The 144,179-nt window shown below is 37.7% G+C and overlaps 3 protein-coding genes across 3 annotated transcripts in view; 2 read left to right on the top strand and 1 right to left on the bottom strand.

Annotated features, from left to right (window-relative positions):
* The window catches only part of LOC121381637 (partitioning defective 3 homolog), a 70,351-nt gene extending 53,025 nt beyond the window's left edge, over positions 1-17,326 (bottom strand). Inside the window, exon 1 of the mRNA XM_041510972.1 lies at positions 16,587-17,326. Coding sequence (XP_041366906.1) covers positions 16,587-16,712 — 126 coding nt within the window. The 5' untranslated portion in view covers positions 16,713-17,326. The remainder of the gene's footprint in view (positions 1-16,586) is intronic.
* A 13,954-nt stretch (positions 17,327-31,280) lies between these two features.
* LOC121381264 lies at positions 31,281-45,440 on the top strand. The gene is made up of 2 exons (XM_041510506.1): positions 31,281-31,359; positions 43,211-45,440. Exon 2 carries the CDS (start codon positions 43,461-43,463, stop codon positions 44,817-44,819), a length of 1,359 nt encoding a protein of 452 aa, XP_041366440.1. The 5' UTR covers positions 31,281-31,359; positions 43,211-43,460; the 3' UTR covers positions 44,820-45,440.
* Positions 45,441-67,589: 22,149 nt separating this feature from the next.
* On the top strand, positions 67,590-143,847 carry LOC121380955 (rho GTPase-activating protein 21-like). Its single transcript, XM_041510003.1, has 22 exons — positions 67,590-67,725; positions 81,815-81,907; positions 106,176-106,313; positions 108,266-108,296; positions 110,210-110,390; positions 112,775-112,829; positions 114,131-115,922; positions 116,802-116,942; positions 118,890-118,985; positions 119,806-119,938; positions 120,443-120,497; positions 121,663-121,773; positions 123,950-124,039; positions 124,533-124,733; positions 126,279-126,459; positions 127,182-127,351; positions 128,232-128,357; positions 128,806-128,914; positions 130,335-130,498; positions 131,210-131,335; positions 131,699-131,807; positions 132,859-143,847. Exons 2-22 carry the CDS (start codon positions 81,896-81,898, stop codon positions 135,093-135,095), a joined length of 6,258 nt encoding a protein of 2,085 aa, XP_041365937.1. The 5' UTR covers positions 67,590-67,725; positions 81,815-81,895; the 3' UTR covers positions 135,096-143,847.
* The last annotated feature ends 332 nt before the right edge of the window (positions 143,848-144,179 follow it).

The raw sequence follows: 144,179 nt of genomic DNA, 5'->3' as shown, positions 1-144,179 counted from the left end.
ATACTAGTCACAAGAAGTTACGGGCCACATGGACACTGCGCCTAAGAAGGGTAGCCCATTCGCTGTGCCAATGATATGGAAACGCTCTTGTAGTTGATGGATGATGGAATGGCTCACTTGCAGGCATCTCACTAGGGATATGCTATCATTCAGACATGGCAGGACTCGACCACAGTCCAGAATGCTCAGTTTACGTTTTGGTGGCTTGGTTATCTGAAGCCAGACTGCAAAGAAATTTATACTCTCCCAACCCTAATCAAATATAAAAAGTGTAACATAAAAAAAGGAGTTTCATGTGCCCAGCTTAGTCAGAAAAAGGTTTTAAAACATTAAACAATCTTGTATTTTTTATATATTTGCCTTACACTTTCTACCAGCAACCAAACAAGCTGTGAGTATCAGGCTCATGTACATGCAATCTGAAATGCTTTATATTCGAGTTTGTGACCAACTTTTCATTACCTATAACCGCCCCTCATTTTCTTTTTAATTTTTGAAAAAAGTAAAATTTTATACTGGCCCTTAACTTGTTGTGACTAGTATAATAACAGGGCACAATACTGCATGTGAACCATTGTTTTGTTGGCGTGTCAGTTATGCAAATTTAAATTCACACATAGTGCTATTCGCTCATGTCGTGAACCCTTACGATTTAAAATTATTATTTTCTAGATTGATTTTAGAAACTTATAAAATAGTATATATATCATTTGCAAAATCAATTGATTTAAATAATATGCTTGTAATGTTAATGTACCACAGAACAGTACCTGTTATGATTAGGTTACTCACAGGTTATATAAATATAATTCAATAGAAAAGAAAGCAATGCTCATTTAAATCACCCATACCTAATTTCAATGACCACCTGTAAAAATGTATCACATGCCTGACATAATGACAGAGTCTACGGGGTGAGAAATAAAACCAGCTGCTACCTGTCACTAACTACTCACACCAATTAACACCAGGGGTGAATGCTGGGGGGGGGGGGGTTTCCCAGGTCGCAGACACACACCTCTTGCTCATTTCATTGCAATTTATTTTCATGCTTATATCCGATTAAGGTTCAAGCATGCTGTCCTGGACACACACCTCAGCTAACTGGGCTGTCTGTCTGTGGGTTAGTTATTAGTGGTTAGTGAGAGAGAAGAGGGTGTAGTGGTCTTACATCTACGGTACCCATTGAGCCCTTAAGAACTCACTCTGGGTGGGAGCCGGTACTGGGCTACAAACCGCGTACCTACCAGCCTTATATCCAATGGCTAAACAACGACACCACTGAGGCCGGTTCTCTTGTTGAAGTAAATGTTCTTTTTTACCAATATAATATTTTCTACCAATATAATATTTTCTAGACCCCCTATAAACTTCACTCGCCTCAATTTACACCACCACCTGTTAATTTTCCTGCACACGTATCTAAGATTGTAGTGTGGGTAATGTTTACCATACTTCCATCAGAGAACTGTTCAAACATGCCTGTCGTGGACACAACCTCGGACTTCGCCCAAGAGTTTCTGCCTAAGACAGGCACCAATTAGCAGTAAGGATCATTTATACATGCACTCAGGCTTCATGGGTCTTAGGATAAGGTAAGTCATTACAGCTCTGTTAAAGATTAAAATAGTTTATTGTTTTATTATTATCTAGTTGCACATGAAGCCAACCTTGCTTGACATTTTTGCAGATTTTAATTGGCCCTTGAGCATAGTAAACTTTCCAATGTAAAATCTGCATGTATCTTCCTAATTGTGCAGGCTCTATAGCTCAGTCGGTAGAGCACTCAATTGAGATGCTTATATTAGGTTGTAGGATCAAACCTAGGAAAGAGTTCAACCCGTAACACTCTATATCAAAGGCTATAAAGACTAACCCTAACCCTAATCCTAATCCTAATCCTAACCCTAACCCTAACCCTAACCCTAACCCTAACCCTAACCCTAACCCTAACCCTAACCCTAACCCCAACCCCAAAACTACCCTAACCATTGAAAGGGGGGTATGGGTCAAACTCATGCCCAAACCCAATGGGCAAACCAATTGGGAATCTTGACATCCCAATCAGTGCCCCACTGCTAGTATACCAAATGCTGTGATATGTGCTTCCCTGTTTGTGGGAAAGTGAGTATTAAAAAAACCCTCGTCTTTTTCTGCCAACTGAAAAAAAATTGCAGGATTTTCGTTTGAAATTATCAAATATTTGACATCCACTAGCTGGTGAATGGCGATTATTTGACATCCACTAGTTGGTAAATGGCGATTATTTGACATCCACTAGCTGGTGAATGGCGATTATTTGACATCCACTAGCTGGTGAATGGCGATTATTTGACATCCACTAGCTGGTGAATGGCGATTATTTGACATCCACTAGCTGGTGAATGGCGATTATTTGACATCCACTAGCTGGTGAATGGCGATTATTTGACATCCACTAGCTGGTGAATGGCGATTATTTGACATCCACTAGCTGGTGAATGGCGATTATTTGACATCCACTAGCTGGTGAATGGCGATTATTTGACATCCACTAGCTGGTGAATGGCGATTATTTGACATCCACTAGCTGGTGAATGGCGATTATTTGACATCCACTAGCTGGTGAATGGCGATTATTTGACATCCACTAGCTGGTGAATGGCGATTATTTGACATCCACTAGCTGGTGAATGGCGATTATTTGACATCCACTAGCTGGTGAATGGCGATTATTTGACATCCACTATAGCTAGCTGGTGAATGGCGATTATTTGACATCCACTAGCTGGTGAATGGTGATTATTTGACATCCACTATAGCTAGCTGGTGAATGGCGATTATTTGACATCCACTATAGCTAGCTGGTGAATGGTGATTATTTGACATCCACTATAGCTAGCTGGTGAATGGCGATTATTTGACATCCACTATAGCTAGCTGGTGAATGGTGATTATTTGACATCCACTATAGCTAGCTGGTGAATGGTGATTATTTATTCAATGTACTTTAGTGGTGTCCTTAAATAAAACCAGGAGCGGGATGTAGCCTAGTGGTAAAGTGCTTGTCTGATGAACGCTTGTTTTAGGATCAATGGGCCCATTGAGCTATTTCTCATTCCAGCCAGTGCACCACGACTGGTATATCAAAGGCCATGGTATGCGTTATCCTGTTTGTGGGATGGTGCATGTAAAAGATTCCTTGCTAGTAACAAAAAAAATTGTAGCGGGTTTCTTCTCTAAGGCTATATGTAAAATTACCAAATGTTTGTTATCCAATAGCCAATGATTAAAAATCAATTTATCATCCATTAAAGGCTTTTGTAGGAGATATTGCTGGCACTATAATTTGCGATATCTCCGATATCTCCGAGATATTGCTTCTTATAATCTTGATTGGTCAAATTTTAAGCACAAGACAATGGTTTGTTATGTCACTGTGTTTGTTTCAGCGCTAAACCTACCATTAGTGACATCACGCCACTGCCGTTCTGTTAGTTAACGAGACTACCGCTGACATTCAACCCACATTACTGACATTGTTTACAACTGTTGCAAATGAAGAAAATGATAATGGATGATAAAAAGAATACCCCCTCGTGTCTTGTGATATCATAATTTATTAGCACTCATTGATAAAAGTATAAACTCGTGCTGATAAATTATGATATCACAAGACACTCGTGGAGTATCCTCTATATACTCTAGTGTTAAACAAAACAAACTTTAACTTTCATTGAACAAAACTAACTTGACCTATCTTTCAAATTAATACATTAGTATACTGATGTAAACAGGAATTATTAGCAGCCTCCTGGTGTTACATTTCAAAAGCTTCCACTCAATAACCTGAGGTTTGTTTTTTGTTTTATTACTGTTTAGACAATATATGATGAGATGAGATCTAAACATAGACTGTTTACCACGGGTTTGTTTACCTACATACACAATGCAATGTCATTTCTATTACCTGCATGAAAAGCATCAAACGAGATACACCCTTCTTTGTTGTAAACTCCTATTACTGGGCAGTGCTGCGAATTTACACCTCCGTACAAAGTTCACAAGAGTTCACAAAAATTAGTGCCAGTTGTGTTCTGAAAGCCTCCTCATCAAAAAGAAACTCCAGGTGTGAGCGAGAAATATTCAAAAGAAACTCCGGGTGCGAGACGGGGAAACTGAGATGCTACGTCAGGTGATTTGACCACCCAAAGCGACCTCTAATGACCTAATATGTCGCAGCCTCACCAATAATCAAAAGAAATACGTCACCAAGCAAGATACTCAGATAGTACTAGTAGGACGTGGTGGTAACAGTTTGTTTGAAAGTAGATTAATTATTCCACAAATACATGCATGGTATGACCAACGTTGTTTTTACAGTAATACACAATGAATTCATTATAATGGGGTCGGACCTAGTCCAGTGGTAAAGCACTCCCCTATTGAGCAGCTGATCTTAGATCAATCCCTGTCATTGGGCTATTTCTCATTCCAGTCAGGGCATCAAAACTGGTATATCAAAGGCCATGGTATGTGCTATCCTGTTTGCTATCCCTTATTAGCAATGGGAAATGTAGCAGGTCCATGAGTCAAATTATACCAAATGTTTGACATCCAATTAGCCAATGATGAATAAATCAATGTGCTCTAGTGGTGTTATTAAACAAAACAAACTTTACCTATGCATACTGGGTTTAAATCATTTCAAATAATAACGAGAGGAAACCTGCTGCTGCAATGCCATGGACTATTCTTTTCAGTTAGCAGCAAGGGATCCTTTATATATATAGCATTGCACAAATAAGATAGCACATACCAAGGTCTCTGTTACACCAGCTGTGGAACACAAGCTGGAATGCGAAATAGCCCAATATTGACATTGAAATAGCCCACTGACGGAGGTTGATCCTAGACCGACCATGTAACAAGTGAGTGCTTAAAAATGTACCACCAGGCTAAGTCCCGCCCCTACTATCAATCAAAGTTGCAGTTGCTTTACCTACACAAATACATAACGGTGCACCTTGAACTTTGACATTACAGTCCTTGATCTGGCACAATGTCCACAGCAACAAGTAACTGATTAAATTGCCGTATCAAAGTGACCTATTAACTGTACATGTTACATCATCGAGTCACACCATGCTTGGTTCTGTATAGATATTTATAGATAGCGTGATTTAATATTACATAAAGATCAGCATGGCGATGATTATGTAACTATGCTTGTGATTACATCCAACTGCAGTTCAAGCATATAGAACCAATTTTGCAAGGGCAAATTATTCTGTTGGGGTGGGGTTAATGGGAAAAGGCATCCCGATGGAAAAATTTTTAAAGACTGGGATAAAAAGGGGTACTTGAATATTTTGAAGGTGGGTACGGGTCACCTGGTCCCCCTCTTGGGTCCTCCACTGCTTTTTTAAGATCTCTTATAAAACAGTGACAAGACAGCAAAGAGGACACCAGCAGCCCGACCTGGGGCATTTTGGGTGTTATTTAATTTTGAATATCCCGTAGGATTAAGATAAAAGGGTAAAATTGTTCACAAATTCCTTGAAGTAATTTTGGCACATTTTGGAATGGTTCATTGAAAGAGAAAGGGGAGGTACTGCTTAATTTTGAATTAGATTGCCGAAAAGTAGCTCATACTACCACAGAGCAGCAAGGCATCTTATGTACACCCACACAGACAGAAATACTTGATGGATGGGTGGATGGATAGATAGATGGATGGAAGAAATGGATAGACAGAAAGATAGATAAATGAAAGGATGGATGGATGGATGGATGGATGGATAAATATCCGCCCGGTCCCCCCCCCCCCCCCCCCCTTCCTCTAACCCTAATTCTAACTCTAACCATAACCCCTAATCCTGGACCGGGCAGATATATATATATATATATATATATATATATATATATATATATATATATATATATATATATATATATATATATATATATATATATATATATATACCACTGCAGCTCTGGCAATGTCATGTTTCCAGGTGGTCAGTCAAACAAATACTAACGAAACCCAATGCTACTTAACTCTTAGAGTCTTAGAAATAATAATCGAGAACCAGTATTCCAGCTAGCAAATAAATTGATTAAACAGTGTTATCAATGAACGCTATTAACAGACTACATATTACACCATCTCCTAATGGGGCCATGTGTGCACACCTACAGCACACCCATTGTGTGTTTGTATGTATGTCAAGAGGTAGTTAATACTAACACAAAGGTCACTGTAATAGTATTCACAGAGTGTTTGTTTTTGTGAGGGTTTTTTAGTTTTTTTCTTTTCAATTGGCCAAATGAGCTCAACAAAAGTAGTTATAATAATAATTTATATTGTGGAGTGTGAAAAACATCAGGCCAAGATATTCTAGAACCACTGAATTCATATGATTATAACATATCACTTACACTGTTACAGATATGTTTTTGGGGCGGGATCTAGCTCAGTTCATAGAGCGCTCGCTTACGGTATTGTGGTCACAGGATCAAACCTCTTTGGTGGGCCCATTTCTTATCAGGCTTTTTCTTTGTCTCAACCAGTGCCCCATGACTGGTATATCAAAGGCCATGGTATGTGCTGTCTAGTCTGTGGGAAATTGCATATAAAGGATCCCTTGCTGCTAACTGAAAAATGTAGCAGGTTTCCTCTGAAGACTACGAATCAAACTTACCACATGTCCAGCTGGCATCCAATAGCTGATGATTAATAAATCAATGTACTCTAGTGGTGTTGTTAAACAAACTTTCTCTTTTACATGTACATGTTCAGACATAGATCCATTCAAAGTGGGAGGTAGTGGAGATGCACATCTTCTCCATGAACTGAACAGATGAAGATATAACAATGATTTTTTTGTTTGTTTATGGTGAGATGTAATATCTTGGTCAGTGGTTTATCAAAGGCTATGGTATGTGCCATCATGTTGGGAAGTACATATAAAAGATGCCTTGCTGCTAATCGAAAAAATGTACCGGTAGTAGGTTTTTTCTGAAGAAGTCTTCTTACAAGTCAAAATTACCAAATGTTTGACATCCAATAGCCCTTCTGAATAGACATGCCTCAGCTATCTGGGCTGTCTGTCCAGGAGAGTGAGTTTAAAGGGTCATACCCTAGTTTTTAAATACTAAGACATATTTGTTACTACTATAGCTGTTTTTGATAACTGAAATCAAACTTTACTTAGAATTTATTGTTTAGATTATCAGTTTCCATACATTCGAAGTGTTTTTGGTCATCCTGGTGTTTTTAATATCACAAAATGCATTTCTCATATTTTTAAAAATGCATGTGCCTCTGACAAGTAACGGTTATGGAGTCGAGTTTTAGTCTATTTTTAGAGGGTATTTCACCATTTCTATGTTTCACTCAACTGTAATTTTATCTAAATGTGTTACAGGTTTGTAGATTAACTAAACTTAGTGTTAATTTTCACGGGTTGAAACTAGGATCTGTCTCTTTAAAGGTTAATTTGTATGGCATTGGTGGTTAGTAAAGCTGATCCCACGTGATATGTACCTCATAGGAGAATAACCGATTGAATTGTAACGAAACTGTACTGGTGTCTTGTTACAATCAAAAGAAAGAAATATTTTATTTAACAACGTACTCAACACATTTTATTTACGGTTATATGGCATCAGACATATGGTTAAGGACCACACAGATATTGAGAGAGAAAATGCACTGTCGCCACTTCATGGTCTACTCTTTTCGATTAGCAGCAAGGGATCTTTTATATGCACCATCTTACAGACAGGGTAGTACATACCACAGCCTTTGATATACCAGTCGTGGTGCACTGGCTGGAACATGTTACAATCACATCTTATTCTCGTACAAGACATTCATATTGTGTGGCGTTGCCTTTAGAGAGATGTTGGTGTAGTGGCCTTACACCTCTGAATTAAATGAGCCGATACTGGAATGGCAACCCAATATCTACCAGTCTTTAAAAGTCTAATTGCTTAACTCAGGCTGATAAGATAAGGTAACTTATGTCTGTGCTTGTACATGTATGTAATGTGAAAACTGTAAACCAGGAAAAATACCTTGTAATGTATGTTATTGTTCTGGAACAGATACACTCTAACACATATATATATTTATTAGTTTTAGAACCTGTAAATGCAAATTTTAATACAACGAAGGAAGGAAATGTTTTATTTAACGACGCAATCTACACATTTTATTTACGGTTATATGGTGTCAGGCATATGGTTATGGACCACACAGATATTGAGAGAGGAAACCCACTGTCACCACTTCAAGGGATATTCTTTTCAATTACCAGCAAGGGATCTTTTATATGCACCATCCCACAAACAGGATAGCACATATCATGGCCTTTGATATGCCAGTCGTGGTGCACTGGCTGACAACTTTTAATAGATCACATTGCAAAACAAAATTCTTCTAAGGGTTGTTTTCAGTAAATATTCTAATTTTTATCTCACATTGTTAAAGCATGTGCTTTGCCAGTGACACTAGCGGAAGCTAGCCTTGCTCTAGTTAGCTGGTTGTGAATGCCTTCACCTGTTACAGTACTACAGACAAGCAGAACAGGTGTAGAACTAACAGAGTAACAGAGAATCTCCACTCAGTGGGACCAACAACAATGCATTAACTGTTCGTTCTACTGATCCACAATATAATTCTTTTTAAAGCTTTTTTCTATCTTGTACATTACATGCATATATGCACACATCTGTCTTCTTTTGTTTTATTTCCATGAATTATTGCAATAAGGTGTCTGCTGTGCCTGTGTGTAATGTATGTACTTGTACATGAATTTTGAATTGCATTTCACAGATACCTGGATCGCCGATGTGCGAAATCCTGGAAGAAATGATGCCATACTGAAGAAAGGAAGGAAGGAAATGTTTTATTTAACGACACGCTCAAAACATTTTATTTACAGTTAAATGGCATCAGACATACAGTTGAGGACCACACAGATATAGAGAGAGAGGAAACCCGCTGTCACCACTTCATGGGCTATTCTTTTCAATTAGCAGCAAGGGATCTTTTATATGCACCATCCCACAGACAGGATATAGTACATACCGGTACACAGCCTTTGTTACACCAATTGTAGTGCATTGGTTGGAACGAGAAATAGTCCAATGGGGCCACCAACAGGGATCGATCTTAAACCCACCGTGCATCAAGCGAGCACTTTACCCCTGGGCTACATCCTGCCCCTACTGAAGTCATCATCAATATATAGACAAGAAGTCTAAACTGTTCTTACTGCGCCTTCATGGATTGGTACAGTTCTCGGTGGCGTCGTGGTTAGGCCATCAGTCAACAGGCTGGTAGGTACTGGGTTCAGATCACAGTCGAGGCATGGGATTTTTAATCCAGATACCAACTCCAAACCCTGAGTGAGTGCTCCACAAGGATCAATGGGTAGGTGTAAACCACTTGCACTGACCAGTGATCCATAACTGGTTCAACAAAGGCCATGGTTTGTGCTATCCTGCCTGTGGGAAGTGCAAATAAAAGATCCCTTGCTGCTAATCGGGAAAGAGTAGCCCATGAAGTGGCAACAGTGGGTTTCCTCTCAAAATCTGTGTGGTGCTTAACCATATGTCTGACGCCATATAACTGTAAATAAAATGTGTTGAGTGTGTCATTAAATAAAACTTTTTTTTTTGTTCATGGATTGGTATAAGGGCACAGGTATTGCAGGTTTATGGAAATGATCAACAGAACAGAACAGAACTTTATTTCACTCAAAGCCACCATCCGGTGGCATCAGAGGAGTAAAATATATACTTTATATATATATATATACATATATACACGCATACGTTAAGTGACAAGTGTTTATAACAAACAAATAATCAACACAGACATGGAAAATGTGCATATGAAGACGTAGCTTTACTGACCAAAAAAATGTGTCTCAGTGTAATTAGTGAAGCAATAAATCAGTCTCATTTTTGACATTAATAAGTTTCTCACGCTGATGTTGTACTTCACAGTACTGTATTGAACTACAGGTATACCAAGCATTCATGTGAATGTCATTTATAAATTTTGCTTTTCATGCTTATATCCAATTAAGGTTCAAGCAACTTGACCTGGACTGTTTGTGGGTTAGTGGTTAGTTAGTGAGAGAGAAGTCGGTGTCGTGGTCTTACACCAGGGGTATGGAGGCATTAAACTCCCTTTTTGGGTAGGAGCTGGTACCTGGAGGTGAACCCAGTACCTGATGGTCAAAGTGTTTAACATGCACATTCAGAGCAAGCTCTTGTAGCGCATGCCTGTCCTGGGCACAGGTTCCAGCCTTGGCCGGCTCCTCCATCCCAGACAGGAAAGGGGTGGGGTTTGAATACCACTGAAGTCAGATAAAGTCCTGTTTACACCAGACCGGCCTCCGTGGCGTCGTGGCAGGCCATCGGTCTACAGGCTGGTAGGTACTGGGTTCGGATCCCAGTCGAGGCATGGGATTTTTAATCCAGATACCGACTCCAAACCCTGAGTGAGTGCTCCGCAAGGCTCAGTGGGTAGGTGTAAACCACTTGCACCGACCAGTGATCCATAACTGGTTCAACAAAGGCCATGGTTTGTGCTATCCTGCCTGTAGGAAGCGCAAATAAAAGATCCCTTGCTGCCTGTCGTAAAAAGAATAGCCTATGTGGCGACAGCGGGTTTCCTCTAAAAACAGTGTCAGAATGACCATATGTTTGACGTCCAATAGCCGATGATAAGATAAAAAATCAATGTGCTCTAGCAGCGTCGTTAAATAAAACAAACTTTGTTTACACCAGCACCTCCTGGTTGTGACTGGCTGCCCGTGTTATATAACTAGTATATAACCATGTGAACACAGTAATATGTTAATGAGGCAGATTACCTCATCACCGGGGAGATAGCAGATCCTGATGTCAATTTAGATACTCTATACTCCTGTAACATTTCACATGATCTCTCCAAACCCTGGGGTGATTTCAACACTTGAAAAGTGTTTTGTTGAATTTTTGGGGGTCCTTTCACATACAGATAATAAATAGTTTGTCTCTGGTTACACAAAACGGAAATAACATAGGATGGGATTAAGGTATTTTTTTAAAAGCATGACAGTAAAATATCAAGTCTCTTCCAAAAGCAAGACAAATAAGTAACTTTTAAGAGACCGACATGATTTTTCCAAGTAGGAGGGGGCACCCAATTCATATTTTGTCAAGTGGGAGGGGGCACCCAATTCATATTTTGTCAAGTGGGAGGGGGCACCCAATTCATATTTTGTCAATTTTGGGTACCCAAGTGGGTCAAGTGGGAGGGGGCACCCAATTCATATTTTGTCAAGTGGGAGGGGGTACCCAATTCATATTTTGTCAAGTGGGAGGGGGTACCCAATTCATATTTTGTCAAGTGGGAGGGGGTACCCAATTCATATTTTGTCAAGTGGGAGGGGGTACCCAATTCAAATTTTTGCAAGAGGGAGGGGGTACCCAATTCATATTTTGTCAAGTGGGAGGGGGCACCCAATTCATATTTTTGCAAGTGGGAGGGGGTACCCAATTCATATTTTGTCAAGTGGGAGGGGGCACCCAATTCAAATTTTGCAAGTGGGAGGGGGTACCCAATTAATATTTTGTCAAGTGGGAGGGGGCATTTTGTCAAGTGGGAGGGGGCACCCAATTCATATTTTTGCAAGTGGGAGGGGGTACCCAATTCATATTTTGTCAAGTGGGAGGGGGCACCCAATTCATATTTTTGCAAGTGGGAGGGGGCACCCAATTCATATTTTTGCAAGTGGGAGGGGGCACCCAATTCATATTTTGTCAAGTGGGAGGGGGCACCCAATTAACATTTTTCCTTTCCTTGCACCTCTTTATGTAGGCCCTGCAGCAGAACAACACCTAGAGGCATATTAGCAGGGATTTTTATTTAGTATCATGTCACGATTCGCTACTCAAATTTCAACTGATTACCAACTGTAGCTATAACGAACATTTTAAAAACAAACTGTACCCTGCTATAAATGTACACAGCTGCATTCCACTCATCTTCATTCGGTACAGAGATAAATAACACTGAAGTGATGTGAAGTGTGTCTGGGCATTTCACACACAGACCAAATACATCACACTGATGTCATGTCTGCCCTGACTGTTAACTGAACACAGGTAGCCGTATCTGTTCATGTATAGCTTACTCAATCTCTACAGCACTAAATAGTTTAAATTGTTTTAATCACATTTTTATATATAAAAGTTCGGGTTTTTTTTATTCTGGCTATTGAAATCATGTTGTTTATTTTATGAATTTTACTTGATTTTCATCCAAGCTTGTCTTGCACGCACTTACATGTACACCTCAGCTACAAGTTAAAAGTCTGTTTTGTTTGAGCATGTTAATTAATTAATCATCGGCTATTGGATGCCAAACAATGATAATTCTGACATGAAGTCTTCAGAGGAAACCTGCTGTATTTTTTTCATTAGTAACAAAGTTTTTTATACGCATTTTCCCACAAACAGGACAGTATATACCACAACATTTGATATACTACAATAGTTGTGGGGTATTGGTTGGGATAGAAACAAATCCCAATGGGTCCGATGAAGAGGTTCGATCCTATAATCCAGCTAGATGCTGACCCCTTAGCCACAAGGTATCTAGACTGTCTCCACTGTGTAGCAGTAAGGAAATGTTTTATTTAACGACACACTCAACACATTTTATTTACAGTTATATAGCGGACATATGGTTAAGGACCACACAGATATTGAGAGAAAACCCGCTGTTGCCACATCATGAGCTACTCTTTTTGATTAGCAGCAAGAGTTCTTTTATATGCATCATCCCACAGACAGGATAACAAATACCACAGCCTTTGATGTACCATTCGTGGTGCACTGGCCGGAGTGAGAAATAGCCCAATGAGTCCACTGACGGGGATCGATCCCAGACCGATCATGCATCAACTTGATCAAGCGAAGGCTTTACCACTGAGCTACGTCGAGCCCCGTGTAGTAGAAGTCAGTGAGACAAGTGAGTGTAGTGGCTTTATGTACACCTGCTGCAGACCTCAACATGAAAACAAACACTGAGGGGAGTGATTAACTGGTGATTAACCAAACCAGCCGTGTGTGCAGGAATTTTAGCAGAGATATCTAAACTATAGTGAGTGAAGTTTATAGCCCTAGGGGTTGAGTCGTGCTCCTCCAGAAAATATATTAATAAAAAAGACAATTTGCTTGAGCAGAGGGGTTCTGACCCCTGGAACTCCCCTCCCACCCCAACCCCTGCTAACGTGTCTGCAAACTTAACAGAGAGCCATATATTACAAAATTAAGCATTGAAAATTTAATCCTTTTGTAATACCTTTTTTTAAAATTAACAACCATCAGCAGCCCGACCAGAGTCAGTAACAGGTGGGGGTGGGGGGGGGGGGGGGATTGGAATTTGGCATGTCCCGTAGAATTAATGCCAAAGAGAAAAAGGTGCGCAATTTGTATGAAGGAAATTTGGCACATTTTTGACCGGTCCATGGAATTGGAAAAGAGAAGCTATATACTAGTGTATGTTTTTGAACTTAATTAGTATGCTGAGAGTAGCTTGTTACTGGGACCTAGTTATCATAGTTATCATTCCCCATAAATAGGGAGGACTGTGCTGAGCCACTACCACTATCTCTGGGTGTAAGCTGATACTGGGATGTGAACCTAGAACCTACCAGCCATAACTCAGATGCTTTAACCACTACACCACAATGAGCCAATGAGGTCTCACATGTTTTTTAAACCATGAAGCTAAATAATTCAACAGCTTGTCAAAACCTGCTGGCAGCCTGTGCATTTCCTTGTCTGTCACTGCTGAAACGTGGCTAATTAACATCCGGATGTCTCACACTGGTACCCAATTGGTTTCTGTGCCTTAGGGTGCAAATATCAATCATTACGTATACTGTATGTATATTAATATGCATGCCATGGGCAGATGCAGGTACATGTTGGTGAAATTGCAAATTAAAATTTAAAGCACACATATATATGTATGGCAATCTTCCATAAAAAAAACTCCCTGCCAACCAAGATATTAATTACTCCTCCATTAAAAAGAAATTTAAATTTATTATATACATTGATTTATGGATGCCAAACTGTGAGGGTTCTGCAAAAGATCTAAGCCTGACAGCCCTTTTTGAGACTCTCACGGGACAAAGGATATAATACAACCAATCGAACACTGAAGAAGAACTGAGACTACAACTGGCATATGATCAAAGGTTGTGTTATTTGCTGTCCCATAGATTTCGAGGGAAGTGCATTAATTAAAACATCCTTTGCTATATCATGATTAATGCTAGCAGTGTATGTAGTGCTCAGGAACAGCAGGTTTCCTCTCTCAATATCTAGACTAGTGAACTTCCACAATAACCATATGGTGTGCACCAAACAGCTCCATGTATACTACTAGTGCCAAGTAGTTTAAAACATGCTGAGGTGGTACTGAACAGGCAACCCTTCCTTTTGTACACAAAACGATGTTCATTAGAGACTGATTTGGGGGGGGGGGGGGGGGGGGGTAGTAACTTACTGTATTTTACTGGGAACTAAATACACATGCATGCCATTTTAGTCTCATATTGAGTTGACCTTCTCTGTAATTATACAAATTATCCAACTGCTACATGTACGTTACAAATGTATATATACATTGTATATATAATATATGGACTTTCATTTTCCCCTAGAAAATGTAGATTATATATATATTAATATCTCTCTCTCTCTCTCTCTCTCTCTCTCTCTCTCTATATATATATATATATATATATATATATATATATATATATATATATATATATATATATATATATACACCGTTACACCTTTTGTTACTACTTAAAAGTTTCACGCTATGAGCGATCATCAGGTAACATGTTACACTTACCTGATGATCGCTCATAGCGTGAAACTTTAAGTAGTAACAAAAGGTGTAACAATATATATATTTATACTGGCTCCCCAAGAGGTAGAGCACTATACCAGCCATACCAGGAAGAATACTGTATTGTGTGTGTGTGTGTGTATATATATATATATATATATATATATATATCACACACAGACACACACAATCTCATTCACTCTTTCTCACACACTCTCTCCCCCTTTCTTTCTCACACTCTCTCTCTCTCATTCTCGGTCTCTCTATCTTGTTTGTCTCATGCACCATTTTCAGTATTAATATAGGTACCTAGATGTACATGTAACATAAAGTATAGTGTGTATCATTAGCTGCTTGTATCATAAGCTTCTTATTACAAATCAAGCTGCAGTAAGTTGGATGATTCAGGAAACATCAAGCAGGGCTCAAACTGGGCAATATTGTTAAAATTACACGTTGGTTATTGAAGATATTTGAAGTATTTTTTTTGTGAAATGTTATTAAGAAGTGGCTAATTGTTTCCACACTAATTTGGCTAGTGACATAGTGAACAAATATAGAGGTGGCTGTTTGATATAGGCAGCTACATTGTGTTCGATAAAACACCGAGTCGACACTACTGAATCTGGCATATATTTCAACTTTTTTCACAATTAAAAAAAATGTATGAAGAAGCTTCATCTATCAAATTTATTCTGGACAAAATACATCCCAATGTTTTACCCAAAAATATTTATACATCCTCTGCATACTCTCGGTTCACAGAAAATTTTGCCACGTTAAAAAATTACAAAAACCCAATTATTTTCTAACAAAATAGCAATTATTTCAAGAAATTATTTCACCAAATTAAATTAAAATTTCAAGTTGTTTTTGAAATTCGCAGTTGGTAAATATATTAAATGCCAGAGCTATATGTGTATCTGGTTTTCAGAGGTGTTCATATTCATGAGCAAGTTTTTAAGCTTAAAGTGATGCCTGCGGTCATCCTAAGAATACATTCCGATGGCTGATGCAACATTTCATGCTGAAGTGAAGTCTGCAGTTGTCAATGATGATGTTCTTATTCCGGGAGTTACTGGGTGTGTCACATGAAGAATGTTCGACTTGCTTGACAATATGCCAAGAGTAAACAACTGGCGTAGGTCTGTTCCCGTGTGTGTAACGAGCAAACAATGCACTGATAAAGACTACAATTAACATGGCATCCAGGCATAAATGCCATCAGCTTCAAAGGACTATTTTACATAAAGGATATACTCATTTTAAAATAAAAGCTGAATTATGCTGTTTAAACAAAAACTGGGAAACTTTATGGATAATTATGACTATTTTTTGTTTTATTATTTTTCAGCATTTTGGATTATGTTATGCAAATCTGATTTTTTAATAAAAAAATTAAAATTAAATATTTATTACAGTTCTGAATTTATAACCAGAATTACTGGAAGAGGTCAGTTGGAACTGGTGAGTGGGGGTGCTGGAGGCTAAGCCTACCCCACTTGATCAAAAAAATGTACTTGGGATTTTTGTGGGGGTTGGTGTCACCTATATTTAAACATATGTAGATAAAAATTTGGCTTGTCTGCGCCCCCCCCCCCCCCCCATCTCCTCTCCCACTTCCAATATCGTTCCTAGGGGCGTGGTTAGGAGGGGGTATACCCACCTTTCCCGTTGCCTTCTTGTATCTGGTGATGGCCTTCTGGATGAGGTCTCGAACCGGCAGCTCCCCCTCTCCACAGGGCACGATCACACGAACGCGGTCGAAACATACCGTCACTTTCATCGGCATGGTTCGACGAACAAAGCACTCGTGAAATCCCTCTTATATTTTATCCACATTTAGAAGGCCTTGCTGGGTTCTTCTCTAACCGAAACACATACACGGTTAACGTGTAACAACGCATATGTTCCAGGCGAAATTATAAACACAACTATACACACACACACACAGAGCGAAAGAGAATCATTCCATATCGAAGCTGGCGTAGTTGTTTATGAAGCGAAGCGTCCCGTTCCCATTTGCATATCGTAGCATCCCTCTTTGGTGTAAGATGATAGCTCTTGTTGTGTTCGGTTCCTGTTATCTTATCTCGGTGGAACCAATGGTAATCCCGAGTCGGGGTTTCCTCGCCGAACAGTTCCCTCTAGTCGGCAATTTTCGGCCCGTTTCGACCGACGTCTCGTGTTTGCGTGTGTACCGTGACAAGATTAAACGGCCTTGTCCGAGAACTTTCTAACCACTTCCCCAGATAATTACCAACGTAGAACGATCGCTGGTGGACAAACTGAAGTCGTTACGATAATCCAGAGCGTCCCAAATCGACGAAACGTTCCAAATGTTTCATTTTGTAGATATTGCGAACAATCGCGTTTTTACCCAAACAAACTCATCACCGACCTTGGTCACCTTTACCTGTGAGCCTCGTTTTCGATATGCGACCAGGTGCGAAATCGGGGTTATTCTTTTAGTAATCATTTTGTTGTGGGATTCCCGTATTAATTATTCATGTTTTATGATTCATCACTGTGTCATTCATTAACCAGCAGGTGTATATTGCCTGGTATTACACTCGTATAATACGCAGGATATGATATGACGTCAGTATTGCGCTCATTTATTACCTTATATGTTAAAAAGGGAAACAGTCGTGTCATATCGATTTGTTTACATAGTTTTGTTTAAAATATTTTAGTATTGGATTTTGCTTTGTAATCGTTAAATTGTTTATAGTGTTCATCACGAGAATACGTGTCACAAAAGATGACAATAACAATAATGGTAATGATAAATAATAAAATTAAATAAAATACTCTTAGTCATTGCATATAAAGATTTGCGTTTAGTAGTGAAGAGGTAGCTAGGTGTGCAGAGAATGAGTCTTCCACCAAAATATCCATAGAATGTTGGTGGTTTTTGTTTTGTTTTATCTCTTTATTTCTTTAGTTTTGTTTCTGGTTTTTTTTGTTTTTTTGTTTTTTTTTGGGGGGGGGGTTGGGGGGATAATTGTTAATTCATTCATCCACCCATCCATTGATTCATTTGTTTTATAAACGGATCATTCATTCTTAAAGTTTTATTCAGATTCGTCCTCAGGATATCTTTGGATAATTTAGTTGATCAAATGTGTGTGGAAAGGGATATTTCGAATGTTTAAAATTGTATGTTTTCTCATTTATCTCTTAGTACACGATTTATATATAAATATATATATTTTCTAAATCACGTTATAACCGCTAACCCTAGTTATTAGGACAATGTAAAATATGTCTGATTATTACAGCTTTTTTACCGTTAACATACACCTTTCTTATAACCTTCTGCTTAAATTATAAATTTTGGAAAATCCAATGTGTTTTTGGTCTGAAAGTTATATTTTATTCGCAACGGAAGAGCTTATCGAGTGGTATTAATACAAATAACATACATAAACTGAGTCACCCCACGTCTCTCCTTAATACAAAAAGCCTATAAAGCATGAATACATAATTTTTGTTTATCGTGTAAGAACTTTTATATTAAATAGCTTTTTGTCTGTTCATTATACCTTAGCTATACCTTAGCTGTTCGTCTATTAAACCTATACACGGTTCAGCTTTAATATAGGGACCAATGCAGTGAGTTTAATACATTTGAGAAAATATTTACATTTCAAATGACCTAATGATTTATAAAATTACAGTTATGTATTTAATAAAGAAATGTGTGGATTTCAACAGGATAAAGTAAATTTTCGTTTTAATGTGTTAACCCTCTTATACTTATACAACCGTCTCTGCAGCTACAACTTTAGCTGGCTCTTGGTAAAGGGTGAACACCTGGACTATAAGATGTATGTTATGATGCACAGTGGAGTATGTACTGGTGGATTAAACGAAATAACATCGAAATATTCCATTTACCTTACGATGTGTTACTGTGTGGCACTTTAGATATATAAAATTAGTGGATGGAAACAAATATTATTTGTAAGTAACAGCAAAATAAAAAATATATAAAGTGCAAGTTCTCTCCTTAGAACAAAAAACCTACAACGTCCGAGTTACTAGTGGCGTTTAAAATTGTATATAACCAAATAAGTTTCAGAGTGTATTAGATTGATGATGTAAACTACACCAAAAATTTAATTTATTGTTCCATATTTACAAAAAACGTCACTGTATACAAGACAGTCACATGACATGCTGTCAAAGTTGAAGGTTGTCAAACATGGGTTTTACACATTAGAACATTCGTTTAATAGTGTGTGAATCCACCCCTGGCGCGAATACACTCGACACATCGTTGCCTCATGCTGTTGATCAGACGTCTGAAGAACTCTTGGGGAATGGCCTGCCACTCTGCCATAAGAAGTTGACCCAGATCATGAAGGTTGGCCGGAGGGGCATGGTTATCCCGAACTGCCAAGTCAGGCGAATATGCTGGCCAATCCATCCTGGCGATACCTTGTTGTCTGAGAAAGTCCGTTACCACCCTGGCGCGGTGGGGTCTGGCATTGTCATCCTGCAGAACTGCCCCGCCGCCTATCTGCTGAAGGCCTGGGAGAACCAACGGCCGGATAATCTCGTTCAGATAGCGGATTCCATTCAGATTGCCATCCACCACATAGAGGGGGGTCCTGTGGTGGATAGAGATGCCGCCCCACACCATGACGCTGCCACCACCGAACCGGTGACGTTGTCTAACGTTAACGTCAGCGAAGCGCTCCCCAGGACGTCTGTAGACACGAACCCGACCGTCGTTGAACTGGAGACTAAACCTGGACTCATCAGTGAACATCACTCGACCCCACTGAACACGTTGCCACCGCAGATGAAGTGTGCACCAGTGACGTCTGGCCGTTCTGTGACGTGGTAGGAGTGGTGGTCGAACAGCCTGGCGACGGCAGCGTAGATTATTGGCTCTCAGACGATTGTGTGTGGTTTGATCAGACACTCGAGTTCCAGTCGCAGTCCGCAGATTGTCACGTAATCGGCGTGCAGTGGTTGTGCGTTGACGTAGAGCCATATTGGTGATGTAGCGGTCCTCTCTATTTGTAGTGCTTCGGGGTCTTCCCGAACGTTGACGATTTCGAACAGAATTCGTTGCTTGGTACCGTTGCCACAGTCGGCCAACGACACTCTGACTGACACCAAGTCTCAGAGCAACATTTCTTTGGTATTGCCATCCTGAAGCCAAGCAATAGCCCTTCCTCGATCTTCGATAGTCAGTTAACGTCGTACCATTGTCGAATTTGGAGTGTGCACCGTACACTAACGCAAGCTCCAATTATACGGAAATTCAGCATTGGGAACATGGAATACACATGCAAAGCGTGCAAATGAAGCGCTTTGTGAAAAAGCAAGTTATGGGCACTTAGCAGACTTTCGCTTTCGCCCTAATTTACGTGCAAATGTAAGCATGTTTTCGCCATTAGAACTAGTCGACAGTGTCAATGACAGTGGATTTTAATTCATTTATGGGTTGCTTAGACCCACTTTCGTCAAAATGGAACAATACCATGCGTGACATTATGGTCTAGCTAATATAATTGACATTCAGAAAATAATGTCGAAAATATCGTCTGACCCTTAAATTCTTTTGAGTAGTATATATTGAATTGGTTACTTAATTCGTCAAGTACCGGCCTCGTTGGCGTCGTGGTTAGGCCATCTGTCTACAGGCTGGTAGGTACTGGGTTCGGATCCCAGTGGAGGCATGGGATTTTTAATCCAGATACCGACTCCAAACCCGGAGTGAGTGCTCCGCAAGGCTATATGATTAGGTGTAAACCACTTGCACCGACCAGTGATCCATAACTGGTTCAACAAAGGCCATGGTTTGTGCTATCCTACCTGTGGGAAGCGCAAATAAAAGATCCCTTGCTGCCTGTCGTAAAAGAGTAGCCTATGTGGCGACAGCGGGTTTCCTCTAAAAAACAGTGTCAGAATGACCATATGTTTGACGTCCAATAGCCGATAATCAGATAAAAAATCAATGTGCTCTAGTGGCGTCGTTAAATAAAACAAACTTTACTTTAATTCGTCAAGTTGGCATAAAATGACAGTATTCTAATGCAATGGATTTTGCTTGATAGTATTTCTGCACAGCACTACATCTTCCACATCTGCCGACTGTAGGTTTTTTGTTTGTTTTTTGAAGGGATGCAACCCATCAAGTCTCTACTTGATAAAATAATTAATGACTGAATTAATGTTGAACGACACCCCAGCACAAACATAAAAATGGGCTATTTGTTATCAAACAAAGGTAAATACATCAATATGATTATATCCTATAAAAATAGAAAGTGTATAATTATGTAAAACACAGTGTGAAGCTGTGGGAAACGTACAACAGAATACAATACAAATATATCAAGCGAAGTATATTTAAAGATTTTGTGCAATACAAAACTCAAGAGAAGTATATTTTAAAACTTTGTATATAAGTCTTAAAAACTTCAAAATTTATTCTGGGTGGAATTTCAAAGATTCCAAAATATTTCTGTTGCGAAATATATTGTTTCTCATCGGAAGGAAGGAAAGAAATGTTTTATTTAACGACGCACTCAACACATTTTATTTACGGTTATGTGGCGTCAGACATATGGTTAAGGACCACACAGATATTGAAGGAGGCAACCCGCTGTCGCCACTTCATGGGCTACTCTTTTCGATTGGCAGCAAGGGATCTTTTATATGTACCATCCCATAGACAGGGTAGCACATACCACGGCCTTTGATCGTCGGTGTACATTGACAATGTTCCCACTGAGGAGGAGGGTCCTTCTTTAAAATAAATGAATGTGTTACGAGCACGAAAACAAGACCACTTCATCCTTCCTGTACCGCCTGTAGGATGACTGCCACTCTCCCAAGACTGGCTTGACAGAATGAAGCTTGTTCGCAGCCGCACCGTTCCAGTGATATTGCCAGTCGAAAAGACATATTGGTTAATATAATATTTGAAACTCACTGTAAGGGACACCAACACTGGCATGTGGCAAATTTCAAAGCAGACTTTTCATTACCTTTAATGCCAACATGGCTGGGTACCCAACAAAATATTAAATTTTTATTGGCAATGGATAAAAAATCACTTTCATATCACCCTCCTAACCAAGGGATGCTCTAGCTTCATGTACTGTAATGTCTGGAGACACGAAAGTGAGTCTGTAAAAATAATATATTTGGATGCACATGAATCTTCAATTGTTTCCAGGGCTTTAATGGTTGTCCAAATTTCTGCAGTAAATATGGATGCCGAATTGGGCAGTCTCATGGAAGTTATTGTGTCTGATATCCACATTATTAAATTATCTAATCTCACTGCTTTCTCTCATTTATTTTTGGATTGTCCTTCTAAACTGCTCCAAATTATATACCTTCTTGATTCTTGGCCGAACAGTCTTTATTGTTTTTTTATTGTTTTTTTTATTGTTTTTTAATCCAAGGCTTTTAAAAAAAAAAAACCAACAACTAAGTGTTATTCCAAAATGCGTATGCATGTAAAACTTTACAACAAGAATAATATCACAGGTGACATTTTGAGACTTTTAAATACTTTCATTATGGTTATATTTGTGCTTATATGGAATTCAAGTACACCATCTGGGCTATCTGTCCAGGACAGTGTAGTGGCCTTACATCTACCCAACGAGTAGTTACACTCGTTCTAGGTGGGAACCGGTACTGTGATGCGAATCCAGTACCTATCATCCGTAAAGGTTTAACCACTATAATACCGATGCCGGTTTTAAATACTAGACTAATAATGTGTTTTTTTATCATCAACGACACACACACATAGAGAGAGAGAGAGAGAGAGAGAGAGAGAGAGAGAGAGAGAGAGAGAGAGAGAGAGAGAGAGGAGAGAGAGAGAGAGAGAGAGAGACGCAGGGAGAAAGAGAGAGGTAGAGGTAGAAAGAATGAATGAATGAATGTTTAACGACACCCCAGCACGAGACACACACACAGGGGGGGGGGGGGGGGAGAATGAGAGAGGGAGAGAGAAACACACACACACACACACACACATACACACACACACACCAGCCCTCCCATCCTGATTCAGACCAATTTGTGAAAAGGTAGCACTAAACCAAATAATTTCCGGCTGGGTAAAAGTCCGAGATGCACCGAACTTTTCACAGAGAAGTTAACACCACAAGTCTTGTAATTGGTTATAAATGTGAGTGTGTTGGTTGTAAAAAAATATTAGTTTCATCTGGGCTAAAAATGTATGCAGTTTTATTTCATCTAGTACCACTGTGTCAAGTAACCTTGTGCTTGGAACATGTATGGGGTACCTGTAAAAAAAAAAACAATTGTGAGAAACTAGGGGTGTTGTAAAATGAGCCATGAAATGTATCATTTTCTGCAGTTAATACTTTAAGGTAGGGGTTGTAGTACTGATATTTATGGGTCATAGTTATTGCATATAGTGTTTTTAAACACAAACGTTAACATGGTCGCCTATGGGATTTTATTTGGTATAGTCTTACCAAAAGATCGACCCCTCCTCGAGTAGACGCTATCACTCAGCTTATTATATACCACACATATACTATTGTAGGAGTAGCTATAGCTCAGTATGACACCCGTGTTATGTAGTTTTTTCTGCACACATTTATTTTGTACAACAGACAGTCCAGGTTTTAACCAGCCGTCCTCCAGTAGCTTCCTCATTATGAGGTTCACTGGCAGTTTGTTGACACAACGTGTTTTTCACTCACTCCCGCCTACATTGAAGTTTATGTATCTTTACATTCACCGACAGTTATGGCAGTTCGCACAATCAACACACTTACCAACGGTATATTCAAATGGACATTTTCATTCTGTAATGCGCTAACATATTGCGTGCATAGATCACGTTATTTAAGAAGGTAAAAGTATTCTCAGTGCTATATATATATATATATATATATACGCGTGTATATATATTTTTTACAAAGTAAGTATGACTCACCGAAACTTTTTAGTATTATCTTTAAATACAGAGGGTCACCGGTCACGAAAGGATAAAATACATTAGGTGGTTGGGTACAACATGGCACATTGGTCTACTTTATATAAACGCGACATCAAAAGACCAACAAACTAGATCTTTAGAATATAAATTGAAAGATACATCAATAAAAAGTAGTAAGTGCGTGCCGCACATGAAAAAAAATAAAAAAATGTTTTAACGACGCACTCAATACATTTTATTTACGGTTATATGGCGTCATACATATGGTTAAGGACCACACAGATTTTGAGAGGAAACCCGCTGTCGCCACATATGCTACTCTTTTACGACAGGCAGCAAGGGATCTTTTATTTGCGCTTCCCACAGGCAGGATAGCACAAACCATGGCCTTTGTTGAACCAGTTATGGATCATTGGTCGGTGCAAGTGGTTTACACCTACCCACTGAGCCTTGCGGAGCACTCACTCAGGGTTTTGAGTCGGTATCTGGATTAATCACTCGCTACCGTCCCGCCGTTAATCCCCAGGTTGGATGATGATGATAACTAGTTTAACGTGCCCATATACCACTAGGGTTTCAAACACGCCCATCCCGAGTCCGACCTCCGATAAGATCGGTGGCCCGACTCGGGATGGAGGGAGTGGGGGGGGGGGGGGGGGGGGGGGTGAAAATGGGCAGAATTTTGAAAATAGCAATTAGTAAAAAAGTTAATATAATAAATAAAAAAAATTGAAAGGTTACAAGCCAAAAGTAAAAAAGAATTGACTGCTCGGCAGAATATTTATATAATTTGGAGCATTTTAGAAGGACAGTCCAAAATTAAATAAGAGAAAGAAGAGAGGATCGGACTATTTAATAATATTTTTAAAAAAAGAAGTAATTTCGACATAAAATTTTGAACATAGATCTAAAAGTTTAAAGTCCGATCGATATGTCCACGCGAGTGGCCTCGTTAAGGCCGTGTGGGTGCACAGCTTAAAGGGGCGAGATGGGTTGCATCCCGTCAAGAAAACCCCTAGATTGACAGTCGATAGACGTTGAAGGTGTAGTGCTGTGCTGAAATACAAATCTTGAGAAGCCGGATCCGTCTGAACGAGAGAGAGTATCAGACTAGGGTATAGTCCAGTCGTCATGGTTTGGTATAATGGTGCGGACGGGCCCGACTCCGGAGGATACGAGATGGTATCACTATAAAGCAAGGTAAAGTCTACAAAAAGAGTAGTAGGGGCCGACCCCGCTTCCTATTTCTTCTTAGAGTCAATCTTCCAGTGCTGCTAGGACAGGCTTGGACATGTAGAGACTAAACGCGAACAACCAGGTTGGAGTGTCTGGTCGAGTGCTTACGGTCGCTCTTCCATCCAAGGGATGTATAGGCGGGTGGTTTTGAGTAATTGTTAATTTATATTGCTAAATTTATGCCAGCTAATTTGGTTGAGTATATGCTTTTACTTTTGTCGTTTCACCGTTCTCCCCCCGAGTTGGAATACGTGGTCTGTTCGAGTGCGTAGGGTGGATGTTCCATCAAGGGGGTCACAATGTCACGATTCAAGCATTGTCATATCTAGCGGTTATTAAATCATTCGCTACTATCCCGCCGTTGATCCCCGGGTTGGAGTGCTTGTTTGGTCGAGTGCTTAAGGTCGCTCTTCCCTCCGAGAGATGTACAGGCGGGTGGTTTTGAGTAATTGTTAATTTATTGCTGAATTTGTGCCAGCTAATTTGGCCAGGTATATGCTTTTACTTTGCTTGTAGGGAGAAGGAACGAGATAGAGGAGGGGTGTGCGAAGGAATACACATCTTCAGATTACGGTTGTTCCAGAATAATTATTACTCTTATTAGAAGTCCCCTACTATACCGATCCAAACGGAAGAGATTCTAGATGTTGTCTCCCTCTGTCTGTCTGTCTGTCCCTCCGTCTGTTCGAATGTCTTATAGTTTTCCGGACAGTGATACTAGTTCAAATTAAATTACAGCAATTTACTGGTCAGATGAAATATCATTATGAATGGCAGGACTAGTAGCGTTAGCTGTGGAATGAAAAGTTGGGTGCACTTTGAACGTTGACCCGTTGAGATACCATTTAGTGTATGCGACCCTTAGCAGTACTTTCAGAATGCTTGTTTTGTTAGATGTGTATGTCATATATTTCCCCCTATTGATATGAGGTTTAAACAATGTTTTTGTTGTTGTTGTTGTTATTGTGTTTTCACTTCTTCTTCTTTCTTTCTTTTTTTATTATTATTATTTTTTTTTCTTTCTGTTTGTGTATTTGTTTGATGGTGGTTTGTTGTTGTTGTTGTTGTTGGGTTGTTGTTTTTTAGAGGTGTTTTAATATTTATTTTGGGTAGGGTGAGCATATATAGAAATTGCCTCCCGCTCCCGTTATATGATCAACCCTAAAACCATGAATACGTCACGAGCGATCTATTCTGACATTTGATCACTCCTGTAACTAACTGTAAGTACATCTTCAAACGCTGAATTATTTATAATGTAATTTATATGTATCTGATTATTATCATCAAATATCTACGCATGACCTACATTGTTATTGGGTTAATTCATTTCACTTCGTGCCTGTAGATATTTATAATTATTACTGTATTGCATTGCATTGTGTTGTGTGATAACGTGGGGTTTGTTTCTTTATTAAACAGGAACGGGATGTAGCTCAGTGGATAGAGTGATCGCCGGTGGAGTTTTGACCGTAGGACTGACACCTCCCCCTTATTGGACCCATCTCTAGCCCTGATTCCACTAGCCCCAGATTGTCAGTCATATTGGCTGTTACTGCCACTGGTTGTCATCCCCATTATAAACAAACTAAATCAAATAAGTAATTACAAAATGAATATAATTAAATAAATGTTTTATTCGATAGTGTTTATGGTAATAGCACTGTAATAGCACTTTAATAATACATTTAAAACATGACATTTCAAAACCATACAAACAATGCAACATACGTCATAGCACTGACACATTTAGCAACTGATTGTTCAACACTTCCTATCCATCAGATGACCAATGGCACTGAGGTAGGAGTCCGTTCTGTTATAATGTAGGCAAGCCCGAGTTTGTCAATACGAGTGTCAATATACTTTCGTCTTCTTTTGCGAATTGTATGAAGAGGATTAACGCACAGCGAGCATATTAAAACAACACATGTTTATAGATAAAGGAATTGTACGAAGAGGATTAAGTAAGTACTCCACGTTTTCAATTACAGGGGAGTAGTCTAAAGAAATGGAACATCCATGGCAGCCATTAATTGGTCATTTTTCAGGGCTAGTGGTACCAGGGTTAGTGAAATCAGGGATAGTGGGATGATTCCGATTGTTTTTGTTCCAGTTCCAACCTGTAACCACACTTGGTATACTGTGGTATGTTGTGTTCTGAGCGTATAAAAGATCCCTTGCTACTAATGGAAAAATGTAGTAGGTTTCTTCTAAGACTATATGTCACAATTACCAAATGTTTGACATGTAATAGCCGATGATTCGATGTGCTCTAGCGGTGTAGTTAAAAAAGACTCGAATGTCCAATAAATAAACAAGGCTGTTAGGTATTGGTTTTGCACCCAAGTACTGGACAAAAAAACAGAGAGAACTGTACTAATGGAAAGTTTCAATGAGAGAGACATCCGTGTGATTATACTCATTAGACTCAGATATACTGGATTGTATGCCCAGGAAAACATGCTTCAACTTTAGTTCTGGCCCGTAGGAATGATAGTAGAGGAGGGCACAGTCATATTTATATCTTTGTTTATACAGAGTAGGAAAAAAACCACGTATATTTTCGTACTCGAGTAGGAGGCATATAGCACGAGTGTTATTAATACATGTAATAGAATAACGCTTTAATGACATTCGAGCTAGGAGGCATAGGACTGGTCCACCGCCCTCCCTCCGGTTTCTATGGACATAAATCACGAAAATAAGTGAGAAGTGAGACTAAATGTATGATTCGAAATATTTCTGCAATGACGGATGAGTAAAGTGAATTAATTTCCAGGTTTACGGAGGACACGCCCTTTAACCCAGTCCGTTATAGTGTAAACAGTGACGCGCTCACGCCTTGTTTTACATGTGGATCAAATCAAGCAAGTCGCCGACACTTTATTTGCTCTCTACTTGACTTGACCCAGTTTATCTTTTTCCAATTTTGTATTTTAAAAAAAAACCGTTGGAACAGTTTTACAAATATCTTTCTCAAATTAGCGTCTATCATTCCATGGATGATACGCTACAGTAATATATAATAGTGTAGGTTACTGAACCGTGGCAGTCGGCAGTCAGTCGTCCAGGAGTGCATTAATCTTATTTTTTCCGGCCACATCTTAACATAGTTTGTTACATTTGTAACACCTGCTTCAGTGGTGCACTGGTTATAAAGTCATCGGACTTGAGGCTGGTAGGTACTGGGTTCGCTTCCTGGAACCTACTCTCGCCCAGTAGATAGGTGCAAGGCCACATCTCACTAACTACTAGTCTACTAGTATTAGTAACTAACTAACCCACTGTCCTGGAACCAATTTCACAAAACATCGTAAACCTATTTTGCAAGTAAACGTAAATCTACGACTAAACCACAGTTCGTATTATTACTAAAAGTTAAGCTAATATAGGTTGAAGTACACATATTTTTTTGTTCATCCTTACAATGCTCCATCTTCCATAATGCTGCAATTATGTGTGAAGTACATGTCAAACACATGTAAACACACGACATGTATAACAGTATTAACTACAAATCGAAAATGTAAAGTTACGACATTTTGTTAAATTGGTTCTAGGGTAGACAGCTCAAAGACCTAACTTGGACATATACTAGTAAAAAGGTTTGTTTTATTTAACGACACCACTAGAGCACATTGATTTATTAATCATCGGCTATTGAATGTCAAACATTTGGTAATTTTAATATGTAGTTTTAGAGAGGGATATTTAATATGCACCATCCCAAAGACAGGATAGCACATACCACGGCCTTTGATATACCAGTCGTTGTGCACTGCTGAGTTGGCATATCGGTAAAGCCACTACAGGTTCACACCCAATATGAGATTTATGACATAGTGGATAACAGCTAACCATTAACACTCTGTCCTGGACATATAGCTGATGAGTGTGTCCAGGACAGGGTGTTTGAACCTTAACTGAATACAAGCATGACATGAAATTGAAATAAAAACGCTGAATGGAGATAAGCAAGACTACTACATCGACTTCTCTCTTACTAACAAGTAACCACTAATTCACGGTACTGGACAGACAGCCCAGATAGCTGGTATGTGTATGTATGTGCGTGTGTGTGTGTCTGTCTGTCTGTGTGTGTGTGTGTGTGTGTCTGTGTGTGTGTGTGTGTGTGTGTGTGTGTGTCTGTCTGTCTGTCTGCGTGTGTGTGTGTCTGCCTGTGTGTATGTCTGTCTGTGTGTGTGTGTCTGTCTGTGTTGTGTGTGTGTCTAACTGTGTGTGTGTATGTGTGTGTCTGTCTGTCTGTGTGTGTCTGTCTGTGTTATGTGTGTGTGTCTGTTTAACTGTGTATGTATGTGTGTGTATCTGTCTTGTGTGTGTGTGTGTGTGTGTGTGTGTGTGTGTGTGTGTGTGTGTTTGTGTGCGCGCGCGATGTACAAGTAAGACCATTACATCGACTTCATTCACTAACCACTAACAACTAACCATTAGCCTACTGTCCGGACTGAGCGTGATGTGTGCCCAGGACAGCATTAGGACAGTGATTCATGAGTGCCTGTCATCACAGCTGTACGTATACCGATGAGATATGTTCGCTGTTAGTTTTGATTTAGTAAACTAGTCTGGGAGTGGCAGTCCTCTTTGTGGCAGTGCATGGGAACCAAATCTCCAGTAAAGGGTCTCCTCGAAAGTGGCTGTCCTCCTAAAGATGAGGCACTAGAGATTCATGGAATCAACCACTATTTTGCCAAATACCCATTCGACTCTGCATTGTGCAGAGATACAACCCTGATCACGTATTACGGTTGTGTCGTTCAGATTTAAGCAGCCGACTCTAGTTGTGTGTAGTATGTATGTCACCTGCCAAAAGCTGTAATAGCGGGGAAATAGTTTACACTGCTTAATAATTATAATTAGGCTCAGCGACTTTTATAACCGTAATTGGATATTCATAAAAATTCGTTTTCGTTTACGACTGGTATTTCAAAAGTCTATCCTGCTTGTAAGAAAGTCTATCCTGCTTATAAGAAAGTGCATAATAATGTGTAACGACACCCAAGCACGAACAATGACATTTTAAATCTCCATATCTACCTAAATAACATGGAATATAGGAAGGAAAAAATGTTTTATTTAACGGCAAGACAATATATTTTTTATTTAATTTATATGGCATCGAACATATGGTTAAGAATTATACAGATAATGAAAGAAGAAACAAGCGTTAGAAGCAAGCGATATTTTATATACACCGTTCCATAGACAGGACATTACATTCCACGGTCTTTAGTATAAGATGTAGATGGCTTTAATCAGATATTTTAGGCAAAGAAGGTTTGACATGCCTACTTTATGTAAACGAGGGTGCCGAGTCTAAAAATAGCAGTCTTATTGATCTCACTTAAAAAACAGAAAGGCTATTTTTGTGACTTTGTGCCCAAATATAGTCATAATTAGATTTGCTATAAAGACGGTTTATTATTATAATTTTATATTTAATAAGCTAATAGTTTGTAAAATATAACAACATTTACTGAACTGATTCTTAATTAACATAGACTATACACTCAAAATTATTTATAATAGTTCTGAATGGATAATATCACTATTGTAGGGGCACTAAAATACATTGTACCTTCTGCACTTTAAAAAAAAAATAACAACAGGGTAGTGAAACAAACAAAACGCATCAAAATAACCACCAACAAATTATTTAGCTATGTTGTTCTTGCATGCGCGACGTCGTGTCACAAGCACAGAGTTAATCGAACCCAATATTGGCAATTTTTAGGAATAAACAAAAAAAAAGACTTAGGAGTTTGTATTTAGTTTTTTTTTTATTAAGATGATTACATGCTTAAACGTTATTGTTGATAAAAAATGTTTCTCAATTGTGATACATTTTTTAAAATAAATAAATGACAATGAATCTAATGCTGATTGTAAAACACATCACGGAGTTTTAAGCATAACGGAACTAGGAGCATTGACTATAGGCTACAGGTAGCCGCTCCGGCGACTGATTTTAAGATCACAATTTATTGCGACTGACATCTTGTTCCCATTTAAAAGTTACTCTACAATGTGAATGATTCAGTGTTATTTACGACATGCTATAAAGACACACCAAATTAGGTTATCCGTCTATTAAAATGCTTCACCCACATTGGGCCACATGTTCTTGTGTAAATAGCCGGTCGCGTTGACTGGTGTGTCAAGTATTGATATAGCGAATGGTGGGACGGACGGCGATATTGTCCTCAAACCGCACTCTCTGAGACAGGTATGTTATTAATATCGTTCATAATTAAATAGCGCTGTATCACAGATTGATTAACATGTTTGATGATATGTGTGTATTAACAAGCTCACCTCTCATAATTTGGTTGCTTTTATCGAGTTTTTGTAATAATTTACTTACTCTCAATGCTTAAGGAATATAATAGTGAACACACACACACACACAGAGAGAGAGAGAGAGAGAGAGAGAGAGAGAGAGAGAGAGAGAGAGAGAGAGAGAGAGAGAGAGAGAGAGAGAGAGAGACACACACACACACACACACACAGACAGACAGACAGACATGAAAAGACATACATACACATATTGTACCAGTATTTTTTCAAAACTTGGTTGGGAGAGAGAGAGAGAGAGAGAGAGAGAGAGAGAGAGAGAGAGAGAGAGAGAGAGAGAGAGAGAGAGAGAATTTAGTTTTTTTTATAGTAATACTTTGTACCAGGTTATAAATCACTATACATGTAGTTGTTTATTCATGATAACACACTGTGTTTATTGACTCGGCATGTTAATATTATTTATATAAAAATGTTTGCAACATAGGCGGCAGGAAGGCCTTCAAAGTCTTTACTTGAAAAGACGTCCGACAAGTCCTGATAATTTACATTTGTACTCTTTTAACACAGTTATTTCCAGAAAGGTCTATCATTGTAGAACTTGCAAGTGTCACATTTTGATACATTTGCATATAATATCTGCGTCATTTGGACTGTCCAGAATTAATCACATGGTACCATTATGTTTAGTATAAACATATCCGGCGACCCTTTTGCAGAATATTAAATTTGCAATGTTCTGCCACTTGGCGTAAACGGTGTTTTCTCTAAGAATTCAGTCTAAAAGTAGAAAATACATTTTAGATAAATCTGCGCAATCTATGGTGATCTTCAACTTTCATTTTTTAAACATTATTTTTATAGATACTTTGATCTTCATTTTGCTGGCGTCAAAATTATGGGTGCGGTATGCGTAAGTCTTACGTCAAAGGTTTAACCCGTCTGCCATTTTTTAATATGTTTTTCAATAATAAAACTGGTTCTGCCAGTAAATAAAATAATTGTGGTTGTAATTTTTAAAGGCGTGTGGTTCAAGATATATAGTTTTTACGTTTTAAAACAAAATAAACCAATAGTTTGGGCTGGAAACCGTCATTATGCATCTTTGACAAATCTGGCTAAATCTTTTGACAGTGCGGAGCTGTGAGTTAGCCCCACTAGCCCTGGTTCCACTAGCCCCAGATTGTCAGTCATATTGGTTGTTACTGCCACCGGTTGTCATCCCCATTATAAACAAACTAAATCAAATAAGTAATTACAAAAATGAATATAGTTAAATCAATGTTTATGGTAATAGCACTGTAATAGCACTTTAATAATACATTTAAAACATGACATTTCAAAACCATACAAACAATGCAACATACGTCATAGCACTGACACATTTAGCAACTGATTATTCAACACTTCCTATCCATCAGATGACCAATGGCACTGAGGTAGGAGTCTAGGGTTCGTTCTGTTGTAATGTAGGCAAGCCCGAGTTTATCTGTATGGTCACATTTGCAACATTCATATATAGAGGTCCCTACTAATTATGTATTGACAGTAATACTCCACATTTTCATTTGAGGCATTAAAAGGGTATCTCATCTATTGTGTCTACCTAATCAGTAAAACAAGACATGTTTATTTATTAATAGTTTATATGTACAGGGGAGTAGTCTAAAGAAATGGAACATCCATGGCAGCCATTAATTGGTAATTTTTCAGGGCTAGTGGTACCAGGGCTAGTGAAATCAGGGATAGTGGGATGATTCCGGGGCTGTATTTAGCTGTAGATGATCCTGTTATTATTTTGTCCTGATTGTAGTTTTATTACACACACACACCCCTCCATCCCCCCACTCCCCCTCCACTCCCCCTCCATCCCCACTCACACACACCCCCCCCCCCCCCCCAATACACACACAGGGCTCGAATTTGTGCATTTATGTTTTGACTAAAGCAATTTTGAAATGTTTTTGCCATAGGAAAAATAGTCATCGATGTCAATATTGAGCCTACCTACAGCAGTTTTAAACCAGTAAACTTTGCAACAGATATAAAACCCAAAATCTATCAGTTGGGGCTTCGACGTAGCCCAGTGGTCAAGCACTCGCGTGATGCGCGATCGATCCCCGTCGTGGGCCCATGTTGCTATATTTCGTTGCAACGAGTGCTCCACAACTGGTGTAACAAAAGTCGTATGTACTTTCCTGTCTGTGGGATAGTGCATAGATAAACTATCCCATACTGCCAATTGAAAAGAGTAGTCCGTGACATGACGGAAGTGGGTTTCCTCTCGCATTATCTTTGTGGCCCTTAACCTTAAGCTCGACGCCATATAACGGTAAATAAAAATGTGTTCAGTGCGTCGTTAAATAAAACATTTCTTCCGGGTTTTCTCTCTAAAATAGAATTACCAAATGTTTGACATCCAGTAGTTCTAGTGGTGTCGTTAAACAAAACAAACTTTAACTTTCCAGACTAGTTGTCAGTAATCGGAAAAGATGAGTGTCAGACGAGTAACCTATAAGGTGTGCGGCAGAGACAAAACTGACAGAATCTTTTGAAATAATTACACGTTGGGTCACCTTGGTTCAGCTACTCGCACCACGTTCGTCCCTTGGTGATTCATACAATAAGGTTTACCAGGGCCGGATGGGGAGGGGACTAAGGGAAAAGGGCATACTGCAACCCTTGGGTCCGCCTCTGTTTACATGTGAATAGTTTCATACCTGGCTGTTTAGGGTTTTATACCTGCCTGTTTGAGCTTTTATACCTGCCTGTTTAATGTTTCATATCTACCAGGAAAGTTTCATACCTGGCTGTTTAGGGTTTTATACCTGCCTGTTTGAGCTTTTATACCTGCCTGTTTGAGCTTTTATACCTGCCTGGTTAAGGTTTTATACCTGCCTGTTTAAGGTTTTATACCTGCCTGTTTAAGGTTTTATACCTGTCTGGTTAAGGTTTTATACCTGCCTGTTTAAGGTTTTATACCTGCCTGGTTAAGGTTTTATACCTGTCTGTTTAAGGTTCCATACTTGCACGTAGTTTCATACCTCCATGTTTAAAAGTAGCATAATGACCAAAATGTTTACCAATATTTATTTTTCTTGTGCAGTGTAAAAGAATATAACTTAAATTAACTGTCCATAAACAAATTACTACTAAAAAAAATTGTTTATTAATAATTTAAATCCAATAAGGGTGACAGACTAGTACGTGACATCACAGTTTGAAATTGATTTGCATCTCCATATTGATAAATCACTGATTGCTATTTTATATGTTTTGTACGTACTTTACATATTTCGCCAATGATTGTCGAGCACTCTTTTGTTTACGTCGAGTGGCATATCACATTCTCCAGTTAATTATACAAAGACTACGCGTGGGATCGATTAATTTATAGCTATTTATTACAAAGCTAGGCCTATTTAAAAACTGTGAAATATGATACTTGCGACTGCCATAATGCGCTTTAAACTTTGATGCCTGTCTGTATAGAGCAGTGTATTATTATATGCCGCCACTAGCATGTTAACATGGCCTCACAGTTTGGTGTAACAACGCTGATATTCACGGTTAGGTGCCTCCGATGTATATCATTATTATTGCAAGCACTATCGGATCCTACCATGAATGTTTTTGGGGTGGGGGTCTATTGAATGTTTTTTTATTTAAAGGTATAGCCAGATTAAATGTACGGGTGTTTTGGGTTTAAAAAAAAAAAAAATGAATTTGTTTATGAGTGAATACTACTAGAAACAACAAAATCTGTTTAAATATACATGTACGAGAAGTATTAATAATTATAATACAGTGCTATCTAGCCTATCTGTGACTTTTGTTTTAGTCATTCATTCATTCATTCATTTATTCATTCGTTCATTCGTTCATTCGTTCGTCTATTCGTTCGTTTTGTTCGTTCGTTAGTTGTGACTGTTTCGTATTCCACATTATACGACATAAAATAAGTAAACGTTTTATGGTAGTATATTTATATTCTTGGAAAACCGGTGCATCGCATACCATAAGTAGGTCACTTTTCAGGCATTTTATATGCACTTTCTAGCAGTACAGTGCATACCAAGATCTTTGGTATACTAGTTATGCGATACTGGTTGGAATGGGAAAAACATGTAGGTTCTCTGAGGTGGTTCAATTTATCAACTACCTTAAGCTAGATCATGCACCCTTTTTTGCACTTCAATATCATAATATGATGTTATTTTGTCAATTATGCGCGGTACTTGTGCATGAGTGTATACATGCTCATAAATGCATACGTAGGTATATGCTTGTACACGTGTTTGTGCATGTGCGTGATTTGTGCGCTTGTTACATTTAAATGAAAGTGCACTGTCTTAATTAACATATTGCATCAACTGAAATATGCAAATATATACGTTTATATTTTGTTATCGTCTGCTTGGTCAGGCATGGCGGGTTTATTTTCATGATAACGGAGTGACACGTTGGTCAAAGATGATGTATGTCGGCGTTTATTTCCAGATCCGTCGTATCTGTTTGTAATACAGTTGTCGGCGGGCGTCAAGGCAACAGGTGTGTCTGGAGTTGAATGTCGTCCTTGTGCGCTGATACACCTGTCTATAGTCCGTTTCAAACTAATCTTTCACCAACCTGAAACGTATTTAAGGAGGGGCTATACGTTTTTTTCCTCTCTCTAATGTAAACATCATACTTTTCTGTCATTATAGTAGATCTTTAAAATGATTATCTTAATGTGTTCCTGTTGTTTGTTGAGATGTTATCTTGCCAAAGTAGGAAGTATCTGCTTAAGTATAATGTACTTACAAGCCTTAACGACAATGCATAAACTTTAAATTACCATATTATTCAATTTTCTTTTATTTACCGTCTAGACTGATAATATGATTGTTTACCTTCCAGCCTGGTAATCTTTTAGTTTACCTTCCAGCCTGATAATCTCTTAGTTTACCTTCCAGCCTGGTAATCTCTTAGTTTACCTTCCAGCCTGGTAATTGTTAGTTTACCTTCCAGCCTGGTAATCTCTTAGTTTACCTTCCAGCCTCGTAATTGTTAGTTTACCTTCCAGCCTGGTAATTGTTAGTTTATCTTCCAGCCTGGTAATTGTTAGTTTACCTTCCAGCCTGGTAATTGTTAGTTTACCTTCCAGCCTGGTAATCTCTTAGTTTACCTTCCAGCCTCGTAATTGTTAGTTTACCTTCCAGCCTGGTAATTGTTAGTTTATCTTCCAGCCTGGTAATTGTTAGTTTACCTTTCAGCCTGGAAATCTCTTAGTTTACTTCCAGCCTGGTTATCTCTTAGTTTACCTTCCAGCCTGGTAATTGTTAATTTCCCTTCCAGCCTGGTAATCTCTTAGGTTAACTTCCAGCCAGGTAATTGTTAGTTTACCTTCCATCCTGGTAATCTCTTAGCTTACCTTCCAGCCTGGTAATTGTGAGTTTACCTTCCAGCCTGGTAATTGTTAGTTTACCTTCCAACCTGGTAATTGTGAGTTTACCTTCCAGCCTGGTAATTGTTAGTTTACCTTCCAACCTGGTAATCTCTTAGTTTACCTACCAGCCTGGTAATCTCTTAGTTTACCTTCCAGCTTGGTAATTGTTACTTTACCTTCCAGCCTGGTAATCTCTTAGTTTACCTTCCAGCCTGGTAATCTCTTTGTTTACCTTCCAGCCTGGTAATTGTTAGTTTACCTTCCAGCCTGGTAATTGTTAGTTTACCTTCCAGCCTGGTAATTGTTAGTTTACCTTCCAGCCTGGTAATCTCTTAGTTTACCTTCCAGCCTGGTAATTGTTAGTTTACCTTCCAGCCTGGTAATTGTTAGTTTACCTTCCAGCCTGGTAATCTCTATGTTTACCTTCCATCCTGGTAATTGTTAGTTTACCTTCCAGCCTGGTAATTGTTAGTTTACCTTCCAGCCTGGTAATCTCTTAGTTTACCTTCCAGCCTGGTACTTGTTAGTTTACCTTCCAGCCTGGTAATCTCTTAGTTTACTTTCCAGCCTGGTAATCTCTTAGTTAACCTTCCAGCCTGTTAATTGTTAGTTTACCTTCCAGCCTGGTAATTGTTAGTTTACCTTCCAGCCTGGTAGTTGTTAGTTTACTTTCCCGCCTGGTAATCTCTTAGTTTATCTTCCAACCTGGTAATTGTTAGTTTACCTTCCATCCTGGTAATCTCTTAGTTTACCTTCCAGCCTGGTAATCTCTTAGTTTACCTTCCAGCCTGGTAATCTCTTAGTATACCTTCCAGCCTGGTCATTCTTAGTTTACGGTCCAGCCTGGTAATCTCTTAGTTTACCTTCCAGCCTGGTAATTGTTAGTTTACTTTCCAGCCTGGTTACCTCTTAGTTTACCTTTCAGCCTGGTAATTGTTAGTTTACCTTCCAGCCTGGTAGTTGTTAGTTTACCTTCCAGCCTGGTAATCTCTTAGTTTACCTTCCAGCCTGGTAATTGTTAGTTTACCTTCCAGCCTGGTAATTGTTAGTTTACCTTCCAGCCTGGTAATCTCTTTGTTTACCTTCCAGCCTGGTAATTGTTAGTTTACCTTCCAGTCTGGTAATTGTTAGTTTACCTTCCAGCCTGGTAATCTCTTAGTTTACCTACCAGCCTGGTAATCTCTTAGTTTACCTTCCAGCTTGGTAATTGTTAGTTTACCGTCCAGCCTGGTAATTGTTAGTTTATCTTCCAGCCTGGTAATCGCTTACTTTACCTTCCAGCCTGGTAATCTCTTAGTTTACCTTCCAGCCTGGTAATCTCTTTGTTTACCTTCCAGCCTGGTAATTGTTAGTTTACCTTCCAGCCTGGTAATTGTTAGTTTACCTTCCAGTCTGGTAATTGTTAGTTTACCTTCCAGCCTGGGAATCTCTTAGTTTACCTTCCAGCCTGGTAATCTCTTAGTTTACCTTCCAGCTTGGTAATTGTTAGTTTACCGTCCAGCCTGGTAATTGTTAGTTTATCTTCCAGCCTGGTAATCGCTTACTTTACCTTCCAGCCTGGTAATCTCTTAGTTTACCTTCCAGCCTGGTAATCTCTTTGTTTACCTTCCAGCCTGGTAATTGTTAGTTTACCTTCCAGCCTGGTAATTGTTAGTTTACCTTCCAGTCTGGTAATTGTTAGTTTACCTTCCAGCCTGGGAATCTCTTAGTTTACCTTCCAGCCTAGTAATCTCTTAGTTTACCTTCCAGCCTGGTAATTGTTAGTTTACCTTCCAGCCTGGTAATCTCTTAGTTTACCTTCCAGCCTGGTAATTGTTAGTTTACCTTCCAGCCTGGTAATTGTTAGTTTACCTTCCAGCCTGGTAATCTCTATGTTTACCTTCCATCCTGGTAATTGTTAGTTTACCTTCCAGCCTGGTAATTGTTAGTTTACCTTCCAGCCTGGTAATCTCTTAGTTTACCTTCCAGCCTGGTAATTGTTAGTTTACCTTCCAGCCTGGTAATCTCTTAGTTTACCTTCCAGCCTCGTAATTGTTAGTTTACCTTCCAGCCTGGTAATTGTTAGTTTATCTTCCAGCCTGGTAATTGTTAGTTTACCTTTCAGCCTGGAAATCTCTTAGTTTACTTCCAGCCTGGTTATCTCTTAGTTTACCTTCCAGCCTTGTAATTGTTAATTTCCCTTCCAGCCTGGTAATCTCTTAGGTTAACTTCCAGCCAGGTAATTGTTAGTTTACCTTCCATCCTGGTAATCTCTTAGCTTACCTTCCAGCCTGGTAATTGTGAGTTTACCTTCCAGCCTGGTAATTGTTAGTTTACCTTCCAACCTGGTAATTGTGAGTTTACCTTCCAGCCTGGTAATTGTTAGTTTACCTTCCAACCTGGTAATCTCTTAGTTTACCTACCAGCCTGGTAATCTCTTAGTTTACCTTCCAGCTTGGTAATTGTTAGTTTACCGTCCAGCCTGGTAATTGTTAGTTTATCTTCCAGCCTGGTAATCGCTTACTTTACCTTCCAGCCTGGTAATCTCTTAGTTTACCTTCCAGCCTGGTAATCTCTTTGTTTACCTTCGAGCCTGGTAATTGTTAGTTTACCTTCCAGCCTGGTAATTGTTAGTTTACCTTCCAGTCTGGTAATTGTTAGTTTACCTTCCAGCCTGGGAATCTCTTAGTTTACCTTCCAGCCTGGTAATCTCTTAGTTTACCTTCCAGCCTGGTAATTGTTAGTTTACCTTCCAGCCTGGTAATCTCTTAGTTTACCTTCCAGCCTGGTAATTGTTAGTTTACCTTCCAGCCTGGTAATTGTTAGTTTACCTTCCAGCCTGGTAATCTCTATGTTTACCTTCCATCCTGGTAATTGTTAGTTTACCTTCCAGCCTGGTAATTGTTAGTTTACCTTCCAGCCTGGTAATCTCTTAGTTTACCTTCCAGCCTGGTACTTGTTAGTTTACCTTCCAGCCTGGTAATCTCTTAGTTTACCTTCCAGCCTGGTAATCTCTTAGTTAACCTTCCAGCCTGTTAATTGTTAGTTTACCTTCCAGCCTGGTAATTGTTAGTTTACCTTCCAGCCTGGTAGTTGTTAGTTTACTTTCCCGCCTGGTAATCTCTTAGTTTATCTTCCAACCTGGTAATTGTTAGTTTACCTTCCATCCTGGTAATCTCTTAGTTTACCTTCCAGCCTGGTAATCTCTTAGTTTACCTTCCAGCCTGGTAATCTCTTAGTATACCTTCCAGACTGGTCATTCTTAGTTTACGGTCCAGCCTGGTAATCTCTTAGTTTACCTTCCAGCCTGGTAATTGTTAGTTTACTTTCCAGCCTGGTTACCTCTTAGTTTACCTTTCAGCCTGGTAATTGTTAGTTTACCTTCCAGCCTGGTAGTTGTTAGTTTACCTTCCAGCCTGGTAATCTCTTAGTTTACCTTCCAGCCTGGTAATTGTTAGTTTACCTTCCAGCCTGGTAATTGTTAGTTTACCTTCCAGCCTGGTAATCTCTTTGTTTACCTTCCAGCCTGGTAATTGTTAGTTTACCTTCCAGTCTGGTAATTGTTAGTTTACCTTCCAGCCTGGTAATCTCTTAGTTTACCTACCAGCCTGGTAATCTCTTAGTTTACCTTCCAGCTTGGTAATTGTTAGTTTACCGTCCAGCCTGGTAATTGTTAGTTTATCTTCCAGCCTGGTAATCGCTTACTTTACCTTCCAGCCTGGTAATCTCTTAGTTTACCTTCCAGCCTGGTAATCTCTTTGTTTACCTTCCAGCCTGGTAATTGTTAGTTTACCTTCCAGCCTGGTAATTGTTAGTTTACCTTCCAGTCTGGTAATTGTTAGTTTACCTTCCAGCCTGGGAATCTCTTAGTTTACCTTCCAGCCTGGTAATCTCTTAGTTTACCTTCCAGCTTGGTAATTGTTAGTTTACCGTCCAGCCTGGTAATTGTTAGTTTATCTTCCAGCCTGGTAATCGCTTACTTTACCTTCCAGCCTGGTAATCTCTTAGTTTACCTTCCAGCCTGGTAATCTCTTTGTTTACCTTCCAGCCTGGTAATTGTTAGTTTACCTTCCAGCCTGGTAATTGTTAGTTTACCTTCCAGTCTGGTAATTGTTAGTTTACCTTCCAGCCTGGGAATCTCTTAGTTTACCTTCCAGCCTAGTAATCTCTTAGTTTACCTTCCAGCCTGGTAATTGTTAGTTTACCTTCCAGCCTGGTAATCTCTTAGTTTACCTTCCAGCCTGGTAATTGTTAGTTTACCTTCCAGCCTGGTAATTGTTAGTTTACCTTCCAGCCTGGTAATCTCTATGTTTACCTTCCATCCTGGTAATTGTTAGTTTACCTTCCAGCCTGGTAATTGTTAGTTTACCTTCCAGCCTGGTAATCTCTTAGTTTACCTTCCAGCCTGGTACTTGTTAGTTTACCTTCCAGCCTGGTAATCTCTTAGTTTACCTTCCAGCCTGGTAATCTCTTAGTTAACCTTCCAGCCTGTTAATTGTTAGTTTACCTTCCAGCCTGGTAATTGTTAGTTTACCTTCCAGCCTGGTAGTTGTTAGTTTACTTTCCCGCCTGGTAATCTCTTAGTTTATCTTCCAACCTGGTAATTGTTAGTTTACCTTCCATCCTGGTAATCTCTTAGTTTACCTTCCAGCCTGGTAATCTCTTAGTTTACCTTCCAGCCTGGTAATCTCTTAGTATACCTTCCAGCCTGGTCATTCTTAGTTTACGGTCCAGCCTGGTAATCTCTTAGTTTACCTTCCAGCCTGGTAATTGTTAGTTTACTTTCCAGCCTGGTTACCTCTTAGTTTACCTTTCAGCCTGGTAATTGTTAATTTACCTTCCAGCCTGGTAGTTGTTAGTTTACCTTCCAGCCTGGTAATCTCTTAGTTTACCTTCCAGCCTGGTAATTGTTAGTTTACCTTCCAGCCTGGTAATTGTTAGTTTACCTTCCAGCCTGGTAATCTCTTTGTTTACCTTCCAGCCTGGTAATTGTTAGTTTACCTTCCAGTCTGGTAATTGTTAGTTTACCTTCCAGCCTGGTAATCTCTTAGTTTACCTTCCAGCCTAGTAATTGTTAGTTTACCTTCCAGCCTGGTAATCTCTTAGTTTACCTTCCATCCTGGTAATTGTTAGTTTACCTTCCAGCATGGTAGTTAGTTTACCTTCCAGCCTGGTAATCTCTTAGTTTATCTTCCAGCCTGGTCATTCTTACTTTACCGTCCATGCCGGTAATCTCTTAGTTTACTTCCAGCCTCGTAATTGTTAGTTTACCTTCCAGCCTGGTAATCTCTTAGTTTACCTTCCAGCCTGGTAATTGTTAGTTTACTTTCCAGCCTGGTAATCTCTTAGTTTACCTTCCAGCCTGGTAATTGTTTGTTTACCGTCCAGCCTGGTAATCTCTTAGTTTACCTTCCAGCCTGGTAATCTCTTAGTTTACCTTCCAGCCTGGTAATCTCTTAGTTTACCTTCCAGCCTGGTAATCTCTTAGTTTACCTTCCAGCCTGGTAATTGTTAGTTTACCTTCCAGCCTGGTAATCTCTTAGTTTACCTTCCAGCCTGGTAATCTCTTAGTTTACCTTCCAGCCTGGTAATTGTTAGTTTACCTTCCAGCCTGGTAATTGTTAGTTTACCTTCCAGCCTGGTAGTTGTTAGTTTACCTTCCAGACTGGTAATCTCCTAGTTTATCTTCCAGCCTGGTAATTGTTAGTTTACCTTCCAGCCTGGTAATCTCTTAGTTTACCTTCCAGCCTGGTAATCTCTTAGTTTACCTTCCAGCCTGGTAATCTCTTAGTTTACCTTCCAGGCTGGTAATTGTTAGTTTACCTTCCAGCCTGGTAATTGTTAGTTTACCTTCCAGCCTGGTAATCTCTTAGTTTACCTTCCAGCCTGGTAATTGTTAGTTTACCTTCCAGCCTGGTAATTGTTAGTTTACCTTCCAGACTGGTAGTTGTTAGTTTACCTTCCAGCCTGGTAATCTCTTAGTTTATCTTCCAGCCTGGTAATTGTTAGTTTACCTTCCAGACTGGTAGTTGTTAGTTTACCTTCCAGCCTGGTAATCTCTTAGTTTACCTTCCAGCCTGGTAATTGTTAGTTTACCTTCCAGCCTAGTAATTGTTAGTTTACCTTCCAGCCTGGTAATCTCTTAGTTTACATTCCAGCCTGGTAATTGTTAGTTTACCTCCCAGCCTGGTAATATGTTAACATTTTGAGGAGATAATTTTCTAATGTGTCTTCCTGTCACGCATTGAACGTTGGATGTTTTCTCGCATCTTTGGTGTAGCAATGTATTATAGAAGAGAGAGAGAGAGATTATTAATATGTTGTTATAGTACATGTGTAGTTAAAGTATACGTGTTTTTATTTTATTTTATTTTAGATAAGGTCTAACCTAAAAGAAAGGAGGGCATACGTGTAGAATCGAGCTGTTCGGGTTTACAGAATTCCATATTGATGTTTTGGAGTTACTTCAAGTTGTGAAAGTATTCAGATCGGATTATCACTGATCCTTCGTTCTTTGAAGTGTGTGGTTTCCTCGACGTTTCTTGCAGCCCCTTTGGAGGTGGCAGTACCAGCTTGTGAATTGTGGTTTTCATATAGTCTAGTATTGTAAACAATAAGAAAGAGCCATGGATCAACCAGGAGAAAACAACCATCTTGAGAACATCAGCAAGACGATGTACATGTTCAGGGACTACATGTTGCACGTGATGGGCTTTTTATTCTTCCGCTTCACGCGTTCACTTGTGGTCACTTTTCAGAAGTTCACGTGGGCCATCACGGGCGTGCTGCGGATTAGACGAGACGCGAAACGGGGCCTAAACTTCAAGCAGAGTGCGCATGTCACGGAGATCTACTGGAGGCGGAAGTTCTTACCCATGTTAGTAGCGGACCCTAGCAACTTTATCACTCTTCACAAGGGTTTCAAGCACCCCAGTTATGTACTGAAACCACACATCTCATTGTACTGCATGACTCGAGAAGAGGCGGTGTTCGTGGAAACCCCGGAAGAAATCAGTATCATTACGAAAAGCCATAAGAACCTTCCACTGTATCAGATCCAGTTCGAAAAAGCCGTGAGAGTCATCACAATGCCATTGGCATCTTTCCACAAAATAGCCTCTGACGTCGGCAATCCCCGGATTCCAGTCATTTGGCTGTCCAGCACCGGCCACTGTGGCTCAACCCTGCTGAGCAACATGTTCCGCAGGGTTCCGGGCATGGCGCTGTTCGCGGAGCCAGACGTGATAACGACCCTGGGGTTCCTGTGGAAGAACAAGTCCCTGCAGCAAGGGGAGTATGAACAACTGTTGGCCAGCGCAGTCCGTCTGCTGTGCAAACCAGACGACCAGGCTGGCATTGTTTGCGTGAAGACCAGACCGTGCGCCACTCGATTGATGGAAGACATAATGAGGATGTTTCCCAAGATTAGAACCATCTTCATGTACCGAAACAGCATGAAGACCGTGTCGTCGTACCTGGCCCTGCATCAGATGGACCCGGCGCCCCACGCCATGCGCTTTATAATGGACAACAACGTCATGTCGACGATATTGCCGTTCTTCCGAACGATCGTCTACGACAACTACGCCAAGGTGAACGAGAAGGAGATCGCATCACTGAAGCCATCTAAGATCTCTTCCGTCGGCATCTACACGGCCGCGTGGGCTGCGGCCGTGGCGCGTTGTAACGACTGTCGCGAGAAAGGATATCCCGTGTTACCAATAATATTCGAGGACCTCATGAAGGATCCCCGCCAGAGCTGCGCGGTGCTGTTTGGGCTGCTAGACATCCGGAAAGAGTACCTGACAATGGCTCTGGAGGCCTTCAAGGTGGACGTCCAGAGAGGAACCAAACTGTTGGTGATTACGGAAACGAAGCGGACCATATCACAGGAGCACAGGGCGGAGGCCAACGCCATTTTGAAGAAATACGGACTGCCGAAACTCGGTGAACGTTATGAAGTGACGGGCCTCGTAAAATTTTAATGTCTCTCCTGTGTTTGTGGAACAAGACTGTAAAACCACACAAAAATGTACTTGACTTCAATAATTGTAAAACTATATCAGTTTTAGAGATAGTGACTCTACAAACTGGTTGCTCTGTAGGCAAGCATCGCGTTTATGGCTAGGTCTTAAATTAAGGCAATGTGGGTGGTTGGGTGTACGGCTTGGGAAAGGAAGGATACAAGGCTGTTATACAGGGGAGATTATTGTTGGTAATATTGAATACATCTTAATGGCCCGAATATACCTCTAGGGTCACACTTTCAACGCACGGTGACTTTGCTTAAATCGACGAGCAGAAATGTTACGCCCTTATAAAGAAGTAAGCCGGAGTGTGACAATTCTTGAAAAGAAATGACTATGCGTTGTTCAGCACAGACATATATACATCAGACGCAATTTTATACCAACCCATCAGGCACGGGATCCGGGGAGGGGGAACAGGCAAGGGGAGGGGGGAAATTACTTACACATGTGAACAAATAGAATTTGTTTTTGAGTTTACGCATGAGCACTTTAAAGGGACATTCCCGAGTTTGCTGCATTGTAAGATGTTTCCGACCAGTAAAATATTTCTACGATAAAATGTACATAGTAAATACATTTTATGGTTTAGAATATCAGTGTCTGTAAATTCAATGTGTTTCTGGTCGTCTTAATATTTGTAAGAAGCCTAAACTTGATTTTGTCTTCAAATAATTTCGTACGTACGAAAAAATTCTATTTTTGGAAATGAAATGAAATTTAACCTAGTACAAATATTTGAACGATCACAAACACCTTTAATATACATACAGACACTAATATTTTATGCAGAAAAATATATTTGATATGTAAATACAATCATTGAAAAGACTTTGTTAGTCGATAACATCTTAAAAAGTGCAGCAAACTCAGGAATGTCACTTTAAAATGAATTTTTAAAATTCGGAAGGTGAGAGGGTCGAGACCCCCAACCCCCTGATCCGTGTCTGTTCATTGTTTGTCTAGCAGTGTGAAAGACTGACTTTACTGAAAGCTAGAAAGGTTAGAATTAACTAGAGGCTTTATGACCAGTGCAAAAATATATTGGAACGTTCGTGTAATTATTTAGACTAATTGTCATCGGGCTTGCGTTATTATTAGTTTCCATCGAGGTTGTGATTCCGTAGGGCATAGGAGTGATAACATGTAACTATTTTCAAATGTTCATGGTTTTATTGGCAAAATGTTGATTTTCTCAAAATTAATTATGTAATCTGTAATAATTTCAGCACGGAATACCACAGGGTATTTGGGAATTGGATAATTGTACAGATTATTATTTTCGACATGTTTGCTTAAACATGTTTGGTAATAATAAATGAAAAGTACAAAGATATTATCATATCCATAATCGTATCTGTGATACAAGGTTTAAGGGAGACATGCAAAGTTATGACAAAAGACAACTTACTTTACCAGGGAAACAAAACAAAGTACTGCACAGGGCTCAACCTGTAAATTGTCAAATTAACCAATTGCAAATTTTTATACAAAGTGGCTACAACATTTAGTCTTTGGCTAATAAAATATCCCTTAAATTAACCATATTTGAATAATTTTCAAGGAAATTCTCTACAAATCTGAAAAGTGACTAAAGCCAAATGTGTTCCACTTTGAGACCTGCTCGAGACGTCTTTATGTAGATCTTACCTACTGACCTAATCGTCCTTTAGAGATCCAACATGGACCAACACCATTTCATATCCACGTGACCTCTTGTCACCAACAGTTACTCCCTGTTTTAAATCTTGTTTGATGATTCTTTTATTGGCTGAATGAAAGGTCATCTGAACACGCAATGACACTAGTTATGGTTATACCAACTAATCGGAAAGACAAAACCGTTATGCATGGTCAAAACCGTATCACCGTTCAATGCAGAGTCGAATAGGTATTTGGCAAATAGTGGTTGATTCCATGAATTTCTATCTAGTGCCTCGTCTAGGGGAGAACAGCCACTTCCGATAAGATGTTTTACTAGGCAATACATTCTTCATGCTTAAAGAGGACTGCCACTCCCAGACTAGTTTAACACAGGCATACAAGTCTATAGATGAATGTTGACTTTTTGCTAGTGGGACTACCATTGCATAGTGTTCCTACATACGTTTAGGGTTAGAAGCTAATTGCTGGAAATTAAGAAATGAACTTTAATTTTTATTAAATTAATTACAATTTCTATTATTCAAAAGAACCGGTCCTTGACATCGGAAATATGTATTCAGTAGCGTAGGAATTTGCCAAAACGTGGGAGGCACACTTTTATATTTACACACGTTTACACTATTATAAAGCAAATATAAAGCAAAATATCTGAAAAGTGCCCCCTTCCCCCGCTTCCTACGCGAGTGGTTTTATATCCATCATTCATGTAAACTAGTCAGAAGCTCCGAACAATGCAGAAATTTGTTTATAGCGATGTATTCGTGAAATGTATTCGTGAATGAAATAATGATAGTATAAGTTATGTTTCATTTTACTTGTGTGTATCTACTTGTAGGTGCTTATTATTGAAATTATTTTATTTTTTACTCTTCTATTTTTTAAAATAATTTTGGGGGGATTGGAGTTGTTGGTTTTATTTGTTTTGTTCTTTCTATGTTTTGTTTTGTTGGGGTTTTTTTTTTTCTTATTGGATTTTCTTTTTTTCGTTTTTCTTTTTATGATCTAATGGCAGATGCGAAACAAAGCTACAATCGGAGTTAAACACCGAGAAATAAAGTATAGGCCTATGGGTATGTCTAGTCAACATCATATTTCACATACCGTGTTAAAAACACTTTGCATTCACATTAATATTCCGTTTTGCGATATCAGACGCGTGTGCAAGAATATATACAGGGGGAGAAGTCTAGATTGTGGAGAGTGAAGATTATATGGGGTCGAGTCATGTTCCCCCAGATAATAAATTAGAAAACAAATTCGCTAAGAGCAGCGGGTGGGGGGGGGGGGACACCCCGCACACGAGTCAAGATACTTGATAATCGATGGACATTTTCAGTTTATATTTATTTCAAGTAACATTCCAGAGTGAAAATGTGTTACGTTGTGTAGGACGGTTCCATATAAACCGGTGGGGGAATGGGCATAGACCCCTCTCCCCAATTTGACAACCACAAAACTTAATTTTATTTTACTATATAAAAACATTATTAATAAAACAGCTATGAGAAACTATCGTCTACGTCATTGTTCGTTTGTTCTCGATATGCTAGGAAATCGCGTTTGAAGTCATCCAATAGTAACAACTTAGTAGGGAAACATCAATCGAGTTTGTGGATCATCTAGTGGGCACATTTAAGGCTTGTTCGTTGTTTCTTTTAGGTTCATCGGGGTATGCCCAAACTCTGAATTTGGCAAAACTGTAACGAATAATAACTATGCAATTATTGAAAAAAGATATCTATTGTCCTGATAATTTAGCCCACATGGTTATAAACATAAATAATGAATTGCAAACTGGTAATTCCTGGAAGTGTATTAGTGTGGTTACCCACAATGACATCTTTGTGAATACTGATCAAAGACTGAAAGTAAAGGACTGATGGACAAAAGCTATATGAAAACAAACATGTTGCGCCTTTACTTGCCTGTTTTGTTATTACGTCACTTCATTAATATTCATGTATGTCATATTTGAAACTTCTAATTATATACTATTTGTTACATGTAAGCTTCTTTGTAATTTACTTTGGGAATTATATTTTTTAATTTTTTTGTTTTGTTTAATTGAGCTTTAATAATAAACATCTTTTTTTTAATTTAAGACTGTGTTTTCACAATTTTATACCGTCAAATGTTAAACTTTGCAGATAGTGAATCATTGAGTTCGTTATGTAACTAACAGTTTGAACTGAACATGTAGCCTATTTAGTGTGTGTGTGTATGTGTATATATATATATATATATATATATATATATATATATATATATATATATATATATATATATATATATATATATATATATATACTCTGTCAAAAAAAGAAACGCATAGACGAAATATTCACGGAATTATCTCTTTAATACAAAGTGGCATAATTTCGTTATTTATGATCGTATCACAGTAAACTTTGACATGAGTATGTGACAATGTTCAGCTGTCAGGTTGCCTTGTACGAACACATCATGACACTCCCTCCATTGAATCCGTCAACTTGGGTGACGCAGCTGTTGGCAAAACGTTCGTTGCGACAACTGTAAAAACGTTGTCGTCCATCACGTCGCTGTAGAAGGAAACGTGACTCATAGCTGAACCCAATCTAATTAAAATTAGCTCCACTATTACATGTGGATCTAACAGCAGCCCGTTGGAGCTCATGTTCTGTTGACCTTTTATTCGACTATTCAAAACCTTACTTGCAAAATCATGCCAGTGATTTGAAAAGAATTTGAAAACATTCGGGATTATGCCGAGGGTATACGAAATGATTCGGGTGAATTACGAAGTATGCCGGAAACTAATTGCAATATAAAATCTTATATAAAATTAACAAGATGAAAAAAAAATTAAAAAATGTGATGGTATAGCCATAAAATCTGTTTATACTAGTATACAATCCAGAGTTTATTACTGCACTTTTTTCAATGTTGATATTGACCAACAAGTTCGTCTATTGCATTGATAGTCTCGCCCGATATTTTTAGAATTTGTATGCTCCCGAATAACGCTATAAAAGGCAAAGTGTAACTGGTCGATATTTAAATTGTTATTTACAGATGAAAGGTCACCTGGACATGGGTCCACACAATGCTGTTAGATCTACTGGTAGATCCAGAAGAGCTAATTTTAATCAGATTGCGCTGAACCATACTCGCCGCCAGTTTCCCAAGTTTCACCCCTGTACATTCGTGCACCAGGGAACACGTAAATGTCGATGTTGACGTCGCAGGACGGGGCCAACATATGGTCTCCTAGCCCGTAAGTCAGCTTCTCGAAGTCGGTTCCGAATGGTTTTGTGCAGACACCCTTCTCCAACCAGGTATGCGTCCAGCAGTGTTTGTTGCTGTGGCAGTTCGGTGACGCAAGTGCAGAACCCTGATGTAGCGATATTGTGCTGCAGTTGTTATGCGAGGTCTTCCACTTCTGGGCCGATCTTTAGCTAATTGAAACTGCTGGTACCCGTCCCAGAGACATGAAATGGTGCTCTGATGGACGTTCATGTGGCGTGCGACTGCTGACTGCGATTCACCTAACTGGAGGCGGCCTATTGCAATGTTTCGATTTGGCGGGCTTAGTCTTGGCATCTTGTAACTCGTCTACGTCGAAATGGAAATGACAGGAAAGGTGTGGGGGGGAGGAGGGACCGCCTACACTGGCAGGTGCAAGGGAGCACCAGCAGCCCGATTGAATCGGTAGCAGGCGGGAGGGGTGGTGGTGGTGCTATGGAATTTGAATGGAGCTGTTAATGCCAAAGAGAAAAGGTGCGCATTTTTGTTGAGGAAATTTGGCGCAATTTTGAACGGTCGGTCGAAAGGTAAATGTGCGAGCTAGTATAGGTTTTGAATCGAGAATAGCTCGTTAGTGGGTCGAGAGTAGCTCGTTAATTATAGACCTTCGTGATGCTGGTTGTCTCCCTAGGTTGTCCGTAGGGTCCTTATAAGGACCTGACCTCTTCTGGTCGTGGCATGACAACCCAGAGGAGACTCGTGCAATTGTGTAGACACTGGTAGGCAAGGCGTTTTGTTCCGGGGTGGTCGACGTGCTGATGTTGGCATGGTCCTCCGCTTCCTCCTTGGTGACACCAAGTACAAGTTTCCAGCAGCAAGTATTTGGGGATTGGGTGGGGGAGGCTGATATTCGTTTGTTCGGCCTCCCCCGGGTGCATTGCAATTGTGTACCCGGAACCGGTATTCTTTTGTCCGGTTCCTTATTATAGCACGTGCTGGGCCATTAAATGGGGGGCGGACGCATTGTTATCATTAGTCAATGCATCCTGTGTACTGTTGCGGTGAGCGTGTAGTCTGTATGTAGTCCTAGTTTGGTGTTAAGGTTGTACTTATTGTCTTACGTCCCTACTCTAATGATTCCAATGGACCCCTCCCCCTCCGTCTTTGTGTAGCATTTAACGCAATGGCGGGGGGGGGGGGGGATTAGACTAATCTAGGTATCTAATTTAAAGGGCAAGCCCTTATAGTGTATGTATTGGTTAAAAAGCCTAGCGCCTGCATGGTTAACTTTATTATTAATGAGCTATCCTATGAGCGACACACATAACCCTAATGTAGGAGGTAATTTTTTATTCCCGCCGCCGCCCCCCCCCCCCCCCAAACATTTTATGGAAATAAGTGTACATACATGCTAAGTCAATGCACATGCATGCACTATAATTGTTAACACACACTATACCCCCCAGATTATATCAGCAATTGTATACATGTCATCAAAATATAATGGTTAATTTCTTACTTGGTTAATCTTTGGTTCTCTGGTATTTAGCTGTTCTTCTGTGCTCTAGTGACTTACCGCGGTCTGCTAGATTTGTTCATTAATAATAAAGTGCATGGTGCGAGTGCATACATAGTGCAATATATACAAGTGGTAATCCTGGGTCGAGGTTCACTGGACTGTACAAATGAGCGAGCTGCAAAAAAAAAGATGGTGATTAGTGGGCCTATCCTGGTTGGCTGCATGACTCTATTTGCGTGTACTTGCTACCGACCCACCGTCTGTCCCTTTTCACGAGAGAGTATCGGGTCCGAGTTCAATATTGGTTGCAGCTCTTTGTGAAGGGGCGTACAAGTGGATGGTTTTTGAGTAGTCCCTATGATAGCTGATTAGTGTTAAGTGGCACCCCTCTTTGCCTGTTCACCTTTGGCCTCTAGGTCGGAAAGCATCGAGTAGAGTTCGAATTGGTAGCAGTTCCTTCGGCATCATTGCGAGCATTGCAGCTTTATATACCCATCACTACCCTAATCACGTGCATTCGCCAAAATCTCACCATTTCACGCCGATTTCCTGCAATTGTCGCACAACGTGTCGCAACGTGCGATAACTTTGTTTTAGGGTGCATTTGGGCATGCTGTCCCATTCCAGGAACATTAACAAACATGGTCATTCAGCAACATTGTACAAAAAAACACAATATTTTGTAAAATCAAACACTCTTCTTCTTTCCTTATCACCTATGCGTTTCTTTTTTTTGACAGGGTATATATAGTCTATCATTGGTGAATTATTAAATAGGTCTAACACATCAGAACTACTATGGAGTGTATTTTGTAACTCTGCCTAATAGACATTATCTCCACCCTTTGTGGCCATTATTATTATCTTTTTACATCGCTTTTGCTTTCTATTTGTGGAACAGGACTTCCAAAATAATTTTAAAGGAATAATTGTTTTTACTGATATCCAGGGCTCGAAATATAATGTAAAATATGGCCTGTTGTTGTTGTTATTATTATTATTATTTTAATGGCAGGTTAAAAAATATATATCTTGCTAAAACAAAATATGGCCTGCTGGAAAGAAAACAGCGCGGGGTGAGGGGAGGGTTTGGGATAGTGTGTGAAAAATTAGGACTTCTGAGATGCAAATTAGAACATTATGGAATTAAGCGGCGGGATTTAGCTCAGTCGGTTGAGCGTTCGCTTGAGGTGCTTACGTCGCAGGATCGAACCACCTCAGTGGATCCGTTCAACTGATTGGGTTTTCTCTTTCTACCCACTGCACCACAACTGGTCAAAGGCCGTGTATGTGATTTCCTGTCTGTGGTAAAGTGCATATAAAAGATCCCTTGGTGCATAAAGAAAATGTAGCGGGTTTCCTCTATTGACAACGAGTCAGAATTACCAAATGTTTGACATCCAATAGCCGATGATTAATATATCAATGTGCTCTAGTGGTGTTGTTAAACAAAACAAATAAAATTATGGAATTAAAATATAATGGAATCATGAGCTAAGTAGCCGATGAGAGAAGCATACATATATCTGTCGTGGGGGGGTTTTGTGCGTTTTTGTTGTTGTTTTGTTTTGGGTTTTTTGGGGGGAAGAGGAGGGTGGGTTATAGTTTTAGCAGAGGAATTTATATTTCCTGAGTTGGAAGTTCTATCACTGAGCTGCATCCTTTTCTTCCTTAATGACAAAATAAAAAGTTAAATATGACCCTTTAGGTTGGAAGCGTTGCAGTTGCGATCAGTAGTAAAAAAACAAACTAGATAAGTTTCCTGTGATTTACTTAGATAAATAATTAAGTTAATCCTCCAGTTTGTTTAACATAACGTGTGAGGGTGGGTACACACTCTTCGTGTATTATCACTTTTGCCTTTTAGTTCCCTCAAACCTTTTCTTCTTTATTTATGTAGCTGCTATAGTTGGTGTTTCAAACAAACTTTGCTCCGTCTATATTTAACTATCACAGAGGCCTACGCACACTGTGTGTTTTTTAAGTACATATGTGTTAACGTACAATAAACTTGTATTTAACGACGCACCAAACACTTTTTGACGGTTATATAGCGTCGGTCATACAGTTAAGGACCACACAGAAAATGAATTGGGAAAACCCCTGTCGCCACTCCATGGCTAGGTTAGCTCTTGTCTATTAGCAGTAAGCTAGGTGTATTTTGTATGCATTATCCCTCAGACAGGATAGCACATACAACGACCCTTGTTACGCCAGTTGTAGAGTACTGACAGGACTAACACACAGCGGCAATTAAAGTTAAAGTATTTGATGATGTGTCAATATAGAAAATATACAGTATAGTATAAAGTATGTTTTATTTACCGACACCACTAAGCACATTGAAAAAAAAGAAGAAATGTTTTATTTAACGACGCATTCAACACATTTTATTTACGGTTATATGGCGTCAGACATATGGTTAAGGACCACACAGATTTGGAGAGGAAACCCGCTGTCGCCACTACATGGGCTACTCTTTCCGATTAGCAGCAAGGGATCTTTTATTTGCGCTTCCCAAAGGCAGGATAGCACAAACCATGGCCTTTGTTGAACCAGTTATGGATCACTGGTCGGTGCAAGTGGTTTACACTTACCCATTGAGCCTTGCGGAGCACTCACTCAGGGTTTGGAGTCGGTATCTGGATTAAAAATCCCATGCCTCGACTGGGATCCGAACCCAGTACCTACCAGCCTGTAGACAGATGGCCTAACCACGACACCACCGAGGCCGGTCTAAGCATATTGATTTATTAATCATCGGCTATTGGATGTTAACCATTTGGTAATTTTGACACATGCGCTAAGGAAACCCGTGACATTTTTTCCATTAGTAGCCAGGGATATTTTATATATTATGCCCTATCACACAGACAGCATAGCACATACCACGGCATTCCCCAGTCGTGTTGCACTGGCTGGAACGAGAAATAGCCGACGGGGACCGATCATAGACCGACCCTCGCATAAGGCGAGCGCTTTCCATTGGACTACGTCCCTCCTCTAAATATGGGCAATGGACGAAGATGTTAATATCTGTAACTACAGGTATAAAAAAAAGTCTACACAAAATTCATGTCACGTCTGCATTACAAAGTTCTATGTACACCTAGCTGAGAGGTCATTAGCACCTTGATGTTTGAAATCGCAACATCTTACAACATAGAAGAAATGGCGTACACCGCAGGTTAAAACGACGAGTTTACAGATGTCACTTGACAAGTGCAGTTACTCGTGTGTTGTTTACATTTAGCGTAATGATTCAGGGGCGAACGGAGGAATTTGTAAAGGTATGGGCGTACATAGGATTTTGAAAAGGGGGGTTCCAAAAAAAATTGCAGAGATATTGGGCATATATTTCTATGTTGAGTTTTGAAAAGGGGGGTTCCAAAATAGATTGCAGATATATTGGGCATATATTTCTGTGTTGAGTAAATATAATAATGTCAGATATCAATGTCAGATATATTAAATTATAAAAAAAGCGATTTCAGGGGGGGGTTCGGTCGAACCCATCGACCCCCCCCCCCCCCCCCTATGTACGCCCATGAAAGGTGTGTGCCGTTGGGTGTGTGTGGGCGGGATGGGTGTTACAAAATGTTCAGTACGCCATAATATTATGCTACATTAACAACTTCTCAAGATGACTTCGTATTTTGGTAAAATGCATAAAAAGGAGCGTATATACAGTGTTTGTCTAAATAAAAGGAATATCCCTGCACCCCTTATCCGCCCATGTCATTTCTAGTTCTATTTGATAGCAGCGGTTTAATTTATGATTCCTTAAAATATAATAATTAAGATAATACAATTTGATGGAAATAAGAGGCAAAACTATATCATTTTCAGTTTTTAAGAAAAAAAATCGTGATGAACTGGAAACAAAATTATGTGATGAAATTAAATTATTAGAAGATGAAAAGATGATTGATTTACAACAGATTGAATCTAAAAAGTTTGAATTACAATAGCTAAGAAAACAAAAACTTAAAGGACATTATATAAGGTGAAGAACAAAATGGATCGAAGAGGGCGAAAAACCAACAAAATAATTTTGTAATTTAGAATCCAGAAACTACTTTAGTAAACTAATTTCAAAAATAAAACTAGAAAATGGAACAATAGTTAAAGGTCAGGAAGAAATCCTAAACGAAACTAAAGCTTTTTACCAAAACCTCTGCTCATCTCCACCTGAACAAAATGATAATGATATTATGGAAACACTTGCAAATTATAATTTTAATATCCTGACAACCGAAGATGCAGAAACATTACAGGGGGAAATAATACACTCGGAAGTATTAACGTGTCTTTAAAATATAAAAAATGATAAGTCCTGGTTCGGATGGGTTTACTGCCGAATTTTTCAAAATTTTCTGGATAGATCTTGGTCATTTTATTGTTCAATCTATCAATTACAGTTATGCTAAGAAAGAAATGTCTAATGTTAAAAAATTAGGAATCACAACATGTATCCCGAAACCAAACAAACCTAAAGAATTTGTAAAAAAAACTGGCGACCAATAACTCTCCTAAACTGTACATATAAACTGGCTTCAAGTTGTATTGCAAATCGAATAAAAAAGGTTCTTGATAAAATAATAGACTCAGACCAAACAGGCTTTATTAAAGGAAGGTACATTGGTGAAAACATTAGATTAATTTACGATATTATGCATTATACCGAAGAACAAGATATCCCTGGTTTACTATTATTAATCGATTTCGAAAAAGCTTTTGATTCAATATCTTGGTCATTTATCAATAAAGCCTTAAACATTTTTAACTTCAAAACATCAATGAAAGCCTGGATTAAAACACTATATAGTAACTCGGTATCGAGAGTAATTCAGAGTGGATTTCTTTCAGAGCCATTTAAACTAGAAAGGGGCTGTAGACAAGGCGATCCTTTGTCTCCTTATATATTTATTTTATGTGCTGAAATCCTCGCTATCATAGTAAAAAAAAATCCAATAATATAAAAGGTATCACTATAGATGGTGAAAAATATTTAATATCGCAGTATGCAGACGGCACAAGTTTTATTTTAGACGGCTCTCCTGAGTCCCTGCAGGGTGTTCTATCTATCCTAGATTATTATGCACAAATATCTGGCCTAAAGGTTAACTACACCAAATCAAAAGCTATTTGGATAGGTAGTAAGAAATTTTCAAAGAAGTTTACCATCACACTCGATGGAAACTAGAATGGGGCAGTACACAGTTTAACCTTCTCGGTATTAACTTTTCCATTAATCTAGAAGAAATTATTGATTTAAATTATAATCCCAAGATTATCGTAATACAAAAATTAATGAAGCTATGGTCTATCAGAAAACTTACTGTTTTAGGAAGAATTACAGTCCTGAAAACGTTAATAGTTCCTAAACTAACATACCTACTGAAAACATTACCAAATCCAAGTGAACGTTTGCTAAAACATATAAATACATTATTTTTCCAATTTATTTGGAATAGCGGCCGTGAACAACTTAAAAGAAACTTAATAACGCAAGACTATAAAAATGGTGGCATCAAAATGATAAACATAAATAATTTTATTAGGCCTACCGCTTTGAAAAGTTCGTGGATCCGACGGATATTTTTAAATAACCCAAAATGGACCATTTTGTTCGAAGCTTCTACAAATATATCAACACGTGATTTAATTATATATGGCGACCATTTTCTATACTGTAAAAAAAGTTCAATAAAAAATACATTTTGGAGAGACACATTGGTTAGTTGGTTAAGGATATAAAAAAAACAAATTCCAATTAACGTAGATGATATTCTCCAGATCAATATCTGGTTTAACAGTAAAATATGTATAGATAAAAAGCCATTTATACTAAAACGATATATTTCAAAAGGTATTATCTTTATTAACGATTTGTTGAATGAACAAGGAGACTTTCTAACATATGAACAGTTCATAGATAAATATGACATAATTACCAATTTTCTGGAATATGCTTCATTGGTCAGTGCTATGAAATCATTCATTTACAACCTAGATAATTTAAATGATGACGTTTTTATAGCATTACAAAATCCTGTTCTTCCATATAACTTAAAGGTTTTGTTCAAAGATCAGAAAGGTTGCAAACATATATATGATTTACTGAACGCTCAAACCACTATTCCAAAATCACAAATAAAATATTCCAAGGAAGGATATATCTATGATATATATGATTGGGAAAAATATTACATTCTACCCTTTAGATCTGTTAAAAGCACAACGTTATCTTGGTTTCAGTATAAAATCATACACAGAATTTTTACAACTAACAAATTTCAAAATATGATTAATTATATTGATTCCAATGCCTGTAGTTTTTGCAACAAATCACCTGAAACCATACAACACCTTTTATTTGAATGTAGTTTAGTACATTCTCTGTGGGAAGCAATAGAAGAATAGATAAGAAATGAAACTGGAATTAATATTACTCTAAGCAGAGACATAGTTATGTTAGGCATGATTAACAACGAAAAAGGTAATTTTGTAAATTGGCTGACTATCAACATAAAATATTATATTTACAGTATGAAAATACAAAAAAGAATGCCGCGAAAAATATTCTACAAAATAATTTTGAAATAGAAAAATATATTTATTACAAAAATTGAAACTATGAAGCATTTCATAAGCAATGGACACCCTAAAAAACACTCTTTGAAAGAATGTCTTAATTAAAAATAATGCTTTGAAAGTTCACTTGGAAATAGAGTACTAATTAAAATGTCGTTCTCTAATACTCTCTCAATATCCCCACAACTTCTTTATACTTATCTACTGCTGTTGCATCCTCCCTCCCCCCCTCTCTATCTCTCTCTATCTCTCTCTCTCTCTCTCTCTCTCTCTCTCTCTCTCTCTCTCTCTCTCTCTCTCTCTCTCTCTCTCTCTCTCTTTCCGTCTTATAAATATCATAGAAAGCATTAACATATTTAAATAGCATATTTTGTTTAGATACTATTGTTTAAATATGTACTTTGTAAGGCAGTGACCACGGCTCCCCAACTTGTTCACTGCCTATGTTCTGGGGGCAATAACTTTTTTTTAAAAGAAGATAATATAAGTTGTAGAAGCATCAGAAATGTATGTAGTAAAAAAATAAAAATATTAAAAATAAAAAACAAAAAACAACTGTTGCTAATCGCGCATTAATACAATAACACCACGACCGTAATTAGGTGGCCGAGTTCAACATTGCAGCTTTTAAAAGTATTGAAATAGTGTATTTTATAGTAAAAATAAAACTAATTATGTATACTTGATTGATTATCAATGTTATTTATAATCTAATTATTGCCTTAGCATTAACTGGGGCGGCTGGAAACTGTTTGAAATAAGAGAATTTGGCTCCGCCCACAGGGGGATAAGGGATTTGTCCAACGGCAAACAACCAATGAGATTAAAGAATTTTTCATGAAGGCGAGATAATACAATTTAAACAGCAACAATAAAAAATTTAATGTTCGTGTTAAATAGGAAAGGAAGCTAGGAATTTTAGTATACTCATTTCATCTCCTAACTCGATTTTCGAGCTTATATCCAGTTAAGATTAAGGTACGCTATCCTGGACACATCAGCTACCTGAGCTGTCTGTTCGAAGCAGACGTTACAGGTGCAGTGTCAACGATGCGTAAAGGCTGCTCCTCGACAAAATTATTTATCAACTTTTACTTTGAAACAATTACAAGCAAATCATTTAATTTAACATAGTTTTAGTTGATGTTGTTATTGGTGTTAGGCCTATTGTTTACCGGAATTTTCATTTGAATCGAATACTCCATACCGATATGCCGACACGTTTGTTAATTTGTAAGATAACAACAACAAAAAATAAATAAACAAAATAAATAAATAAATAAATAATACTGTGTATAATTATACTCTATAACTCATTGACTTGATGCCTGGTTGCATCAAACAATACACGGTACTATAGTAATTAAGTGGCATAGAATTGGAATATACTTGCAAGAGTTGTCTTTCGTAGCAATCTAGACCATAAATTTACAAAAACACTGCAAATGACGATTGTGACTATAATGATGACGACGATGATGATGATGACGATAATGATGACAACGATGACGACGATGGTGATGTTGAAGGTGATGACGATATTGATGACGACGATGATGATGAAGATGATAATGATGATGATGATGATGACGATGAACGAACATTTATTATAATTAACACCGAAGCACCGTTTTGAAAAATATACGTGAATAAGAGTTAGACACTGTTTTGAAAACACCTTCCCACCCAATCTCTGCCATATTGCATTCTGTAACTCAACTAATGGCATCTCTAACCCCAACCCTACCATGCCAAAAACCCAGCTACAGTTATGGTTTTATGGTCGAATAGCCCACAATAAGACCGATATAAAATGAATTAAATAACATTCGTTTTGCACTTATTTTTGTTTCTACCATTTAAAGAATGAAGGAAGGAATGTTTTAATTACGGTTATGTGGCGTTGGTCAAAGGATAACACAAATAACGAGAGATAAAACCCGTTGCCTCTACGCTGGGCTACTCTTTCGCAACAAGCAGTCTATAGGCTTACGTAATATTTTCCAGATTTGTCTTTTTTTTTCTGGTAGATTCTTGGCACTCATATCTAAACACATCTAGAAACTTCACTGATTTAGAAAAAAGGTGCTAGTTTTCCATAAACATCTAGTGAATCCATTTTGAATTTCAAAATGGCCATCACCAAAAATCTTCTCTTTTTTAAATAATTGCCAATTAACCATAACTATTCATTCAAATGGCATCCAATATTTGTTACATTTTATCTAAACTCATATAAAGGAGTCAACCATTCATTGGAAACAAAATAAGAGCACTATAAATACTTTAAATTAACAAAAATCCAAGATAGTCACCTGATTGCAAGCTTTTTTTAACGTAAAATGCCATACTTTTGAACCAATGGACATAGGAAGATGTTTTTGGTGTCTAACCATATGTTTTGGCATATGAGGATGCCAATAATAAAAAACGTATTTATGATTGGAAAACATTTACTAAAAATAATGTAGATGTAATTCAATATAAAATTTGGATAAGTGTTTTTTAAAAGGTATGACAATGCTACATGTTTGAATCAGGAGTGTCAACGTTACTGATTAAACGCTACTAATTGTCATTGCTTCAGTCATCTTCTAGATCTTCGCCAATCATTGGTGGTGTAATTGTCGTACATCTGTCGCCTTCCCCACCACATCTGCAAAGTTCGGTACAGACCACATTGATTCCTCTGCATGAGCATCTTCTCGAACACTTTGATTTCTCACAGTTACACCTGACGAGCTGCAGCACTGAAATCGGAGCTGGTGCAACCTGAGAAAGAACCGTCAGTAGCTTTTTGTCTAGGTGTCGCCACCCCAAGGTCAGAGGATCAAGACCAGTTTGGTTCAATATCCCCTGGCGCCAGATATTAGCCTGGACATGGGTACGGCATATATGTTCAATCCATGCTCCCTGAGTCGGTGGCAGTTTGTCAACTCCTTGTTCATCATTGAGCTGCTTGAACAAACCATGGGGGAGAAATCATCTGAGTATCTTTGCTTCCCAATGTGGACTCCACCTGGACGGAAAAGAGAGAAAAGAAACTCTTCACATCCACGTATAACTTCTTCGGACGGTTCATCTCCTTCGCCAAGACCAGCTAGTGTTATCAGAATGGCGGGGCTTGCCTTCAGGAAAGTTGCAAAGAATCCTTTTTTCTCCTTTTCTTGCATATGTCCTGTGAGAGCATGCCAGTTTATCAAAGCTGCTGATTTCTCCGGGCTAAGCTTGTCATATATAGGCTGTAGGATGATTATGCGTCGTCTTTCGCTTGTTCCCATGATTAGCGCAGAATGGTTGCCAAGTAGTGGTGTTCTTTGTAGAGCCAAAAGCAATACATCAGTGTCTTGTGAATATATGTGGACATTCATCCCGTTGCTCGCAACTTCTACAGCATGATAAATCATAAGAGTGTCCGCCTCTTCCTGTGTGCTGTCATTGTTTCACATTCATAATTCGTCATGACCTCCTGCCGCGTTGCAGTCATAACCTTGACGGTACTGTAGCGGATGAGCTGATGGGAAAGGTAGAGAGTTAGCGAATCCTTTGTGCTGCTGCTGGCGAGAAACATCTGTTTGTTTTTGATGCCCGTTGAGTCTTGAACGATGTAGGATTTAGTTATCTTCATTTTGCCTTTCCGCCACTCTCTAGTCTGTTCTTTCATTTATGCTTTCTTGGTGTAGTTATCAAATATAACTCGCACTTGACAATATCATTGAGCCTTTGAGTCGATGAGTGTGACGAAGGACGTTGCAAGCTCTTTGCAAGTCTTCAAATTCTTGACTGCCATCAACACCTGTACTACTCCCATTCCATCTACCACAAGACACATCTCCGATCCCTCTTCAAAGTCGGTAGGCTGTACAGAAGTTTGAGCTGAGTCATTGGCCACCAAATCTTCCAGAAGCTTTATCATTGTGCTCTTGTCCGTAGTGAGATGAATAGATCCATCCGGTGCCATGAGAACTTTGTTGGTGTAGGCAACCTCATGCATCCAAATCACTTCTTCCAGATCGACACTCTCTGGAGATGACCGGGTAAATAACAAGCTGTCCGGCAAAGAGTGATGTGGTTGCCTTCAAGGTCAACACCTCAGACCCTGTGTTCAATGTAATGTATTTTGCTGCAGACATCCATGTCTTCTGCTTGACTTAGGCTATCTTGTCCCACAAATTGCAACTCCCGATGATGCGTTCCTCTACAAACGTTTTGTAAGCTTCCGTGCCAGTCTCCTCTGTTGCTAGGTTACTATGTTGAGAGAGTTCATGATGCTGTGGTGGGGCAGTTGTGCTAGTAGTAGCTACAAGTCGTTCCGACTTATCAGCAAGTCGTGCCAGCTCCGGAGCAGTGAGACAAAACTTCAAGAGCATTGCTGGATATGATGTTATTCCAGAGATTCCTTCTTGGCCTTTCGTTGATTTGTTTAGGTGTTCCATCGCCTGATCAATACCAATTCGTGTGAATGGAATACAGTTGCTGGTATTCACTGCAAACTCACCATTGCCATAGTTCTAGATCAGACGTTTTATGGCATGAGTGCGTGCGATGAACTCTGGAATGTTTAGCATAATCTAGACTGACATATGCAAAGAAATATTTCCAAAGATGCTCAAGCGATGTCAAGTAGAGGTGCCAGTTACCTTCCTGTATAGCCCTCTGGAACTGTAACAGTGTCATCACCAGTGCCATTGACACATTGGGTCTGTCTTACGACTACGTCAAACTCTCGTAGCTGTTTCTTAAGATTCAAGGATTCTATATCCATTAAGAACGCCTGGTGTGCTTCTGCAACACCTGTCTTATCCCTGCATGCTTCAGTCACCAAGGCATCACGTACAGTGGGGTGGTCCTCAAGAAATTTCTCCAACTAGAGATCGAATAGTGCTTGAAGAGTTAACTGGTGCGCTTCGGTCGCTCTTTTATAATGATTGCCATTTAAAATCTGTGATACAGTCACGCTACTGTACAGATCTGCTTCTTGCCATGTGTCGTCAAGTGCACCTAAGTGTACAGATCACTGTGTGGAATCCTCCTGGGCTGAACACCCACTTGTTCTTGAACTCAGGATGTAGATACTCGAGTTTCACAACTCTCTTGTATAAGTCCATATCTAAAGTCACAACGAGAGTACTTTTTGCTCCAGCCACAACTGCATTCAGTCTAGTCAGCTGATCCAAGGCAGTAACTAATGTGGGCCATTCAGTAGCAGCAGCATTGATGATAGGCAGACTGAACGTCTTGTCGATTGCTTGTAAAGCTCCTGATCATCGGGGGGGGGGGGGGGGGGGGGGTACGAGCGAATTATAAGCTGACCACAAATGCACTTGTTGCTTTTCAGTGCTCTGATTGGCTCCCAATCCTTCGGGTTCTTCAGTGGTTTCTGCTGATTCACCAGGCTGTGATGTACTTGAATCGGACAAATCTGGAGCTTCAGAGTCAACGCCAGACAAGTTGATGTTTGTCGAGTTGTCTCTGTTACAGTAACGAACAGTAATCCAAGCGAGGTCATCGACTTGTGAAGCATCGTACAGCTTGTCATATACGGTCATCTTGTAGGTAGCATACTGTGGACTTGTCTGTGGTTTCGGACTGCCTTCGATAGCGCAAGGCAGTAACCGGATAACTGATTGTGGGACATTCCTTAGAGTTTCTGATACAGGCTGATGGCTACTGAGCTGAAGTTGATTAACTATTGTTTCACCATCGCCTGGTGACTGATACACTCCAATGGCCATGCCATGGAAACTGAGTTTCCTATCTGGAGTGTCAACTTTCTTGTCAATGTTATCCATTGATGCTCATATGGTCTTGTTTTTCAGAAGACCTGGTGGAACATAAACACCATACTCTCTCATGTTTTCGCATACGGAATTGGAAATGTTGTTACATTGTTCAGCAGCGTTATTGCTTTTTGACTGCGGAAACTGATACATGTACAATGAGACTCCTACTGAGAAAGGGCTCTCAAATATGCACCGAAATTCAGCTGTAGTTGATTTTGGTATTGGAGACATTTGTTTCTATGTCTTGCATGCTTGCACTATGGAATGTGAAAGAATGCGACATGTGTTGTTAAGCTATTTGGCACGTGTGTTTGTTGTTGCAGCTTGAGCTCCTTGTACTATCCACCTCATCATAGTGACCAGTTCTGCAGGTACACGCTGTTCTTAGCAATCTGTTATTGAGCTGTTAAATGTCAGTCATACGAATATTGATATCCATGCAAACGAGTTCAAATGAACAGCTGTCTCAGCTATAATGCATTTGGTACCCACATTTCGATTATATGTTTAAAATAATATTGAATACCCAAAAATCATACAGATCGGTTAAAAAAAAAAGCGACCATTTTGAAATTCAAAATGGAGGCCCTAAATGTTAATGCAAAAACTGGCACCCATTGTTTTCTTAATCAGTGATGTTTCTAGGTATGTTTAAACATTGGTGCCACTAATGTACTCAAAATTGTGTTGTTTTTACATAAACCCACAGACTAAAGGGATCTTTTATACGCAGCATCCCATAGACGGGATAGTACATACCACGGCCTTTGTTACACCAACTGTGAAGCATTACCTGGAAAGAACCATAGTCCAATTAAATGTTTTCTACTAGTCAAAAAGGCTTTTACATGGCAGCAAACTCTAGACAAATTTAAATTATTTAGGCTTAATGTAAAAGCCAACGTTATCCGCTGGATTTCAATAGTTCTCACCTGTCGTCAACGATATTAAAAACACAACATCACTATATTAAAATAGTTCTACTTACAGAAACGCAGACAGACAGACAGTGCGACAGACTGACAAAGAAGGGACAAAAACATAAAGACAAACAGGCAGGCAGAGAGGGAGTGGGGGGGGGAGAGAGAGAGAGAGAGAGAGAGAGAGAGAGAGAGAGAGAGAGAGAGAGAGAGAGAGAGAGAGAGAGAGAGATGGTATGAGAGAGATGGTATGAGAGAGAGACGGAGAAAGAGGGAGAGACACAAAGAAAGAGATGGAAAGAGAGGGCGGGAAAGGAAGAGGGAGGGAGGGAGGGAGAGAGAGAGAGAGAGAGAGAGAGAGAGAGAGAGAGAGAGAGAGAGAGAGAGAGAGAGAGAGAGAGAGAGAGAGAGAGAGAGAGAGAGAGAGATGGTATGAGAGAGAGACGGGGAAAGAGGGAGAGACACAAAGAAAGATGGAAAGAGAGGGCGGGAAGGAAGAGAGAGAGAGAGAGAGAGAGAGAGAGAGAGAGAGAGAGAGAGAGAGAGAGAGAGAGAGAGAGAGATGGTATGAGAGAGACGGAGAAAGAGGGAGAGACACAAAGAAAGAGATGGAAAGAGAGGGCGGGGAAGGAAGAGGGAGGGAGGGAGGGAGAGAGAGAGAGGAGAGAGAGAGAGGGGAGAGAGAGAGAGAGAGAGAGAGAGAGAGAGAGAGAGAGATGGTATGAGAAAGATGGTATGAGAGAGAGACGGGGAAAGAGGGAGAGACACAAAGAAAGATGGAAAGAGAGGGCGGGGAAGGCAGAGAGAGAGAGAGAGAGAGAGAGAGAGAGAGAGAGAGAGAGAGAGAGAGAGAGAGAGAGAGAGAGAGAGAGAGAGAGAGAGAGAGATGGTTTGAGAGAGAGACGGAGAAAGAGGGAGAGACACAAAGAAAGAGATGGAAAGAGAGGGCGGGGAAGGAAGAGGGAGGGAGGGAGAGAGAGAGAGTTTGGGAGAGAGAGAGAGAGAGAGAGAGAGAGAGAGAGAGAGAGAGAGAGAGAGAGAGAGAGAGAGATGGTATGAGAGAGATGGTATGAGAGAAGAGACGGGGAAAGAGGGAGAGACACAAAGAAAGATGGAAAGAGAGGGGGGAGGGGAAGGCGAGAGAGAGAGAGAGAGAGAGAGAGAGAGGAGAGAGAGAGAGAGAGAGAGAGAGAGAGAGAGAGAGAGAGAGAAAGAGAGGAGATGGTTTGAGAGAGAGAACGGAGAAAGATGGGGGAGAGACACAAGAAAGAGATGGAAAGAGAGAGGGCGGGGAAGGAAGAGGGGAGGGAGGGAGTGAGAGAGAGAGTTGAGAGAAAGAGGAGAGAGAGAGAGAGAGAGAGAGAGAGAGAGAGAGAGAGAGAGAGAGAGAGAGAGAGAGAGAGAGAGATGGTATGAGAGAGAGAGACGGAGAAAGAGGGAGAGACACAAAGAAAGATGGAAAGAGAGGGCGGGGAAGGGAGAGAGAGAGAGAGAGAGAGAGAGAGAGAGAGAGAGAGAGAGAGAGAGAGAGAGAGAGAGAGAGAGAGAGAGAGAGAGAGAGAGAGAGAGAGATAGGGAGACAGACAGTAAATATATTACTAGGGGCAATATTTATGATTTAATGTGATCCCGTAAATGCTACTCTACTGAATAAAAAATAATAATAAGAGAGAGAGGGACGTAAAAAATTACCCTGAGTAGGCCTACTTCAACTCTCTTTTTTTATTGCAATATTTGCGGTACAGTTATTTTGCTCATTAGCATTAGTGTCAACAACGTAAGTAATGTTTTCAAGGAATTCGATTGCTCACACTGGTCTATTTTAATTGCGCGAAGCTAGAAAGTTTTTAAAATGAAGACCTCTTAGCTACCATTGGATTCGCAAAATACAAAAACAACAAACAATCCGGTCTGTCCTCTCTTTACCCTCTTGCTGTTGCATTGGACGCCCTATTTTATAATTTAGTTTATATTCTGATGCTGCACAAAAAAGATGGCGTTGGAACCTACAGGGTGGACTGCTGTGGGAAGGATAGTACTCAAAACGGCCCTAGTACGAAAAACATAATACATATGACTGAGGTTATGATCATGTTGCGTAACTTTTGAATAGATCATAATTCGCATATGTCTAAACTTCCTTCCTGAATCTTCGAAAAAACTATGTTCACTGGTTGTTTAAGCCTAGAGCCGTTTTGATCGCATGCCCTGTGGGAATATCAACGTTCCTACTTTCCCCACCCATTTAAATGACAGAAAATCTGTTTGTCAAATATTTATAATTTCCTAGAATAAGGCCTACATTTTAATAGTGCCGCTATAATCGGCCTATAGGCCTATTCAAATTAGGCCTATATATTACTATTAGTAGGCTAAGCAGTAATATGGATCCTTTTGTTCTGAATGCTCTATGACACCTGCAACATGCATGGATATATTTGTTAACTTAAACAAAACAAAATTAAATAAATAAATATAGCCTACTATTACCGACTAGGCCTACTATAGTTATTGATGTGTAAATGTAGGCTACATGCCTATAAATTACAATGGTAATATTTAAGCATATCATTTTCTATTTACATACATTATTTTAATGCAAACATATTTTTCAAAAATGAGTTTTATTTCAGACAAAGGGGAAAAACTATCAGAGGAGACACGCAATCTTTCTTATGTAAGCATTCAATTTAAACGCATTAGGTTTTCAACAAAGATAGTTCTAAATATATTTACAACAAAATTGTTGTCTCCCTTGATCATTGACATTGCTAATAAAACGAATGTTTCGATTGGGTAAAACAGTTGCTTGGTATTTCCACAAATGTGAAATATTTTAGAAAACAGTAAAGCACTGTCACTTAATGTAGGTGTTTTTGGTAGCACTGTTTATTCAATATATCCTCTTGGTTTGACAATATAAGGACATCAGTAAAATATGACAAAACATATTGACATTTTCTACGTTCCTTTATAAAAATCAACCAATAGCAATTGTGTTTACTTGAGCCCCCCGAACAAGAGATGTCGCTAAACACAGGAAGTTCCGTCACCGATTAAATGGCGGTGGATAACTTCTTTTGCTGAGAGTAAACATAGCTTATTTAGTCGGCAGATACTGATTATAGCTTTTCTGTTCGTTTCACAATGTAAATGTAAGTATCATCTTTTTTTTTTACAGCACTGTTATAGCACTGATACATTTAAGCGTTTTAAGTGATTTCACCGTTAGTGAAATAAACGACTGTTTAACATTTTTATGTGTGATTGTGAATGTTGCTGATGAAAATAAAACTGCAAGATCATTTTCCCGACGCTCGTTTTTGCCATTTAATTATAGACGGTTTGGGCTGTTTGTTGCATTACAGGCTAAACATGAAAATAATTCATAAATGGGAGAACATGGAAGACATTTCAAATGATTTCTGGTTACTAATTTTTCGTAACATTTTTAATTTACTGCACCTTCATTTTGGCTTCATACATAATAAATATAACATATCTTACTGTCATTTCACGTAATATATTTTTTATAAAGAGGGGTGGGGTGTACTAGCTCAGTGTTAAAGCTCTCGCCTGATGCATGATCGGTCTGGGATCGATCCCTGTTGGTGGGCCCATTTGACTATTTCTTATTCCAGTCAGTACACCACAGCAGCAGGGCTCGAAGATAAGATTTTGTTACTTATAGCAGTTTTGAAATATTTTTGCCAACAGCAGTTTTAAATCGGTAACTTTTGCAACAGATATAAAAATCAAAAATAGTCCCATCATCTGATGGCAATAATTTTTATCCATCAGCAAAAACTGCCACTGGTGAATCCCCTGACCGACAGCAATTCATATTGAAACTATGGCAATAGCCCTCGGTGCTGTTGTTAAAGGTCTACATTTATCAAAAATGTAATTCACTATTGTTTCAACTTTGGTATCTACGTGTACATATACCTTTTACAATATATATGAATGAATGAATGTTTAAAGACACCCCAGCACGAAAAATACATCGGCTATTGGGTGTCAAACTATGGTAAATGCAACAACAATGTGATGATCAACATCAATATAAAAATTCAACAGTTAAATTAAAACAGTGTAAAGAACTGTGCAAAAATACAAATATCACAGATAGATACTGACTTTTACTCAAAATTTCAATTTGTGCTATACCTCACCAATCGAGGTAGCATTAGAATAGATAGACAAATGCGACTAGTCCGAAATGTCCAAATTAACGTCCGCTAAGAATGAGCTATTTTCCGAAGAATTATTACATGCTGTCGTCATGCTAACCTACTAATGAATGAGTGGAATTCACCGGAAGCAGGTCAAATCGACTGGATCAGTGTTTTTTTCCGCCGTGCATTTTACAAAAAGTCGCTTTAATATTAATAATTGGGGTGGTGTTTTTGTTTTTTTATGTTTAATAATGTAATCGTTATGTATTTTTTATATATATATACTGTGTATTAATAATGTGCCTTGATTGTGGACCGTTACATTTGAGCCCTGCAACTGGTATATAATATCAAAGACAGTACTGGTAAGGTTTCTGCCATAGGGTAAAACAGGTATGGTACCATACCCAGGGCATAAAATTTGGTACGCACGATTTTGTTGTTCGTCTATTGGTTATGCAAAACCAATATCAATATAAATGATGGATCGTTCGTGCAAAAGCTGTAATCGTTCGTCAGAAAATGTTAAAAAAAATATCACTGTTTTTGGAAGAAAATAAGCCTGCATTGCCAGTGTGAGAAAGATACAATGTACACGTATCCATTTAAAATCAGCATCACAGTCGATACAAAGTTGGCACCGCGGTAATACAAAATCAGCGCTGTTTTTAAAAGTCTTGAAAAAGTTTAGTAACATAGTTGCACGTTCCCTTTGATCATTTCGCTATGTGCACAAAATCATATGGTATTATGCTGTTCGCAAATTAAAGGGACTGTCCTGAGTTTCAGCCATAGCAAGATCCGCCCCCGCCCCCAACAAAATAAACATAGATCCTACTTTTTCTTTATTTTTTAAACAATATCTTATCTTAATCATGTTTAAAATGTAAAACACTACACGCATAAAAACATTCGGGATTTCCTATGACTTAATTATTTCAAATTTCGTTTAGCTGGTGCAAGAAAAATAAATTGCAGTGCATAAAATTTGGCACGATTGATTTTGTCAACAGTCAAAGTGTGAACTATTGAAGTAGTACCCGGGTCAAAATGTCAACTTTCAGATTTAACATAATTTGTAAAAAAAAAAAAAAAAAAAAACCCAACAAACTTACCATTGTATAACAATTCATTTGACCAATCAAAACACTGCATGCATACACAGAGTATGACAGATATTTTTAAAAGTCACTAGCCACAGGGCTAGTGGGTTTGTGAAAACCACTAGCCCACCAAGATAAAGCACTAGCCCAAATTCCTGATCAATTATAGTTGGATTTTTATATAATTTTTGTAACATAACACATTTTCGAGTATAACAGTAAAATAAAACAAACACTTAAATCATGTTGTAACTTTCAGTTTTTTGTCGTGTTGTACGTTTGGTTTTTTGTCATTGTTCCGTTTTCGGTTTTGCCCTCCCTCTGGGGAAAAATAATTGAGCAAACTCATGGTTGATATCTAAAACCACTATCAAAATAATTAAATTTAAATGAGGTACGACAGTGTGACATACGGTAATAGATGGTTCAGTGTATTCAGTAATGGGTTTAGGACCCTACTATTTATGTCGCCAGGAACGGTGATGCCAATTGCTCAAATACTGTGTCAGACTGATATCAAAAGAATATAACGGCGACATCTAATCTGTTGTTAATTGATGTACAAAAAAGGTATCATCTTGTATCGGCAGCTGTGATGCATTATCCAGACCGCTATACGTAATAGGCCAAGCAGAGTCATTGCATGTGCAGTTAACATTAAAGTAAATTGTTTTTCTGATTGCCACATACCACATGTCAGTGAAGTGTTAAATTAGAAAACAATAGGTAAAGAAAACAAACTGAAATTCAAAGCATGACTGGGGTTTACTCGATTGAGATTAACCTGTCGTCGCGATTGGTGATTTCCAAGTTCTTGGCCTAAAACATATGTGCGAGATTAACTACCACATGACGTGTCCAACCAATCAAAACACGCATGTCATTAGACTTATTTCCTGTGCCAGAAACTTGAAAGGGAAAAATAAACAATGCATGCTGTAACTGTGGTGATGTAGAGATAGCATGTTACTGCAGTTTGCAGACCTAGTTCAAGTGGATTATTATTATATACTGATTGCGTTGTTGATATTATTCGATGACAAACATCACAATCAAATTTATTAAATTAAATTTCAGCCGAGAGAAAAACAACAACAAAAAACCCAAACACGATCGAGCGATAAGGAGGGAGATGGAAACCACTAGCCCTGGGGGATAGTGGTTTTGCGTTTCTCACTAGCCCGAACGTAAAAATCACTAGCCACGGGCGTCGGGCTAGTGGATTTGTCGAACTCTGATACAATTTACAGCACTAAATGTGTATATGATTTTCTCCGAGATACCACATTAATGATAGACATTCTGTCTGCACACCATTCCAAGCTAATCGGAATAAGTCAGCTGATTATGGATTCTCCGCAGAGTTCGACACTTGTATAGCTTCTTTTGGACTGAATCGGGTCTATTAATAGCAAACACGATGGCATTTTAGTGACTGCTAGTATCGGACAAAATGACTGCTAATATTAACTTGTGACTATCAAAGCATGCCAATACATGTGCAGCTACCATTAGATTGATTTAGTTTAAAACTCATTTTGGCTGTCACAAGAGCATGCACCACGGTACGCGAGATCTCGTGGAAAAATCGTGTTCTCTTTCTCCAATGAATCCAAACTGACGTTAATAAATTTTGGTGAAATTATATCGAGGTTTTAAAATGTTTGACAAATATCATCAACAGATCAATATTATACTTGTTTATGCCTACATTGAAATTAGTTAAATATTAACAAAAGGTCAAAACATTTTTTGACACAGGTTGATTTTCATGGGTCGGTCGGGTTAGGATAAACAAACCTAATTTTTATTTTCACCTGGTAGCTTTTTAGTTAGTCCTAGCAAACAAAAAGTATATTTTCGTATTTATGATAGAAGAAATGCTTCGAAAATCGCTCATCTTAGATTCTCGTTTGAATATCGTTGCCCATTAACCTTTTCATTTGTATCTCAATATCTGAACTACTAAAGAAAATCATTCGTATAAATACTAAAACTACACTAACATTGCTACATTGGTTGTTTCAAAAATTAAAATTTTATGCCCTGCATACCCATGTCTGTTTGTTAGAGGGATCTGGTTTAGTTAGGTTAACTTCTGTCCTGGTTTTTAAAAAGGGACTGTAAAATATCCGGTGGAATTCCGGTTTTGTTTTTATTACGTACCCTCAAATTAATTTTAGGCAGAAAGCCTGCTTATTTGTTACAAAATCTAAAATAATTGCTTGACAATAATTGGAATTTGTATTAAAAACATGTTAATATAATTCCAACCAATTGTGTCATCAAAAGTTGATCAGTTGATGCAAACTGATTGTATCCCAGTGATCTATGACGAAATATTGACAGATTCCTTACACTAAATGATACCATAGTTCACTTGCCCACAGGCGTGTTATATCTTGAAGATCTATCAGATGCCCAATTGTCAAATTCCTCTTGCTCCCGATGTCATACATTGGTATTTTTTAACCCCTGCTAGTAAATTCTTCTTTACATACATGTATTTACAATTTACTACAAATTCAATGCTTTCCATTTTCATTATTATTAGTCTCCTACCTATCCAACCAGACGGGAATATAGGTTTCCTCTCAGTTCTGTCTGTCTGTCTGTCTGTCTGTCCCACATATAATTTTCCAGACATTTTTGTCCAACAATGCCAAAAGATGTTGATATGAAATTGTCTGTATAGCTTTATCAAATGCTGTTACAGATCAAGTTTAAAAGAGTTATGTCCTTCAAACTTAAGAGATATGAAAATTTGTTTTCAAACATTTCTTTCAGAATGCCTAGAGATATTAAGCTGACAATTTGTGTATAGCTTTATCAGGTACTGTTACAGATAAAGTTTGAATATCATGGCGATAGTCCCATTTTTGGCAGAGTTATGACCCATAAACTTAGGAAATAAGAAAATGTGTTGGGCTTGATATAGGGGACATATGTATTGCTTTAGCAGTACTCTGAATGCTTGTTTCCATTTATTGCAATACTTTCCATTAACATTATTTTTACATAGCTCTATACTAAACACTGATTACAAATTAATAATACATGGAATAATCAGTGCTAATCACCATGCTGCTAATCATGTATACTAATAAATTTAGAACTGGAGTCTAAAATATACTGGCATCTAAAGAGAAACCGGTGGGATGCATGTGTAGCTCAGTTGTGAGATGTCACAGGACTGATTTTACTTTGTGGACGTATCAGATTTTGTTTTCTCATTCTATCGTGTGACTCACAAAGTTCTGCAGTGCTTTTGCTGCAGCTACTGTCACCTATTTTCATTGCTTTCTGTTATAAACCTCTGCATTCAATAACTAAATACAACCACCTACCAGGGTTTCTACCAGAGGGTAAAATGGGTATAGCGCCATATCCAAATTCTTTCGCAGATTTAATTTTTGTTAAGTTAACCTTTTGACAAAATTAATGACTCTTATCATTACTGTATAATTTTTCTTAACCCTAACACTAAACATAACCCATTTTCTTTCTGGGGGAGGCCCCCATACCTCCTGTCGACTGTTGTTGCATTCAGCACACACAGTGTAAATATTCAATTCCATAGTGCCATACCCAAGAATGTCTTCCTGGCGGAAACACTGCCTACATGTAGCATTTGTACTTATCTGAAAGAGCCTATCATTTCCAAAGATAATGAACATCCTGAACTGGCAGGGTTCCTGTCAGAGAGTAAAATGGATATGGCGCCATACCCAAAATGTTTTGCAGATTTTTTTTATTAAGTTAACCTTTTGACAAAATTAATTTCTCTTATCATTACTGTATGATTTTCGTAACCGTAACCCTGAACTTAACCCATTTTCTTTCTAGCAGAGCCCTCCTACATAACCCCTGTTGACTGTGGTTGCATTCAATTCCATAGCGCCATACCCAAAAATTTCTTTCTGGCAGAAACACTAACTGGTGATAATTAAATCAAAGGCTATGGTATATATACATGTAGGAAAAAAGTAACATGTGCTGCCTTGTTTTGAAAAGTGGATGTGAGAGATTTGGTAGGAGTAGCCTATGTGGCAGCATCATGTTTTTCACCCACTCTCTATATCTGTATTAAGGGTGTATACACGTAGTACTAGGCAGGGCTTCTAGAATTTTTATACATTTCACTAGCCATGGGATCAGTGATTAAAAAAATTACTAGCCACGATTTAAAGTTCACTTAGCCCTACTTTGCTTTAACTTAATACACTTTTACTAAATAATAATAATAATCAGATATGTCACTTAAAGAGGGTGATAGAGCTTAAAAACACTAACATTGGGGGTTGGGGTGGGGTCAGGATATTCATATTTACAAAGTAGACTAATTGCAACATTTGAGCTCTTCTTTTTTTCACTAGGCGTCAGGCATGGCAATAGTAATTATTTACTAGCCCAGCACTGACTATCACTAGCCATGGGATTGGGGCTACCATAATCTAGAAGTCCGGACTAAGTGGTTACAGGAACCATGTGTCAGTGTCAGAAGTAACCAGTAGGTACTGTCTGAAGTGGTCATACCAGGCAACATTTTGTTTTAAAAATCTTATATTTCTTGTCAGCTGAAAATGTTTTAAAATTGCGACGTGATACGGAACAAAATGTTTCCTGCACACTAAGCCCATAACAAAAGCTTTTTGGAAATTAGTCCTCTGAAAACCATGAACATGATATTTTTGTTCAAACATCACCTGCATGTACATAAAATATCAATTTTGTGTAGCCCATTTTTTTTTTTGCACATTAAATTTAAGACATAGTCATGACAGGTTATGCAAGCAAGGAATGGCAAGGATGGCCACAATTGACAAGCACCTGTTACAGTTTAAGAGATAAGAACTGCAAGTCTTTGGATTTCATGGTAATGATCGTCTCTGGTACCGTGTCAGCAAAATCACGGAACCAAAATTTTGTTTCCCATGATTATTATATCGAGTACGACTACTGGAAAATGTGTCTGACACAATCACGAGGACGTAATTTGGATTGTTGTGTTAACCGAACTTCTCAGTGTTCTGGTTCAGGTAAACCTGAATCAGCTCCAAAATGGTCTCAAATCAAACGTGTTACACATTTGAACCAAAATCACTGGCACTAATTATTTGTAATATATCTCTTAAATATAGGGGTCAAGGAATAGTATTTTTGTAGAAAATATTTAACCTTAGGACTACTGTCACTGTCTGAAGTCATACATTAGCACTGCAGGTGGCAATCGAATAGGCCCCACTATTTCCTGTAAAAAATCGACTTTATTTTGAGTTTGAAAACATGTTTCCTTGCACAGATTTTTGCGATAATTTAAATCAATGATATTAAAAATGGGTTCCCATGGCTTGCTTTCAAAACGGAACCTAAAAACAGTTTCTGATGGGTTCCCATGATCACAAGGCATGGAACCGAAAAAGTGTTAACCATGAAATTTGAAATCCTATGGCCTGGAACTAGATTGTGCAGCTGGATAGCAAGAGAAGTTGAAAGAAAGGAGGAGCTGTCAGATCGGAAGAAATGAGAGGGAAATTAAGGAAAGGAGGTAGTGGGATTATAAAAACAAAAATCTCTTTTTTTTCTCTTTTTTTTTTGCTTAGCAACATTCTCAAATAATGCTAATCTTAGAAATTAAAGGAAAGAAAATAAGGGGAGAGGGAACGGGATGGAACCCTAAAGAACCCCCAACCCCCAAGTGTTTCCTATGAGACCCAATTTTCTATTTTCTATTTTCACATCAACAAATGTTCTCAAATAATGGCAAACTTAAGAAATAGATGTACATTGCTAAAACCCAACTTCCTCGTCTTCATATATGTACTGACAAAGAAGTTACCTCTTTCCTTTCATGCATACATAATATGTACTAGTTAACCATATTTTTAACAAAGACGTTACTACACATACATACATGTAATTAAATGCTACGCTGATAAACCCACGACTCGACCACAATAGTGGAACAGGTTATATGTCCAAGCTGTAAGGATGGCCAGATTACTTAGTGATGTTTCCTTTGTGGAGAGATGGATAGGAAATTCCATGTTAACTGGATATTTCCTGATATTGTCACAATCATTGGATTAATGTGGTTAATGTATTTTTCCACCGTCACTGCTCACTGTCAGTGTACTAATTGCCCCCTGTGCGTCATCGTCACTTGGTCTTATTACATGCATGTGATGTGCTTGTGGGCCAGGTTTATATGAGATGTTCTTACGTTAAGATGCTCATATTGAAGTTGATACATGTCAATATTAATTACTAGAGAGAATGTAGTGTTCACAACCAGTGTTTTTGTTTGGTTCGGATGTTTCGGAAAATGGTTATCATAAACTGTTTTTTCGTGTTGGAGCATTACTTTAGTGAGTATGTATTACTAAATTGTTATTAACATTAAAAAACTTAATTTCTTATAAAATGACATCCAACCCAGACAAGGCTCACCTTGTTCATTGCCAAATTAGCCAAATTATAATGCTAATATTTTTACAAAGTAGCTGTTAAATGAAGTCATTGGCTAACAAAATGTATCTTGAAACAATGACATTTTAATATTTTTCAAGGAAATACTCTATATCGGTATATCAAAATTGGCTAAACCAGTGTGAGTCCTGCCCAAGCACACCTCAAACCAAATTTTATTTTTTGAAAGCTATAAGCTCATGAAAATAATTCTTGTTTCTTTCAATCCATCAATGTAATTTTGCTTCTTTTTCTTTTTTATATAATCTATAATATAATAGGCAAGGCTTTTTTAACAGTTTCCAATCATCAGGGCTTCTAGATTGTGGTAGCCCCACTCCCATGGATAGTAATATTCAATGTTGAGCTTGTAAATAACTACTATTGACATGCCCGATGGCTAGTGGGAAAAAAGTTGTCAGATGATATATATATATGTTTTATTTTGTAAATATGAATAATCTGCCCCCTCACTCCCCCCCCCCCCCCCCCCCCCAATCTAGTGTTTTTAAGTTCTATATCCCTGTTTAGGTGACATTTGACTATTACTATTAGTAAAATTGTATTAACTTAAAGTAGGGCTAGTGAATTTTGAATCATGGCTAGTAAAAAAAATTAATCACTTATCCCATGGCTAGTGGATTTTCTAAAAATTCTGGAAGCCTTCAATCTTTCTGACCACTTCTCCTCTTTTGATTGGTACTGCCGACAGCCTTCTTTCCAGTTACCCATTGCTGCATTTCACTTTTTTTTTTTTTTTTTTTTTTTTTTTTTTTTCCCCCAGTCGAGGCATGTTTTTTTTAATCCAGATACCGACTCCAAACCCTGAGTGAGTGCTCCGCAAGACTCAATGGGTAGGTGTAAACCACTTGCACCGACCAGTGATCCATAACTGGTTCAACAAAGGCCATGGTTTATGCTATCCTGCCTGTGGGAAGTGCAAATAAAAGATCCCTTGCTGCTAATCGGAAAGAGTAGCCCATGAAGTGGCGACAGCGGGTTTCCTCTCAAACTCTGTGTGGTCCTTAACCATATGTCTGATGCCATATAACCATAAATAAAATGTGTTGAATGCGTCGTTAAATAAAACATTTCTTTCTTTCTTTCACACTTTGTGCTCAGGTCTAGTTAACTACTGTACACACATGCTAAATATTCTGTAGAAAGCTGAATTCCATAAATACAACTAATGGAGGCCGTGTATATAGTCTCGGCTAATGTGGGCTGACTATCTGCACAGCGGTCGTAGTTTTAGGGAAATGTATGACATTTTTCTTAATTAATCAACAATAATGGCTAGCTTGTTATGTAAGCTGTGCAAACTACGTGTGTAGCTAGTATTAGAGAAATCAATATATGCAAGTGTACTCGCTGACACATTGACATATAATATGACCAACCTTAAAGGGACGGTCTTCAGTTTGTATAATAACTTGTCTTTGGCCAATATTGACTTTTAAAAGTATTTGACTAAAATTACAATAATATATTTCGTTTTTGTTTTATTTAGAATATTCATTGATGTCAGATGTATGTGGTTAATTTCGCCAAATTGTCCATTAAACTTCCAAATTTTATAAATACCCAGTTATTTTTTAACAAAATATCAATAATGCATGAAATTCTTTCCCCAAATTAAAATAACATTTGCCAATTGTTTTTAAAATTTGCAGTTGGCGAGTGCATGAGCTAGCCCTGACAACTGCCCATTCCCCTTTTTATTGGTGGAATTGGGGTTCGAAACAATAAGCACATTTTTACAAATAAGTGCAGAAGAAGAATGTTACATACACAAATATGTAGGAAGACCATTTGTCCAGAGAAATGTATGATTTTATGGATAATGTTTGATTAAAAATAAAGGAATGATTTAAAGAAAGTTACATCATTGTACATCAGAGTTTGACATATAACAAATTTCTAAAACACAGGCAGATATTTATTATCTATTTCTTTTCCCAGCTACTTCTTGAATTACAAGTAATATGGAAATTTTTAATTTATTTGATTTATTTAGTGGGTTTTCTCATGATCATATGAAGTGATCACTGTTATTAACTGTCAGTCTATTTTAATAGCATCAGTGTTTTCGCGGGGTGAAAATTTAAGGAGGACAGGCGCGTGGCACCACACCCTTCAACAAAAAAATAGTGTTGGGGGGGGGGGGGGGCATGGTTACCATATTGTTATGTGTTGGTAGACTTTGTGGAAAGACATACTCCTTATTTTGCCTACAAGAAAGTTTATACGAAATACATGCAGACAGATTCGTCTTTTAATTGAACCGAAGATGTTATCAGTCTGACATTCACAGGCAATTCCGGTTTTGCTGCACCGATCAAAGTTTTAATATTATTTTAATAAAGATTTCAAGATATACGAAAAACAATAACGATGTTTGTAAAGTGATCCCCTAATGTTGGATACATTTTTTGTTATTTCCATCTTCATCGAATGAATCGATCTCTGTGATAAAATATTATAGTTTCGTTTTTGTAAAGGCGGTGTATATATTATTTGGCATCCAAGATAAATTATTTTAATGATAAACACTACCACTTCCATTGTTTTTTTAAGCAGCGATATCCCTCCAAAATGAAAAGTTTACAATATTTGATAAAGAACTGCTCAATAAACAGAATGACAGAAATGACAAAGTAATAAAAATCACCAGTTAATACCAATTATATCTGCAATTAAGGACAAAATATCAGACAATAGTTAGTGGAAACAAAAGACAGAATGACCATTCTGATCATGTGACAAATTTGGCATCAAATAAGTGGAGGGGTTTCAATCGGAGATTGCTGAATCCGTAAAAAATAAAAATGTTTTCATTGCTCAAATAAAACAGAACTTTTATTGTGTGCATTAAACATACAAATGGATACAGGTATGGGACAAAATAAAGACTGTTAAAAATACTGTTAAATTATATTACGGTAACTGACGTAAATGTTTCATCAGTTGCTTTTTCGTACACAACACAGCTTATTTCCTTTGATGTCCAGTGTGCAGACTGATCATTGTGTTTTTTAGGTGTGGATTTGGAAATAGCAGAGATAGGTGCTGTAAAATATAGTAGGGTGCTGTAAAATAAAAGAGGGGTGCAGAAAAATAAAGGAGGGCAGAGAACGTGAAAGGAAGGCGGCAAAATGCAATATATGGGCGGCCCGCCCCGCTTAAATGGAGCAGCGAGACCACTGAGCATTTTGTTAACACAATTTTCCAAATTGAAGGAAATGTTTTATTTAACGATGCACTCGACACATTTTATTTTTTATATGCACCATCCCATAGACAGGATAGCACATACCACGGCCTTTGATGTACCAGTCATGGTGCACTGGCTGGAGCAAGAAATAGCCCAATGGGCCCACTGACAGGGATTAATCCCAAACCGACCACGCATCAAGTGAGCGCTTTACCACTGGGCTACGTTTTGCCCCATTCCAAATTGAAGCAGATATGAACATCTGATTGTAAGTTAATATGATGTTTCCCACCCTTTCTTCTTTTCAGTAGTGCTCCGAAATTACCGGTCTCGGTGGCGGCGTGGCAGGCCATCGGTCTACAGGCTGGTAGGTACTGGGTTCGGATCCCAGTCGAGGAATGGGATTTTTAATCCAGATACCAACTCCAGAGTGAGTGCTCCGCAAGGCTCAATGGGTAGGTGTAAACCACTTGCACCGACCAGTGATCCATAACTGGTTCAACAAAGGCCATGGTTTGTACTATCCTGCCTGTGGGAAGCGCAAATAAAAGATCCATTGCTGCCTGTCGTAAAAAGAGTAGCCTACGTGGCGACAGCGGGTTTCCTCTAAAAACAGTGTCAAAATGACCATATGTTTGACGTCCAATAGCCAATGATAAGATAAAAAATCAATGTGCTCTAGTGGCGTCGTTAAATAAAACAAACTTTACTTTTTTGGCTCCGAAATTCTTCAAACCCCACTAATCAAGCACAGCAAGACCAACTCATGGAAAGAGGCCTGACTGGAAACATTCACTCTGGCCAGAAATCAGTCTTATTGTAATTACGATCTTCTCATTACTAAGCTTAATTAATATTTTACAAAAGGTATGACATACCGTTAAGGAGATTATTCTTTATTAGGTTTGCTTTTTATCTACCTTAAAGGTAGGGTCAACTCAAACAAGAGCCTTATGTGTTGGAAAGATGCATACCCGGACCACCAACACATACTGACACTTTAACAAATGAAAAACGCGTAATTTTAGAGTTAATAAAAAAAATATGATTACCGTATTCCTGCTAACTAGGGGCAGCCATTTTGTTTTGTTTTTGTGAAGTCCGGTGGTATAGCTTGGGGCGAAGTGACGTCAGCTCCATCCATCAGTGTAAACAAATGCTCTAATTTATGACAAGGCGCTTCGCTTTCATCAACCTGACTTGTAAAACAACATAAATGACTTGATAGTATAATAAACTATTTAACTAAATATATTTAGAACGAAATGGAGTTATAGTATTTTTCTTTTTTAAAAAACCAAAGAAAAAATGCATACTATTAGGCCTATTGGTAGAATACGTTCGAGCAAAAACTACCACTCACGATACCCAAGTGATACTTTTCTTTTCTTTGGAACGACATAATTGGTCAGTTTTGTGATTTTAGATGGGAAAGTCTACTTAATCAAGGGTTTTACAGAATTACTTACAGTAATAAGGCAGGGTGGTTGGTAATGTCCATTGCGATTTGCTGTTATCACACAATACCCTGTGATCTTCATAAAAGAGGCACGTCTTTTTAGTGTGTCTAGACACGGTGTCTGGGGACCGTCTGAATATACACCTGCCAATCAGGAACCACAGAAAGGCCACGGAAAAAAAAGACCAATTAACCAAGAAAACACACCGATTATTGTTTCAGTATGTGGGTTAAGTTATGTACGAAACATAATACAGTTATTTCAACACTTTGACAATGGTGGTTTATTTTGTATTAAAAAGTAATATATAATTGGTGCTGGCTTACTAGGATGGATATAATTAGTATTTACAGAACATTGCGATTCATCTGCAAAAATCAGGTATGTTTTGTTTCTTCAGTTCGAAGACTAATTCCTGACATGACACGTTAGGTATTACGTAACCACCAGCTCGCCAGAGCGGTATTCACTGAGATGGTACAAAATGGCTACGCCCGTTATATATAATAGCTGTCACATTTAACCGTTTTATTAATTAACTATACGATTATACTTGTTGATATTAAGCAATAATGTGCATTATATATCGTTGAATATGCATACCAGGCCAAATGCCTTAATGGTCCCCTCCTTTAATTATCTCGGTCCATGTCCAAGCTTGGATATCTGTGTCCTGATTGCTGGTTAATTAATACATGCATACAAGTGGTTTTTCAAGTACCGTTGTCAAAAGGAATAAGTGCAAATATTGGGGATGTAATTCTAACACTGTACAAGTTTATGTTTACGTATTTATATGTTTTTTTATGTTTTATTACCAGAGATGACGTTGCTGTTTGAACGTGGTCAGCCAGACAGCCCAATGGAGGATGTGCTACCGGTTCTTGTGAACACGTCCCAACATGGCTGGAAAGGTGAGCTTTTATCTGTCTTGTAAACATTTGCAATTTATTCTTGCTGACAAATTAAAGGTCCTATATCAAAGTTGAAACTTGAATATTTCAATATTTTCACATTTATTTGTAATAAATAACTACAAATTAATCAATCCCACACATAATCTTCCCACATTTATTTGTAATAAATAACTACAAATTAATCAATCCCACACATAATCTTCCCATAATTAACTCTAGAATAATAATTTTTAAAAGTCTTGTACTGGACGACAAGAGGGATTCCCCCAATAATTTGTGGCCAACTGTAGAATGGCCACCATCATTGTTTCTTTTGTGAGTTGATTGCAAAGAATTCTGGGTAAACTTAGTGTGTAGAATGTGTACGCATAAAACAGTGACATTACTAGTTAATATGTGTGACTCTCTCAAAATTCACCCCTAAAATATGGATTTTTTTTCTACTAGTAGTAAATGGAATTATTTGGTTGTAATTTTTTGTAGGCATGTAGCTGAAAGTTTAAACTTTGTTTCAAAACAAAAATAAATATTTTTGGCAACTTTGACATAGCACCTTTAAGTAGGCAGCCAACACATTTCCTTTACTGTTTTGATATCTGTGTTGGATACGTAATATTATACATGTATAATGTTCTCACTTTATGGGTTAATTACTGTTGTTTGATGGTAATTAACATACATGTTTGTAGCTGTCTACATTGAAACATTAGTATTGAGAGTTCAAACAGGAAAACGATACCAACTGTCGTATTTGTCACAGCAAAACATCAATCTAAACTTGTACACATTTGTAATCTTTAATAACATTAATAATAATACTCCACAAACCTGTACCAAAGGCTTAACTATTCTATTAACAAATTGCACGTGGTTATTATAGAGTTTAAAAATCTAAACTGAAGAAATTGCACGTGGTTATTATAGAGTTTAAAAATCTAAACTGAAGAAATTGCATGTGGTTATTATAGAGTTTAAAAATCTAAACTGAAGAAATTGCACGTGGTTATTATAGAGTTTAAAAACATAGACTGAAGAAATTGCATGTGGTTATTATATAGAGTTTAAACATTTAAACTGAAGAAATTGCACATGGTTATTATATAGAGTTTAAAAATCTAGACTGAAGAAATTGCACGTGGTTATTATAGAGTTTAAAAATCTAGACTGAAGAAATTGCATGTGGTTATTATAGAGTTTAAAAATCTAGACTGAAGAAATTGCACGTGGTTATTATAGAGTTTAAAAATCTAGACTGAAGGTCAAGGCATGAATGACCGGTAAACAGTGCCGTGATTGTCATACACGCATCACAGATGTTATAGTCAGTGTGACATCACATCTCAAAGGGATATTCTATCTAGATGTTTTATGCTGGCCGGATACCATTATTTCATTGTTTTTATACATGTATATAATCATTAATGTATGGTCTAATAGTCATTTACAGTATTACACTGTGAGTGTTGTACCATTTTTGTCTTGCCTTTACCGAGTAAGAAGGCGAAATATTGGTATTACTTTTCTGATATCGGTTACGACATAAACTTTGTCAGTAAATTTTTATGTTTTTTGATAATCTTCTCACTGTCAGTGAAACTTGGTTTATAGTTGCACCTATGGATGTTCCTCACAGTGCACCGAAAAACTTTATTGTACTGGTAGGCAAGACATTTAGTTCTGCGGAATTTTTATTACCAAACATGTTTGAGAATTGTATTCCAAACTGCCCCTTTTACTAGAGAAGCAACAAGTCTTATGTAGCCTGTATTCAGAGAGTTATGTTCATGGTTTTTGTTTCTTTTTCTTTTTAAAAAATTTTCTTGTTTGTTTTTAGATGGTAAACATTTCAAATGATGTTGGGATTTATTAAACCTTAAAAGACTGAGTCATCGATAGGCTGTGCATGGACAATTTAATACAATAATGTTAACTATTGAGTGTCGTGCCTAATCATATAGCTTATATGTATCTAACTACAGAAAAACCCATACAAAGTGTTGATTATTATGGAAAGCAATGTTTTACCATAATCTTTTTTAATCATTAGCTAAGGTTTTACTGCAAACAGAATTCAAGGAGAGTGATAATTGAAGAAGGGTCATGGGGTGACTCATTGATAGTGCAATGCATAATATTATAAGCAGTTCTCAGCTCTCCAAAAGTAGAAATTTTTTACCCCCAAAAAGAACAAGCAATGCTGTGTTTTAAACAAGGACATTTGGCATACAGGGTGGTTTACAAAATTGTGGGAGGATATACATGTATATCTCCTGGGACATTTTAAGATCTCATTGATGGAAACCCAGTTATCCTATTAGCTTTCCCTCTCCTGACTAATGCTATATTCCAGGGGTTTTCTCCATTCCAGCTAGTGCTACCATGTGTTAGTTATGTTCTTTAGGAAGGTGTATATAAACTACCCCTTGCTGCTACATGGTGGGAGTAGCCACTGTGGCGGAATCAGGTTTTCTCTTTCAGTGTCGTACAAATTGTTCCCAGTGTTTTCCTCATCAAGCTTATACATAGGGGAGGTGCATGTATTCAGGGCTTCTAATTTTTTTTATAAAATCCACTAGCCATAGGATCGGTGATTAAAAAAATTTACAAGCTACAATTAAAAATTCACTAGCCCTACTTTACTTCAAGTTAATACAAATTACTAAATAATAGTAAAAATTGGATATGTCACTTAAAGAGAGAGATAAAGCTTAAAAACACTAACATTGTGGGTAGGGGCAGGATACTCATATTTACAAAATAGACTTAACTGTAACATTTGACCAAAAGAATTCACTAGCCATTGCGTATGGCAATAGCAATTATTTACTGGCCCGACATTGAATATCACTAGCCATGGGAGTGGGTCTACCATAATCTAAAAAGAAAGAAAGAAAGAAAGAAATATTTTATTTAACGACGCGCTCAACATATTTTATTTACGGTTATATGGCGTCAGACATATGGTTACGGACCACACAGATTTTGAGAGGAAACCCGCTGTCGCCACTACATTAGCTACTCTTTCCGATTAGCAGTAAGGGATCTTTTATTTGCACTTCCCACAGGCAGGATAGCACAAACCATGGCCTTTGTTGAACCAGTAATGGATCACTGGTCAGTGCAAGTGGTTTACACCTACCCATTGAGCCTTGCGGAGCACTCACTCAAGGTTTAGAGTCGGTACCCAGTACCTACCAGCCTGTAGACCGATGGCCTAACCATGACGCCACTGAGGCTGGTCCATAATCTAGAAGCCCAGATGTATAAACTACACACATGAAACCTTCTTTCTTTCTTTTCTTTTGGGGGGGGGGGGGGGGGGCACCATATTCCTGATGAAATTCCACTTTAAAAATATATACATAATTGATACTTTCCGTACCCCCCCCCCCCCAAAAAAAAAATATCCCCTCCCCTTCTTGAACCCCTCTATATATGCCTGCCCATTGACAATAAACAATTGTACATGTAATGTGATATACTTGTTTGTTACCAACTCTCCAACAGTATGAACATATTTCATAGTGCACCCACTTGGCAACACTGAAAATATAGGTTGAGTCATTCTGATAGCGTTAGTGTTTACAGTAAGGACAACCCTTTAAAAATATTGTTTTGCTGTAACTTGACCAAGTCACTTTAAATTGTTCCATCTTTCCTCTCCCCTGATATAGGTCCATCCCCACTTCAACATACATATTTGCATGCATACACACATGATGTGCACGTAAATGGAGAGAGTTAAAGTTTGATTTGTTTAACAAAACTAGACTGCATTAATTAATCATCAGCTAGTGGATATCAAACATAGATCTGATAATTCTAATTCTAACAGTCTTAAGAAAAAGTCAGCTACATCTTTCTATTAGGAGCAAATAATCTTTTATATGCATTTCCTAAAGACAGGACAACACATACCATAATCTTCAATGATAACCAATCTTGGGTCACTGGGAAAAGCACACTGGGTCTGATGGGGGTGGGGGTTCAGTCCCTGAGTTCGCTTCAGCTCGATAGACAGCACACAGACACACTCATACAGATACTTCATTCTTGTTGTTTTGTTTAACGGCACCACTAGAGCACATCAATTTATTCATCATCGGCTATTGGATGTTAAACATTTGGTAATTCTGACATATAGTCTTGGAGGAAACCCACCACATTTATATTTCCGTTAGTTTGTATGCATTTTCCCACAGACAGGACAGCACATACCACAACCTTTGAACACTGGTTGGGACAGGGCAAAAAACAATCAGAGAATGAGTCCACTGAGGTGATTTGATCCTATAACACAAACACGTCATGCGAGCTCTCTACTGATTGAGCTAGGTCCCATTCACACATAACAGACATGCACAGACATCATAGCGTACATGTGTACATATCACAAGACAAACACTGGTTGGAATGGGAATTTATTAACCCACTGGGAAAAGCAGTAGCTTGTACCACCAAGCTAAATACATGTACCTAACATTAAGCTCCCCCACTTCTAAAATGATAGGCTGGACACAAAACCTTTTCTGCTTGTGGCCTGTGGGTGACTATCCTTCAAGGAAAGATAACAAGATAGCTGGCTCTATATCTCCCGCTGCCAAGCCAAGTGTTGATTTTCATGGGAGCTGCCTGCATCTCGCTGGATCTGGACATCAAACGCAAAGGGTTTCACACAAAAAGTCTAGTCATACCTCAGAGAAGAAAGCTGTGATTCTTGTTATTGTGTGTACCGTGTGTTTTATCCCCAGGACAGTTAGGTTCTGTGCAGTTTCCACCTCATTGTTTTGAAAACAAAGAGCTGCCACAAAGCAAATTGGTTTTTGCCCATGTGGTAAATGTTGTTAAGTTGTAAAAGGTTTTGGTGGTGGTAAATATATCATGGTGGCTGGTGGCTTTTGAAAATAAACATTTTGTCCCAGGTGTCATTTTGCCATTGTTCTTTTTTAAACCTGTGAGATAATTTATGGGAAGATGGGAATGGAACACAGGGTGCTCCAAAATATGTTCATTCATAAGCCTTTATGCATATTGGAATTTATCCATCTACTCATCCTGTCGAGGACCAAATCTTGTGCATTGTTTTAAGTAAAATTGGTAACACAGTGTTCGTCATGATCAGGGGTGGGACGTAGCCTGATGCGCGGTCGGTGTGGGATCGATCCCCAGTGGTGGGCCTGTTGGGCTATTTCTCGTTCCATCCAGTGCACCACAACTGGTATATCAAAGGCTGGTATGTGCTATCATGTCTGTGGGATGGTGCATATAAAAGATCCCTTGCTACTAATGGAAAAATGTAGCGGGTTTCCTTTTTAAGATTATATGTCAACATTACCAAATGTTTGACATCCAATAGCTGATGATTAATAAATCAGTGTGCTCTAGTGGAGTCATTGAACAAAACAAACTAACTTTTGTCATGAGAAAAATTAAGACAGGCAGAATATTGCTCACCTTAAATAATTATAATGCCAACCGAGCAATGATATGAAGTTTCAGATGAAATTCATCAAACTAATTTTATTGCAAAGTGATCAATTTGCTGCTCTCCTAAGACCTGTGAGGTGAGTGTGGAGAGTGGGAGTAATCACTCTCCTTCCTGATGAAGACTGCCTGTGGCTAATTATGCTAAGTGTCTGTAAGATGATAACACATCTAGCATGCATGTAGACAGGTCACTGCATGCCATCACTTTGCAAACCAAACTTAAATTTAAGAATTAACAAGATACTTGCATTGTTTAATTACAGTAAATATTATTCATGTCTGCTAATAAAATATAGTGAAATCCTTCTAAACCGGACACCCACTGGGTCAAATTAAAAGTCAAGTTTTAAGAAAGACCCAGTTTAGAGAGGGTCTGTTCTGAACTAATATTTGACACGGGATCATGAAAAACATCTGGTTTTGAGGGAATTCCACTTTACAGAGTGTCCAGTTTAGAGGGGTTTAACTGTACATGTAGTACATTGCTTGGAGTTGTAATCTGGTTGGGACAATAAATAAAACTATTATTTCAAGAAAAAATCATAATTTAAAAAAACAATGTAATAGTAACTAATACATTTTTTTTTTTTTTCAATTAGTCACAAAAATGTACAAGTACTTAAAATATGGTGAATAAAATATTTCACAGATGAAAATGGTGAACCTTCCTTTGGGATTGATTTTACACATCACTGCTATTTGTGAAGTACATGTACATTTTGTTTGTATTTCATGATTGATGTTTCAGATCATGTGATCTGTTTCACATACATGTACACCATATTTCACCACAGAAATTCTGGATAAAACTTGTCCATGTCCAAACTACAAGTATCATGTATGTAATTTATAAATTGTTTATTTCCCTTTAAAAAAAACTAACTTTAGTTTATGTTATTCAATAAGATACCAGTGTTATTTGTTAAGCATCATTTCCTGTACAGAAATAGGCCCTTCAGTTTGATGAGTAGTCATATTGAGTGCTGCATGTACATGATTTACATGCTCAACATAGGTATACATGTTACATGTTGTATAGGTGGCACTCGTCTTTCGTTTCCCCTCTAGTGAGGCTGTAGTTGGCATTGGGGAGGTTTCTGTTTCACTCTGTCAATACCAAGAGTTGTCTTCATTCATACCTACATGTGTGTGGAGTTTGGAGTGAGCATTGAAGGAGTTTCAGTCTATTTTGTGAGTAATAATACTAATAAGTTGATTTAATGTTTTTAATTCAGATGTGAATGTACTGAAAGGCAGTAATTCAGAATTAAGGATGTTTTGTTATTGTTTTTAAATTTAATATATTATTATAAAAAATATTATCATTTTATTAGTATTGATGAGTTAGCCTTTAACAGTCGTGTCAGACTTGTATTTTTGTGTGCAGGTTTTTGGAAAATTCTGGAAAATTCCAATTTAGGGTTCAGCAACTGTTAAATTTTTCTAAAAACAAATTTTTCATTTTGATCCCTCAATAGTATCAGGATGTACAAATGTAGCTCAGTGGTAGAGCACTCGCTGACAAATCCTAGTGTTGAGTGTCCTTGATGGGTTCATGTTTTATCTCGTTTCATTCAGTGGTCCACAACTGGTATGTGTATCGCAAAGGCTATAGTACCTATGTATTGCTTTTCGTGAAACTTCTTCTTTTTTTAAAATTTTGATCAGTGAAATTTTAAAATTAATTTCAAAATTGATTAGCAAATACTATTTAAGGATCTTTGAAAATTGCATACGAAATCACAATGTGATACTGAAGAAAATGGTTTTGTCTTCTTCAAGTGAAAGTCCTACGCCATATAACCGAAAATAAAATGTGTTGTGTCCTTTCTTCCTTCTTCAAGTAAAAAGTCTGTCTGTCTGTCTGTGTGTCTCTCTCTCTCTCTCTCTCTCTCTCTCTCTCTCTCTCTCTCTCTCTCTCTCTCTCTCTCTCTCTCTCTCTCTCTCTCTCTCTCTCTCTCTCTCTCTCTCAACCAAGTTTTAAAAAACCATGTTAAGCACCAAATACAGGCACAATGTAGCCAGTGTAATATGTGTTAAGGTGTCATTAAACAGATATTCCTTTCAAGTTTGTTTCAAATTAGTAATAGCTTCTTATGCTTGCTTTTCATGTTGATCCTGAGTTTAGATTGAGTGGTATTGTCTTCATTTTTTTCATAGGGTTGTACCAAATGTGATTGAGGGCCTGTGTCATTTTGTTTTTATTACAGTCAGTCAGTCAGTCAGTCGGAAGTCAATACTTACATAGTCATTCAGGATCCGTATAAAAAAAAAAAAAATGTTAATTTTCTGCTTACATCCAGTTTAGGTACAAGCACACTGTCCTGGGCATACACCTCGGCTACAGGGTACATGTTCATATATCCAGGTTAATTCATGATCAACATGATATATTCTTAAATTGCAATTGCGAAGATAGTATATGTCTGTTCTTGTTCAATTTGTGGGGGGAGGGACATAGCCCAGTGGTCAAGTGCTCGCTTGATGTGCAGTCAGTCTGGGATCAATCCCCGCCAGTGGATCCATTGGGCAATTTCGCATTCTAATAGTGCACCTTGATTGTATATCAAAGGCTGTGGTATGTGCTAGCCTGGCTGTGGGATGGTGCATATAAAAGATCACTTGCTACTAACGGAAAAATATAGTGGGTTTCCTTTTTAGGACTATGTAAAAATTACCAAATGTTTGACATCCAATAGCCGATGATTAATAAATCAATGTGCTCTAGTGGTGTCATTGAACCAAACACATTTTTGTTTAATTTATGGTACTATTTTTTGGGGTGTTTTGGTACAGACATACATGTGTATTGTATATTGTTCATATTGTTAAGAAAAAGATAAAAGATTTGCACAACATCGCTAGAGCACATTGATTTATTAATCATTGGCTGTTGGATGTCAGACATGTGGTATTTTTGACGTATAGTCTTAGAGAGGAAACCCACTACATTTTTTCCATTAGTAGCAAAGGATCCTTTATATGCACCATCCCAGAAGCAGGATAGCACATACCACACACAACCATTGATACATCAGTCGTGGTGCACTGGCTGGAACGAGAGCCCTTTGGGCCCACTGATGAGGATCTATACTAGACTGACCGTGCATCAGACGAGCACTTTACCACTTAGCACCCCATATTGTTAAAATAAATTGACTTACATTTGGAAAGGTGACTTATGAAGAAAACCAACTCTTAAATTGCTTAAATTTTTGTGGGGAGCCTGTTAAATAAATAGGTCATATAATTAAATTAAAACTAACGAATTGTTTACATATTTTCACAGACTAGACAAGCGTGGGGTTTTTTGGCACACAGAGTATGTTTTTTCTATTATTATCTATCTCTCAGAATAGCTGTGGAACATTTCCTAGTAAACATGTGGAAACACTTGAGTGTTCTTGTTGCAGTTTTCACCCATTATGTTTGCAATACAATGAAAGGTACCTGTGCTGCTTACCTTAGGAAGATTCTCAAATTGCAGGTCACAGTGACCTATTTGCACATGTTATATGTTCATTTATGTTGTTTCCCACAAATTTTTCAATATTAGTGAGACATTGGATTCTATATTTATTTTTTACATAAATTGTAAGTGAAGGAAGAAAGGAATGTTTTATTTAACAACACACTCAACACATTTTAATTGACATATGTTTAAAGACCACACAGATAATGAGAGAGGAAACCCGCAACTGCCACATAATGGACTACTCTTTCCGATTAGCAGCTAAGGGTCTTTTATATGAAGTATCCCTGAGACAGGATAGTACATACCCAAGCCTCGAAAGTGGCAAATTAGAGGGAAAAACCACTTGACCAAGACCAATGGAGATTTTTTTTAGGCAATATAGCCAGAAAGCAGGCCAATAAGGCAAACTTCAACAATGTTTTAATATATCACAACAGCACACATTCAAAATAAACTAGTGTGAATGGTTTCATGTTTTCATATAAAACAGCTTTCAGGAATTGCATTTCAGTATGATAACCAATTAGTACCATGCAAAATAAGGCACGGCCAGTTTGGCTGTGAGACTGTTTAATTTTGAGGGCATTGAGACTTACGTTTGTGTGACTAGGCCGTTACGGTTTCGGCAGTTCTGGAACACAGTTTTTGCCATCAGCAAAATAAAGGCAAGCTGAAGATCACTTTCCTAAAATGGTGCTAGGTGAGCAATCACATGAAGTGTCAAATAAAATGTATTAAAGTGCTGTGCCAGACCATACACTAAAATTTTAAATTCCACAATTAAATGCTTTCTTAATTCATTGCAATAATATTTTACACCGATATGTAAATCAATAATTACAAAAATGCCCCTTAAAAGTATTAAAACATAACTCCCGTAGAACACTGCCGGAAACGACCGAGTAAAATTCTCTGTAAAAACATTTGCATGTAAATAGCCGTGGCGTCACGAAGGGAATGCGCTTCACAGAAACCTACCACGAGATGACTTCCAGCGCAAGCGAAAGTAGGACCGACAGCGACTGCCAAGCTTATTGATCATGTGATTCTTCTTTCGATGATGAATAGTGTAGTAATGACGACTGGACTAATATTTGTGCAACACAACAAATAATAAATATGCCTTATCAGTTTGAACCTGGAACATCTTCCGACGAACCACCGGCCTGACAGATGACGATATTTGTGATGTAGTAGAAAAGACGATAAATAACTCTTGAATTCTACAAGTCAAGTGGACCCGATATCGGTAATTTTAAGAAATAAACAAAAATGACTTTTAAACCGTCCCATCCCTCTATGAAGATTTTTTTGTGTGTGAATAATTTCAGTTTAGTTTGACGTAAAAAAAAAGTAAGTGTTTTGGAAATAACAAATCAATACTATTTTTTGTGTGCAGTTGTGAAAACAGTCTGCTCAGAAATAAGTAACTTATTTTAATTTTAAGAAATAAACAAAAACGACTTTTAATCCGTCCCATCCATCTATGAAGATGTGTTTTTTTGTGTGAATAATTTGAGTTTAGTTTGATGTAAAAAAAAAAGAAAAAAAAAGAGTAAATGTTTTGGAAATAACAAAACAATACTATTTTTTTGTGTGCAGTTGTGAAAAGAGTCTGCTCAGAAATAAATAACTTATAGCACATTCCATAGTATGAAAAAAGGTTTTCTCTGTGGGAAGGTATAGTAAAATTAATTTAATGTATTTATAGTCTGTTTTACAGGGAACGCCTTTTTTCATACTATGGAATTTACAAATCATTTATTTCTGAGCCGATTGTTTTCTAAGATGCATACAAAATTAGCTTCTTTTTTTTCTTCTTTTTTTCTTTTTTACAAAAAAAACCTACATTTTTGTAGGATGGGACGGACTAAGCTATAGATACTTACTTGTTTGTACTTTATTGTTTTAATGTTCTCGAACTGTAAAGAAAAATCTCACAAATGAACGAGATGCAAACGACAACAAATCGGATCTCGATGCTTGCACGAACTGTGCATAAGAAAACAAACTGACCGGAGTTGAAAGCATAACGCAATTTGGGACATTGACGATATGCACCCCAAGGTCGTTTCTGTGTGGATGGCATCGGCTTGTTGTCATTTGTTTTGTGTCGCAGAAAAATTGTTGGTACGGCATCTTTTTTTAAAAGCCATAACACATGGTATCCCCATATCTCGCTTAAGCCGACAAGCCAGTTCGGACGAATCGAAACTAAAGTGTCTACTGTTGCAACGGTCTCCGGCATTTTCTTCCCGTCCAATATTTCCACTTTGTTTTAATCAAATTCACAGACAGCTTTCTCACAGCAATATTACTAGGAAATGCGTCAAGACTAAATTTATCGGCTTTTGTATTGCTACAGCCGCCAACAACACGCCGTTTTACCATAATAAACACAAAAGAAGCAATGAACAATGGCGCTGATTATCGAAAGGAGTTCCCTTCGTGACGTTACGGATCAAATCTTACGGAAATTCCCGAAACGAATTCAGCTGGTTCTGTTTTTCGGGGGAATATTTTTTAATGGAAAATATACCGGTATATAATTTTTTTTTTTTTTTTTTACTTTTTTTTTTCTAATCATATTAAATAATATTTTGATTGATATAGCTCAATACATCATACATCTGGAACAGCACTTTAAATATTTTATTGAAAAACGATCAAATTGCCACTCTCCTTAAACTTTGCAGGCGAGTGTGGCGGTGAGTGGGACAGATCACTTGCCTTTCCAAGCAAAGACTGGGAACAGTCCTAACATATTCTCTGCACCAAAACAGCTATCACCATTTACATTTTTAGATAGTGACTAAAGTTTTATTTCGGCAACTTTAAAAAAAAAAACTACATTCCTACTACTGACATTCAGTATGATAAGGATTTCACTCAGTTTGCTGGTGGCAAAGTTAGACAGAGCATAAATAAGCTCGATTAAATGCATACTTCCTACGCTGAATACTCGTGTATGACGGGTTAAAGCTGTTGTACATCTCACAGCCCTTGGTGTTTAATTTGAGTGTGTAATGTGATAGAAGCCGTGTAATGGTGTAATTACAATGTACATCAAACACCAGGATGACTAACTGTCCCTATCATGATATGCTAAATAGATATTTGTTTTATCGAAAAATGTTAAAACTTATACAGCTTCAAAGAAATCTTTATTTAGTTTTTAAGAATCTTAAAACTTTCATGAAAGCTATTGTGCATGGTACATTGGTAGTTCAGTTTTAAGGGTTTTTTAAAAATACATGTTACATGTATATTCCCATGTATTTCAATTGGATATTTAGTACATGTCTGTTAACAATAAATGTGAAACTGCTACATGTATAGAGAAAAGAAGGAAAATTAAACAGGCAGCCTTTATGAATTAATTATTGTAGAACAAGTAGCAATGGATCTTTTTTTAAAAGATGATTCATTTAGAACATTTTTGTTTAAATTATTTAAGGTGGGAATCAGGAAATAACACTTTTTAAAACTTACCAAATCAAATTTAATCTATGTTCATTTTCAGATATATTTATGGGATCAAATTTACACATGATATATAATCTTGTTATACATGTATGTATTTGAAAACTTGTTTCTGATTAGTTAAAATTAGTGGGTTGTATATTAAATAATTAAGATAAACCAGTGAAATTGTGTCTTTCTCAGGATTCATTATCAACCTGATTTTGTTTTTAACAGCTTCCTTTAAAAAAAAATTCCACCTGTTTCTATTCTTAATAATCTCACTGTTACATGTACAAGTTAACTCTTTTCTTTCTTTTTTTTCTGATCAAGATTAATATTTTTTCTTTGAAACGGAAATAGTTTGTTCCAAATATGGAATACAGTTTTCAGTGTCAGTTTATGCTGATCTGGTCCGTTCCACCAACCACCATTAAAAAATCTGCACCTGTGTGGATGTATGATTAATATACAAGAAGTCTTGTTTTTATCAGAATATTCATGTTGGGCACGCTTGGCACCAGTAGACCACTGTGGTATATGTTCATAGTGATGAAGATAGCAGGATATGTTTTTTTTTTTTTTAAAACCTCAGTGTTACTGAAAATTTGCTCACATGGTGATAGCTAGAGGAAAGCTGATAAGAGAAGGGATTTAGTTTCCTTTAGAAAAAGAGTTCTTAGACTTGCTTTGTTGTAACCTGTTTTATTAATATAGCTAGTGTGCACCAGTTATTTCTGGCATAGGTTTTTGTATGGCATTTTGATGGAGAAAGTTTTACTAGTACCTATATATCTGACTTTTTGTCTGATTTTAGCTCCCATTCTTTTCTTACATAAAAATAAATTATTTTCACAAATAAGCATGATTTGATTAAAAAAAATCCAAAAAAACAAGCACCCTTTATTTAAATACGGTGTAGATTTTTCAGCTAAGTTAATTTTTAAAGGTCATATGAGCTTTTATTAGTCTCCTACCGGTATAACCAGATGGGACTATAGGTTTCATCTCTCTGTCTGTCTGTCTGTCCATCCTTCTGTCGCACATATAATTTACCAGATGGGTTTTTTCAGAATACCTTGAGATATTGCGCTGAAGGTTTGTGTATAGCTTTATCATGTACCCCATAGTACTCTCAGAATGCTTGTTTTAAAATGGGTATCATTTCTCTGGTGTTTCAGATCATAGGGTTTGTTTTATCATTTCTTTTTATTCCATCAGGTCTTTAGATTGCATCAGAGTTGAGTGGATAAACATTGTGCCCCAAAATAGTCATGCCCAAATTAACTACAAGCATGATGACCTCAAACTATTTCACCTAAAAACCACTGAAATGTTAAGTTTAATTAGATTAAAATAACTTGAGTTGAAATGCATTTCTGAATATCAACAACTCCACAGCAACTATTAATGACAGTACTGAACTAAAACAACCTTCCTGCACTCGGAAAAGTCCCTGTTGTGCCCAAATTAGTGAGATCTAAAGCCCTGTCCATTAACACACACACACACACACACACACACACCACACCCCCCCACCCCCACCACACACACACCATCATAACCAGTTCACAACTGGTACATCGAAGACCACATGATATGTATATGTATTGTACTGTCCAGTCTAGGGAAAAGTGTTTATAACAGATCCATTGCTTAGAGTAGCCTATGTATTTGTAACCAGTATTTAGTCAAATGTATAGATCCTGTATACTGGGTAATATGTTTTTGTGTGCAAAATCTAGACATTCTACACATGAAGATGTTTTTATTTTGTATCATTCTCCCAAAGGTTCAAGGTCTTATTATTCAAATACAATATAATATATTTGCCAAAGAGCCAATTCAGGAATTCCTTGTTTAATGAACCATTATTGTGCAGAATTACCAATTTGGCTTCGCAAGTTTCAAACAAAATATTTGCCAACTTGCATCCAGTATTTTCCATTCAGTGTCATCTTATCCTCCTATAACGATGGCCTTGCATGCTTCAACGATCTATTATCTTCAAGAATCTGCAGTAAAGCACAAAGATGAATGTGTTGTTATCTAACTTGACCATTAGTAACTCTAAACTGATATTTACATACTCCAGCACATCAACACCTGCTGCTGCTACTGCTGAATTTATGTTCCTACTGGCTTCACAGTAGTTTTCGTCTGGTCTACCATTCGTCCCTCATACCCTTCATTCAGGATTTCCACACCGTGCATAAACCCGTGTCGGGACAGTGGGGAGGCAGTAACCTACGTTGTACATGTCAAGTACGTGTCTATATCAAGCGTTGCCTTCTTGGCGTGATAGCACACCGAAATATCCTACGTCGGTGAAGTTTTACGTCATCTGAGATATGTGAAATGGATGTGGATAAATATCTGCTATTAAAGTCAACTTGGCACCTGCTCCGCTGTCCGTCAGAAAGAAAATATTGCCCTTGATGTTTTCCAGCTCATTTGGGCTAGTCTGTCTCTGTCGGCAAATTGGCTGAGGATTAACTGGTATGTTCGTTTGCCTGGCTGTTGGCTGGATCAACTTAACTTTGAGGATGTTTTAAATGCTTTCTTTTGCTTTCTCTTATTTTTATTTTGTTATGTGTTTTGAAGTATCGGAAGCAAACTGCTAAACAGTTTAGCATAACTGTTAACAGTCTTAGCAGGAGACGAATTACGGTAATTGTAATTGGGCAGCGGATTGTTTGGCTGTGTTGCGTAATTGTATTAAATCTATTTTAGTAGTGGCTTGTACGGAAATATGTATACATGTATATATAAATAGTCTGATAATGCTTTGCTAGAATTATTTCAAGCATGCGGCAGGAATGTTTTGTTTGTTTAGTTTGTTTACCATTAATACTCATGTACAGTGCATATACATGTATGTGTATGTAAGCTACATATACAAGTGTTTGTGTACATCATGCAGGGTTCTGTCTAGATATTTATAACAGGTGGAAATAACCAGTATTTTTCTTTTGAAAAGTGTGAACTTCATCATTTTCTTATGATGACATAATGTTATAAGAGGTGATCGGCAACTACTGTGCTAATTGGAATTTTAAAGTGCTGGGGTGCTAGGCGGGTCTGACCACCACTGACCACCATGGACAGAACCCTGATGATGCTAACAGAAGTACTGCAGGTATAAAACACATCGAATTATGTGAATGTGTATTTGAAGGGGTGGTTTTTTTCTTCTTTTTCCCCATTTTGTTTGTTGTCAATAACTATCAGCATTTTTTTAATAATGGCTAATTATTTTTTTATTTTTTTATTTTCTGTGTTGCCATTGTACCCTGAATGACAATGAAATTTAAAAAAAAGTAAAAAAATCAATTTGTTTGCTGACAATAACTATCAGGAGTTTTTAATGGTTAATTTAAAAAAAAAAAAAAATTCTTTCTGTTTTGCCATTGTCAGACAATGAAGGGTTAAAGGTTGTTAAACTGAACTCTGGTTTGTAAAACAAAATGATAACAATATCCTGACCTTTTTCTTTTCTTCTGACAACATGTTTATCAGCGTGGAGATAGAAGTATTTGTATTTGTGACCACGTTTTTTCCCCCTCTTCTTTATAACCGTTAGTCATAAGAGTGTAAGTACCACATATATCAGTTCCAAAATATATGTGACAACTGGCTTTTTGAACATGTAATTATGCTGAGAGTTATCTCTATTTTCAAAGAGTCTGAGTGTAAAGAGATTTATATGATAGTATTTCAGGCAGTTAAAACATGCAGAATTGAATATTTATGGTTATGCAAAACAGATTCCGGTAACCCGTTTCGTGTCTGAATGATTATGATTATGTCAGTGATGTCCTACATATAAAGTGCAAACAATAATGGGTTATTCAAAATCAGATTTGTGCCAATGAAACTTGTTAATCGTAATTTTATGGACTGTAAAATATAATCAAACTACCTGTATCAATTATCATGTAGTATACTAAATAGATGACAGCTAACATAAAAATGTATTTGCTTTTGATGTAACATATCAAAATGTTCTGCTTGCACGTTTATAACATTTACAACAAACAGGTACTGAGGTACATGTACCTGAACATGTGCCATATTGAAATTCTATTTGATATTATTGTAAACGACATTTACGATGAATAATTTCATGCCAAATTTGTACTCTTTTACACATAGACATGTATATATATATTTATTAATAGCTTCTTTTTTGGAGGGCACTTGAATATATTGCTCTCATTTGAGTATTTAAGTACATGTACAAATTTGCATAAAGACATTTATGATGATGAATTAATTTTGCAATGTTTACTGTATTGCCTTTAGAGCTTAAGAGTGATTTTGCTTTAGGGTACGCGTCTGCAGATTCCCTTAGAATACAGCGTGAGTGTAATTTATGTGATTTCTATTTTTATATGACATTTTTATGTACATAATTCTTGGTACACTGTCTTTCAACAAACCTGCCTCAAGTTTGGCTTATTATCTGGAATTATGTAGTGGAGAATCTAAGAGGAAGTGTGGATTCTTGAAAAATAATTCATGAGTCCCGTAAAGGTAAGTTTATTATTTTTCATAAATCCACACTTTCCAGTGTTTTTCTCCAATTGAATCCATTATTCATTATTTAAAAAAAAAAAAAAAAAAAAAAATTTTGTTTAATCTTTTAATGAAACATTTGTTAAAATGGCAAGAAATATTTAAAAAATTAATATCACAAAATGACAGGATGATCGTTTTTGATCTAGCCGGTATGATTCAGGTAGTAAATCCTCAGCAGTGGCTGACTTGCATGTAGCATGATTCACCTGCGAAATGTGTCATCTGTAATTGCCAATTTAATATTTAACAACCTTTGTTGTATTCCATATGAAAACTACTATTAGTATCACATATAAATAAGGCTTAAATTACAGGCACATGTTCATTCAAAGATACAGATGTTAGGCCTCATTGGCTAAAGCATTATACACTTCTTTCTTTTATAAATATTAAAATTCAGTCAGAAGTGAGTTCAAATCCCTCATGAATGCATAAAAAGTTCAAATTGTGTTAACACCAGCTGCAGATTCTTGAAATATAATCTACAACAGTGTGTCATCATGGATGTGAAATAAATTTTGTTTTAATAGTGAAAATAATTCTTTTTGCTGTCTAAAACAGTACGACACACTGTAAAATGGCATTAAAAACCCGACTTGCTTCTTCAAAGTTTTTATGACGAGTGACATTTGGCAGATGGCATAAATGATGACCCGCTGTTTGCATAAAACATTTGACCAGTGACCAGTGACCAGCAAGTGTTTAAAACCACTGTACATATAATTTCATACCTGACTGTGTCTAACATTCCATTTCTTGCACCTGATGGTCATACAAATATTGTATGCATAACTGCATGTACCGCCATCCTGTCTATAGCAGGTACATACCTGTAGATAGACACACACACAGCCACATGCAGGGCAAATCGAGATGGTCACTGCACGTTAATAATGCTAGGCTACAGTCAGCTTCACTAATGGTGGGATACATGTATGTATGGACAACCAGGTCGTATTCATCTGTATACCTTCAAATCAGTGTAACTTAATGCATTTTCTGTGTGGGTTTGTCATACGTACATGTATTTGATTTCTTTGCAACATGCAATTAATTACACATGCATAGTCAGTTTTCAGTGTTTGAAATACGCACTTGTGTTATTGTCCCGACAAATGAAAATCTATTCGGACAAGCGAAATGTGTCTCGGTGGTTGTCCAGTGGACAAGTAATTTTTTTTAGTGCAGTTTTATTTTGAGCAATCACAAACATCATCCTGGTACTTTAATAAACAAACCATTTATTTGGACATGTGAAATTATTGGCGAACAAGTAGATTTCTAGATGTATTTGTCCGGTGGACTAGTAAACAGTTCTGCTTATTTCTATCACTAGTTTTATCTCCTCCCCTACCAGTCCTGCTGGATTATAGGTTTTGTTTCCATCAGTCCATCTCTTTGTCTTATATACACATGTACTGGGCTTTTTACCTTCTTTTTTTTACACAATGCCTATATTTAAGACAATGAGCTGAAATTTTGTGTGTAGCTTTATTATGTAGAATTACAGACCAAATTTGACTTTCATGGGGATTTGCCTCTTCTGCTTTTTTGGGGGGGACAGAATTATAGCCCTTGAACATACAACATACGAGAATTTGTTTGGGACAGAATTATAGCCCTTGAACATACAACATACGAGAATTTGTTTGGGACAGAATTATAGCCCTTGAACATACAACATACGAGAATTTGTTTGGGACAGAATTATAGCCCTTGAACATACAACATACGAGAATTTGTTTGGGACAGAATTATAGCCCTTGAACATACAACATACGAGAATTTGTTTGGGACAGAATTATAGCCCTTGAACATACAACATATGAGAATTTGTTTGGGCCTGATAGCTGGTAGTTAATGAATGATATTAATATTTAGGATAATGAAATTGTGCAATCTTACTCTAATGCTAAGATTGTTTAGGTCATATGACAGTTATAAATTATAGCAGACGGTAACAGCTGCATATAATTTCATTCACACTTGTTATTTTTATTCTCAGTAGCATCACTGTAGATGCGTTTGTTTTTACTGAAAGAATATCACGTAACCGCTTTTGATATAACACTTAGGGAGTGTGGAATAAGTTCATTTTTTGGAGGGGTGGGGGGGGGGGGGAGAGAGAGGAGGAATCAACTTTGCAGACCACAGTGTTCACCAGGAAAGGCAAGTGATCACTTACATTTCCCTACATACTCGCCATTGCTACTAATGAAAAAATGTAGCAGGTTTTCTCTCTAAGACTATATGTCAAAATTAACAAACGTTTGACATCCAATACCCAATGATTAATAAATCAATGTGCTCTAGTGGTGTCATTAAACAAAACAAATTTTACTACCATTGAACTACATCCATCTCCACTACACCAGTTGTTGAGCACTGTTTGTCTAATGTCTTGAATTTATGACATTATAATTTGGCATCCAGTATTTCAGCTACACCGGATTTCACCTGCTGTTCATCACTTCCCTAATACAGATTCCAGTTGACTTTGGCAGATACATTTCACAGTGGATTTGCCAAAAAAACATTCAGCAAACACATGTGTTTGATTTTTTTTTCTTTTTTCAGTCTGATCATGTTTGATTTAGCTAGCAAAAAACCCACACCTTATTTTCACTAATCATTAGCAAATGAACTTGATTAAATTGTGCAGGTACACGTACAGACTTATTCATTTAAGGGGAGCTATCATTCTCGCTCCCCATCACTCCCCTGAGACTAGTTCAAGGAGAGTAAATATTTAGCTCCCCTTGGTACGTGAATTCATATGGTATCAGTCTGGTAATACATAAGTATCTTAAATGGCTCCCCATAATATAATATCTTAAAAGGATCCCCATAATGTAATATCTTAAATTACTCCCCATAATGTAATATCTTAAATGGCTCCCCATAATCTAATATCTTAAATGGCTCCCCATAATCTAATATCTTAAATGGCTCCCCATAATCTAATATCGTAAATGGCTCCCCAAACTCTTAAGGGGGAAAATTAATCATCCCGTCAATTTTTTTTTTTTTTTCACGTGGAAGTCTGCACGTACATACGGTACAAGTTTCTATATATGTACACAATGTGCAGTGCAGTTACCAGTTACACATATGATTTAAGAAATCTTCTTGAGATAAACATATTTATGGCTACATGTTTAACATAAATGCTTGAGGTGGTTAATGAGCAAGAGGTCATGCAAATAACTGACTTGTTTTTTGGTGGGTATTTATTTTTATATCTATATATATATATATATATATATGTGTGTGTGTGTGTGTGTGTGTGTGTGTGTGTGTGTGTGTGTGTGTGTGTGTGTGTGTGTGTGTGTGTGTGTGTGTGTGTGTGTGTGTGTGTGTGTCAGTAAGTACTGACACATGTACATGTATATAGCAGGTGTATTATTTAGTGACATGTACCTGTCAATAAAAGATGGCTGGTACTAGTGGTAGGTACTGGCCTGGGTTAGCATATTGTACCAGTACATATGGTTTGAAAATCGATGGTGATAAATAAACTGCTCTCTTGGAATTATGTAGTAGAGCAATTGATCTCAGTGTTAAATTATGACTAACTTGAGTAAATAAATTAGTAATATCAGCATCTGATGTAAAGTGCTCGCTTGATGCAGCTGTCGGTCTGGGATTGATCCCTGTCAGTGGGCCCATTGGGTTCTCGTTTCAGCCAATGCACCACAACTGGCTGTGGTATGTGTTATCCTGTCTGTGGGATCATGCATATATAAAAGGTCTGTTGCTACTACTAAAAAAGAAAAAAGTAACATGTTTCCTCTCTAAGACAATATGTCAAAATGACCAAATTGTTAACATCCACTAGCAAATAATTAATAAAATCAATGTGCTCTGGTTGTGTGGTTAAACAAAAACAAAACTTGATGAGTCGGGCAGTTTTTCGCCAACGCAGAAATCGTTTATGTGAGCACACGAAAGTGAGAGCAATTGCTTATGTGAAACCTAAAGGACTGTTGTACTGACTGTCATCTAGAGTGAGTTGTAACAGCTCGGTGGAGAGGTGTAAGACCACGGCCACCAGTAGTCTCTCATTAAACACCCGACCATTATACCACTCTTGGACAGGCAGCCCAGACACCTGTAGCTGTAGTGTCTGTACGCAGGGCAACGTGCTTGAACCTCATTTGGATATAAGTCTCGAACAGTACACCACAACTGGTATGTACTATCTTCTGTCTAGGAAAATGCATAAAAAAGATCCCTTGCTGCTTTTCAGAATTTGTAGCTTGTACGGTGGCAATGGGTTCCCTCTTTCCCCCTCTAATAACCATATGATGGGTGCCAAATAGCTGTAGTTTAACATGTGCTAAAGTGTTTTTAAACAAATATTGTTATATTCCTTTAATTAAATAAATAAAGTTAAAATGAAAAACTGTGTGTATATTATATACCCCATACCATTGGGAACAATACCCAATATTTAAAAACATTAGACCATGTAACTGGATGATGTTGATGATAACTAGTTTAACGTGCCCATATACCACTAGGGTTTCGAACACGCCCATCCCGAGTCCGACCTCCGATAATATCGGTGGCCTGACTCGGGATGGGGGGGGGGGGGGGTACAGTTGAAAATGGGCAGAATTTTGAAAATAGCAATTAGTAAAAAAGTTAATAAAATAAAAAATAAAAAGTTACAAGCCAAAAATAAAAAGAATTGACTGCTCGGCCGAATATTTATATAATTTGGAGCATTTTAGAAGGACGGTCCAAAATTAAATAAGAGAAAGAAGAGAGGATCGGACTATTTAATAATAATTTTTTTTTTAAAAGAAGTAATTTCGACATAAAATTTTGAACGAAGGTCTAAAAGTTTAAAGTCTGATCAATATGGTCCGGGCCGGAGGGGAGGGGTTAAGTTTGAGGTGGGCGGAATTTGGAATACGAATTTAGTAGTTAGGTCGAAGACCGAAACCAAATTTAAGTCCAAACAAAAAAATTAGACTGCTCGACCGAAAAGGTTTTAATGTGATTTGAGCAATTTAGACGGGCTTCCAAAATAAACTGCGTCGGACTGTTTAAAAATAAAATAAACATAACATTTTGAATGGGGGCCACAAATTTTAAAGTCCGACTAAGTCCTTGGAAGGTTGGTGACTACGAGGGGTTAGAGGGGCATCCGTATCCAGGTTGGGGAGCAGATGTTTCTTGTGAAGCAGGGTCCGTATCACGTGCAGGTACGCAGCGTCGCCTCAGACTGCCTTGACCATCTGGTGTATGGTGTGGCTATCCATTTCCGGGATGAGTATCGCCTGTCTGTAGACGTCCTGACGGCGCTGTGTGACCACAAGTCCTGGTTCTCCTTCCAACCTAATGCTGTGAAGTTCAAAATGGGTGGCTTGGTTGTGACTGGAAGGCAGTTCATACAATGTTTACTTTGATAATTGATTGCTCAATTACTTGAATTATGTTTGTGTTTCTGTGCTATACTGGTGATCCAGATATGTGTTAAAGAAAATGAGAATGGTTATTTTTTTAGTATTGTCCACTCATGTGTTGTACATAAAACAAAATAAAATCAGTGTAGAATTTTTTTTTTATGATACTCTTGGGGTTTTTTAATGCATGAATACATTTTGGGTAATCTAAATTTGCAACTTTTAAATTTAGAATATGATAGTTCATCGTGTAATTGATTCATGATTCTCATGAATTTAAAGGTGTAAAAAAGAACAACAGTTTATTACTGTCAATAACAGCTGCAGTAGAGTTGTCAATATTCAGAAATGCTTTTCAAGTTATTTTAATGAAATTAAACAACATTTCAGTGGTTTTTAGGTGACATTTTTGAGGTCAGCATGTTTGTACTTAATTTGGGCATGATTATTTGAGCATATGTATTTTGGGCACGTTTATCACCTTGACTTTGATGCAATCTAAAGCCCTGAATATTGTGTCCTGTACTATGAGGCAGCCAACGATGTTATTTCTGTCATACGGAACATGTATTTTGACCTTTTACATGCATTTGACAACTTACACCTGGTGATTAATAACATGCTGAGGTGCTGGTAAGCATTACTGTCCAATTGTTAATAAAGCCAGTAAATCATTGTGTCTCTTTCCAGTAGATGGTTGGGGTTTTTTGCTGTTTGTTAAACAGTTCAGTTTGATATTGAACACTGTGAGTGGTCGTTAACATGTGATCATATTTTATTTTCCATGACACTACACATGCCATCATTTCTGGCAGTTACGACCAGAAGGTCTTACCTGTGTATATATACCTGTAGCTTCCATTTAATATATAGGCAGTACATACTCGTCAAGTGACAAGAAAAAGAAAAAATTGGCATTTTCCATTGTTTGACTTGACATTTTATCATATCCACCTTTTTACTTTACTTTTTTTTAAATTGGGCCATGTTTTGGTTTCCTATATTGTTATAGTGTCATCTTAAGGAGGGGGGTTACATTGTTGTTACCTGCATAATACATACCTACCCCTCTGCCTTTCTTGTAATGTGCTATAAAGTTCTGATAGATTGGGGGGTGGGAATACCTGTTTTTATGTTAAAGCAGACCTTTAGTATTTTAGAACTCAGATATATAGATGGATGGGTGGGTGGATAGATGGATGTTGTGTGCGTGGATGGATGGGTGGATGTTGTGTGAGTGGGATTATGGATGGATGTTGGGTGGGTGGGTGGATGCTGTGTGAGTGGGATTATGGATGGATGTTGGGTGGGTGGTTGGGAATGTTAGGTTTGGGGGGGGGGGGGGGAGTTGGATGGATGGTTTGTTGGTGAGATGGGGTGTGGTGGGGGGGGGGGTAGGTGATTGTGTGGAATTTTGGTAGGGTGAGCCTTTGATAGGATGGATGTATGTTATTGTACAACTTTAAACTGTATGCATGCCACTTGACCTGTTAGCCGTGCTGCGTGAAACTGGGAAATGTTTGTTCTTTGCTCTCACAGAACTGACCCAGTGCACTGAAGCTTTTCGTTCAACCAGGTAACATGCATATGTGTGTACATTGTACATGTGTGCTTGTTATCACAGGTAATCAAACGCTTCAGCCTTGAAGTATGTTGGCTGTGTGTCACACAGGTAGATCATTGTTTGAGCCATGTTCTGCAGTAGGGAAGACCTTTTTATTTACATTGATCATTTATACCTTGACAATTTTTGCCTTATTTTATTAACCACTGATACATGTAGTCACATGCCAGTAAGTGTTAAGAATGTGATTTTCTGATGTCATTTTTTTTTCTTTTTTTTCAGACTGATTTCCAGGTGACTCCAGTTTCGTGGGCTGGCCCCAGAACAGTTATTGTGCCCCGGACCGAACAGGGATTTGGATTCACGCTCCGACACTTCATTGTCTACCCACCAGAGACTTTGCCCCCAAATAGCTCAAATGTATGTATAGAGGTGTATCTAAATGTCCGGGTTTTTTATGCATTTATTATTTCTTACTAATAATTTCCCATCCCAACCAGTGTCCCATGATTGGTATATCAGAAGTTGTATCTGGAAAAGTAGATATAAAATTAACCTTGCTGATAATGGAAAAAAAATGTAATGGCTGTCTTGATGTTTGACATCCTTTAGCTAATGATTAATAAATCAATGTGCTCTACTGGTGTCGTTAAACAAATCATACTATTTATTTATTTGCCCAAAATGGTGGTGGTGGGGTGGGGGGGGGGGTAATGAACAAACATACAAAAAGTGTACATGTGGGAGTGGGTTAAAAGAAAATCCCAGATTTTGTGCATACGTACATGATGGATGGCCCCTTAGATGCTTTGGTGCCCTCATTTGATGACTCATTAATTCATGTACATGATAGCTATGCATTATCAAATAGTGTTTATGGGAAGGGTATAGGTATGGAGGTCGTAGGTACATGTAAGTAGATTATTACATACATGTACGTCCTGTTGCTCTTTGTATAACCGTGGAATCCATTTGTTTTATTTAGCTTTTTTTTTCCTCCTCATATCTTTTTTCTACTTTAAAAAACAAAAATTGTGAAGAGTACTTTGGTTAGTTACAGGATAATGACCATGAGAAAAGGGTCATCAAAATAGTTTTTAAATAATACCAGTGGGGAAAAAAACAAAAAAAGAGAAAAACAACTACCCGTGTTTTCAGAACTAAGTCAAAACAGTTTGACATCATTTTGCACTTGCCTCACATTTACAACAACTGACGTGAAGTATGGTAATTATTAGACAGGACACACAACAGCGGCATTGTTATGAAGTGAACACAGTCTGTAGCTGGTGACAGGCCTGTGCGTTTTTAAATGGGATGTGTTGCCTGTCCGAATCACCTGTCGGTGATAGGAAGTAAACACTTGTTGTGCTCCGGTGACCAACATTCTCAACTTTAATCAGTTTAGGTTGGGTGGTAAGATCCAAGTTTACTCTCTCAGACAGCAGGGTGACATACCTTGTAGTTTGCCATGTGGAGTCCTGAATATTAGATCATACTGGTAGTGGTACATCATGTATTAGGTATTCTTCTTAGGTCAACAGCCTGTGGTATTGTCCTACAACATTTGTTTAAACAGTATTTACAGGTACTGCAGTGTTGGGATTGTCCAACAAACAAATGGCTATATTACATGTAAGGCCTCTCCCTACATTTTACAAATACAGATTTAAAAATAATAATTTGCTTACGGTTCAGAGGGATCATTAGGGTGGCTATTGGTCTGGTAATTTTTCTTTCTTATTTTAATCACTTCATTGTGTGCTTGAGGTTTTAATTTTAAAATCTACCATTACAAATACACTAAGCATGTTGTTAAAGAATGAAGATTAAACATTAAATGTTGATTGTTTTCGTAATATATATATATATATATATATATATATATATATATATATATATATATATATATATATACATTATAAGCACATGCCCTGAAATACACATGATTAAGCCACATGCTGGAGTGTCATTAAGTTGATGCATTACTTCCCTTTTGTGGGCGGGACGTAGCCCACTGGTAAAGCGCTTGCTTGATGTGCAGTCGGTTTGGGATCAATCGCAAACAGTTGGCCCATTGGGCTATTTCTCGTTCCAGCCAGTGCACCGAGATTAGTATATCAAAGGCTGTGGTATGTGCTGTCCTGCCTGTGGAATGGTGCTTATGCAAGATCCCTTGCTACTAATGGAAAAATGTAGCGGGTTTCTTCTCTAAGACTATATGTCAAAATTACCAAATGTTTGACATCCAATAGCCGATGATTAATAAATCAATGTGCTCTAGTGGTATCGTTAAAAAAACCCAACTTTTTCCCTTCTCTTTTTGACCTGTATATTACTGTTGTTGTTTTTTCTCTCTCTCTTTCATCTAGAAAGAAGATGATGGTGTGTATGAAAGTGATGGTAAGTTGAATTAAACTGAAGGCCAAAGGCTTTGAGTCAGAAGAAATAGTGTGTGATTTGTATGAGTTGCTGTATAAGTAATATATAGAGATTATTATACGAGCTTGTGTGTCATACTGATTTTACGAAACAAGTGTCAGGATTCTTGTATTGCCCGAGCGAGAGCGAATGTAATACATGAATCCTGACACGAGTTTCGTAAAATCAGTACGACTCACACGTGAGTGTAATAATTTCTTTATTATCCATATTATTATTGTTGTTTTCTTTATGAATAACAAGACCCAACTCAAAATGTTTCAGCCACAACTAGAAGGAGATGATGAAATGATGTCATATTTCAAATGCACAGTCTGAGCTAGGACTGTAGAAGCAATGTCATGTTATGATGTCGCTTCCCAAAATTACATCATTACACTTGTTATTACATGTGTGCTTCGTATGATTATTATTAACTCAGTTATATTTACTTGTACACTTCAGGGTTCTGCCCACTGCCCAGCAGGAGGAACAAAAATGGGGAAAATTTACTTTTTTAATTTAAAATTGTCCTTTCTCTCTAGCTGGAGGAAACCATATATTACTGAGTCTTGACTTTTTTTCTGTTTTCAAAATTTGTTTTTATTTATTAATTAAATTTATTGCCGTCACCATCCCTGAGTTGTTTTAGGCCAGGAACGTCCTTGGATTTTATCTCAAGAACTAAAACCAACTCAGGGGACAATATTTCAAAATCTTAGGTTACTGGAACTCAGTTCACATTTGTTTTAATTAGGTAACCGTGAATATAGTTTTCATAACCGATGAGTTAGACCTACCTAATCCTAAAGAACTTGAACTTCGATTCTGTGCAACATTGGTTGTTCAAATGTATTTAAAAACATAAACTGATTTTCACTTTCATTACTGATATATGGTACTTTTAATTTTAGAATGTAATTGTCCCCCACGTAACCGATTCGTGGTTCTCATGATTTTAAAGTTGCGTAACCAACACTCTAACAGAACAACGGTTCTCGTGAAATATTGTGCTCTGCAACTGATATATTATATCAAGCTTTATGTTTGCTTAACATTAACATACTCAAAACATAAATTTATTATCAGATACAATATTTAAAGCAATAAACAGATTTTCAAATAAAAAAACAACCCACACTAATCTTTAATTACACTCTTCACAATGTCGCACTTCTAAAAAAAAATGGTATTAAATGGAAATGTGGTAATACAGATAAGGGGTGCAGTATTTCGACACCCCTCTGATTGAATTGATGAGTGTTCCATTGCACTTCTCAAACAAATTGGTATTAAAGGGAAATGTGGTAATACAGATGAGGGGTGCAGTGTTTCGACACCCCTCTGAACTGATGAGTGTGCACTTGCACTTCTCAGAAACAAAAGTCTGGACAGGGCTCAAACTTAACGACAGCACTGTTAAATGGTAGCAGGTAAAGCTCCTCAACAATGACAAGATGTATACACCAAGGTCAATGCTTCTAAAATTTTAAGAGTCCAGGCTCAATCTCTAATGACGTCACACACAGACAATTTGTATGGCGTTGTCATGACATTAGTGTCTCAGACTATTAGAGTCTCAAGTCTAGACTCTTAAATGTTTTATAAGCACCAGGCCTGGTGTACATTATCTGCCAGTATTTAACATTTGTACATTTGAAATATGTCTACATACAGCAAAATAACCTGTAAAGTAAAAACAAAATGTCATTGATGGGCCATGTCACCCATGGCAGTTATTTACGAAATTGCCGTGGAAGACAGATTCTTAAGTTTGAGCCCTGTGAATAAATACTTATTACTGTTTGGTATGATAAATTATAGTTACAAAAATGGAATGATTTTTCAGGTACTGTTAACAAAAACAAGTGATGTAATTTTGTTGACTGTTTCAGTTCGGCTCGGACCTCGGCTGTCCAACCTGGAGTCGATGGACACGATATTCGTGAAGAATGTGAAAGAAGAAAGTCCTGCCCACCGCGCTGGTCTCCACACTGGTGACCGAATCGTGTCCGTCAACGGCCAGTCCGTCTCTGGGAAGTCCTACTCACAAGTCATCAACCTCATTCAACTTAGGTCAGTCCAGTCGTAACGAGTGTAATTTATGTTATTTTATACAAAGAAGTCCTATTCACAAGTCATCAACCTCATTCAGCTCAGGTCAGTCCAGTCGTAACGAGTGTAATTTATGTTATATTATACAAAGAAATCCTACTCACAAGTCTTCAACCTCATTCAGCTCAGGTCAGTCGAGGGGTAATGAGTGTAATTTATGTTACATTATATAAAGAAGTCCTACTCAAAAGTCTTCAACCTCATTCAGTTCAGGTCAGTCCACTTATAGTAGGTGTAACAGAGCTTGCCATATAAGGGGAGTCATCACTCTTGCTACCTATCACTCCCCTGAGATTAGTTCAAAGAGTTATTTTTAGCTCCTCTTTTAGCATGTGAATTTATCAGTATGGTAATATCTTAAATGGCTCTCCATATTCTAAGTATGGGGAGCAGTTGATCACCCCCCACAATTTTTTTCATATCAAGGTCTGGTGTAATTTATGTAAATATTGTACAGAAAAACCCCTCATAGTAAATAAATTTACCCCTCTGTAAACCAGAATTTCTGAAAAACCAGATGTCTTTCAGTGACCTTTTTAAAATACCAGTACTGAATAGAACCTTTCTAAACTGGATACCCCTTAAAATGGGACTTTTTATTTGGTCCTGTAGGTGTCCGGTTTAGAGGGGTTTCACTGTATTGTGTTATGCTTATGTTTTGTGCGACTCTGCGTCATGTTATGTTATGGTGTGTTTAGCTGCAGTGTTTGAGTTTTCAAGGGCCACGTCATGTTATGTTATGGTGTGTTTAGCTGCAGTGTTTGAGTGTTCATGGGGCCACATCATGTTATGTTATGGTGTGTTGAGCTGCAGTGTTTGAGTGTTCATGGGGCCACGTCATGTTATGTTATGGTGTGTTTAGCAGCAGTGTTTGAGTTTTCAAGGGCCACGTCATATTATGTTATGGTGTGTTTAGCAGCAGTGTTTGAGTTTTCAAGGGCCACGTCATGTTATGTTATGGTGTGTTTAGCTGCAGTGTTTGAGTTGTTCATGGGGCCACATCATGTTATGTTATGGTGTGTTTAGCTGCAGTGTTTGAGTTTTCAAGGGCCACGTCATGTTATGTTTTGGTGTGTTTAGCAGCAGTGTTTGAGTTTTCAAGGGCTACGTCATGTTATGTTATGGTGTGTTTAGCTGCAGAGTTTGAGTTGTTCATGGGGCCACATCATGTTATGTTATTATGTGTTTAGCAGCAGTGTTTAAGTTGTTCATATGGCCACGTCATATGTTATGGTGTGTTTAGCTGCAGTGTTTGAGTTTTCAAGGGCCACGTCATGTTATGTTATGGTGTGTTTAGCTGCAGTGTTTGAGTTGTTCATGGGGCCACGTCATGTTATGTTATGGTGTGTTTAGCTGCAGTGTTTGAGTTTTCAAGGGCCACGTCATGTTATGTTATGGTGTGTTTAGCGGCAGTGTTTGAGTTTTCAAGGGCCACGTCATGTTATGTTATGGAGTGTGTAGCAGCAGACTTATCGTTCTTCATGGGGCTATCTGACAGGGCCAGAAATGTTGGTATCATCTGACCTATTTGGGTGACACACCTATAATATAATAGCACCTGTGAACGTGAGGATAGCATTTAGCTCAGTGGTGGAGTGTAGAATTGACCCCTTTGGTCTTTTCCCATCCCAACCAGTGACCTACGACTGGTATACCAAAAGCTGTGGTACATTATTTGCAGATATTGGTGCTGTTCAGCAGCGGGTTTTCTTCTCTCTATATATTCTAGACCAAATATCTTTATTTCTTGCCCACTGGACAGGGTTATCCAGCTTTTGCACGGTGCAAGAAAAATCTCTTACCCTAGGGGCTGGATAAATCTGTCTGACCCGAGGGCTAGATGATTTCTACATACGCATGATGTAATGTTTTTTCAAAATTCTGTTTGCCATTTCACGTTGTATCATTGTTTTAAAAATATTTAAACAAATTAATATTTTCAACTTTATGTTTATTGTTAAGTTGTTGCATTTTTATGTCGTTGCATAAGTTGGACTATATTTTCGATAAACCTCGGCCATCACAAAAAAAACGTTTTGTCCCTCGGGTTTTAATTATTGGATAGATTCTATTAGTATAACCTTATGTTAGACCACTTAATAATAATATACAGATTTACATGAAAAATATAATCAAGGTGTTTTCAGTCATTTCTATACTTTCTTTGAAGTGGGGGGATTTCAGTGTGATTGATCTCAGATGTGACAAAATCCCAGAATATAGCAACCTCAAAACCAATGACATGTCCACGGACTAACAAAGGAACTTAAAGTTTCTAAAGATCCTGTAAACTTAGCATCAAGGCCGTTGACGGTGTTGTGTTAATGGAATTTTGTTTTTTTCAGTGACAAGGCTCTCAAGTTGAAAGTAGTTCCCCGTGACGAAGATATCCTACAATTGGTGAGTAACAATACATTTGCAATATTGGAGATGTGGAAATTCTGGCTCCTTAGCTTTGTCCATTCTTCTTTTTTCTCAGTATGCACCACAAATAGCTATAAACTAATATAAATAGTGCTATTTCTAAGTAATCTAGGTTTAATGCACAAACCATATCATTGAGACTTTTATTACAGAAATGTGAGAAGTAAAAGTTAAACCATTTATAAGTAATGTAATTTGTTTTACAAATGACCCGTTTCATCATAAAAAATAGGTTACGTAAAAAACAGTCTGCACAAACATCAGGGCCTGGTTGTTCAAAGCAGTTAAATTAACCCTGGGTTAGTCTAAATATTTGTATTTTAATTATAATTTTTGCACAAATACAAAATAAAGTTTATATTTGATTATGTATGAATACTTTTGATTTTTCTAAATCAATTTGCAACATTAGGTGTTCAATTATGTTTTGTACTGAGTCAGTATTTGGTTTTTGGTTTTTGAAAATTTGTGTTAACTACTCATTTTTCTAACTAATGTTTCAACAACTGGTTTCTGGCAAAAAAACATCATTCCCATAACGTTCAAAAACCCATATTAACAGAGAGAAAAGTGAAAAATGAAAAAAAGAGAATATTTCATTGAGTGCAAGATTATATTGTATTTCTTAAACAATAGGATTTATTAGTGCCCTATTGGTCCAACCAGAGGGGTCTATAGGTTTCATCTCATCCTTCTGTCTGTCTGTCCCACATATAGTTTTAAGGATGGTTTGGTGGTTTTTTAGAATGCCTCGAGATATTTAGCTAAAATTTTGTGTATAGCTTTATTATATACTGCTAAGATGAAGTTTAACTTTCATGGCAATTTGCCCATTTTTGACAGTGCACTTGAACTTAGGAAATATGAAAGAATTTTTTTTTTTTTTTTGCAAAGCCTGAAGATATTGAGGTGAAACTTTGTATGTAGCTTTATCATGTCCTGTTATTGATCAAGTTTAACTTTCATTGTGATTTACCCACTTTTCCGAGAGGTTTGGCCCTTGCATTTAGAAATATGAAACATTGTTTGGTCAGGTAGGGGACATGTATTGCTCTAGCAGTACTCTCAAAATGCTTGGTACAATCTTGTATTGCTTACATCTTGTTTGATTTCATAATTTTTCTGGAAGATGTGTTTGTTATATACATGTATTTGTTTATCTGACAGCATGGTTGATATATGTCATGTTCTTGAGATTGAAATATTTGTACCATATTACAAGTTACCAGTTTTTATTGAGCCTCTTATGTTACAAGCCACTTATTCTTATTTCCCAGGCCTATCACTCACAAGCCGAAGAATCTCTGTACGGCAGTTTGGTTGACCCCGATCAGCTGGAGAACTGTCCTCCTCCTTACACCCTGTACGAGTCTGACATCCGTACATACAGCAGTCCAGAGCCGCCGTTCCGCAACTCGAGCGGGGAGATCAAAGTATCGATAAAGACACGAGATGAGCGGAAACGAGACCGCGTCCCTCGCTACGAGGACCAGTCCGGGCCCGATCTGAGAAACATCTATTCTCTGGGTGAGTCTCCTCACCGGGAACAGATCAAGGGAGAGAACTGTCCCCTGAGGCCCATCCTGAAGTCGAGGAGTGTTGAGAACCCGCTGGTCAACAGCAACAGTATGACCACAAATGTTTCTTGCTTTCCGCCTAAGAAATCGTTTGGCTTGTACTTCCCACCTAAACCCGCGGAGCTTAGGTCGAGCAGCGACAGCAATCTGTGCCGTGGTGGACTGGTCGGTTCCGGTTCGAAAGAGAATGTTCGCATCACGAGTGGGATTCCGAGCGGTGAACTACTCGCCAAGAGGCAGAGCTACTCTCACAGACCTTTGTGCATCGACATAGAGAACGATCAGAGGGCCCCACCCCCGTACACTCCGTCCAGTCACCACAGTTCGAGCAGCGACCCCGTCGTGATGCTGCGGTCGCGAACCACGTCATCCCTGTCGACCACCATCAACAACCCGTCAACCCACCGACCACTGGCAGAGACCAGGCTGACGACTCACAGGAGAAGCGATATCGAGACTTCGCACGACTCGCTGAGTGCAGGTCGCCACTACATTCCCGTGCTTTCCGATTCGGGGTCTGGCGGTGTTCCGCTGCGCTTCTCGTCCAGTATGGACAGCATAGACGGGATGAGCGGTCGGTACCGGACCACAATACAGATGCAGCAGCAGCAGCAGCAGCAGCAGCAGCAGCAGCAGCAAGGAAGTGAGCGGTTAATTCAGGACAGGAGTTCTCCTGAAAGTAAAACAAAGACGTTTGTGGTTAGAATCCCTGTGGGTGAGCGCCAATACCGGGCTGGACCCAAGTACGTGACTCCGGGCCAGGTGGACAAAGACGATTCCTCAGGTTCGGGGACAACGTTTGCCCTGACACGATCTCCAATGTCGACACCGGTAGACATGAACAAAGGTTCTGCTGCTTCAGCCGTCTCACGTAGAAAACATCTGTTCGAGACGGGCAAAAATGAGAACAATAGTCCGGGTAATAATTTCAACAGGTATAAGACGGAGATACAGAAGATAACTGGGTACAAGAAGTTTGAGGGGGTTGCGTCGAGGGCGGCCATGTTTGAGCCGAGCCAGGAATATTCTCAGCCCGAGTCCCAGGTCCAGCCACAGCCCCAGCTCCAGCCACAGCCCCAGCTCCAGCCACAGCCCCAAATGCAGCAATCGCCACCGAACTCCCAGCCTGCTCAACCACATGTGAAAGTTCGAAAGATAGCCAATGAGCGACACACTCCACCAAAGGTTGAGAGGCCCGCAACTCTTGCCAACTACCAGGATTCGGCTCCCATCAGGATCTACGTGTCTCCGGGAAGTTCCAGTGCCCCGTCATCACCCATTGTAGAAATAGTGCCTATGTTTGACGATCTGTCAAAGCCAGTGCCAAGCTCAGAGCGCGAGGCGAGTCCGAGGCCCGCTAGCTACGGCACCAGTGATAATGTCTTTGAAGCCTCCTACCCTCCCGCTCACATCGTACAGGAGAGCATCCATGGCAACAGACCGGTGAGAAAGACGTCATACCTGTCTGCTGTGAATGCACCTCGACCACAATGTAAGTTTGCTTGTTTTGTTTAGGGTTTTTTTTAGTGGGTTTTTTTTTGCTTTTCAAATACTAAGTGGAAAATAGGTACTGTCCTGGCAGTGACTTCCACATTTGAATATCTTGAATAAATGGTCCAGTTGTAATCACAATACATACCAGTACTTGACAGCTAATAGAGATGTAGCAAATTGCATGCAGAATGCTCATGCATAAGCAGCAAGCAGCATTTGTCAGCGGTTACTGCTGCGATCTACGTTACATGTTTACAGTTATACATCTTACTAGTACATAACAGCTATAGCCACCTACTTTTCTCAGCCTCTCACGTTCAATGATAATCAACATCATACGGTTGATTCTGTTATTTCTTATTTATCCTACAACCACCGTTTCTGTTGACAGAATATGATGACGGATAAAGCAAAGACATATCCTGCTACTAGCTACATTACAAAATCACTCATTTGACCTCTAGGTCATCGTACAATGTGGCTAAAATAACAGAACTAATAGCTTTTCAGCTTAATTTTTATGGTCTGCAGGATTATTATTTATATACTTTTGTTACTTGATTATTGTCTACATTGCATTTACTCTTAAACATAGAACTTGTTCCAGGTGTAACCCTGATACATGGACATTAATATTGCAAAATGTAGCTTACTGTAATGTGTATATTGAAATCTAAATTGTAGTATCATTGCTAAGCTACTTGTATATGTTCAGTTGCAGTATTTATATTGCATTCCATATAATGTTTTAAACACAACTCTAAAATTCATATCTCTAGCTGAAAATTAATTCAGTAATAAATTGACTCCTGGGTGTTGTAGTTTGTATTTGTTTTGACACACTGAAATTTACAAAGTACTTTATTTAAACTTGCAGATACTCAGTCTGTGAACAGCACGGATGAACTAGAAGTCGCTCCAGTAGAAATGACTGTCGTCAAACCCATGACGACCTCTATCAGTTTTACATCGGAGCCGACCCAAGACAAACATCTGGTTTATAGTTCTGCTCCATCAGGTAGCTCTTTTACTGTGAAATGTTTCTGACTGTTTGACATTAACCTCGTGGGGTGGGATGGGACATAACTCATGGCAAAGCACTCGTCTGATGGACAATCAGTCTAAGACAGATCCCCATTAGTGGGCCCATTGGGCTATTTCTTGTTCCAACCAGTGCTCCACAAATTATGTTAAAAAGGCAGTGGTATGTACTCTTTTGTTTGTGAGATGGTGCATATAAAGGATGCCTTGCTGCTAATCAAATAGAGTAGCCCATGATGTGACGACGTTTCCTCTCTCATTATCTGTTGTTCCTTAAGTATTGAGTGTGTAGTTAAATAAAAAAAACAATTCCTTCCAGCCTCGGCTAGGGCTGGTAGGTTCTGGGTTCAGATCACCCAGAGTGAGTATTAATGTGGAGGTATAAGGCTGCTGCACCAACATTCTCTCAATAACCACTAACAACTGATCAGTAACTTCTGTCCTGGACAGACAGCCCTGATAGCTGAGGATCGTGCCCGAGATAGTTACATAATTATATAAATAATATTTCCATATACAGTGGACTCCCTCCAAACCAACCGGCCTCGGTGGCATCGTGGTTAGGCCATCGGTCTACAGGCTGGTAGGTACTGGGTTCGGATCCCAGTCAAGGCATGGAATTTTTAAACCAGATACTGACTCCAAACCCTGAGTGAGTGCTTTGTAAGGCTCAATGGGTAGGTGTAAACCACTTGCACTGACCAGTGATCCATAACTGGTTCAACAAAGGCCATGGTTTGTGCTATCCTGCCTGTGGGAAGTGCAAATAAAAGATCCCTTGCTGCTAATCGGAAGAGTAGCCCATGTAGTAGCGACAGCGGGTTTCCTCTCAAAATTTGTGTGGTCCGTAACCATATGTCTGACGCCATATAACTGTAAATAAAATGCGTTGAGTGCGTTGTTAAATAAGACATTTCTTTCTTTCTTTCTCTCCAAACCGGCCTCTGTGTAAACCGGCACAGTTTTAAAGTCCTGTCCGGCTAATGTTCATTTATTAGGAACGAAACTCTGCCTATACCGGATGCTGTCTATTCTGGATGTTGGATGCAAATTCAAGAACAAAAGAATTACTACATAATGGTTTATGTAGTAATTAGCTCTGTCTACACCAGCAGGTGACCTTACCTCTACTGTCTGCCAGTGGTCACCTTTTAAACAATGACGGCAGTTCCCAAGCAATTAGGACACCAAAGTGTTATGAAATAATCGCACCTCTTTGAAGGCTTAATAAACAATTAACCACACCTGTTGTAATGGGTGTTGGTAGCAACATAAATCGGATTATTATTTGTATGTGTTCATACCTGCATTGTATTATACCGATAGATGTTGTTTTGTCAAAACTAGTACCTGCATAAATATGAATGACGCTTCCATTTTGCATTGTCTTATTGAATTAATATTTGGTTAATATGAGGTTTTATTTACGTCGGTATTTTCTGATCAGTATATTGCAATAACTGTAACTGGACGAACTCTGGCTACACCGGCACTCTGTCTAAACCAGCATATTTCATCGGTCCCAAATGGATCTGGTTTAGAAAGAGTCCACTGCCACTGTAGTTACCTTTTCTTGCACCCAATAGTCGATGTGTATTTTTGTGCTGTGGTGTCGTTAAACATTTATTCATTCATGCTATCTTGAATCTTAAATGGATGAAGGGACATAAATAAATCAGAAATGAGAAAATGCTGTTTGATATTATCTCTCTTGTTAGTTTTTGTTATTAGTATTATAACACTAAAATTCAATTGACTGTATTCATTTAGTATAAAAATACTGAAACACATTTTAAATAAACATTTTTACAAATCGTGACCTCATATGTATAGAATCATATTGATTAATAGTTACTCTAGGTTTGTTGAAACATATGAGTGAATTGCTACAAGTGCATTAACGTGTTGTTTCCGTTTGTTCCAGTGATGTGTTCAAGTGACAGTAACCTGAGTGTGATGCAGAAGGGCTTCGATCCGTCACAGTCAGATTCAAATGTTGTGCTCCGATCAAAGTCTGTTGGTATGTGCTAAAATAATAGTAAATTTTATTAATGATGTTAAAAACAACTAATGTAAGTGATCTGTTAGATGTTCTTTATCAGATGTTCTGCAATTCTGTCTCTCCCTATTAACATTTCTTTGGGTAATTTTTAATTTTTTTTATAATTATTTATAAAGATTTTTTTTTTGATTTTTTTTTGCTGTGGCACTTAAAATCTTGCACAGTATTAGCACTACTGAGAAATGTAGACAAACGAGAATGACGTCACTTTAACGTAACAAAATGCACACCTGTCCAGTATGGATTGTAAGTGTACAATAGTACAATATTGGTTTTTAAAGTCCATTATGGCTGTTTATGTATCGGGGGTGGGGGTGACATAGCCCAGTGGTAAAGCACTTTCTTGATGTGCGGTCAGTCTAGGATCCATCCCCATTGGTGGGCCCAGTGGGCTATTTCTCGTTCCAGCCAGTGCACCACAACTGGTATATCAAAGGCCATGGTACGTTCTATCCTGTCTGTGGGATGATGCATATAAAGGATCCTTGCTACTAATGGAACAAATGTAGTGGATTTCCTTTTCTCTCTGACTATATGTTATATTACCAAATATTTGACAACCAATAGCTGATGATTAATAAATCAATGTATGCTAGTGGTGTCGTTAAACAAAACAAACTTTTTTGTGTTGTTCGATCACATGTTATAATTGAATCAGTTTGATTAGAAGAGATATATAGATGTATAATAAATCATTTCATTGGAAAGTAAAATTATAGAGTTTAAAAAAACAAAAACAAAACAATTTAAATCTTATTTTCCCCTCTACTATCTGTAGCTTCTCCTGAGGATGAAGCGATGAAGTTACACAGAAGAACGTCGTACTTGATGGCGACCGCCCGAGACCGGTCCAACCAGCTGCCCATCGAGAAGTCGTTCTCGCCACCACTCGCCATACCAGAAGATGCAGAGTATGTGCTTTATTATCTCGCTTCATGTACGGACGTACAGAACATGCAGCTTTGATTTTCAGATGTCAACCTTTTCCAAAACGTGTGCTTAACTTTTAAACAATAAAAATTTACATGGTCATTACGACAGTTACAAGGAATCACGATTTACCTTCTGGTAGTGAGATGGAATCTTACAAGATTATGCTTCTAAAGGTCACAAGACTTTGAAAACAGCAGGAAAAAGGGTTAATTGTTGTACTTATGTAATTTTTATATCTTGTTTATTGTGTGTTACAGGAGTGTAGGCTTTAAGGTATTGTGTCTGTTGTAATTGGATACAATTGTATAGTTATCAACTATTCATGACATACAGGCAAGGTTTTATCTTAGATGGTCAGTTTAAATTTATTTTATTTTAAATTTAACACTTAAAAATATATATGATGCAGATCCACTCTAACTGGATGTGATATTGATTAGGTGGTTTAAAACTTTAACATGTATATTTGTGTTTGTTTACAGAACGCCACCACGTCCACAGAATTTAAAGAAGCTCAAAAATTTCTTTGGTGAAAGAGTAAGGATAAACATTATTGAATTTGTCACTTCCTTGGTTAAAGGGTTTATTAAAGTGTTAAAAGAATCATATAAAACATTAAAAACATTTCAGTAAATCTTTTCAACTCGTATTGTCTTCGTTTTAATATGCAGTAGTTTCATCTGAGCCGTTACTGTGTTTTTTCCAAGCCTTATACAGAGAAACCCTGCAACACTGAATCCTCTATAAACCAGAATTCCCTTAAAACTTGTAGTTTTTCATTATCCCTTTTTAAATATCGGTACAGACCAGAACCTCTCTAAACCAGATACCCGTTAAAACCAGACTTTATCACTTGCTTTCCAGGGTGTCTGTTTTAGAGGGGTTTCATTGTATATCTGAATATGTGTCTTATGTTGTAACACAAAACATAAATTACAGTTTGTTGTATATAATTTCAGACTTCATTAATGTAAAAAAATACAGCTGTATTCTTACATTTATATAAAATTTTACAAAGTTAGTAAATTAGTAGCTGAATGTCTTTGATGTCACTGAAAAAAATACTCTGTCACTGTTATGTTGTTTTTAGCTATGGTATACTGCCTAGAACGTGGATATAGGCTAGGTTAAAATGCAGCTGTTGTTTGACACTGTAGTTTCATTACAGTGTTTTGACATATATGTATCAATATAATACATCCATGGCTTAACACTGCAGTTTATCTCCTCCCATGTTTACACATTCTCATTCCAGTGTTTCAGTATATAGTGAGACCACTGGCGTAGCCAGGATTTTATATTTGAGGGCAGGAGGGGGTCAGCCTAAATTGGGGGGAAGGAGCAACCCACACTATGTATGATTTTATAAAATTTAATACAGTTAAAAAAACAAAGTTTGATTTTGGGGGTCATCCCCCCTTGCTACACCACTGAGTGAAACCCCTCAAAACTGGATGCTCTGTAAACCCGAATTCCCTCAAAACTAGATGTTTTTAAAGATCCATTTTTAAATGTAAGTACAGAACATAATCTTGCTAAACTGAATACCTTTTAAACCAGACTTTTTACATGATCCCATGGGTGTCCAGTATTGAGGGGTTTCACTATAAGTGTGTAACTTTTAACCTCAGTTGAGAGACAATGTAAATAATGGTGTTTGTTCATTGCTGCATCATATAGTAACAGCATTGCTATGTTGTAGACTCCGAGCATTCTGGAAGCTACAGAACACAAACCCGAGGTGGAGAGTCCCCTGGCCGAAATCACAAGAGAAGGCTGGCTCACTTGCAAGACTCTAGTCACAGATGGCAAGGTAAGGTTTCTTCTTTATGTTTAACTCATAGAAAGTACTACAATAGATCTATGGATTTTTTTTTTTTTTTTTTTTTTTCAACCAGTATTGGAACAGGTCCATTGTTTTTCAATCTGATTAAAATTAGCTCTACTGGTCTCGCCAGTAGATCTAACAGCATTGCGTGGACTCCCATGTCCAGGTAACATTTCATCTATAAATAACAATTTAAATATCGACCAATTACACTTCGCCTTTTATAACGTTATTCGGGAGCATACAAATTCTAAAAGTATCGGTCGAGACTATTTATGCAATAGGCGAACTTGTTGGTCTATTTCAACATTGAAAAAACAGGGGGGAAAGTGCAGTAATAAACTCTGTATTGTATACTAGTATAAATAGATTTTATGGCTATACCATCACGGTTTTATTTGGTCTTGAAACAAATTTTATGTAAAATTTTATATTGAAATTAGTTTCCGGCATACTTTGTAATTCACCAGAAACATTTCGTATACCCTCGGTATAAAGCCAAATGTTTTCAAATTACTGGCATGATTTTGCAAGTAAGGTTTTGATTGGTCGAATGAAAGGTCAACTGGACATGAGCTCCAACGGGCTGCTGTTAGAGCGGTAATAGTGGAGCTAATTTTAATTAGATTGATTGCTTTTTGTGGAGAGGTGGTCATTCTGACCAGTGTTACGACAGGCCTGTTGGCATTTTTTATTAACGCCATCTGGTATCAGTACAGGCCTATTGGAATTTTTTCTCTTCCATCTAGTATTATTGGGCCAATTGTTGTTGTTGGGGTTTTTCTTATTCCAACTAGTATTATGCCAGGTCCATTGCATTTTCTCCATTCCAACTAGTATTACGCTAGGCCCATTGCATTTCCCCCATTTCAACTAGTATTAATATTAGGTCAGACCCATTGCATATTCCCCATTTCAACTAGTATTATTATTAGGCCAGACCCATTGCATATTCCCCATTTCAACTAGTATTAATATTAGGTCAGACCCATTGCATATTCCCCATTTCAACTAGTATCAATATTAGGTCAGACCCATTGCATATTCCCCATTTCAACTAGTATCAATATTAGGTCAGACCCATTGCATATTCCCCATTTCAACTAGTATCAATATTAGGTCAGACCCATTGCATATTCCCCATTTCAACTAGTATCAATATTAGGTCAGACCCATTGCATATTCCCCATTTCAACTAGTATTAATATTAGGCCAGACCCATTGCATATTCCCCATTTCAACTAGTATTAATATTAGGTCAGACCCATTGCATATTCCCCATTTCAACTAGTATTAATATTAGGTCAGACCCATTGCATATTCCCCATTTCAACTAGTATTAATATTAGGTCAGACCCATTGCATATTCCCCATTTCAAATAGTATTACTATTAGGTCAGACCCATTGCATATTCCCCATTTCAACTAGTATTAATATTAGGCCAAGCCCATTGCATATTCCCCATTTCAAATAGTATTAATATTAGGCCAGGCCCATTGCATATTCCCCATTTCATCTAATATTAGACCAGGTCCATTGCATTTTCCTCATTCCAACTAGTATTAATATTAGGCCAGGCCCATTGCATTTTCCCCATTTTAACTAGTAATACAATTAGGCCAGGTCCATTGCATTTTCCCCATTCCAACTAGTATTACTATTAGGCCAGGCCCATTGCATTTTCCCCATTTTAACTAGTATTACAATTAGGCCAGGTCCATTGCATTTTCCCCATTCCAACTAGAATTAGGCCATGTCCATTGGGGTTTTTCTATTCCATCTAGTTTTAATATACAATGTAGTTCCTTTGGTGTTTTACAATTCTATCTATATTGGGGTTTTCAAATTCAGGTGTATGGTCACTATACTGACATCTCTTTCACTAACCACTAACAACTAGAAACCATTAACCCCTGTGCTGAAATATCGGTCCACATAGCTACGGTGTTCAGCCGATTTTGCTGTAAGACTTTAGGGATGAAGGCACCCCAAAATATAATTCACGTTTTGATTTACTCTGATTTGTTAACATTAAAAAAGAAATGTTTTAGTATTTACACTTTTATGGATGATAAATTACTAATTTAAAAAAAAAAAAATGTTATTTTGGTTAGCACTGAAAATACATTTATTACTTCATGTTTTTGGGTTTTTTTACAGAAATATAGTGATCGTTCGTGGAAGGAATTGTGGGTAGTGCTTCGAGGTCATTGTCTATTTCTTTGCAAGGAAAAGAGAGATAACTCCAGTGTAAGTATCTTACTGGGTCCAAATAGTTCACTTTGGTGATATTTTAAACTTTTAATACTTTTGATTTAAGCAGTCTCTAAGAAACATCTCTTTCATAGATGTCATGAATGTTCTTTAGTTGGTGTTTGTGTCACATTAATTTCCTTTTGTGTGTGTCTGTGTGTCTGTGTGTGTGTGTGTGTGTGTGTGTGTGTGTGTGTGTGTTGTAATACATCACTACCAACATGTTTACAAAATTTATTAGACAAACACCTTAAGTAACAGTGAATACTTTAAGACAATTCTGTTCCTTTTTCCACAAAAACTTTTATTGAATGAAAGTCCAAATGTTTTGGCAGCTTGCCTAACTTATTTGGAATTTAATACATTGTTCACTTTGGTGTTTTTTTTGGGGGGGGGTACTTTCTATGGCATAATTTATTATCAACATTCTAAATATCTTTATTATTTTTTTATAATTGTAATTTTTCTCTTTTTATTTTTCTTTCATCAGATGACATTTAACTTGGATGACATGCCAATCTCGATAAAATCATGTCTGGTGGACATCAAGCATGACTATGCCAAGAAGAAGAAGCATGTTTTCAAACTGATAACGTACAATGGCTCGGAGTACCTGTTTCAGTCGGAGGACCGTGAAAACATGCTGTCGTGGATTAAAGCCATCAAGACCAACAACAATCCCGACAGTGATGTAAGCGATCTTCATACTTGAGTTGAAAAACACGGGCCGAATTTACCAGGGTGCAGTTGTTCAAAACATAGTTAACTTTAACCCTGAGTTAATCTAATGTTTTCCCGTTAATTATCTGTGCACAAATATAAAATAAACTTTTATATTTAATTTTGTATGGATACATTTTGTTATTCTAAATCAGAATATCAACATGATTGACCGAATATATATAAAGCCTGTTTATGTCTTACAAGTGTGTAGCTACTTGTATTTACACTACTCAGGGCTTCTAGAATTTGTACAAAATCCACTAGCCATGGAATCAGTGATTTAAAAACTTTACTAGCCATGATTAAAAATTCACTAGCCCTACTTTACATAATACAATTTCACTAATAGTAGTACTGGATATGTTTCCCACAGAGGGAGATAGAGATTAAAAACACTAAGATTGGGGAGTGGGGTGGGGGCAGGTTATTCATATTTACATGCAGCATTTGACAATTTGTTTTTCACTAGCCATTGGGCATGGCAATAGTAGTTATTTACTAGCACATCGAGGTGGTTCGATCCTACGACACAATCACCTCAAGCGTACACTCAACCGACTGAGCTAAATCCCACCCTGAGCATTCATTAGATGCATTTAATGACATTGCTATTTATTTTATCCAACTGAAAACAGAATGTTGCTATTTTGCTTACGTCAGTTTCTCCTGGTGTCAAAATCCTATGACAAGGTCAACAGTTGTTTTGTAACCACAATAAAATGTCATCCCACCTGACTGTGTAACCTCAGAATGTGTCATCTAATAAAAATTACTTGTTTGCCAAACACAGACAAGTTTAAACAAGCATTGTCAGTTTTAAAACACTGTTATATGACAGTTAGTTTCTTAGTTTAGAAGACTTCTTTTTTTATATCATTTAACATAAGGTCATAGTGCAAAAATCTTAAATACAAGTAAACTAGGTTCTTCTGCTTCTGTTTTTTTTTTCTCCATGGATATTTTGTAACTGGTTTGTCGAAGCTTCTTTTGGGAACAAAATATAGCATAATTAAAGATTTTTTTAATAGTTTAGGGATAGACAGTAGTTAAAAGTGGCACACTTTTTAGTTGAATATGCAATATGTTAAAATAAAACATTTGGCTAAAAATACTTTGGTGAGATACAGGCATCATATGCCACCTTTTGTATTTAAATATTTTGAATATTCAATCTTAAATTATTTTTTAAAGCTGTAAATAGTTTTAGTTTGCTTTACAGTCAAGCCAAACTAGTCCATGTTTTGTATTTGACTATACAGTGAAACCCCTCTAAACAGGACACCCTAGGGACCAAGTAAAATGTCCAGTTATAAGAGGCTCTCTTCTGTACAGATATTTAAAAAGGGGACCATGAAAAACATCCAGTTTTGAGGGAATTCCACTTTATAGAGGGTGCGGTTTTGAGAGGTTTCACTGTACAATCTTTGAAAAATGTTTAATGTTTTTTAAATCTATATATAAGCAACAGAAAATATAGCAAAAAAAATTTAAAAGCGATATTTGTGTGATGCAGGATCAAGGTGTGATCAGTGCCGACCTCATCATCCGGAAGAGCTCGATGGCTGATCTGGGTGCGGTCAACACCAAGACGTCGCCACAGCCGACTCACAAGACCAGCAAGAAACTGAGCGCCCTGTCGTTCAAGTCCAAGAGTGCATCCTCGCCAAGTCTTCGCAGGAAGAAGACTGACAAAGGTAAACTTAATCTGAGAATTTCTTTAAAAAAAAATTTTTTTAAATTCCTTATTCCAGTGTATGAAAGAAATATTTTAATGTATGAGTGATTACAAAAATGTGTGTTTTGTCTAGGACTCGCCTTTTTAGTTTTATTTCTAGGTAAGTAATTATGCCCGATATTAAAATAAAAATTTATTTTGTGTAGATAGAAATATACCTCTCTTCATGTAATCATTTCTGGAATAGCTCTTATATAGATAGAATGATGATGATATAGCATTCAGTTCTGTGGTACCAACATACAGTCAAATAGCTATAATCTTCTATGGTGTCTAGGGAATCCATTTCCAACCAAATCAATATGACTGTCGTGTTTAGTCCGGACGTTCCCGTTTTTATCTAATAATCCTATCTTTGTTACTAATTAGGCTTTTGTTTGGACACTTTTCTTTAGTGGATTTTCTTTAGCAAAGGATAAAATTTGTCTCTAATTTTAATAGTCCTAACCCATCACCTACATGTCTATCTACCTGTTTGTCCCACATATAGTTTTCCAAAATGTTGCATATAACTTTATCACGTAGAGTTACAGATAAAGTTTGGATCTGCCCATTTTTGATAGAGTTATGGCCCTTGAACCTTTAGACGATATGAAAATTTGATGGGTCCAGTAGGGGACATGTATTGCTTTAGCAGTACTCTCAGTATACTTACTTCAGTGATTTAATATATTTTCACAGAGGAGGGAGGTGGCAAGACGAAGTCAAGCTGGAAAGGACGAATCATGCCGAAGAGTTTCAAGCGCCATCACGATGAGATGAGTCACTCGACGATAGCTGAGAACGATGACGGCATGAAGGCAGCGTTCGGTGTGCCCCTCGACCAGTGTGTGTCATCTCCTCATAATGAGGTAGGCAATCAGTATTTTTATTTAAACATGTCGACAAGAGTATATATATTTTTTTTTTTCCGTATTACAACCTGACCTCGAATCTGTTTGTGTACCTCCTTGTTCCATTAGACTGGTTTAACATCCAATTAGCCAACCATTGTGTCCTTTGTGTCCTGTTTCTGTAACATGGCTAGCTCTGGACGACCAAAGATTTTTTTTTTTCAAATCATCTAATAAACTTCAAAAATTGTAAAAACCCATTTATTTTCCAGCAAAATATCAGTTATTACATGAAATTATTTCACCAAATTCAAATAAAATTTGCCAATTTTTTTCTAAAATTTGCAATTAGCGAATTTGGCGAGTGCCAGAGCTAGCCCAAGAGAGCAAGTTGTAGATAGGTGAAGAAGCTCTTGTGTGATAAATCAGGGCTAGCTAAATGTTTCGCCAAATTATCTATTAAACTTAAAAAATTGCAAAAATAGCCAGTTACTTTCTAAAAAAATTTCAATTTTTACATGAAATTATTTTGCCAAATTAAAATAAATTTCACCAACTACTTTCAAAATTCGCAGTTGGCGAATTTGGAGGATGCCAGAACTAGCCCTGGATATAACAGGTCATATGATTCAGTCATCACTAGTAGACCCATTCCTGATATCGCAAAGATTCTATCTTTATGGAAGTGTATATATAGAAGATCCTTTGCTCAGAACATGAATTTAGAGATGCCCACAGACTGTTCCTGTTCTTGTTGGAACGTACCCAGTAATCCCAGGACCCAGCAAATGTTTCCGGATGTTTGTCCAGAATCGTTTTCTTCTCTGTTTATTGGTTTATAAGGTTGATAAAATATTTCTGACTTGGTTGGTTTTATTATGGTGTGATTTCCTTTCAGTATGTGCCTCTGATCGTGGAGCTGTGTACTCGGATTGTGGAAGCACGAGGTATGGATGTGGTCGGCGTGTATCGTGTTCCCGGCAACAACGTTGCAGTCAACAACATCCAAGAAGAACTCAGTCGGGTAAGTTCAGCCTGGCACCATCGTGGTCTCTTGTTGCATATTGCAAGTTTTTTTAATGGACCTTTGGAGATCACTCAACAAATGATACAAATAAACCATAAAATAAAACTGGTATATTTTTGTGGTTGGCTTGGGAATCAAGAATTTTAATGTATCCTGTCATTACATCCTATTTGTGTGGAGTTGGGATTTTGGGGGGGGGGGGGGGGGGGGTAATATTAATTTAACAGTGTGTGGTTGGAAATCAAGAATTTTAATTCATCCTGTTAGGGGAGGGGGTTGTTTTGGGGGGTGCTTTTTCATGTCTTTACACAGTTTTATGCTTTACTATTGAATGTTTATATTCATGTTGATATTGTTTCTTCATATACTTACCTTTGTTATACACCTGACAGCCAATGTACTGAAGTGTCATTAAACATTCATTCATTGTTTTTTCTTAACTCAGGGTATTGATAATGTGAACATTGACAATGAGAAGTGGTTGGATGTGAATGTCATCAGCTCGTTATTGAAGGCTTTCTTCAGGAAGCTACCCGAGCCGTTAGTTACAAACAGTGAGTACGGCATATCGTGGTCTGATGACAGGACTAGCTCTGCAACTCGCCAGATTTAAAAACAATTGTTGAAATATGTTTTTAATTGGAAAAATAAATTCATGTAATAATTGCTATTTTGTTAGAAAATAATTATGGGTTTCTTCCATTTGTTAAGTTTATTAGATAATTTGGCAAAACGTTCTGCTCACCCAGAGCTAGCCCTGAAATAATGTTCATGTTTTGTTTTGGTTTTTATAATACTTGATGACGAGTTGTTCATGAATTTATTATTGAAGATAAGTTTTGTTAACCCTTTGAACCCGAGCGGCCGGAAAATCGGCCGTGACGTCAACCTCCAAATACCCCAGCGGCCAGTTTTCTGGCCGGCACGTGTCTTTATTTATAAACAATATCACTAGGCAACTTCCCAACCAATCAACGGCTTTGTTTTATCTAATTTTCAGTTCACACTTCCTGTGAATGTAACTTCCGTGTTTCCAAGAAGGTTTCCCTGTTTGACATGTATAAAATCGGCAAAATAATGGCTAAAACAATTGTTATCTGCTCAATAAGTTTTAACTGATATACTGAGTTCCAACGACGAAAAAATAGGTGAAACAACGTATGGTAATAAAAGTGATTTTGAATCCAAAATTGATTTACAAAGTGATATTGATAATGATAAGACTGGAATTGATAACAATGTGCAGTCGTCTAGTGACAGGCCGGTTGTCAGAAGGGGCGAAAGGGTGTGTGGCTCTGGTGATCATTCTGGTGATAACAGGAGAGGTTTTCAGCTACACTCAGAACGTAGCAGTGGCATGCATTCCGTTGGTAGAGAACATGGTCGAGGTAGCAATGACAGGACTGTTCACAGACGGGGCAAAAGGGATTGTTCTTTGGTTTACCTTCTGTAGGGAGTTTTTTGGTGTACCTTCTATAGGGAGTTTATGTGCATTGGACAGCCGGACAAAAACTGCTGTTTTGACTGGCACCACAATATTGGAGAATATTGGAGATAAATAAAAAGTAATTCCATATTTATTTCAAATAGCCTTTATTTTGATAAATTAATGTTAGAAAATATCTTTAGTGTCTGAAAAACAAATAAATACATATTTTTAGATTTTCATGATTTTCATCTCTGGAGCTTAGGGTTGCTGGGTCGAACACGTCAGGAGCAAAGGGTTCAAATGTTTTGTCCAGTGATAATATAATATTAATGTATTAGGGTTTTGCATTAAGTTTTCCTTAACTTGCATTTTATCAAAATATCTCATTTTGTCCAGTTATAATATATTAAATTGTTAGAATTTTATGTTTCCCTAGATAATTAATCTTTTTTAACAATAATAAATTAGTTGGTTTTTTTAAAATCTTTTTCTTACTAGTTCATTCTCTTCATTAGTAATACATATATTAATTTCTGCTGTTCCAGAGGATTATGGGAAATTTATAGAAGCCAACAGAATTGAGAATGTAGAAAAGAGGATGTTGAAGTTGAAACGACTGCTGCACACGCTGCCCGAACATCACTTTGAAACTTTCAAACGTCTGGCAGAACATCTCAGCAAGGTGGCAGCATTCGGACACATTAATAAGGTGAGCCGGGTGAACAGGAATTAACCAGTATGGAAACCAGTCAGGCCTTATACTGCAGAACAAAATGGAATTTTATGACATTCACACAGTTCCACAGTAATTGTAAAATCACAGAATTGGTGGTTTAAAGTGAGCGAGAGCCTGGGCCTCTTATAGCCCATGTAAAATAAGCAACCTCCAGCTAATGATGCAAACATACAGGATTGTTTTCGTGATGTACTAAATCACATGTTTGTCTCAAGATTTTAAGAAAGACCCCAAAAATATTTCTTGATACATAAGTTGACTGTATATCAGTTGAATATTTTTTGCCAACAACCATATTTATTTATTTATTTATTTGCTGTGATGATCTCAGTATTATGTAAATGTGTGTCACCCCTGATTAAAGGAATAATCTCCCTTATTAAACAAGATCTGTATAAATGAATATATTAAGAAACAGAGTTGAGCTTTTGTTTCTATACTCATTAAAGGTGAATAAAATACAGCCAGGCTAGCTCATAAAAAGTTTTATCTTGGTGGGTTGCTTTTTACTTGTCGGCAAATTTTCAAACACATTGCCTGGAGTTATTCTTTGTGATGGTTGTATATTATATTAGTATAGTTATCATCTGTGGTTTACATTGTCATTTTTACATACTAGTAGTTACAGCCTAATTATTTTTAGCAGCTGTTTTATTTTTACTGATTCTTCGCGGTCTTTTTCAGATGGATGCCAAAAATTTGGCCATCATGTTTGGCCCGACTTTGATCCACCGGTCTGATGATGACACGTATGCGTTTGTGTCAGACATGTCAGATCAGTGTCGTATTGTGGAGAGTATTATTCTACACGTGAGTTACCAACTGGTGAAAGTAGTTAGACATGTATATCAATTCCAGATTTATCAGAAATATAACTAGTTTGGTTTTCAATATACTTTGTTTTTTCTTCTTTTATTTATTTATTTTTTGGTTTAGTTTATTTTAGTTTTTTATGCTTTGTTTTTTTATATTATTTTAAAAATTATTCTTGTGATTTAATTTTTTTGTCTTTGAAATTTGTGCTGTTTTTTTGGAGGGTTTTCATTATAACAAGCACCACTAATCTGTCAACTTCTTATTATCCAATTTGAGATTTTGTCGGTTTCATAATGAAATAATTGTTTATGTGATCATTTACAATATCCTGGACATCTCTTCTTCCTTGTATTTCAGCATGAGTGGTTCTTCAGCTCATGGGAGGATGATCACACCGTGCCACTAGAGGCCGTGTCTGAGGCTCCCCCGACCATTGATTCATCCAGAGTTGTCAAGGATGATGATGGTGAGTATTGCTACAGTTAAAGTTTGTTTTGTTTAACGACCACTGGAGCACATTGATTAATTAATCATCGGCTATTGGATGTCAAACATTTGGTTATTTCTGACTCGTAGTCATCAGAGGAAACCCGCTACATTTTTTCCTACTGCAGCAAGGGATCTTTTATATGCACTTTCCCACAGACAGGAAAGCACATACCAAGACCTTTGACCAGTTGTGGTACAAAGAAAAACAATCAGTTGAATGGATCCACTGAGATGGTTTGATCCTGAGATGCAAGCACCTCAAGCGAGCACTCAACTGACTGAGCTAAATCCCGCTACATACAACAAAGGGATTTGTTTCAGCTTTGACATTGATCCTTATTACAGTAACTGGTGTTGTCAATCTTAGTGAGCACTACGGCATTCACTTTAATTGAAGTGGATCGCAGGATCTCTCACTGTTGGGGGCTTAACCTGTCCCAATCGGTGCCCTACGACTGTGGAACAATAATGGCCTGTGAAAAGTGTGTGTAAAAGATCCCTTGCTGCTTTAATTGAAATGGATTACAGGATCCCTCACTGTTGGAGGAGTTGAGGCTTTACCTGTCCCTATTTGTGCCCGACGACTGGAACATTAATGGCCTATGAAAAGTGTGTGTAAAAGATCCCTTGCTGCTTTGTCAGTATGGGTAGCCTGTGTGGTGATAGCAGGTTTTGTCTCTTTCTTTCTCACAGCCAAATGTCGAAATAACCTTATGTTAGTCACCATATAGCTGTAGTTTAGAAATGTTCTGAGGTGTCATTAACCATACATCGTGAGGAGTCGGTGTGGTGGCAGTAGTATTCTACAACCCAAAGCCTCCCATCCATCCAAGCCTACAGTTCAGTTCAATTCAATTCTTTATTGAAACTTTGAGCAATAACTGCTCATCAGTTATAAATTTTAAAAAATAACAGTTAACCACTATGTTTTTAAACCCTTGCAGCATTTGTATAAAAACAAATTTGTGTACAGTGTTATTTTCATCAGTGGACATTCATATTACAATGGCTAATTTTTGTTTGCACAGAGGATGCCGACTCTGCCATCAATGCCCGAGAGATCGTGTCCTCCATCATCACAGCTGCCAACCGGAAACTCCAGAACAAACAGCAGCAGAAGAGCTCTGACTCCCTCGACATTATTGACAGTAGCTTCAACGAGCGCAACATCGACTTCGAGATCAGCCAGCACCAGGCGGCCGCGACCAGCATGATAAACCGGTCGCAGACCACCCTCAGCTCTCTGAGCTCGCGCAGCGTCTCCGAGGAATTCCTCGACCGCAAGATGCTGTCATCGTCCACACTGAAATCTCACGGCAAGTCATCAACAGACGATATCGATTTCGTCGACTGGGAATTCATCGATGCCCCGAAGCAGGAGACTCGCAAGATGCCAGAACGGGAACGAAGCGCGTTCAGCCGGCACTACTCGGATGACTCCCTGTTGGACCGAAACGACGAGATCGAGATGTCGCACGGCCTGTCCAACAGCTGGAGTCTGAGTCCGGACACGCTGGACGGGCTGCGGAGGATCGAGGTGGAGGCGCGCGTCATCCGGGAGCGGGAGGAGCAGAGGCGGCGGGAGAAGCGGCGGCAGGAGAAGCAGTGGATCGAGCAGGAGTATCAGCAGACGAAGAAGGAGCTGGAGCTGGAGGAGAGCCACAGCGTGGAGGATCTGCTCAACTGGAGGTCGGACTTTTCGTATCGCGTCTACGACGGCGCCAAGCCCGATTCCGTTGGCTGCTTCAGCGTGGACGGTGGGCGTGGTACCCAGCATCCAGTCAGACACTGTCCGACGTCATCCGACTCCAGCAGGGAGAGTGGCTCCAGTGTTGGTGTGGCACCCGGATACGCCTATAGACTCGTGGGAAGTGACGGAAAGGAAGATCGGCATCATCGGAAGAAGCACGATGGAAAGCCACATTCTGGTGGCAAGTACTTTGTGAGCATTGCGAATTCTCGTGCGAAACCTAATCATGGAGCTTTGCAAGGAAGCCTCGACTCCCTTGCTCCTAAATACTCGACGAGAACTGGTTCATTGGAAAATATTCTCGATAACCAAGGCCAGGTGAACAAACGATCATCACACCACCACCAGTACAATCAAAACCAGTCTGCGAGTGGAAACCGACAGGATGTGAGGCACGAACACAGATCCCGCCCAGGCAGTCTCAGTCAGTACGGGTCCATACGACATGGATCCCTCGACTCGCTGATTGACCTCATTGAAAGGAAGGACAACCGGTCGTCGTGGGCGTCGTCCGATTCGGAAGATGGTTCTGACCTCCTCACCAGTCTGACCTCGACATTCGACCAGAAGCTGCAAATTCTCCTCAACCCAAAATATAAGCTTGGACACCGCAGGAACAACGGTTCGAACCTGTCGGACCTCTCCAGCGGCACCGGCTCCTCAGTGAGTCAGGAGGACAGGGATGGGGCTAAGAAGGTTGAGAAGTCTCTAGCTAAACCGTGCGTGTCTTCTGCCTCGGCTCCAGTCATTCTGCCCCAGGGTCCCGGAGAGATGCTCAAGGAGAGACATTTCCGCGATCCCAGTCTTCACAGGAAACCAGAGCCGAAAATAGGCGTGGCGTGTCGCTTTGAGCGTGGAAGTCAAGTCCCCACGCAGCTGCACACCCCCTCAAGTGTGCCCTTGTCGTTGTCTACTACTACGACTACCCTTACTCCTTCCAGTACTCAAGCACAAAGACACGCGGTGGAGGTGAAACCGTTTGGTGTGAAACAGTTCACAAAGACTGGACAGTCGTCATCGCCGTCATTGTCGTCATCGTCAGTGACCCTCACCCAGCCAAAAAAATTAGAACCAAAACCATTGGGAAGCGGCAAAAGCGACTTCCGTCCCATTTCCAAGTCGGAGAAGACCGAAGTGAATGCCACGTTAGCTCGACTTAGTCGTGAGGAAAGGACTATGGGCAACTGGAATCAGTCGAGACCTACTTTTTATCTCGACAATGGTTCCGGTAAAATGACTTCCGAGTCGGCACATTCAGAGAAAAAACGTTCTAAGAGGTCGAAGCGGCGCCACACTGTGGGTGGACCCGATGACCTCGAACATTTCAAAGCTTTAATTGCCGTGACAGGCACTAGTAAGGATAGCGAGCCCGAGCCAAAAGTTTCAGCTTGGGAGCAGTTGCAGCCGGCATTGAAAAACGAAAAACTGCCCCAAGATAGGACTCTGTTGTCGTGGATACGGAAAGAACGTCTGCGGGGAAGCACTCCAGATTTGTCGTCTCAGTCAAAGGATTAGATATTTATTTCGTTAAGACTCCAAGTGAATAATAGAATCATTATTGATTATGAATAGAAGTCGTAGATATTGGACTGTCTAGTGGTATATTGTTACAGAGAATTGTAAAACTGTAGTCTGGTCTTAAACTGGAGTCTAGAAAGTACAAGTTTAAGATGGTGTTTGCTAGTTTGCCAAATATGTATGGACTTATTTCAAAGAGAATTTAACAACCGTGTGTTGTCTGTTTGATTATTTTGATTGTGTTTCATTCTCCAATTTATTAATTAAAAATTAATTTGGTGAATATCTTTCAAGTAAACAGACACTTGTCATCAGGTTATTTTTGTTTCATTTTGTTTGGCAAAGACAGTCCTATATTTGGCCAACCACGATCAAACAAACTTCCAAACACTTTAACATTATGGTGTTTTTCTACCAGCTTACCCCAGGAAACTACATTAGTTTTGTACTGTTGTTTGTGAGAGGCCAAACCTAGTTCTGACTAAATTGTATCACCGCAGAGTCAGAATAGTGGTGCAGATGATTTTTATTGTTTACTTGGAGCCTTATTGTTAGGATCATTGTTACTAAGTTTAATGCCAAACAAAGTAATATTAGTATCTTACAAAACCATAAAAACAAGAGATAAAATATTGGTGTTTAATACTCGCTTTTTGCTTAGTAACCGAATCTGATTCTTTTATTACTGTCCATGAAATCCATTTTTAATGTTATGAAATTCTTAGCTCATCGTTATGCAAATTGTCCAGTCTTTCTTTAAAATTATGGATGTGAATTATTAACCGTTTGTGTTATGCAAGTCAGAATTCATAAGATTAAAATCATTGGGAAATAATTTTAATCGACTGAACAGGTTCTTTTGTGTCAATGTTAATTTTTGTTTGAGGTTTTTTTGTGTGTGTTTTTTTTTAACGTCAGGTAGTCATTATGTGTTAACCATGTTTTCTTTCATTTTATGTGTAATGTTAAAATATATATTGGACTCTCATAGGGCCACATTTGTGTGACTAATAATGTATTATTTTTTTTTTTTTAAATCCAGATTTTTCTTTTCTACATCACAAATTAACATTTACCATCATTTTATTAATGCATACATGTGTGTTAGTGATTTAATAAAAATGCATATTGAAATTTCATGCAAAATGAACAAACGTGAATATTAGAATATTGTTCTGTAATATTTAAGCTAAATAATACTAATTAATGTGACCACAGCAAACACAACCTGTGACTATTAAAATAATGTTCTGTCATGAATGCACTAAGTAATGCTAATGAACGTCTGTGGCATTTTTTAGCATTAGTGTTATTTCTTACTAGAAAATCTTGCATTATTTATACTTATAAAAACAATCAACATGCATATGACCAATCAGTTATTACTAGTATTATCAGCTCATTGAGTATATAAGTATAAAGTCTTTCATGTCAACCATTTCTATTATATACGGTTGGTATTATCCACAGCCTTATGAAAATGGCTTTTACTTATGTTATATATAGAGATAAGAGTTTTAGATACCACAGGGTTTGAATGAATTTATGTGATTGGGTTTTATCCACAAACTACTAGATTAAGTCAAAAATTATGTTAAACATTAAAAGTTTCGCACAGAGACAAGGTTTTAGTCAGTTTATTTCATAGATGTTCTATATTCCCTGGTTCTACTAGGTTAAAAAACCAGTGAAATAATTGCATTCAATTGACTTGGTTATAAAAAGAAAAATGAGCATCTGTCTTGGGACAAAACTCACAAAGTCTTATTCTTATTGCGAAATATGTTACAGCTTGTTTTACAGACGTTAGTGGTCAAAATTTCATTATTTATTACAGTCAAATTTTCTTCTTGAAGAGTTCATTTTTAAAAACCATTTAAATAATTTAACATTCCTGGTAATTAAAGCTCATACATGTATTTGCATTTTACAAATAAATAAAGCATCACTTTTGGCATGTGTATTGCAAATTTTGTCAATTATCTGTGGTTATACAGGTCTCTAAAAACTGCAAGAATGATCATTTCGTTCGCGCATTGCTAATGCTAATCTAATTTTACATAACCTACTTTTTGTTCACTCAAAATTTGGAGCACCATTTACTTGGATAGTAACGCGTTACGCAAAAATGAAATGGGTTGCTTGGATTTATTTCTGCGTAACCGATAAATAAGTCACACAGATTTTCAATTTTCAGAAACATGTTATATATAACTTTTTGTTTTTTTGTTTCTTTGTTGAAAACTATGTTTCAATATAAAAGCAAAATCTTCTCTTATTAATTTTTATTGGTATGGAATCATAATTTTAAACCAAATACTTTTAATTTGGAGAGCCGAAAACAAGTTATTTCAATTACATTATGTTTGTATATATTTATTTCATTGTCCTTAATTTGGTTGAAAATGTTAATAATGAAACTCTGGTAATCCTTAACAGGATGGCACACTGAAACACTGTTTATAAATTAGATAGTGCATTTCAAAAACTGCTAACCTTAAAATATGTTAATTATCCATCAAACATTAAATAATTTTAATTCTTAATTTTTCTTACATTATATAATTAACAAAAAATTATAATTCCAAACTTTAAAAAGAAAACAAAAACAAAAGACTAAAATGCAGATGTCTTTTTGTATTGTTTTAAAACCATTTGCCTTTTGTAGTGTAGTACTGCACCCAGAAGAAAAGCCAGTGTTATAATATGTATATGGTTGCTTGAAATATTTGTTTATTTTTATTTAGATTTTTTTTCTTTTTGTTCTTAAGCAAAAACATGCTATTGGGTATTAATTTGATGGTTAAAATTCCATTTCAATGCCCAATTTTATTTTATTTTTAAATAAAAAATATTTCTTTATTAAAATATTATAGTAATTAAATTTAGATTTTTACCCACTTTGTTACACAAACCCAATGTGTAATGTGGAATTTTCAGCAGATACACGATGCTGCAAAAGACGAATATTGTGTTATGCATTAAACTAACCCAAGTGATTATCGTTTAATTTACAATAAATTTACTTCGTTAAGAAATTATTATGCAGCTTGCAAAATAATGTGTGTGTGTGCTTGTGTGCATGCAAGCTTCCGTGTGTGCATATATGTGTGCGTGTGCAAAGTTGTCTGAGAAATATTCAGTGCCTTCGATAAGGTATGTTCTCATGATGTGATTTTTACTAACAATATTTAGCATGTAATCAAATGAGGAAAAGAATTTCAAGTTCCATTCATTTCAACTTATTTGTGTGCTTATATCCAATTAAGGTTCAAGCATGCTGTCCTGGGCACACACCACAGCAATCTGGGCTGTCTTTCCAGAACAGTAGGTTAGATGTTAGTTGGTTTGTGGTTAGTAAGAGAGAAGAAAGTGTAGTGGCCTTACACCTACCCACTGAGCCCTTAAGAACTCGCTCTGGGTTGGAGCCGGTACCGGGCTGTGAACCATGTACCTACCAGCCTGTAGTCCAATGGCTTAACTACTGCGCCTCCGAGGCCAGTTTCAAGTTCCAACTGCAGTTGTGATATTGTGTGAAAACAAATGGAATATATCCTGACCCATGCTACTAATTAGTAGCGCCCAACCAATCTGATTGCCTTGTGCTCATTGTTACTGCAAATCATGCCATGTTGATGCACCTTTATATAGCCAATACCAGTCAAATATAGTCACTGTATTCATTACCATGAATCTAACTATAAAGATATGTACATAATAGGCATATGTGTTTGAGAAGGAAACATTGAATTCTTTCCTTTTCTTCTGTGCATTGCATTGAAATTTTTACACTATTTAAAATAAGATAACATGTATTAGTATGTTTTGTTTTATGTAACGGGGATGGTTTTTTGGTGAAATTTTATCTTCATTAGGCTGTCTTCTTAGAAATGGCAGGATTATTTTATAGTAAAGTATATATCTACATAGAAATAGGAAATTGGGAGATTTATGTTCTTGTTGACCATGGAAAGTTTCACTTTTCAGTGTGCTGTTATTTAGAAAACTCACATATTCACTCACGACTTACCATGTGTATAGATAAGGAAGTTAATTAGATAAAATTAATAGTGGATCTTCCTTGACCAAATTATAGTGATAGGTGTAGAAAATGAACCTGATGTGAACAATGGCAGGGCTCCATTTCACGAAGCGATCTTGGTGCTACCGTATGGACTTAAGGAGGTCTTAGCGCTAAGATCGCTTTGTAAGATGGGACCCAGGTATGGTACAGGTTTTTTTTCTTTATGGTGTGTGCTGGTTGAAAACATGAACACATTTGACTTTTATATTTGCGTATTCCTGTATGTATAATTTTAGTGACGGTAACACACACTTGCATACCAGTAAGGATCTGCCCATGTTAAATTAATAATATTATTTTTTAAAAATTAATTATTATTTTTCTGTTTTACACCATTAAAGGGTTTTTCAGAAATTCAAATTTAGTAAGGGTTGTTCACCACTCCAGCACTAAGCCTATTACATGCTCATTTTTAAACCACTACTGTCCAGTGTTTACTTGCATATGTATGTATCTACATGTATTACCTGTTCATAAAAGCCACATTGTTCACGTAGATCCATTTGGTGGCCTCCATAGACAGACCAGGCTCGACATTGAAGATCACGAACTGGGTGTGTTTGGAATTTAATATTTATCAATCAAAATGTATAGACTGTCCGGTTTGTGATTCATTGTGTGAACTCATGCCTTGTTCTAAAGGCATGTGAAGGATTGTTTTATACTTTGCCAGGAGTATATTGTATTCATTCATTAACTGCATTATCACTGCCAGAATGTGTATATGTATCGGTAACGATGCCTGTGTATATATTGACCGTGCTTTTCTGTATATCAGCTGTGCTATAGATTCTATTTAACTGTTATAAAACTGGTGACTGTGTTTTGTGAATCTCATGCCAGATGTTTAAAGCTGGTTTCCATAAAATATATAATATGTCTCCAACTGACGCAGACCAAAACATTTTAATGGGAACACAGAAACAGACCAGACAATCTGTATTGGTATGCATCAACCTGTGTTCATTTTAATGGGAACACAGAAACAGACAGACGATCTGTATTCGTACGTGTTATCCTGTGTTAATTTTAATGGGAACACAGAGATAGAGAGACAATCTGTATTTTAATGGGAACACAGAAACAAACAGATGATCTGTATTGGTATGTGTTATCCTGTGTTCATTTTAATGGGAACACAGAAACAGACCAGACGATCTGTATTGGTATGCATCAACCTGTGTTCATTTTAATGGGAACACAGAAACGGACAGACGATCTGTATTGGTATGCATCATCCTGTGTTCATTACAGCTTTTATGGAAACCAGGCTTTAATGTTTTAACACGGACTAAGGTAACCGAACACAAGGTCACACTATTATTTTGTAAGGTGATGTTTAGAACGTTGATATTCCAGTGATGTAAAATATTGAAATTTTGTGATGGATTGTCCAAGTTTGTAGTACAGTAGTTGATGGTATAAGTGCATTTCATGTAAACACATTTGACAACTGAAGTTTTTGCTCTAAAAATGTAATAAATATCTGACTGGTGTATTACAGTATATTCAATAGTTCTAATTCTCCAATCTCTAGATTTTGGAATTTATTTTTCTGTTGATATGAATTATTTCATATACGATTGAAAATGTTAACTGGCTTGTTGGACCTGATTTAAAAAAACAAAAAAAACACTGAGTTTATTGAGATCAAATATTTACTAGCATCATCTTTATCACAACATATTAATTTATCTTTCAATTTTATTTTTAAAAAAAATTAGTATGCCAGTTTGTTCATTGCCAAAAACTCCCACCTAGAATTTATTATTATTATTATTATTATTATTTAGGGTAACATGATTTTGTTTTATTGACAGTGTAACCATAGGAACCAGCAGGAGGTTTCTGTTGTGTGTTAAATCATCCTTGTTTGTCTAGCAATCAAAACCATCATTGTAAAAATGTATCCCAAGGAACACTGTACCTTTATTTTTTTTATAAGTAGTTAATTGTGACCTATATTTCATTTAAATACTTTTAAGAAAATCTTTGCTGATTTTAGGACTATGGCCTATATGTATAAAGTTAAAGATAATACATGTATATGCATGCTTGACAACAGTTAATTAAGTTATTTGAGCCAGCGTTTTGATTTTTAAACTGTTTGTGCTATATTTTTAATTATATTACAGAAGAGACCATTTGCCTTACATTTTAAAGTATTATGCATCACAGTAAATTCAGACCAGGAGCAGACTAATAAAACAAATACAAGTGTTTTATAGGGATTTCTTTTTCTTTTTTTTGCTGACTTTAAAATATTTAATAGAATTGCATGCTACTATTACCTGTATAACAGTTATTTTTATTTATTATCTTGATAAAGTATAAGCATGTACATGTTTGTGTGCATCTCTGGTATTTACAAACACAGGTAAGCAAGGGGAATGTGTAAGTTTGTGATCTAATATTTAATATTTTAAAGTTTAGTTGGGTTTTTTCCAGTTTTTAAATGAGTTGTGAAGTTTCAGTCTTGCCTTGCAGTGAAACGTGCAGACTGTCTAACATTATGGAATCTTTAACTTCAATTAATGTTTTGTTAATCGTGGAATGTTAATGTGTCCATAATGATCTCGCTATGTTCGCTTTGTGTTTGGTGCGTGCGTCAAGACTGCAGATTGTATATTTTGGTAATACAAATTTTTATATATAGAGTTTTCTGTTGACGTCTTTGGTTCAGCACTTTTGCAGCTGTTTAAGAGTGGTAGCTTGCTATACGACATCACAAAGATCTCTTCTACAGTATACCACAGTTCACAGTATGGTATTAACCCTACAGCTGCTAAACAGAGATGAAATGATATTGCTACACATCACAAAGATCTCTTCTACAGTATACCACAGTTCACACTATGGTATTAACCCTACAGCTGCTAAACAGAGATGAAATGATACTGCTACACATAAAGATCTCTTCTACAGTATACCACAGTTCACACTATTGTATTAACCCTACAGCTGCTAAACAGAGATGAAATGATATTGCTACACATCACAAAGATCTCTTCTACAGTATACCACAGTTCACACTATTGTATTAACCCTACAGCTGCTAAACAGATGAAATGATACTGCTACACATAAAGGTCTTTTCTAAAGTATACAACAGTTCTATACTTTTATATTTAACCCTTCAACTGCTAATAAGAGGTGAAATGATACTGCTACAAAACATCTTAAAGATCTCTTCTACAGTATACTAGTTCAATACTTTTATATTACTGGTAACCCTATAGTGTCTAAACTGTGCTGAAACAATACTGCTACAACACATTTCAAAGATCTCTATCAATACACAAGACATGATGTTTATCTGAAAACATATTATTTTTCTAAAGTGTTTGCTACAATACAACATACACAACTACAGCAGACGGTAGTGAAATATATTGGTGTGTTTTAACCCCAACTGCTAATTTTGTTTGCTTTTTGGCAGGGTTTATGTGAAAATTAGCTCAGGTTCACTTTTAGCTCTGTGAAAAAATTAAAGCTACTGCTGATTAATAATATGAAAACATAATGAAAAGTTATGGTTATTGAATTGTTTAAAAAACAAGAAAAAAACAACAACAACAACTAACTTGCAACAGGCACTAGTCTATCCGGTGAAATGATTGGGATCTTTTTGGTCGAAGGATGTTGCCGTAATATTTTGGGACTAATCCGATATCAAAACAAAATCGCACAACATTTAGTGTATTGTCACAGCTCACTTATCACATACGCATATCAGAGATTAATGTTGAGATGTTAAATGTCACTGCAAGATAAAAATATTTGTAAATTTTTCCCATTTCCTAAGAGTTCACAGTTGACATGGTTGTGAGATGTGTGTTAACATTTTCCAATTTGTGCACGATTGTGAAAGTTTGTGAACAAGTGGTATGTTATATCTAGACAAGTGGGCAAATGTTTTGGTATTTAATCTATTCCTCATTTTAGACTTCAAAGATTTGCTATTTAACCTGTTCCTTATCTCTCTTTAGATTTTAAACATGTCTAAAATCGGGGGGCTGTCCTGGAATTGAGGGGCCTTTTTTTTTTTTCTTTTTTTTTTGTATACCCACAGTCAACACTAACATTTAATTTTAATCAAGTATGTATAGACAAACTTTCATAGCAGACCCATCGTGAATGAAGTAATAATTACAATGCTCGACCCCTCCCCATGTTATTAATTCTAAAACAGCCATTGTAATATACTGTAGTTATACCTGCTTAAACTAAGTCACACTTGCTTAAACAAGCATCTGAGAGTATGGGCTATATAGACAAGTGGCTGCTTATTGCAGGTCAGTTCATACTTAGATGATTTAGGAATATAGTAATATTTAAAACAGGTGGCTACTTGTGTAGGTTTGACTTCTAGTATATACAGCCTTTTCTTCTTCTTTTTTTTCTTTTGGGAGGGGTGTCCCTTAAAATTTCTGCAATATTTTATTTTTACATTTATTAAAATAATGCTTCAGAATACCCAAAGTCACTAGACGTTTAGCAATATACTGAATTGTGCCTAGGTTGGCACACCAACACACAAACTGTGTGGTACATGTTTTAGTAGGATTCTGTAAACTACATAGAGAATCTGATGTGGATGTAGTGTTTGTACAAAAAGGTGTAACTATAACATTAATGCCATCAGAAATAAACCTGTTATATCTGTGTGTGGTGTTGGTTTCTGTTTATCACAGGCTTGTAGAACACACATTGTGTTTTAAATATGGGCGGTTTATCTCTGGATTATATAACGTGTTTTTCATAGGATTGTGATTGTGTAGTAGTACATGTATTGGTATAAAGTGCTCCTACTGGCAGTAGCTAGTGGGAATTTCCTATTAGCTCAGTTGGTAGAGCACTGGACTTTTGTACTGAGAGTTCATGGTTCAAATCCCCTCGGTGGAGGTTGATTTTTGTGTTACATTAAATGTTATTTGGAGTGGACATTGGGACTGTGTGTGTTTTTAACACGAAAATTATAACCCAGATGGAATCTG

Source organism: Gigantopelta aegis, chromosome 9, assembly GCF_016097555.1.
Source record: "Gigantopelta aegis isolate Gae_Host chromosome 9, Gae_host_genome, whole genome shotgun sequence".
NCBI lineage: Eukaryota > Metazoa > Mollusca > Gastropoda > Neomphalida > Peltospiridae > Gigantopelta > Gigantopelta aegis.
Note: the sequence above shows the minus strand (reverse complement) of the source record. Positions and strands in the feature narration are given on the sequence as shown.

What these genes read in the sequence shown, in the direction of transcription:
- LOC121380955 (XM_041510003.1), top strand. An exon ending in ATCAACCTCATTCAACTTAG is followed by an intron (nt 110,391 to 112,774) that starts GTCAGTCCAGTC and finishes TGTTTTTTTCAG; the next exon opens with TGACAAGGCTCTCAAGTTGA. An exon ending in GCCATACCAGAAGATGCAGA is followed by an intron (nt 119,939 to 120,442) that starts GTATGTGCTTTA and finishes GTTTGTTTACAG; the next exon opens with AACGCCACCACGTCCACAGA.
- LOC121381264 (XM_041510506.1), top strand. Translation starts at nt 43,461, where the DNA reads ATGGATCAACCAGGAGAAAACAACCATCTTGAGAACATCAGCAAGACG.